The 121,896-nt window shown below is 37.6% G+C and overlaps 1 protein-coding gene across 2 annotated transcripts; it reads left to right on the top strand.

Annotated features, from left to right (window-relative positions):
• Positions 1-1,066: 1,066 nt before the first annotated feature.
• On the top strand, positions 1,067-102,306 carry HEATR5A (HEAT repeat containing 5A; the record flags this gene model as incomplete). 2 transcript variants are annotated; one of them, XM_079698964.1, is made up of 35 exons in its annotated part: positions 1,067-1,192; positions 2,710-2,921; positions 4,746-4,854; positions 8,626-8,775; positions 9,459-9,633; positions 22,557-22,714; positions 24,127-24,382; positions 24,902-25,057; positions 26,507-26,757; positions 29,145-29,256; positions 34,245-34,397; positions 35,401-35,500; positions 47,834-47,943; positions 53,582-53,745; positions 54,192-54,367; positions 60,932-61,037; positions 61,790-61,980; positions 63,278-63,437; positions 65,931-66,120; positions 67,039-67,208; positions 73,296-73,434; positions 76,001-76,180; positions 77,981-78,220; positions 79,603-79,784; positions 81,505-81,573; positions 83,008-83,187; positions 84,904-85,123; positions 88,833-89,081; positions 90,595-90,722; positions 92,115-92,262; positions 93,103-93,375; positions 94,975-95,199; positions 100,215-100,366; positions 101,496-101,709; positions 101,999-102,306. In XM_079698964.1, 35 exons carry the CDS (start codon positions 1,067-1,069, stop codon positions 102,304-102,306), a joined length of 6,132 nt encoding a protein of 2,043 aa, XP_079555090.1. The 2 variants fall into 2 exon arrangements, with proteins under 2 accessions (XP_079555090.1, XP_079555089.1); XM_079698963.1 differs by having other exon boundaries at positions 22,554-22,714; positions 100,212-100,366.
• Positions 102,307-121,896: the final 19,590 nt, after the last annotated feature.

The following is a 121,896-nucleotide window of genomic DNA, read 5'->3' as shown; positions in this document are numbered from 1 at the left end:
CATATTTTATGGGTAATTGATTGATATACTTAACCATTTGAAAATGAGTTACAGACATCATGCTGTTTCACTGCCATATACTTGAGCATGCACCTAGAAATAAAAAATTCCATAACCACAGATGCCATCTTACAGATTTATGTGTGTGTGTATGTATTGTGCACACATGCTTATGTGTTGTATATAAGCAACACAGGAACTAGAGTGTACCCAGGAGATGATCATGAATCTGAAACAAAACAAAACCTCCTCTGTCTTATGTTGATTATTTCCTGTAACAGAAATGAAGGCTACATTGGATCTGGGTCAGAGCAGACACGATCTTTATTGCTATAATCCCTGGACAACATCCATCCCAGTGCCTTCAGAAACATGAGTTTGCTTTCACAACAAGGCTCCCAGAGAGATAAGGAGACTATACTGGTTGGGATGGGACTCTTTCCCAAAACTCCTAGCCTCAGGCAGTGTCTTTGTTAGATTGGGAGAACAGATTTTAATAGGAGTAAGTCCCTCTGCTCCTGGCTTGAATCTCCAGGTAAATGACAGGTTATTTATGGAGGCAAAGATCCAGGGAGACATCAAGCTTTACTATAGAATTTTAGCAGGAGGTCTGGATATTTGGTCATTTGTTAATATGTACCCATGACCCATTTTAGTAAAAAGGTGCTTATGCTACAGAGAAAACTGAAAATCTTGAGTAGTCTAACCTTAAAATTTTCAAAATTTTAATGGAACATCTCTTCTGTTTAGCAACTTTTTGCATGTGAATGTCAATAATCCTACTCTATTTTCCTGTCTGCTCTCTAAAAAAGGGGTTTTGTGTCAGTGTTAACTAGGGTTTACTATTGGGATTTTCCCAGTTTCACCCTAGAGCTGTTACAAAAGATGTCTCCATTTATTTATGCTTTGTGCTTTTCTGTGCAAGATTTCCAGTATTGTGATTGTGTTCCTTTTCACCCTCCTTTTAAAATATTATTTTCCTCTATTATAGGTTTTCTTTCTTAGGTATATTGACTGAAGTTTAATGAGAAGAATCGTGACCAGCTAGGAGAATTTTCTGCAAGGAATGGAATTAGCTCATAGCTTACTGCTGAATGAAGAAGCATACAATCAACTGGGTGAAGTTCAGAAGGCAGAGTTTATTTTTGATTGGTTGAGATATTTGGAGAAGCTCTTGCTAGCAACCAGCAGGGTGAGTAAAATTGCAAGAACTGTTTTTTGAGGTTTTTTTAATGTGCTAGATAATGTTTAACTTCCTTTGATTTGATTTTCTAGTTCTGTCGAGTATAACCTAAATTAGCTTTGGAAGGTTAGACCTTAGTAAGACTTTATATTGAAATAGGAGGTTTCTTCTGTTCTAAAGAGCAGGAAGAAATTAGCCAGTATTCGTAGTATTACTTTCAAATATATTAAAAACAAACTACAGAGCACATTGTGTTAGATTTCATTATCATTGTCTCCTGTACCTTGTGTCACTCCACATGCATGACATCCTGGTGCAGTATAGCTCTAAATAATGTGATGGGAGTTTCACTTAAAAAAAAAAGTGTGAACTCTTTAAGGGGAGTAAGAATTGAGAGGGGCTTCCCTGGTGGCGCAGTGGTTGAGAGTCTGCCTGCCGATGCAGGGGACACGGGTTCGTGCCCCGGTCCGGGAAGATCCCACATGCTGCGGAGCGGCTGGGCCCGTGAGCCATGGCCGCTGAGCCTGCGGGTCCGAAGCCTGTGCTCCACAACGGGAGAGGCCACAACAGTGAGAGGCCCGCGTACCGCAAAAAAAAAAAAAAAAAAAAAAAAAAAAAAAATTGAGGAGTCTTTGAGTAAACATATTCCCTTTTAAAAGTTTATGAAATGGCTACCAGAAAGTGAAGACTAATCACTCATACCCTTTACCGACATTCAGCATTTGTTAACATTTTGCCATGTTTAACTGATTTACAGAGCCATGTGAGTTGCTACTTTACTTCTAATACTTTTGCATACATCTCCTAAAAATAAGGATATTCTACAGAATGACAGCACCCTATGTAATGCACAAATGGTGCAAAGACACTACTCATGGAGACATTTAGAATTTAACAAATGACAAAAATCCATACACTAAATTAACAAATATTTTATTGTGGAAGTTTAGGCCTCAGGGAGCACCTGAATACCATTACCACTGTGATGATATTCTGTACTCCTTTTTCAGAGCGTAGAAAAGTAAAATGGAGTCACACTATCGGCATTTAGATGCATAAGCTTGCAAAAAGAAAATTGCACTAAACTTAGAAAATGATCTGAGTAAGACAGGTAACCATTACAAGATCAGCTCTGGTGATAGGTTTTAGGTTGCTGCTTATTGATGCAGATATATATTGGGCAGAGGCGTAAGAACTAAGAAGCTCTACTTAAGATATAAATTTGCTCTACCTTTCAAACCTAAGAAGAAAGACATAGAAAAAATAGAGCCCTTGTCTTTGTTCACAAAGACTCCAGTATACTGTAGTCCAGAATTTACTTTTTGGAGATATCAGCAGGGCAACAAACTACCTGTTCATGAGGTGTAATAGCCATGCCACCAACTTATTTGTACTATTTAATCAAAATAATTTTGCATTTTTCTAGAGGCTTTTAGTTAGTTCTTAATTATATGAAAGGAAAATCATATTAGAGGATTATGTGTAATTATGTTGACTTGAATTATCTTTGTTACCTTCCTTTCTAGAGTGATGTAAGGGAGAAACAGAAAACTCTTGTGGAACAGCTCCTATCTTTGTTGAACAGCTCCCCAGGGCCTCCTACTCGCAAACTCCTTGCTAAGAATCTAGCCATTCTTTATAGTATTGGAGACACATTCTCTGTTTATGAGACAATCGATAAATGTAATGATCTTATTCGAAGCAAAGATGATTCTCCAAGTTATCTTCCCACTAAACTGTAAGTTAAATGTTAAAACTGAACATAAAAGAGTTCTTCTTGGTTGTATCATTTTTATAAAGAACCCAAACTTTGCTGTATGGTAGAAATTAACACAACATTGTTCATCATCTGTACTTCAGTAAAATAAGTCTTAAAAAAAAAAAAAGAACCCCTGGACTTCCCTGGTGATGCAGTGGTTAAGGATTCACCTGCAAGTGCAGGGGACACGGGTTCAATCCCTGGTCCTTGAAGATCCCACATGCCGCAGAGCAACTAAGCCCATGCACCACAACTACTGAGCCCACACGCCACAACTACTGAAGCCTGCATCCTCTAGGGCTCCCATGCCACAACTACTGAGCCTGCATGCTGCAACTACTGAAGCCTGCCCGCCTAGAGCCCATGCTCTACAACAAGAGAAGCCACCTCAGTGAGAAGCCCGCGGACTGCAAACAGGGTAGCCCCTGCTCGCCACAACTAGAGAAAGCCCACGCACAGCAACGAAGACCCGATGCAGTCAAAAATAAAAATATATATATTAAAAAAAAAAAAAAGAACCCAAACTACTTGATAATTATTATGAAACTGAATACAAATTCTTTTACTCATTTTTTTTAAAGAATCTAACTTTCATAATTATTATGAAACTGAATACAAATCGTTTTACTCATTTTTTAAAGAATTTAACTTTCATAAAGATCTAACATTTTCCCATGGACTGAGAAACAGTTCTTTTAAAAAATGCTTTAGACATTTGAAGCTTAGATTTGGGGATCAAAACTGTCTGATAGGGCTTCCCTGGTGGCTCAGTGGTTGAGAGTCCGCCTGCCGATGCAGGGGACACAGGTTCGTGCCCCAGTCCGGGAAGATCCCACATGCTGCGGAGCGGCTGGGCCCGTGAGCCATGGCCGCTGAGCCTGCGCGTCCGGAGCCTGTGCTCCGCAACAGGAGAGGCCCTCGTACCGCAAAAAAAAAAAAAAAAACTGTCTGATAAAAATTTTAGTAGTTGAGGGACTTCCCTGGTGGTCCAGTGGTTAAGACTCCGTGCTCCCAATACAGGCGGCCCGGGTTCCATCCCTGGTCAGGGAACTAGATCCCTCACACTGCAACGAAGATCCCATGTGCCAAAATTAAGACCTGGTACAGCCAAATAAATAAATATATATATAAAAATAAATAAAATTTATTTTTAAAAAATTTTAGCAGTTGAGTGTTTAAGGCACAAGTACTTTAAATTCTTCACGTTTTGTATGTTCTTTTAGTTTATTAGTTCTTAGTAGTGAAAATTAATAGTAAATATATAGGAAAATACTCTTCTAACATCCTAAAAAAACAACTTAGTTTCTTTCTACATAGGACTCAGTTCATTTTATCACCTGTTTTTTAGAGAAGGCAATTTGCCAAGTATGGTTGCATAGTACTAATGTTATAGAAATTTTTGTTTATTTAATTTTTAGCTTATAGTAGAATGTATTTTCCCATAAAGTTTTCAGACTTGATAAGAACATTGTTCTTTTTCTTTTATCTTTAAGACCATCTTTGATTATCTGATATATGAAGCTCAGTTCTATTAAAAATTGTTTTGTAAAAAATTTGAGGGGATGGAATCTTTGGGCTGAGATTTAGATTAGTTGAAGATATATCTTTTTAAAATTCTTGTATTGAAAATATAATTATTTGATACTCACCTAAGTGTCATTCCTTAGGATTTAACGGTGGAATAGATTCTGGGAAATTTTATCCTTTAAAAGTAAAATTAAGTAGTCATCTTTACATGTGCTAAGATCCTTTTATTCCTGTTTTTTCATTCATGACTAATTTCTAATTTAAATGTCGTTCCAGCGCTGCTGTGGTGTGTTTGGGTTCCTTGTATAAGAAGTTGGGTAGAATACTGGGTAACACCTTTACTGATACAGTGGGGAATATTCTTAAAGCTATGAAGAGTGCAGAGGTAAATACAGACTTTATGGTTTCTTGAGTTAATAAAAGAGCTTTACCTATGACAAGCATACATAGTATGTATGTAAATATATCCATAAATGACATTTCTATGTAGTGCACATATGTACTTTGTATATTGAATCTTTATTAGAAAAGCAATAGTGCAATAAAATTTTGTGTATTCAGATAAATTCAAATGGGCACAAACTAAGGTGTTTCTCTGGCAGACCCATCCCTGCTCCCTCTTCTTGCATCACCTTTTCCATCTGATACTACTTATTAGTGCCAGAGCAAGTGCTTGTCACCAAGGATCCAGATATGTAGTTGGTAACTACCATACACCTGATGGATGGATTAGTATTGTACCAGCATCAGCAGGGTGTAAGGAATAAAATCAGGAAAGAGTGTGGAGGACATAAGCATGACTAGGGTCAGGATGACCTTTCAATCGCCAGGATATATATTGTCAGCCTTAGCCTCATTGATTTGTTGGCATCATTTACCATTGTAAAACACCCTTTGTTTTTGTAACTGTCTCTATTGGACTTCCAAGATATACTGTAATTTCTTGCCAACTATAGTTTAACAGTTTTGAAATTAAAGCACTTGTATGTTTGTATATCAAAAATTTTAAGTCTGTGGTCCCTTATATTTAAGGATAACTCAGCACCTTTAAATATAAAAAAATCACACCAGTTCCTGTTCTTACCTTGCTTGGAAAAAGTCTAGAAAACAGCCCTGAAACAATTTATAAAAATGCTGGCCTGTCACACACATTTCTTTTTAACTGTATCAAGATAAAACATGGGAAAATTCAAATGTAAAGTCTGCCAAATTTCAAGAAGAATGTAACTGATTCAAGAATTTTAAGGAGAAGTGAAGTCCATAACATAAAACTGGCGAGGGAATCAACTCAGCAGATCACTTCTGAGTATCAATAGTTTATACAAAGATTGAAGAAGGTAATTCAGGAGGAGATATTTTTTTTTGTAGTTTTTATAAGAGTTTATTACCATTTTATAAAATAAAAAACTGCCCAATATGTTTGAAAAATCTGAGAAAATTTAGATATTTTAAGATGGATAGAAGTTGAGATAATTTATCAGTGGCAGGTTTTTTGGTGGTGAAAGGAAAAGGAGATCTTTCTGCTCTGAAGGCACTGAAGCTAGAGGTGAACAGATTTACAAAATGATACTGAGCACCATAAATGGTAACATGTGGACACAGGTATAGGCTATACTTTAATTCTTAATTTATATGAGAGAAAGCTCATGATGAAGACAAAGAAATGGAAGGCATTGTGGGTTTTAACATATATAGAATTAGAATATATAAAAACAGCAACATAAAGCATATGAGAGGGTGTATGGAACTGTACTGTTTTAAGGGTCTTGCCACTATGAAGTGGTAAATAGTAGGCTTAATTAGAATGTAACCTATTAGGGATGTGTAGCACGATGGCTACAATAATCACTATTTAAAATAGTTATAACAGGGGATTCCCTGGTGGCGCAGTGGTTGAGAGTCCGCCTGCCGATGCAGGGGACACAGGTTTGTGCCCCAGTCCAGGAGGATCCCACATGCCGCGGAGCGGCTGGGCCCGTGAGCCATGGCCGCTGAGCCTGCGCATCCGGAGCCTGTGCTCCGCGGCAGGAGAGGCCACAGCAGTGAGAGGCCTGCGTACCGCAAAAAAAAAAAAAAAGTTATAACAATGTAAATATTTATACACCCCTCAGAGCATCTAAATTACAAAGCAAATATTGGCAGACCTAAAGAGAGAAATATACAGCAATACAATCATAGTGGGGACTGCAGTTCCCCCCCCCTTTCATCAATGGACAGATCACCCAGACAGAAATCAACATGCAAACCTTGGAGTGAACTACACATTAGACCAGTTGGACCTAATGGACGTAACCTGATCATTCCACCCGACAGCAGCAAAACATACCTCTTCTAGGGCACAGAGCATTCACCAAGGTAGATCACATATCAGGTCCCACACAAGTCTGGGCAAGTTTAAGAAGACTGAAATCGCATGAAGTATCTTTCCCACCCGCAATGATATGAAACTAGGCGCCAATAAGGGCAGGAAGGCTGGAAAATTCTCAGTTATGTGGAGATTAACAGCAAACCAGGAGGAGAGATTGTTAACATCCATAAATCTGGTTTTATTTAAAAGGATGTGTCTGTAAGAACTTTTATTTACTGAGGTATGGCCACTTTAAACTTTTTTTTTCCTCTTAACTCCATTGATTAAGCTATACTTTTTAGGCCTCATGGTTAACAGAGGATTACTCTATAGGTTTCAGAACATTTTAAGTTAGGGACTTCCCTGGTGGCACAGTGGATAAGATTCCATGCTCCCAATGCAGGGGGCCTGGGTTCGATCCCTGGTCAGGGAACTAGATCCCACATGCATACCGCAACTAAGAGTTCTCAGGTCATAACTAAGGAGCCTGCCTGCCACAGCTAAGACCTGGTGCAACCAAATAATTAATATTTTTTTTAAAAAGAAAATTTAAAGTTATTGCTAAGTACTTTATTGCTCCTCCACTTTTACCTTTATGATTTAGTTGATTCAGTACCACAACGTTTTGAAGATGTCAAAAGGGATTTCCACCTTTGATACACACCAGTATTGATAAATAGCATTTGAAATTGGCATAAAAGAAAGTTAAGAAGTGTCCCATTAGGACTCATTTTGTTAATGTCTACCTATAATTACTGTTGTGCTCCTTTGAACAAAAATAAATTAATAACATTACTATGAAAATGATACTTGATCTTTCTCCAACTTTAACTTACCTATAGTGGCCTTAACTTCCTGAGACATAGAAAGCATTTGGAACATTTAGTAAAACATCATAGTACAAGCAGCTACTATTTCTTGAGTGTTTATTAAGTCCAGGCACTGTGGTGAATGATTTCCCCACAGGGGCTTGTTTACTTCTCACACTGGCACAGTGGGGTTCATCTTATCTTCGTTTCATTTTTTCATTTCTTTTTTTTTGGCCACACTGTGCAGTATGTGGGATCTTGGTTCCCCGACCAGGCATCGAACCCATGCCCCCTTCAGTGGAAGTGCAGAGTCTTAACCACTGGACCACTGGGGAGGTCCCTTATCCTCATTTTATAGATGAAGAAATAAGAACAACTTAAAGTCACACAGCTACTAAGGTTCAGAGCCAAGATTCAAACCCAGGTCTTTTAAAATCTAAACCCAGACTTTTAACCTCTGAGTTAAAATACTCGAACCAATAAATGATAAAATATCAATAGCTATGAACTCAACTGAGCATTTACTGTGTGTCAGGCACTGTTCTAAGCACTTCACATGTAGTAACTCGTTTGATCCTCACAACAATCATTTAACTTTTATCTTTAAGGTAAAGAAACAGATTTGCCCAAAGACATATAGCTAGTAGGTGGCAGACCATGCACTCTTACCATGTTACCTCATTTATAGCAACCATTTATTGAGTGCTTGACAACATGCAAGCCTTATGCCTGGCGCTTCCCATATAATTTCATTTAATCTGCACATCAACCCTATAAAATTTGTGTTATGTTGAAATGTAATATATACAAGTAACACTTTTAAAATAGTAAACACTGTAAGAAATAGCAATTATTCATGTGTCTTGATGTCAGAATAGGTTGGTTAGTGTGTACAAAAATCTGAGTATTTCTCTAATATGAGATAAATTTCAATGCTTAATACTGTTCTTCACAGCAAATTTTTTTTTTCCTGTTCTTTAAATTTTTTCCTCTTTGGTAGTCACAAGGTCGATATGAGATCATGCTGAGTCTGCAAAACATATTGAGTGGACTGGGAGCTGCTGCTACACCTTGCCACAGGGATGTTTATAAAGCTGCTAGATCCTGCTTAACAGATAGATCCATGGCCGTTCGTTGTGCTGCTGCAAAGGTAAAATAGTCTAATGAGTAGAATTTCTAAAAATTAATATAAAGACAACTAAATCAGTTTATCCCAGTGAAAACACTAGTAACAGCTACATGATCTTAGAGCTGCAACCTTGGTATTCAGATAGGACTATCTCATTTTAACATATGAGGAAACTGAGGCCCTGAGAGTTATATGAATTTCCCAGGGTTCTTAAAGTGGTTAGCAGCACCTTGTTGGAAGTGGGGAGTTCAAGTTACCAGATTCTAAGTATTCCTTCCATTCCACTGTGCCTCCTCTCTATAATTGTGTAACATTTACATGTACGGTTTATGTTGTTTGAAAATGATTTGTTTTTGTTTTTATCATGCTTTCTTAACATAGTTGGTTAGATAGTAAAGTGTTTATGTTGGAATTATTCTCACAATTGCTTATAGCCAACAGATAGGTTCTACAGACATTTTTCATAGCCCATTGAATTAGAAATGGGTCTTTCTCCTACCCTTTGTGGACACGTTGCTTTGTATAGTATAATTTTTATGACTTTTTAGTAAGTATTCACTTGTTGTCCCTACAATCATTATTTAGAGACTTTGGATTTGTGTATTATTTTTGCTAGATCTTGATAGGTTCTGCAACTTATATAGATTTGAACCTGACATTTATATTTTGTTTTTCATTAATTTCTTTTTCTCCCGATTGAATAGTGTCTCCTTGAACTTCAGAATGAGGCCGTCTTTATGTGGAGTACAGACCTGGACAGTGTGGCCACACTATGTTTTAAATCCTTTGAAGGCTCCAATTATGATGTGCGGATTTCAGTTTCAAAGCTACTAGGCACAGTGTTGGCAAAAGCTATAATTTCTAAAGATCCAGGGGCAGGTAAATTCATGTAATTATTTTCATAATGTCTTCCATAATTTTTTCCCAGTTGATTTAAACAAACATATGTAGCATTACTGCTACCCATTATTACTTTTGAAAAGAGGCAGAATATCATATAAATTTTAGTTTGGAAACATGTCTATAAGTCCTAAGATTTCATTTTAAAACAATTCAGTGAAAGTTTGAGGAAAAAATTAAAAGAACTCTTAAATAAATGTGCTTTATTCAGTCATTGTCTTCCTCTATACCGTGGCTTTTTTTTTTTTTAAGTGAATTGTGGAGTGTTATCCAATAAGAGATATGATCTAATTCTCGAGAATTTTTTTTTTATAAGCAGCATGCATCTGATTACATACATTTGGCTTGCCATCTTCTAGACTGGTATAAGGGAACAATGATATAAATAATTCCAAACAGCAGATACTTGAAATTTACTGTATTTGGACAATTTGTGTTTGTGTTTATTCCCTATTTATACACTCCTAGGCAGTGAGCAAGGATGGAGTATTTTTGAAAACAAAAGGGTTTGCCTCGGTTTAATCTACGGTGTATATAAAACATTGGTGAATAATTAAAAACTTGCTTTATTATTCTGTCTCCAAAGAATAGCAGTCTCATGCTAATGAAAATGTGATTGTTCTGTAGAACCTTGCTCCTCAATATCTGCAAACCGAGAGTACTAGCCTCACCTGGGAGCTTGTAAGAAATGCAGAAACCCAGACGCCACCCAACTTACTAAATCAAATTCTCATTTTAACAAGATCCCCAGATAATTTGTATGCACATTAAAGTTTTAGAATCATTGCTCTAGAAATTGTTTATTGTGACATTAAGAAGTGTTCTGGTTTCTTCTAAGCCAGTGTTTCTCAACTAGAGCTGAGAGAGGACAGTGAGTACAGCATATCAGAATCACCTAGGAAGCATTAACAACTATATAGTCCCTTCATTCTCCAGTTGAGACCCACAAGTTTAAAATTTATAATAAATTTTTTTTTAGGTTTTGGTTCTTCTAATCTTGTAATTCAGACTTGTTCAGGGCATTTAAGAGGTTAAATCTTAAGCCATCTAAGAGATTGAAATTAGAAGAAGACATGTTTAATCAAACCCTCTTGAAAATGTGAATTGCTCGTTTCCATAAAGGTATCATTAGCACTAGTACACAGTTGCAGTAAAAACAAGCAAAATACAGAATTGCCTAACAAATGTGAATGATATTTAAATGTATATCCTCCTAGAGTAGCACTAAACTAATAACAGCATTTTTGCAATCAGACTAAGCAAAGTGAAGAACCAGCTTCACCCACACTAAAAAATCTTAGAACCAGCTTCACCCACACTAAAAAATCTTTGGCCTAATCTTTTGTTAGGAATTCTATCATCTTGCATCTGTAAGTTCTAGGCTTGTGTTATAATTAAGTTATTTTCATACAACTAAAAAGTGATCTAGATGTCATAATAGATTTTTTTTTAAGTAGGAGACTAATAGTTAGCAACATAGTGCTTAATAATTTGGAAAAGAAATACAGTGGAGGTTTGTACACTCAGCCACAATATTCGAAGATTATGAGGTACAGAACTGAAATGATTTTCCTAGTAAAATCAGCAGACTTCTAATAAATGGTATATTTTACCAAGGCATTTAAAAATCAGGGATTGAGTATGACATTTTCCTAACATTGGCATAAGTTGCCAAGGATTTATGGAATCTTTTAAAGTTACTTCTTGACCATGAACCTCAAGTCGTACTATATTTCCCTCGTCCATTCACTGTCCCACTTTCCTAATTGACTATTTATACCTTTATCTTCTCCCATGTTACTTTCATTTGATGGCCTATCTTCCACAGGCTCCCTTACTAAATCTACCACCTTCCAACATCTATACCCATATACTCTGACTTCTCCACTGTTACTAAGATGAATTATCTCATCTTCTATTAAAGCCATACGTTCAATATGTTAGAGCTCATCCTCTCACCAGCTCAAGGACATAGCTCTAGGAAGTCTCCCCTCTCCTACATCAACTTTTCCTTCTCTATTGGATTATTCCCTATAAAAACATGTGCTTTTTCCCCTTTCATCTTAAAGAAAATTTTTTTTTCTTTTTTTTTTAATTTATTTATTTATTTTGCTTTATAACAAATTTAATCAGTTATACATATACATATGTTCCCATATCCCCTCCCTTTTGCGTCTCCCTCCCACCCTCCCTATCCCACCCCTCCAGGCGGTCACAAAGCACTGAGCTGATCTCCCTGTGATAGGCGGCTGCTTCCCACTAGCTATCTACCTTACGTTTGGTAGTGTATATATGTCCATGCCTCTCTTTCACTTTGTCACAGCTTACCCTTCCCCCTCCCCATATCCTCAAGTCCATTCTCTACTAGCTCTGTGTGTTTATTCCTGTCTTACCCCTATGTTCTTCATGACATTTTTTTTTCTTAAATTCCATATATATGTGTCAGCATACAGTATTTGTCTTTCTCTTTCTGACTTACTTCACTCTGTATGACAGACTCTAGGTCCATCCACCTCATTACAAATAGCTCAATTTCATTTCTTTTTATGGCTGAGTAATATTCCATTGTATATATGTGCCACATCTTCTTTACCCATTCATCCGATGATGGACACTTAGATTGTATCCATCTCTGGGCTATTGTAAATAGGGCTGCTATGAACATTTTGCTACATGTCTCTTTTTGAATTATGGTTTTCTCAGGGTATATGCCCAGTAGTGGGATTGCTGGGTCATATGGTAGTTCTATTTGTAGTTTTTAAGGAACCTCCATACCGTTCTCCATAGTGGCTGTACCAATTCACATTCCCACCAGCAGTGCAAGAGTGTTCCCTTTTTTCCACACCCTCTCCAGCATTTATTGTTTCTAGATTTTTTGATGATGGCCATTCTGACTGGTGTGAGATGATATCTCATTGTAGTTTTGATTTGCATTTCTCTAATGAGTAAAGATGTTGAGCATCCTTTCATGTGTTTGTTGGCAGTCTGTATATCTTCTGTGGAGAAATGTCTATTTAGGTCTTCTGCCCATTTTTGGATTGGGCTGTTTGTTTTTTTGTTATTGAGCTGCATGAGCTGCTTATAAATTTTGGAGATTAATCCTTTGTCAGTTGCTTCATTTGCAAATATTTTCTCCCATTCTGAGGGTTGTCTTTTGGTCTTGTTTATGGTTTCCTTTGCTGTGCAAAAGCTTTTAAGTTTCATTAGGTCCCATGTGTTTATTTTTGTCTTTATTTCCATTTCTCTAGGAGGTGGGTCAAAAAGGATCTTGCTGTGATTTATGTCATAGAGTGTTCTGCCTATGTTTTCCTCTAAGAGTTTGATAGTGTCTGGCCTTACATTTAGGTCTTTAATCCATTTTGAGCTTATTTTTGTGTATGGTGTTAGGGAGTGATCTAATCTCATACTTTTACATGTCCCTATCCAGTTTTCCCAGCACCACTATTGAAGAGACTGTCCTTTCTCCACTGTACATTCCTGCCTCCTTTATCAAAGATAAGGTGACCATATGTCCGTGGGTTTATCTCTGGGCTTTCTATCCTGTTCCATTGATCTATCTTTCTGTTTTTGTGCCAGTACCATACTGTCTTGATTACTGTAGCTTTGTAGTATAGTCTGAAGTCAGGGAGCCTGATTCCTCCAGCTCCATTTTTCGTTCTCAAGATTGCTTTGGCTATTCGGGGTCTTTTGTGTTTCCATACAAATTGTGAAATTTTTTGCTCTAGTTCTGTGAAAAATGCCAGTGGTAGTTTGATAGGGATTGCATTGAATCTGTAGATTGCTTTGGGTAGTAGAGTCATTTTCACAATGTTGATTCTTCCAATCCAAGAACATGGTACATCTCTCCATCTATTTGTATCATCTTTAATTTCTTTCATCAGTGTCTTATAATTTTCTGCATACAGGTCTTTTGTCTCCTTAGGTAGGTTTATTCCTAGATATTTTATTCTTTTTGTTGCAATGGTGAATGGGAGTGTTTCCTTGATTTCACTTTCAGATTTTTCATCATTAGTATATAGGAATGCCAGAGATTTCTGTGCATTAATTTTGTATCCTGCAACTTTACCAAATTCATTGATTAGCTCTAGTAGTTTTCTGGTAGCATCTTTAGGATTCTCTATGTATAGTATCATGTCATCTGCAAACAGTGACAGCTTTACTTCTTCTTTTCCGATTTGGATTCCTTTTATTTCCTTTTCTTCTCTGATTGCTGTGGCTAAAACTTCCAAAACTATGTTGAATAAGAGTGGTGAGAGTGGGCAACCTTGTCTTGTTCCTGATCTTAGTGGAAATGGTTTCAGTTTTTCACCATTGAGGACGATGCTGGCTGTGGGTTTGTCATATATGGTCTTTATTATGTTGAGGAAAGTTCCCTCTATGCCTACTTTCTGCAGGTTTTTTATCATAAATGGGTGTTGAATTTTGTCGAAAGCTTTCTCTGCATCTATTGAGATGATCATATGGTTTTTCTCCTTCAATTTGTTAATATGGTGTATCACGTTGATTGATTTGCGTATATTGAAGAATCCTTGCATTCCTGGAATAAACCCCAGTTGATCATGGTGTATGATCCTTTTAATGTGCTGTTGGATTCTGTTTGCTGGTATTTTGTTGAGGATTTTTGCATCTATGTTCATCAGTGATATTGGCCTGTAGTTTTCTTTCTTTGTGACATCCTTGTCTGGTTTTGGTATCAAGGTGATGGTGGCCTCGTAGAATAAGTTTGGGAGTGTTCCTCCCTCTGCTATATTTTGGAAGAGTTTGAGAAGGATAGGTGTTAGCTCTTCTCTAAATGCTTGATAGAATTCGCCTGTGAAGCCATCTGGTCCTGGGCTTTTGTTTGTTGGAAGATTTTTTATCACAGTTTCAATTTCAGTGCTTGTGATTGGTCTGTTCATATTTTCTATTTCTTCCTGATTCAGTCTTGGCAGGTTGTGCATTTCTAAGAATTTGTCCATTTCTTCCAGGTTGTCCATTTTATTGGCATAGACTTGCTTATAGTAATCTCTCATGATCTTTTGTATTTCTGCAGTGTCAGTTGTTACTTCTCCTTTTTCATTTCAAATTCTATTGATTTGAGTCTTCTCCCTTTTTTTCTTGATGAGTCTGGCTAATGGTTTGTCAATTTTGTTTATCTTCTCAAAGAACCAGCTTTTAGTTTTATTGATCTTTGCTATCGTTTCCTTCATTTCTTTTTCATTTATTTCTGATCTGAATTTTATGATTTCTTTCCTTCTGCTAACTTTGGGATGTTTTTGTTCTTCTTTCTCTAATTGCTTTAGGTGCAAGGTTAGGTTGTTTATTCGAGATGTTTCCTGTTTCTTAAGGTGGGATTGTATTGCTATAAACTTCCCTCTTAGAACTGCTTTTGTTGCATCCCATAGGTTTTGGGTCGTTGTGTCTCCATTGTCATTTGTTTCTAGGTATTTTTTAATTTCTTCTTTGATTTCTTCAGTGATCACTTCGTTATTAAGTAGTGTATTGTTTAGCCTCCATGTGTTTGTATTTTTTACAGCTCTTTTCCTGTAATTGATATCTAGTCTCATAGGATTGTGGTCGGAAAAGACACTTGATACAATTTCAATTTTCTTAAATTTACCAAGGCTTGATTTGTGACCCAAGATATGATCTATCCTGGAGAATGTTCCATGAGCACTTGAGAAAAATGTGTATTCTGTTGTTTTTGGATGGAATGTCCTATAAATATCAATTAAGTCCATCTTGTTTAATGTATCATTTAAAGCTTGTGTTTCCTTATTTATTTTCATTTTGGATGATCTGTCCATTGGTGAAAGTGGGGTGTTAAAGTCCCCTACTATGATTGTGTTACTGTCGATTTCCCCTTTTATGGCTGTTAGTATTTGCCTTATGTATTGAGGTGCTCCTATGTTTGGTGCATAAATATTTACAATTGTTATATCTTCTTCTTGCATTGACCCCTTGATCATTATGTAGTGTCCTTCTTTGTCTCTTCTAGTAGTCTTTATTTTAAAGTCTATTTTGTCTGATATGAGAATTGCTACTCCAGCTTTCTTTTGGTTTCCATTTGCATGGAATATCTTTTTCCATCCCCTTATTTTCAGTCTGTATGTGTCTCTAGGTCTGAAGTGGGTCTCTTGTAGACAGCATATATATGGGTCTTGTTTTTGTATCCATTCAGCCAATCTGTGTCTTTTGGTGGGAGCATTTATTTCATTTACATTTAAGGTAATTATTGATATGTATGCTCCTATTCCCATTTTCTTAATTGTTTTGGGTTCGTTATTGTAGGTCTTTTCCTTCTGTTGTGTTTCTTGCCTAGAGAAGTTCCTTTAGCATTTGTTGTAAGGCTGGTTTGGTGGTGCTGAACTCTCTCAGCTTTTGCTTGTCTGTAAACGTTTTAATTTCTCCATCAAATCTGAATGAGATCCTTGCTGGGTAGAGTAGTCTTGGTTGCAGGTTTTTCTCCTTCATCACTTTAATTATGTCCTGCCACTCCCTTCTGGCTTGTAGAGTTTCTGCTGAGAGATCAGCTGTTATCCTGATGGGGATTCCCTTGTGTGTTACTTGTTGTTTTTGCCTTGCTGCTTTTAATATGATTTCTTTGTGTTTAATTTTTGACAGTTTGATTAATATGTGTCTTGGCGTATTTCTCCTTGGATTTATCTGTATGGGACTCTCTGTGCCTCCTGGACTTGATTAACTATTTCCTTTCCCATATTAGGGAAGTTTTCAACTATAATCTCTTCAAATATTTTCTCAGTCCCTTTCTTTTTCTCTTCTTCTTCTGGAACCCCTATAATTCGAATGTTGGTGCGTTTAATGTTGTCCCAGAGGTCTCTGAGACTGTCCTCTGTTCTTTTCATTCTTTTTTCTTTATTTTGCTCTGCAGCAGTTATTTCCACTATTTTATCTTCCACCTCACTTATCCGTTCTTCTGCCTCCGTTATTCTGCTATTGATCCCATCTAGAGTATGTTTTATTTCATTTATTGTGTTTTTAATCGATGCTTGATTCATCTTTAGTTCTTCTAGGTCCTTGTTAACTGTTTCTTGCATTTTGTCTATTCTATTTCCAAGATTTTGGATCTGGGAAATAGAATCTTGGATCATCTTTACCATCATTATTCTGAATTCTTTTTCAGGTAGACTGCCTATTACCTCTTCATTTGTTAGGTCTGGTGGGTTTTTATCTTGCTCCTTCTCCTGCTGTGTGTTTTTCTGTCTTCTCATTTTGCTTATGTTACTGTGTTTGGGGTCTCCTTTTTGCAGGCTGCAGGTTCGTAGTTCCCGTTGTTTTTGGTGTCTGTCCCCAATGGCTAAGGTTGGTTTAGTGGATTGTGTAGGCTTCCTGGTGGAGGGGACTAGTGCCTGTGTTCTGGTGGATGAAGCTGGATCTTGTCTTTCTGGTGGGCAGGTCCACGTCTGGTGGTGTGTTTTGGGGTGTCTGCGGACTTTTTATGATTTTAGGCCACCTCTCTGCTAATGGGTGGCGTTGTGTTCCTGTCTTGCTAGTTGTTTGGCATAGGGTGTCCAGCACTGTAGCTTGCTGGTCGTTGAGTGAAGCTGGGTGCTGATGTTGAGATGGAGATCTCTGGAAGATTTTCGCCGTTTGATATTATGTGGAGCTGGGAGGTCTCTTGTGGACCAGTGTCCTGAGGTTGGCTCTCCCACCTCAGAGGCACAGCAGTGACTCCTGGCTCCTCAATTTGGGATGATTTGTTGTCTATTCATGTATTCCACAGATGCAGGGTACATCAAGTTGATTATGGAGCTTCAATCCGCTGCTTCTGAGGCTGCTGGGAGAGGTTTCCCTTTCTCTTCTTTGTTCTCACAGCTCCTGGGTCTCAGCTTTGGATTTGGCCCCGCCTCTGCGTGTAGGTCGCCGGAGGGCGTCTGTTCTTCGCTCAGACAGGACAGGGTTAAAGGAGCAGCCTCTTCAGGGACTCTCGCTCACTCAGGCCGGGCGGGAGGGAGGGGCACGGAGTGCGGGGCGAGCCTACAGCGGCAGAGGTCGGCGTCACGTTGCACCAGCCCGAGGCGCGCCGTGCGTTCTCCCAGGGAAGCCGCCCCTGGATCCCGGGACCCCGGCAGTGGCGGGCTGCACAGGCTCCCGGAAGGGCGGTGTGGACAGTGACCTGCGCTCGCACACAGGCTTCTTGGCGGCGGCAGCAGCAGCCCCAGCGTCCCACGCCCGTCACTGGGCTCCGCGCTTTCAGTCGTGACTCGCGCCCGTCTGTGGAGCCCCTTTAAGCAGCGCTCTTAATCCCCTCTCCTCGCGCACCAGGAAACCAAGAGGGAAGAAAAAGTCTCTTGCCTCTTCGGCAGCTCCAGAGTTTTCCCGGACTCCCTTCCGGCTAGCTGTGGCACATTAGCCCCCTTCAGGCTGAGTTCTCGCCGCCAGCCCCAGTCCTCTCCCTGCGCTCTGACCGAAGCCCAAGCCTCAGCTTCCAGCACCGCCCGCCCCGGCGGGCGAGCAGACAAGCCTCTCGGGCTGGTGAGTGCCGCTCGGCACCGATCCTCTGTGCGGGAATCTCTCCGCTTTGCCCTACCCAGGTATGTGGGGAGTTTCTTGCCTTTTGGGAGGTCTGGGGTCTTCTGCCAGCGTTCAGTAGGTGTTCTGTAGGAGTTGTTCCACGTGTAACTGTATTTCTGGTGTATCCGTAGGGAGGAAGGTGATCTCCGCGTCTTACTCTTCCGCCATCTTACCCGGAAGTCTTTTTTTCTTGTATTTTACTTCCACAGCCACCTGGAGCCCCATTTCTCTTCCCTTTGTAGCAGAGTTCCTCAGAGGAGTTCTTGATACTCTGTTTTTACTCTCTTTCTTCTTTCAAACACACTTCAGTTAGGATTTTCCCCCAGTTAACTGTTTTTTTATATATAAATTTATTTATTTTATTTATTTATTTTTGGCTGCATTGGGTCTTCGTTGCTGCACGTGCGCTTTCTCTAGTTGCGGCGCGTGGGCTTTCTCTAGTTGCGGCGAGCAGCGGCTACTCTTCATTGAGGTGTGCAGGCTTCTCATTGCGGTGGCTTCTCGTTGTGGAGCATGGGCTCTAGGCATGCCGGCTTCAGTAGTTGTGGCAGGTGGGCTCAGTAGTTGTGGCTCGTGGGCTGTAGAGCGCTGGCTCAGTAGTTGTGTCGCATGGGCTTAGTTGCTCCATGGCATGTGGGATCTTCCTGGACCAGGACTTGAACCCATGTCCCTGCATTGGCAGGCGGATTCTTAAGCACCTCGCTACCAGGGAAGCCCCAGTTAACTCTTGAAAACTATTTTTGTTAAGGGCATCAATGACCTCCACGTTCATCAGTTATTCGATAAATAAACAAGCATTTATTGGGGGTTTATACAGGGCCACGATCTGTTCTGAGTGTGTAGGATGTGTTATTGAACAAAACAGATTAAAAGCCCCTGCCCTTTGGCACTTCCGTTCTAATATTTAGCCATGCTAAGCCAGTGGGCAGTTCTCAGTTGTCTTACTTAACCTTTCAGCAACATTTAACTCAGTTGATCTTCCTCCTCATCCTTTTTTCACTTGCGTTTTAGGACCTCACGCTCCCTTGGTTTTCTTTCTTTCTCTCTATAAGTTTTTGTTCAGTCTTTGATGATTTCTTGTCTTCTCATAGGAGAGACCCATCACCTAGTCCTTGGTCTTTCTGCTCTTTATGTAGGCTCACTCTAGATGATCTTACCCAATCTCATGGCTTAAATACCATCTATATATCATGGATTCCCGGATTTATGTCTTTAGCCCACACTTCTCTCCTGGACACTGAACTCTCATATCTAGCTGCCCATTTGACATCTCTGTTTGGACGTCTATTTGATGTTTCAAATTGTCCTAAGTGAATGCTTCATCTCCCCTCCCCCCATATACACATACCTGCTCTCCTTGCAGTTGCAATCTTGCTAATCTAAGTTGATAACAGCTCTGTCCCTGCAGTTGTTCAAACCGCAGTTTGTAAAGTCACCCTTGAATCTTCTTTCTCACACTCAATAACTATTCTACCTAACAATATTAAAACATATCTATGGGCTTCCCTGGTGACGCAGTGGTTGAGAGTTCGCCTGCCGATGCAGGGGACATGGGTTCGTGCCCCGGTCCGGGAAGATTCCACATGCCGCAGAACGGCTGGGCCCGTGAGCCATGGCCGCTGAGCCTGCGCATCTGGAGCCTGTGCTCCGCAACGGGAGAGGCCACAACAGTGAGAGGCCTGCATAACGCAAAAAAAAAAAAAAAAAAAAAAACATATCTACAGTTGGGACTCCTTGGAGAAGTGGCTCATGGAGTCGGGGCAAGGAAAGTCTGAGGATGAACCTGGAGTGTCTTGTTGTGCCAGAAAGTGAGGAGCTTCCACTGGCCAGCTTTCTGAAGAAAAGCTGGTCAAATCCAGGACAGTATTAGAATTAGTAATGATAGAAATGGATTATAACCTGTTAAAGAAAAAAGGAGGGCTTCCCTGGTGGCGCAGTGGTTAAGAATCTGCCTGCCAATGCAGGAGACCTGGGTTTGAGCCCTGGTCCGGGAAGATCCCACATGCCACGGAGCAACTAAGCCCGTGTGCTACAACTACTGAGCCTGTGCTCTAGAGCCCACGAACCACAACTATTGAAGCCCGCGTGTCACAACTACTGAAGCCTGCATGCCTAGAGCCCATGCTCTGCAACAAGAGAAGCCACCGCAATGAGAAGCCCGCGCACCACAAGGAAGAGTAGCTCCTGCTCGCTGCAACTAGAGGAAGCCCACGTGAAGCAATGAAGACCCAACGCAGCCATAAATAAATAAATAAATAAATAAATAAATAAATAAATAAATAAATATTAAAAAAAAAAGTATCACCACAGAGGTGGCATAGTGATTACAAATGGAAAAAATATTTTACACTGGACAAGACTGGCAGACACCTTATTCAGGTGTTCAAAGATAATATCGCCAATGTAGGGACAGATTGACACCAAGCCTGACATATCTTTTTGACGTTATGCATTGAGAAGGCTTACAGCATTACTTAATGTAGTTCTCTTGAGGAAAAACTCAAATTGAGGGCTTTTCTGTAACTACAACTAACCATATATGTACTCTTCAAAAATGAGAAAGTGGGCTTCCCTGGTGGCGCAGTGGTTGAGAGTCCGCCTGCCGATGCAGGGGACACGGGTTCATGCCCCGGTCCGGGAAGATCCCACATGCCACGGAGTGGCTGGGCCTGTGATCCATGGCTGCTGAGCCTGTGCGTCCGGAGCCTGTGCTCCACAACGGGAGAGGCCACAACAGTGAGAGGCCCGCATACCAAAAAAAAAAAAAAAAAAGAGAAAGTGATAAGGAAGATATGGCGTCTAGGTGAAGGGTACATGGGAGTTTATTGTACTATTCTTGCAGCTTTTTTGTAATTTTGAAATTTTTTCTAGTAAAAAATTTTTAAAATATGTAAGTATGCATACCCCGATTCCTATTGTATCTATCTTGATCTAAGCCACCATCACCTCTCGTTTGAATTACTAAATTGCTCCTAATGGTTTTCTCTACTTCTGCCTTTGCCCCTCTACAGTCTTCTCTCAGCACAGAAGCAAAGTGACAGATTATATCACTCCTTTGCTCAAGGTTCTCACTGGCACCTCACTTTACTCACCTCCTTATTATAATGATCGACAAGGTCCTATATCTCCTGCTCTTGCACCATCCTTACACTCTGGTCCGTCTCCTACCAGAGCCCTCCACTGAACTCACTACACATAAAAGATACCTGCTTTATTTTTTTGCATGGCTTTTAATCACTGTCTAACATACTATATACTTAGTCCTTTGTTATGTTTATTGTTGTCTCTCCTTTTTAGAATTTATGATCCGCAAGAGCATGGATTTTGTACTATTCACTTATGTTTCTCTTCCACGTGCCGATATAGATTTTTATCTGTTTCATCTTCAGGCTGAGGAGTATATTTTTTGTTCATGACTTGGATTAACAGAAGTTTATTTTTCCACTGTTTATGACTTAAGTCAATAATGAGGATCAGAGCTTGTGACCATCATTTTTCAGAAGAATGAAAGGGCGAAAATGGGTTCTTTTCTTAAAGGAGATGTTATTCCCTAGATATTCACAGGGAGAAACTCAACTGTGTCAAACTGAAGACAAATTTAAAACATTCTGCCTAACTAAGCTCTTAATTATTGCATCCTAAGGGTTGACCGGGCAGTTTTAGTAATACTTAGCTTTGGTTTCTTCAGAGACTGAGGGTATAACAAAAGTTGTACTTGCAGTTGAGAATTTTTACTTTTATGTAAGTTTCATTAAGAGTTGTAGAGGGGCTTCCCTGGTGGCACAGTGGTTGAGAGTCCGCCTGCCGATGCAGGGGACACGGGTTCGTGCCCCGGTCCGGGAGGATCCCACATGCCGCGGAGCTGTGGGCCCGTGAGCCATGGCTGCTGAGCCTGCATGTCCAGAGCCTGTGCTCCGCAATGGGAGAGGCCACAGCAGTGAGAGGCCCGCCTACCGCAAAAAAAAAAAAAAAAAAAGAGTTGTAGAGCATTTAGAAAGATAAAATTGTGATTTTGGCCTTTTTAGTATTTCAAAAGAATTTTCACAGTTTTATATAACATTTTCACTCATGGAGAACTAGGGCCGTTTATTTATGTTTTCCCTTGTTTAACTTGAGGACAAGAGAGCAGTAGGTCATAATCTCAAAGTGGCATAGACTCTAAGATGTCATTGACATGATACGGTCAGAGTCCATTATGATTTGACCTCTGAACCCTTGTGTGACTTTAGTGTGTGTAATGTCCTGTAACTTTTGCCTTTTGTTTGGATTTTTAGTTTATTTTTGTTTCTGTTAACATACTGTTCAAGATCATGCAAACCAAGATCACGCATTAAAATTTAGTCTGTAAAATAGAATCACATGTTTTGTTCTGTTCTTTGTTATAGCAGCCTCACGTCAAAGCGTTCGCAGAGTATCTCTGGAGGAAGTTCTGGAATTACTAGGAACAGGGTTTCTACGTGGGAGTTCAGGATTTCTTCGAGCCAGTGGAGATATGCTGAAAGGAACCAGTTCAGTCAGTAGGGATGTCCGAGTTGGAGTTACTCAGGTTAGAATCACAAATCAGTATCTAAATGTAATTCTCACTGGCCTATAGTGAAAGTTTTAGTATCTGACTCCAGGTGGAAGTGATACTGTGCAAGGTCATCACTTATGCTCTCATGTTTATAAATAGATGGGGTGAGGCCAAGACGCTTTATAAAAAACTAGATTACAAGTAAGAGAACCTTATTTATACAAAGCCAACTAAATAGGCTATTACCCACAATGTGTTTTCAGTTTGTAATGATGGAAGACTATTGTTTATTTCCTTTGAAACATAAACAACATTTTTTTGTTTGTTTCTAGGCCTTGGGCTTCCATGTGTCTTGTGGTTTAACATGTTTTCTATTGTGTTTGTGTGTGCTTATACAGTTCAGATTTAAGCTTTTAGGTACATAATATTTGGCATGGGCAATATTATATTTCTGTTTCATATGGTTTCTACTTCAAAATAAAGATTACAGCATGTAATCTACTTAAAGTGCTTAAATTCTTGGTCCTAAACAAAACCTAAAAAGCTAAACCTTGGGAAGAGGGTCTCAGAATAAGGCAATATAGAGGTCTTTGCATTCTTTCCTTGAACTATCTTGTTTTCTAAATGCCATTATGGTTCAAAGCAAACATGTATTTTTTTAAATTCACATATATATCCTCATTATTTTATACTGTATGATATTAGATTTCATGAAAATATAAGACGTCCCAGTATAATTGTAAACTGTGTATTTTTAAAAAACAGATTGCATAAGAAAACTACTGTCTGTATCGCTGGAGCAAGCCAAACCATTAACATTCATGAAAACAAAGAGCAGTGATTCGTCACCGTAAACTTTCTTTTCTGGTTTCTAGAACTGAATTCCCTTAGAGTTACGGTATTAGACCATAGTTCATTCTTACACTGTGTTCATATGTTTGATTTGGGTTTTCTTGTTCAGAATGTTAAAGACCTTAGGGACTTCCCTGGTGGTCCAGTGGTTAAGACTCTGGGCTTCCACTGTAGGGGGCATGGGTTTGATCCCTGTTTGGGAAACTAAGATCCCGCATGCTGCTCAGCATGTGGCCAAAAACTTGAAGGAAAAAAAAAAAAACACAGAATGTTAAAGAATTTGAATGCTTTGTTTGGAGAAGTCACAGGCACATTTTACTTATTAGCTAGCTATGCTGACTATCCTGAAACTTTGTAGTCTGACCAAAATAAAACAGGCAGCATAAATGAAACCTCAGTTGAAAGACCGCGTACTTCAATTTTGGCTTAACAAACAAAAAAATAGTACTACATTTATATAGCTAAGGTGGCTATATAAATGAGGAAAGACTAAAAAGAAATGTTAATAAATTCTGCATATTTCATGGAAGAGAAAACATTAATATAGAATTGAAATTATTTCATTTTGAAGATAAAACTCCTTTCTTTTTTAGGCTTACGTGGTGTTTGTTTCAACACTAGGAGGAGCATGGCTAGAGAAAAATTTTGCTACCTTTCTTTCTCATACCCTAAGCCTGGTTTCACAGTCACACCCTAAGGCCACCCAAACTCAGATTGACGCTGTCTGCAGTCGCCGTTGTGTTTCATTTATCCTTCGAGCTACTGTTGGAGGTCTTCTTGGAGAAAAGGCTCAAATTGCTGCTGCCAAGGATATTTGCCAGGCTATCTGGAAGTTAAAGAAAGTTATGGGTATGGATCTTCTAATACAGTCTGTTTTAACAGTGCTAAAGGGATTGTCCTTTTGGAAAAGCTGGACTGGTATATAATTATATTAATACCCAAAAAACACTTTTATAATACAGGTCAGTTGTTTCAGAGTAAAGCAGTCTGTATATAGGTGAGACATAAATTATCTACCTTGATAAGAACTATTATATATATATGTACTAATCTTAAAGGCTGGTGGATAGTAGTTCCTCAGAATTCATAATCTTCCTATAGAAGTTAAGATACATTGTCTTTGAAACAATTAGTTCATCTCAGTTCTTGTACTGTCCTAAATCTACTCTGCTTATCTTGAGTATTGATAAAATTGGAGTTCTCCCTTTCAGTGCCACTTGCTAAAAGAGTAATAAGGCATCTCTGATCAGGTTGCTTGAACTAAATTGGTTATATTAGTTTAATTCTTTCTCTATAGGTGCAAGTCCCCATTTTAGTATTTTAGTTAATAAAACAGTGATGCCTAGTTAATTCTTATACTTCTATCAGATGCTGTAATGAGTGACGGTAATCTGGAAACCCGGCTTGGCTCCGCAGATGTAGCAGCCAGCCAGCATATGTTGGTATGTGCTTTACAAGAACTTGGAAATCTCATACACAGTCTCGGCACCACACCTGCACCTTTGCTACAGGATTCAAGTGCAGGTATCTGTTGTTTGTGACTAGTCTGAATACTTTGTTTTTACTTTTACTTTAGACAACTTTTCTCCAAGGAAGAAAAGCCCCCTCGTATAGCTCATTTATTATAGATTTCACTATAGATTTATTAGAGTTGTTTTATGAAATATATATAATCAAGATTTTTAAAGGTATGTTTTTTTGTTTTTGTTTTTTTCTTTTGCTTTTGTAACTAAAGATTGTTCTCTAGGTCTCTCTCTATCTCCAACCCCCTTTCTGGAGATATTTAAGATAACACAGAAAAATGGAGAAGTAAACCTGAACTCATATCTCTCATCTGCAATGAAAGTATTAGTTTCTGTATGGTACAAGTAATTTACTTCCTTAAAGGTCTTTTCAGGCATTCTCTTTTCTTTCTCTCTTTGAAAATTATTTAATCACTTTGAGAGATAATTCACGTACTATAAAGTTCACCCTTTTAAAGTATACAATTCAGTGGTTTTGGTATACTCACAGAGTTGTGCAAACTCTATCACTCTCTAATTGCAGAATGTTTTCGTCACCCCAAGAAGTCCTACACCCATTAGCAGTCATTTCCCATTTCCCCTCCCCCTGGCCCTGATAACCACTAATCTATTTTCTGTCTCTATGAATTTGCCTATTCTGGACAAGATTTAAAATAAATGGAATCCATACAGCATGTGGCCTTTTGTGATTGGCTTATTTAATTACTTTTTAAAATCATCTTTAATGGCTTTTGTCCTTTGTGCTACACAGTTCCTGCTGACTGAAGCTTACGTTATATTTGGTTTGTAAGCTATTTATCCTAGGGCATATATTGTTTAAGTAGCAGTCGACATGAACTGTTAACATGTTTTGATGAAGGTATATGTTGAATTATAGCAAATGTAGACTTTTTTTTCTTACTGGTAGTGGCACTTCACTGTCTGCATAGTGGCTTAGTAGCCCACTGGGGATCTAGTGAAGCCTTGATTTTCGTCAACATTTTGTTCTCAGGTTAAGAGAAATATGGTACATAGAGAGAATACTGATTATGCAGAGAAATGTGCCAGAAAGGATTTAAAAGAAAAGGAGGATGAAGCAAGATGTGACATTTCTTCTCAAGATGTTTTTGTTATTTATTGATAATTTTTTTTATATTGGTAATTTTTAATTCCTAGTACCAAATTAATGATCTCAAGATAAAGTAAGCAGAACATGGGCTTATTTAGGAAGTAAAAATTTCCTTTGTCTCCTGACTTAATTTAAGCCAATTTTCCTGAGGTATATTGGTAGAAGTAACTCTTGGGTACAAAAAAATTATTTATAATGGTGTATCACTTAATTTTTTAAATTCTGATTTGGCTTTTGATAAAGATAATATATTTCATATCTATGTGGTTGCTTACTCTTTTGACTGATGACTGAGTTTTATCTGTGTAGCTGAGTCATCATTTGTTTATTCTGTCCTTCTAGGCGTCCTTGACAATATCATTTCAGTTACTCTTCATCCTAGCATTTCTGTTCGACTAGCAGCTGCCTGGTGTCTACACTGCATTGCTGTGGCACTACCTTCCTACCTAACACCTCTCTTAGACCGTTGCCTTGAAAGGCTTACTGTGCTTAAGTCTTCACCTGAAGCAGTGACTGGCTTTAGTTTTGCAGTGGCAGCTCTGCTGGGAGCAGTGAAACATTGTCCTTTAGGAATTCCTCATGGAAAGGGCAAGGTAATGATTTCATTCTTCGCATATGATAGTGACATTTCAAGTTTTTCTTAAAAACATCATTGTCTTCTTGTGTATCACCCAGTAAAGAACCATGCAGGACAAATTTCTGAGCTGTCAGCTCTACTACTACTTAAGTGTTAAGTATCATCAACGTAATTACTGTGACAATGAAGGGATGGTTAAAAATTTCATATCTACATTTAAAGAGGAGTTGCTTTCTCTGCTTTTTGTTAGAAATATCTCCAGTTAGTAACAGATTTTGTTCCTGAAGGCTTTTTTTTTTTTCTTCCATATACTCAGTTCTGCCATAGAAGTACATTTTAAAATTGCATTGTAAATGACATAGAGCTTCAAAAGAAATCTTAAACTTCATTTAATAATTTTATAGTTAGTGGTATTCTTGGTGGTATTATTCTGGAATTAGTTTACATATCTAGTAAGATGAAGTAGATAATGAATGTTCTTAGGAACCAAGATTTTCCATATAAAAAATAAAAGCTACCATTGTAGAATCAAGAAAATTAAGTAAAAGGCCCATATGTTAAATTTAAATTGAAAATATTAGTATGAGCTTTTAATTTCCTTTCACACTGTCCAGACATAAAAGCAATGGCAACCCGGTAGCAGGAAACACCCCTAGTGCCCAGATTATGGCCCTAAATACCATTTCCGACCAAAAAGGAATTAGGGCCCCCTGAAGGAATGGCTGGTTCTAGATCTGGGGCAGGAAATGCACAGTATAAGCCTGGAATATCTTGTCATGCCGGAAAGCAAGGAAGTCATCAGAGCCTGTGTTCATTTTAAAAGGATGCAGGAGGTAACTTTAGACTCTCCCCCGACCAAAGATGGGATAATGTGTGCATCCAAAAAAATAATGATAACAATGGATAGAAACATAGTAAACATGTAAAACACCAGGAGCTCATAATGATGACAAATTGCTTTGCTACTGAAAAATAATGGCTTTTGCGTGTAGCACTCTCAGAAAGATAAATGATACAGAACCTAGAAAGTAAATAACCCAGTTTTAATGTACAAAGAATTGTAAAGAGAACTAAAGAAATTTTGTTAATCAAATATAAAACACAAAATAGGCAAAGCGTGGTATGGGAATTTTGTTTCTTTTTGAATAGGAATTGTCAGTTGTCAGAGAATATTGTTTGACAGTGAAAAGTCCTCATAATCTGGGCCTCACACACATAAGAATTTTTTTTTAAATCACCATTGTTCCTTTCTTTTTTCTTGTCCCTCCACGTCATTATTAATGAATATTATGGTATATTCTCTGCAGTTTAGGCTTTGCAGACAAATACACTGTTACTTCAAAAATTCTTAAATTATCTTGAATATTGCCAATGCCTTTGGGATAAGGTGATCGGCAACTTCGGGAGGTGATGTTATTCAGTTAAATTTATTATTTTAGTTATATTCTAAACTAACACATCACATCTTGCTAATCAAAGAATTGCCATTGCATGTATTAATTAAATTTAATGTCCTCAGATCTTATTAATTTAGGTAGACAGGCTTTGTTTGTTTTGTCCCTACCCTTTTTAAAGGGTGGGAGACAAGTAGAGGCTGCAAGCAGTCCTAAGTTAGTAGTAAGTTGGTTGGTTGTTTAAAAATATGCTAGCCTTCCTCTTTAGAAGAGGTATGTGCCAACTGACAATATTTGCTGCTCTTCTAGAGGTGATTGGTTACAGAGATGTTTTCTTAGACATGTTAGATGCCTGTCGGCATTTGCACTCTATAAGCATGCATTATCCATAAAGGTGAAATATCTAGTTTTTCCTCTGTGTTGTTTTAGAACTATTTCTTAGACTTCTAAAATATAACATTTTAATTAATCCCCCTTTACTGTGAAGCTACTTCATTGTGTGATTATTGAGTACTTTTAACTGTGGTTATATAGTATATTGCCTCGGGAAAGACTATTATCAGCCACTCAGGTATCAAAGTAGTGTGCAAAATTTTAAAAGGAGAGAGTCCTGTAATGAAACTTCCTCTAGTAATTACAGATCTATGAAGATGGTGGCTTAAAACTAAAAGTAAGTTCAAATTTTATACAGCGAAACTTGAACGGTTGTACAATGTTGTCACATATACTCCACAAAGAATTATAGGGTTGCTGTGTACAACCTAATATACCTATTGTATACTTATTATACAACCTATAATTTATCCTTGAAAAGTTACTTTTTTTAGTTTCATGTACGACATTGTCCTATAATATAGTCTACGTGAATGACAGTCTTTTATCGTGGACATTTATTATGTGTAAGAGTTAATTTTTCAAGAGATTGTTATAATTAGTTGCTGTCATTTGTCCAGTAACCTATAAACTGATATACATTTTTTTTTTACCTTGTTCTTCTATACGTCAATAGATTATTATGACATTAGCAGAGGATTTGCTATGTTCTGCTGCTCAAAACAGTCGCCTTTCAACTCAGCGCACACAAGCTGGATGGTTGTTGATTGCTGCCCTGATGACCTTAGGTAAGTCTTATGGAGGGTTTACATAACTACAGACTGCTTGGTGTTTTCTGAGCATAAATATTCTAATGTATGATTTGACAAGACTCACTTAATATATACCAGAATTTAAATATCCACATAAACGTTTTTCTCTTAGCAGTCACCTTAGGAAGCCATATACTTATTTACTCCAGTCCTCAGAATGTTTTCAGATGTCCTTATATGAAATTCTCTTCAAGACCAATTTATGAGCCTTAAGTAGGATAAGCCAATTTGATCAACTTTCACGCTTAACTCTGAATGAGTCTGGCTTTTCCCAAAATCATTCCCATCTACCTTCAGAAAAAAAATTTTCTACAATATAAGGTTAGGCAAGAGAACATGCGATAGCCCATGAATCCAATTCTGTAGCTGTTCTGAGAATTGGTGATACTAATAAGGTAGTTACATTGACAGGGATAAGGCATGTTTAAATTACATTTATTAAAAATCAGTAATTATTTTATGATCATGACTATTATATTTACATCCTGTAACTTTAAAACTCTATTTTATTACTTTATTAAAGCTATAGTTTAAGTCTCTTTGCATAGTTGTGTGGTTTACTGCTAAGATATGAAACTAGATGGATTTGACCAATAAATCATTTTGACACCTCTGAACTAATTTGATCTAAAAGGAGCTTAATTAAAATAATCATAAATGAAGAGCCACTTTAAGTAATGTTTTTGAGATGATTAAAGAGATTTATTGGACTAGATCTGAGTTCAACCTATGGGCCAAATCTGGCTTGCCACCTGTTTTATACAGCCTGTGAGCTAAGAATGGTTTTTATGTTTTCAATAGTTTAAAAACAAAAAGGATATTTTGTGATACATGAGAAATATATGATAGTCAGTTTTCAGTGTGCATAAACAAACTTTTTATTAGAGTACAACTATAATCACTTCTTTACATATTGTGTATAGCCTTTAGGCACTGCAGTGGCAGAATTGAGTAACTGCAATAGAGACAGTATGGCTTTCAAAGCCAAAAATGTTTACTGCATGGGCCTTAATAGAAAATGTTTGTTGGCCCCTGGCATAGATCATGATTTCACAATGTGATGGGAATAATGTGGTCAAGATTTTATTTGCTTTTGGCTAGGTGTTTCATGCCTGCTGTATTGATATTCTTGGTTAATTAAAGTGGAAGATAAACTACTTAATAAATGGCAATATTTTAATGAACAAAAGCTTTCAAAACAGGGTAATCCCATTGGAAGAAGACTACAAGAGATCCTTTCTCCTTTGTAAAAGAGATTAGTACATCATGTTTTAATGCACATTCATATTCAATATACCAAAAAGGAATAAAAATTAAGTTGATGTTTTATTTAATTTGCTGTTTTCTTGGGCTTTTTTTTCTTAATGCATGATTCTTTCACTTTGTTATCAATTTTTAGAATGTGTTACTGGTTGCTAGTAATTTTCAAAGGGTATCAGTGAGGTTTTGCTTTTAGATATCTTTATAAACTCATAGATTTTTGTATGTTTATATGTTTCAATTGAATGCAGTCATTATTTTTTTTTGACATCTTTATTGGAGTATAATTGCTTTACAATGTTATGTTAGTTTCTGCTGTATAACAAAGTGAATCAGCTATACGTATACATATATTCCCATATCCCCTCCCTCTTGCATCTCCCTCCCACCCTCCCTATCCCACCCCTCTAGGTGGTCACAGAGCATGGAGCTGATCTCCCTGTGCTATCCGGCTGCTTCCCGCTAGCTATCTATTTTACATTTGGTAGTGTATATATGTCAGTGCTACTTTCTCACTTCGTCCCAGCTTACCCTTCCCCCTCCCCGTGTCCTCAAGTCCATTTTCTTTTTTTTTTTTTTTTTTTGCAGTACGCGGGCCTCTCACTGTTGTGGCCTCTCCCGTTGCGGAGCACAGGCTCCGGACGCGCAGGCTCAGCGGCCATGGCTCACGGGCCCAGCCGCTCCGCGGCATGTGGGATCTTCCTGGACCGGGGCACGAACCCGTGTCCCCTACATCGGCAGGCGGACTCCCAACCACTGCGCCACCAGGGAAGCCCCCTCAAGTCCATTTTCTATATCTGCATCTTTATTCCTGTCCTGCCCCTGTGTTAGCATACTTTCTCTTTCTGACTTAACTTCACTCTGTATTACAGACTCTAGGTCCATCCACCTCACTACAAATAACTCAATTTCATTTCTTTTTATGGCTGAGTAATATTTCATTGTGTATATGTGCCACATCTTCTTTATCCATTCATCTGTCGATGGACACTTAGGTTGTTTCCATGTCCTGGCTATTGTAAATAGTGCTGCAATAAACACTGGGCTGCATGTGTCTTTTTGAATTATGGTTTTCTCAGGGTATATGCCCAGTAGTGGGATTGCTGGGTCATATGGTAGTTCTATTTTTAGTTTTTTGAGGACCCTCCATACTGTTCTCCATAGTGGCTGCACCAATTTACATTCCCACCAACAACATTGCAGTCATTATTCTTTGATCTTCAAATTGTTTCATCTTTAGTCATTGGGAGCCCCTAGTAGTTGGTTCATATGAAACTAGTGTTCTTGGATAACATCTTTATTTTTGGCATGACAAGATGTCCCAGCTTTTACATCATAATTTCTGCCTTAGAATGAGGGGCAGTTAGATACAAAATTCTAGAAATGACTTACTTCCAAGGAGTGGGATGTTAGGGAGAGGGGATCAGAGAGGACCCAGGTCAGAAGGCACCTAGGAGATTGGCATAGTTGTATATATTTAACTGTGATTAAAGTTATGTATATGTATTTTTTAAAAAATAATAATTTCTGCCTCAGCTTGCAACCAGTCAGTTCTCCAAGGAGCTCTGATTATATTTTGTGGGAAATGGAATTTAGATGACGGTCTGAGTGCTTTATTAATTTTTGCCTGGCAGTTTTAACACCTGTTTTGCATTTTCAGCATTTCCTTCCCCATTTACAATTTTCATTATTATTTTTAACAAATTCACTGTTCTGAACTAATGTAAACTCATATAGACCACATTTAAGTCCATTCCTCAAATGTGAACTCCAACATTTTTAACCCCTTTTTGCTATACTTCCCAATTTATCTGATGCCACATACAACACCTTTGATTCACTTGCAGGTATCTACAATGTGTGTTTGGTTTTTGTTAGATCCAACATTATTCTTGGCGTGAATGAACTTACTTTTGTTTATTTTTTTAACTTTGTAATTACTACAATCATTTTTAGTAACTTAGTTTACATGTGTTTCTGAAATAAATTATCTTGTTACCTCTCTGGGAAGTGATGCTACACTGTTCACTCCTGAGTTAGAGAGGTATCTTAAGGGTTCAATGGCAAATATTTATGGAACTTTTGTCAACTGTGGGTATTCCCAGTGACTTCATCCTTACTTTGTTTTTTGGTATCTGACTAAATTTTGCATTCAGAATTTTCTCTATTTCCACAGCCCATTATATGAGTATGCCTGTATGTGCATGTGAAACCTCTTACAGTCACTTATTCTTAATTGCCTTACTCCAATTTCCTTATTTTATCCCAATTCTAGGATGTTTTTATTACTACTTCATCGAAGAAAGTAGTGAGCAAGAGTGAATTAGGTTTATTTTGCTGTAGGGATTAGCCTAGGGCCTCTTCCTAAAAAGCAAGTCAGAAGAAAAATGAAGAAATTATTTTGTTAATGTACTAAATTGCATGCTTAAAAAAAATAATGATTAGCTTGCTGTTGCCCTTTCATTTTGCCATTATGCTGTCACCTCTTCATATGCAAATAAGACAAGTTTTGAATGATAACTACATAATGTCAGATATATAAATTCTTATCATGGGTGCACTGTTCTATATAAACTCATATAAGCCTCAGAAACTGTCACATGAGGTAAATACTGTTGTTATCCCCACTTATAGGTAGGAAATTGAGGCACAAAAAGATTAAGTGACTTATCCAAGTTTAAACAGCTAGTAAGTGGATGGAGCCAGAATGTTAGCCTAGGTGATCTCCTTCAGAGCCCAGTACAGTTCTGTGCTGTGCTGCCATACTGCAGAAGAAAAGCATGCAGTCGGCAGAACATGGGAATAAGAAGTAGGGAGTACCTACAAGAGAATTTTAAGATAACACCAGAATTTTAAAGAATATTACTTGGGGAGAGAAGCTGTGCGTTTGGGTTTTTATATGTCGTAGTTCTGTTTTCTTAACTGATAATGCTGCATGCTGTCAAATACTTACAGTTAGCTCTCTGTATCCGTGGGTTCCAAATCCACGGATATAGAGGACAGATTGTACTATGCCACTTTATATAAGGGACTTAAGTATCCTTGAATTTTGGTATCTGGCGGGGGGGGGGGCGGTCCTAGAACCAATCCCCCACAGGTACCAAAGGACAACTATAAAAAGCTATCATTGTACAGTACATTGCCTTTCATTACTGGGTTTGTGTATTCAGTTCTTAAATGTTGCCTTGAAATATTAAAAAAAAAAAGTTCCATTTAGATGTATCACATCTGATTTTTGGCCTGGAACAAAGTTGCTATCAAAAGTTAGAATTACTTTCAGGATACAATGTTATTTGTTACGAACAATAGTACCTGGCATTTACATAGTACATTAGTTTTTCAGGCTACTTTAAAGTACACTCTGTTGTTTGGATCTGGACAAACCTTTGGAGATAAGCAAAGGACAAACCTTTGCAGGTAGTTCTGGCTTCATTTTATGGTTAAAAGAAATTGAGGCTCAAAGAGGTCACAGCAGTAGTAGGAGAGAGGACACCAGAGCCCAGACTTTACTGTTAGTTCCTTGTTTTTCCTCTCTGTACTCTAGTGCCTTCAGATAGTCATTGATCAGTAGTACATTCACTGGAACCAGAGGGACAAAGTAGTCCAGCAGTAGTAGATTAAAATATGTTTACTTTAAGAGGGAAGGGTTTTAAAGAGTAACCACTTTGGGTTCTTTTACAAGTGACAAGTTGAATAAATTACAGGTCCTGCGTTTGTCAGTCATCACCTTGCTCGAGTTCTGCTGTTGTGGAAGTGTGTCTTTCCAGTGTCTCCGAAAGATCTAGAAACAGAAAAGAGCCGAGGAGATTCATTTACATGGCAGGTAACCTTGGAAGGACGAGCTGGTGCTCTCTGTGGTAGGTTGAGTTTAGTCTTTTCTCTCCTTTTCCTCTGGCGTTTTCCATCCTTTAACTTTACATATACTTGTATGTTTTATTTAAGTTTGGGGGAAAAAATCTGCTTCTGGGAATTTTTTTTATTGAACATAATTGATTAGTTGGTGATTATAACAGAAGTATGATGTAATAAACCAAATTTACATGTCCTTATCCTTAGGATTGCATGTTTTATTATAATGCGATCAGTTGAGAAATGTTAAGATTGCTTTGTGTTAAGTAGGCATTCATTCCTCTAGGGTTGAATTTAATTAGCATTGACTAAGTATGGTTTCCATTTAGTTTTTTATATGTGAAAGTTATACCCTTCTACAACACATAGACCATTAAAAAAATAGCATCCACCATGAAAATTTGAGCTTAAGGAGATGTGGGTTCCCTGAAAAGACATGGAAGCACTGATTTTTTTTTGAAGCACGTTTTCTTAAAAACCATCTTTTTTAGGAGTAAAAATACCATGAATAAACAAACAAAACCAAAATCAGTGCTTCCTTGAAACTGAATCTAACTTTTAAATATTCACTTTATTCTACATATGAAATAACTCCTTATAAAAACTTGTGTGTTTCAGGTAACATCTATAAAGGCTAACATGCTGACTTAAAAGTCAGCCTGGTTCTTTAGAACTAGTGTAGAACTGGCAAACTTGAGGGTCTAAGCTGCTACTTCTGAGCTCAAGGGCTGAGTAAAATCCCAGGAAAGCAACATTTTGTTAATTTGGTTGTTGGTCTCTTTTAGTAATTCTAGGAAGTTTGGGGGGTTTTCTGTTGTTGTTTTGTTTTTTTAGTTTGATTGGAGGTAGAAGACACTAGTTTCCTTTTATTTTACTAGAGTTTCAAGAATTTTTTTGGTTTTAGCACATTTCTTTATTCCTCTAACAAAAATACAAATGCTTTACCATAATTGAATGCTTTCTTCATGGTTCATTACACTCTGCTAAGTAAAAGTCTGTTCTGTTTTTCAGCTATCAAGAGCTTTGTTTCCCACTGTGGTGATCTCCTTACTGAGGAAGTAATTCAGCATCTTCTTCCACCACTTCCTTGCGCTGTGGATTTGCTAACTCTGTAAGGATCCGCTATTTAGACTTGATAAAAATTTTTAATAGCAATCAGTTACCCTCTAGTTATGTAGTATCTTATTAAGTACCTTAATAATGCCAAGTTTCTGTGGTTGGTGAATGATTTTCCATTTGCAGAGGAAGGCAAACATTTAGTTATGTGATTTTTTTTTTTTTTTTAGGCTAGGATCTTGAAAGAAAAGTACATATTAAAAGGGAAGGAAAGTTATTTGGTGGATAATGTATCTTCCATACAGTCAGATTTAACCAAGAAATTAAATATTAAGCCTGTTAACCTTTTCAGGTATGCGTTTTATTGGTTTGTTAGTGCCATTCTGTGTTCTTAAGAACCAGATACTTGTTAACAGTTTCAGGTTTCTGTTGTTTATATTTTCATACATTTGACTTACATTTTTAAAAAAATCCAGTTTATGTCCTGGTCACTTATAATTTCCCAGTTAATAAAATGTACAGTTTAGAGAAAGTCTTTCCAAAAAGTATTTAATGATATGACATTTTATGTATACAGAAAAATACAGTTAAGATTATGGCTTATGAAGTGTCATAATAAAGTGAAAACCTGTGAATTCAGCACAACTAGCACAGAGGTTAATGAAGGTTTGCTGTAAAGGGCCAGAGAGTAAATATTTTAGGCTTTTTGGCCCAGACAGTCTCTTTTGTACCTACTCAATTCTGCTGTAGCTTAAAAGCAATCATAGCTAATCTGTAAATGAATGAATGTGTTCCAGTAAAACTTTATTTACAAAAACAGGCAATGGGCCGGATTTAGCTATCCCTGGACAAGAACACTGATACTATTGAAGTTATATGTGTGCTCCTCTCTAATACCATTCTTTCTGCCTTAGTTTAGAGGTAATCACTATCCTGAATTTTAAAGTTGTCATTCCCTTGCATTTTAAAAAAGTGTATCACATATACATGTTTCCCTAAACAGTACCTTGTTTAGTTTTGCTTGGTTTTGATCAGGCAAATGGTATCATAGTGTTTCTGAGACTTGTTTTACTCAACATGATATTTCTAAACTTCCTCTATGTGTCAGCTTGTTCATTCTTTTTGGTTGCTGTATAATATTTAATTGTGTGAATGTACAGCAGTTTACTCTCCTGTCAATGAAATATCCAAACTATTTTTCAAAATTTTTGCATATATATATCAATAGTATATGGGAGTACCCTTCAGTCCACTTCTTCACCAACACTTACTCAGACATCAACTCTGATTAATGCAGTAGGTGTAAATTGGTATCTTGTTATGATCTTACCTTATATATCTGGTTCCTGATGTTTTAAGTGCCATTCTATATGTTTATTGTGCCTCACTATTTCCCCTTCTGTGAAATCACAATTCATGCATATCTTTACCTATTTTTAGGTAACATTGTGTTTTGATTAATAGACATGCTTTTTTTTTTTTTGGCTGTGCCACACGGCTTGCAGGATCTTAGTTCCCCAACCAGGGACTGAACCCAGGCCCCACAGACATTCTTAATTTAAATGTCAAATTTATCAATCTTTTACTTCTTGGTTAGTACTTTCTGTCTTTTGATTTAAAAAATCTTTCTTCAGGGTTACAAAGATACTTTCTTTTATTTCTCTCTAAAATGTTTAAGGTTTTTGTCCTTCACATTTAAGTCATTAATCTATCTGGAATTTATTTTTATGTTTGTAGTGAGGTAGGGTTCCAATTTCATTTCCTCTTTTAATATGGATAACAAATTGTCCCATACTTTACTAAAGAAATCCAAGTTTCCTCTCTCTGGTGACTGCTATTCACCTTTGTTGTGTATTATATTGCCATATAGACATAGTCTGTTTCTGTGCTCTCTATTGTATTCCATTTGTGTGTTTGCCCATACCACATTGTCTTTATAATAAATTTTAGTGTCTGTTAGAGTAAAGTTTTTGGCCTTATTCATCTTTAGGCATAATTTGGCCCTTTTTGGCAATTGATTGTCTCTTGTTGAAATTTTAATTAAAGTTAAATTGAATCTATAGATAAACTTGAAGATAATTGGTATTTCTATAATACCCATAAACATGATCCCTCTCCTGTTGTTGAGGTTGTTTACAAAGTATAAAATTTTTTCTATGTAAAAGTCTTATGTCTTTAAAAAAATCTATTCCTAGCTAGATACTTCATATTTTTCTTTGCAGTTACTAAATAAGTATGTGGGAATGGGTGTGTATGTGTGTGTGTGTGTGTGTATAATCTCTTTATTGCTATTGTATTAAAAAATGTAATTGATTTTATATCCAGCCACCTTGCTAAATTTTCCTATATCAAGCATTTGTTTGTAGATTCTTTAGGATTTCTCCCTTTATGATATTTACTCATATATTCATTTGTATTCTCTCTCTCCCCTTAACGTGCTAACTAGATGACTACCACTTAAAACTGAAGAGAAGTGGCTTGTGAAAGGGAATGTTTCTCATGTTTCACGAATAAGAAGGATGCTTGATACAGGCTTTTTAGTAGATGCTCTTTATCAGATTAAGAAAGTATCCTCTTCATAGTTATCCACATTTTGTTTTGGTTTGGTTTTTTGTTTGTTTGGTTTGGTTTTTTATCGTGAATGAGTTTTGATGTTTTATAAAGTGGTTTAATCTGAAAACTTAAATGTAAAAAATTTTATTGACTGATTTTTTACTTGGTTGCATTCGTGGGATAAACTGAGCTTGGAAATAATTATCTTTTTTTGTAAACTTCTGGATTTGGTTTGCTTATGTTTGGATTTCTCCACGTATATTCATCAGTGAGACTGCCCTATAATTTTCTTTCTTGGATGCCCTCCTCAGGTTTTCATCAGTTATACTAGCCTCATGGAATGAGGTAGGTGAATGTTTCATCAAGTTCTGTGGAGGAGCTTTTAGGAGATTGGAATAATGTGTCACATGAAACCACCTGTCTGTAAAACAGTCTGGACCAGCTGTTTTCTTTGTGGGAAATTTTTTTTTAACTACATATTTCATTTCCTTAATTGCTTTAACTTTTTGAGGTCTGGTTTGCGGGTTTGATTTGCTTGTTTGTTAGATTGTTTCCAGGAATTTTGCCATTGCATCTTCATCTTCACATTTTTTGGCATGAAATTTTTCTTAATGTTCTCTTATCGTCTTAATCTCTGCTATATCTATAATGTCCCTTCATCCATTCCTGATTAGTTTTCAATATGCCTTCTCTTTTGTTTTTCCTGATCCATCTCATGAGAGGTTTAACTGTTTTATTAACCTGTACAAAGAATAACTTTGCTTACGTTGAACTTGGTTTTTTTTTTAATTTAATTTTTTTTTATACAGCAGGTTTTATTAGTCATCCATTTTATATATATTACTGTATATATGTCAATCCCAGTCTCCCAATTCATCCCACCAACACCCCCGCCAAGATCCCCCACCCCTGGCTTTCCCCACTTTTGCTGATACATTTGTTCTCTACGTCTGTGTCTCTATTTCTGCCTTGCAAACCGGTTCATCTGTACCATTTTTCTAGTTCTACATACATGCGTTAATATACAATATTTGTTTTTCTCTTTCTGATTTACTTCACTCTGCATGACAGTCTCTAGGTCCATCCACATCTCTATAAGTGACCCAATTTCGTTCCTTTTTATGGCTGATATTCCATTGTATATATATATACCACATCTTCTTTATCCATTCGTCTGTCAACAGGCATTTAGATTGCTGTTGTAAATAGTGCTGCAATGAACACTGGGCTGCATGTGTCTTTTTGAATTATGCTTTTCTCTGGGTATATACCCAGTAGTAGGGTTGCTGGGTCATATGGTAATTCTATTTTTAGTTTTTTAAGGAACCTCCATACTGTTCTCCATAGTGGCTATATCAATTTACATTCCCACCAACAGTACAAGAGGGTTCCCTTTTCTCCACACCATCTCCAGCATTTATTGTTTGTAGGTTTTTTGATGATGGCCACTCTGACTGGTGTGAGGTGATAGCTCATTGTAGCTTTGATTTGCATTTCTCTAATAATTAGTGATGTGCCTCTTGGCCATCTGTATGTCTTTGGAGAAATGTCCACTTCGGTTTTCTGCCCATTTTTTGATTGGGTTGTTTGTTTTTTTCATATTGAGCTGCATGAGCTTTTATATATTTTGGAGATTAATCCTTTGTCCGTTGTTTTGTTTGCAAATATTTTCTCCCATTCTGATGGTTGTCTTTTGGTCTTGTTTATAGTTTCCTTTGCTGTGCAAAAGCTTTTAAATTTCATTAGGTCCCATTTGTTTATTTTTGTTTTTATTTCCATTACTCTAGACGGTGGGTCAAAAAAGATCTTGCTGTGATTTATGTGAAAGAGTATTCTTCCTATGTTTTCCTCTAAGAGTTTTATAGTGTTTTATAGTGTCTGGTCTCACATTTAGGTCTTCAATCCATTTTGAGTTTATTTTTGTGTATGGTGTTAGGGAGTGTTCTAATTTCATTCTTTTACATGTAGCTGTCCAGTTTTCCCAGCACCACTTATTGAAGAGACTGTCTTTTCTCCATTGTATATCCTTGCCTCCTTTGTCATAGATTAGTTGGCCATAGGTGCGTGGGTTTATCTCTGGGCTTTCTATCCTGTTCCGATGATCTATATTTCTGTTTTTGTGCCAGCACCATATTGTCTTGATTTCTGTAGCTTTGTAGTATAGTCTGAAGTCAGTGAGTCTGATTCCTCCAGCTCTGTTTTTTTCCCTCAAATTTGCTTTGGCTATTTGAGATCTTTTGTATCTCCATACAGATTTTAAGATTTTATGTTCTAGTTCTGTAAAAAATGCCATTGGTAATATGATAAGGATTGCATTGAATCTGTAGACTGCTTTGGGTAGTATAGTCATTTTCACAATATTGACTCTTCCAATCCACAAACATGGTATATCTCTCCATCTGTTTGTATCATCTTCGATTTCTTTCATCAGTGTCTTACAGTTTTCCACATACAGGTCTTTTGCCTCTTTAGGTAGGTTTATTCCTAGGTATTTTATTCTTTTTGTTGCAGTGGTAAATGGGAGTGTTTCCTTGATTTCTCTTTCTGATTTTTTGTTATCAGTGTATAGGAATGCAAGAGATTTCTGTGCATCAGTTTTGCATCCTGTTATGTTACCAAACTAATTGACTAGCTCTAGTAGTTTTCTGGTGGCATCTTTAGGCTAATTTTCTATGTATAGTATCATGTCATCTGCAAACACTGACAGTTTTACTTCTTCTTTTCCAATTTGGATTCCTTTTATTTGTTTTTCTTCTCTGATTGCCATGGCTAAAACTTCCAAGGCTATGTTGAATAATAGTGGATCTTTGTCTTGTTCCTGATCTTAGAGGAAATGCTTTCATTTTTTCACCACTGAGAACAATGTTCACTGTGGGTTTGTCATATAAGGCCTTTATTGTGTTGAGGTAGGTTCCCTCTATGCCCACTTTCTGGAGAGTTTTTAATCATAAATGGGTGTTGAATTTTGTCAAAAGCTTTTTCTGCATCTATTGAGATGATCGTATGGTTTTTATTCTGCAATTTGTTAATATGGTGTATCACATTGATTGATTTGCATATATTGAAGAATCCTTGCATCCCAGGATAAATCCCACTTGATCATGGTGTATGATCCTTTTAATGTGTTGTTGGATTCTGTTTGCTAGTATTTTGTTGAGGATTTTTGCATGTGTATTCATCAGTGATATTGGTCTGTAATTTTCTTTTTTTATAGTATCTCTGTCTGGTTTTAGTATCAGGGTGATGGTGGCCTCGTAGAATGACTTTAGGAGTGTTCCCGCCTCTACAATTTTTGGAAGAGTTTGAGAAGGATGGGTGTGAGATTTTCTCTAAATGTTTGATAGAATTCACCTGTGAAGCCATCTGGTCCTGGACTTTTGTTTGTTGGAAGATTTTTAATCACAGTTTCAACTTCATTGCTTGTGATTGGTCTGTTCATATTTTCTATTTCTTCCTGGTTCAGTCTTGAAAGGTTATACCTTTCTGTGAATTTATCCATTTCTTCCAGGTTGTCCATTTTATTGGCAAAGAGTTGCTTGTAGTAGTCTCTTAGGATGCTTTGTATTTCTGCAGTGTCCGTTGTAACTTCTCCTTTTTCATTTCTAATTCTTTTGATTTGAGTCCTCTCCTTCTTTTTCTTGATGAGTCTGGCTAAAGGTTTATCAATTTTGTTAATCTTCTCAAAAAAACAACTTTTAGTTTTCTTGATCTTCGCTATTGTTTTCTTTGTTTCTATTTCATTTATTTCTGCTCTGATCTTTATGATTTCTTTCTTTCTGCTAACTTTGGGTTTTGTTTGTTCTTCTTTCTCTAGTTCCTTTAGGTGTAAGTTTAGATTGTTTATTTGAGATTTTTCTTGTTGCTTGAGGTAGGATTGTACTGCTGTAAAATTCTCTCTTAGAACTGCTTTTGCTGCATCACGTAAGTTTTGGATCATCATGTTTTCATTGTCTTTTGTCTCTAGGTATTTTTAAATTTCCTCTTTGATTTCTTCAGTGATGTCTTGGTTATTTAGTAACATATTGTTTAGCCTTCATGTGTTTGTTTTTTATGTTTTTCCCCTGTAATTTATTTCTAATCTCATAGCGTTGTGTTTGGAAAGGATACTTGATATGATTTCAATTTTCTTAAATTTACTGAGGCTTGATTTGTGACCCACCATGTGATCTGTCCTGAAGAATGTTCCATGTGCACTTGAGAAGAAAGTGTAATCTGCTATTTTCAGATGGAATGTCCTATAAATGTTAGTTAAATCTGTCTGGTCTGTTGTGTCATTTAAAGGTTGTGTTTCTTATTAATTTTATGTTTGGATGATCTTTCTATTGGTTTAAGTGAGGTGTTAACATCCCCCACTATTATTGTGTTGCTGTTGATTTCCTGTTTTATAGCTGTTATCATTTGCCTTATGTAGTGATGTGCTCCTGTGTTGGGTGCATATTTATTTATTTATTTACTTATTTTTATTTAATTAATTTTATTTTTTGGCTGCATTGGGTCTTCATAGCTGTGCGCAGGCTTTAGTTGTGGCGAGCAGGGGCTACTCTTCATTGTAGTGTGTGGACTTCTCATTACAGTGGCTTCTCTTGTTGCGGAGCATGGGCTCTGAGCATGTGGGCTTCAGTAGTTGTGGCTCATGGGCTCTAGGGCGCAGGCTCAGTAGTTGTGGCACACTGGCTTAGTTGCTCCGTGGCATGTGCGATCTTCCCAGACCAGGGCTCAAACCCATGTCCCCTGCATTGGCAGGAAGATTCTTAACCACTGCACCACCAGGAAGCCCCTGGGTGCATATATATTTATAATTGTTATGTCTTCTTCTTAAATTGATCGCTTGATCATTATGTAGTGTCCTTCCTTGTCTCCTGTAACATTGTTTTAAAGTCTACCTTATATGAATATTGCTACTCCAGCTTTCATTTGATTTCCATTTGCATGGAATATCTTTTTCCATCCCCTCACTTTCAGTCTGTATGTGTCCCTAGGTCTGAAGTGGGTCTCTTGTATACAGCATATATATGGCTCTTGTTTTTGTATCCATTCAGCAAGCCTATGTCTTTTGGTTGGGGCATTTAATCCATTCATATTTAAGGTAATTATTGATATGTATGTTCTTATTACCATTTTCTTAATTGTTTTGGGTTTGTTTTTGTAGGTCCTTTTCTTCTCTTGTGTTTCCCACTTAGAGAAGTTCCTTTAGCATTTGTTGTAGAGCTGGGTTGGTGGTGCTGAATTCTGTTAGCTTTTGCTTGTCTGTAAACCTTTTGATTTCTCCGTTTAATCTTAATGAGATGCCTGCCGGGTAGAGTAATCTTGGTTGTAGGTTCTTCCCTTTCATCACTTTTAATATACCATGCCACTCCCTCTGGCTTGGAGAGTTTCTGCTGAGAAATCAGCTGTTAACCTTATGGGAGTTCCCTTGTATGTTATTTGTCATTTTTCCCTTGTTGCTTTCAGTAATTTTTCTTTGTCTTTAATTTTTGTCAATTTGATTACTGTGTGTTTCAGCATGTTTCTCCTTGGGTTTATCCTGTATGGGACTCTCTGTGCTTCCTGGCCTTGGGTGGCTATTTCCTTTCCCATGTTGGGGAAGTTTAATCTCTTCAAATATTTTCTCGGGTTCTTTCTCTCTGTCTTCTTCTTCTGGGACCCCTATAATGTGAATGTTGTTGTGTTTAATGTTGTCCCAGAGGTCTCTTAGCCTGTCTTCATTTCTTGTCATTCTTGTTTCTTTATTCTGTTCCATGGCAGTGAATTCCACCATTCTGTCTTCCAGTCACTTATCCTTTCTTCTGCCTCAGTTATTCTGCTATTGATTTCTTCTCGTGTATTTTTCATTTCATTTATTGTATTGTTTATCTCTGTTTGTTTGTTCTTTAATTCCTCTAGGTGTTTGTTCTTTAATTCTTCTAGGTCTTTGTTAAACATTTCTTACATCTTCTCGATATTTGCCTCCATTCTTTTTCCGAGGTCCTGGATCATCTTCACTATCGTTATTCTGAATTTTTTTTCTGGAAGGTTGCCTATCTCCACGTCATTTATTTGTTTTTCTGGGGTTTTATCTTGTTCCTTCATCTGGTACATAGTCCTCTGCCTTTTCATTTTCTCTGTCTTTCTGTGAATGTGGTTTTGGTCTCACAGGCAGCAGGATTGTAGTTCTTCTTCCTTCTGCTCTCTGCCCTCTGGTGGATGAGACTATCTAAGAGACTTGTGCAAGCTTCCTGATGGGAGGAACTGGTGGTGGGTAGAGCTCAGCAAAACTTTAATCGGCTTGTCTGCTGATGGGTGGGACTGCGTTCCCTCCCTGTTGGTTGTTTGGCCTGAGGTGACCCGGCACTGGAGGCTACATGCTCTTTGCTAGGGCTAATGGCGGACTCTGGGAGGCTTCATGCCAGGGAGTACTTCCCAGAACTTCTGCTGCCAGTGTCCTTGTTCCCTCAGTGAGCCACAGCCACCCCCTGCCTCTGCAGAAGACCCTCCAACACTAGCAGGTAGGTCTGGTTCAGTCTCCTGTGGGGTCACTGCTCCTTCCCCCTGAGTCCTGATGTGCACTCCACTTTGTGTGTGCCCTCCAAGAGTGGAGTCTCTGTTTCCTCCGGTCCTGTTGAAGTTCTGCAGTCAAATCCCGCTAGCCTTCAAAGTCTGATTCTCTGGGAATTCCTCCTCCCGTTGCCAGATCCCAGGTTGGGAAGCCTGGTGTGGGGCTCAGAACCTTCACTCCCATGGGTGGACTTCTGTGGTGTAATTGTTCTCCAGTTTGTGAGTCATCCACCCAGCGGTTATGGGATTTGATTTTATTGTGAGTGTGCCCTCCTACCATCTCATGCAGCTTCTCCTTTGCCTTTGGATGTGGGATATCTTTTTTTGGTGAGTTCCAGTGTCTTCCTGTCGATGACTGTTCAGCAGTTAGTTGTGATTCCGGTGCTCTCACAAGAGGGAGTGAGCACACGTCCTTCTACTCCGCCATTGTGAACGAAACTTGAACTTGTTTTCTATTTCATTAATTATTGCTCGTTATTATTCCCATTTTCTTAAATTCTTGTTCTTCTTCTGACAGCTTAATTTGAATGCTTAGCTCACTGAATTTCTTTTAATTCTTTTAATATAAGCTAAGGCCATAATTTTCCCTGTAAGGGTCCAGTTGCTGAATTCTACAAGTATTGAAATGTATTATTTCTATTTTTTCCATTTTATGTGTTTTAAAATTTCATTATAATTTCTTTGAAGTTGTTCAAAAGTATCTTTTTAAGTTTCTGAATGTATGCAACAGTTTTTAGCTTGCAGTTTTGTTACTGATTGTGAACGTAATTGCATTGTACTTAGTGAATATGATCTGTATGTTACGTGTCCTTTTAAATTTGTTGAGACTTGCTCTATGCAAATGTTGTTCTTTTAGTCACATTGTTCCATCTATTTTCATTAACCTTTTCTCTGTTTAACCTATCATTAATTGAGAGTGATGTGTTAAACTCCTCCACTGTGATATTGGGTTTATCAGTTTTTCTCCAAAGTTTTATGTTTCTTTTTTCATATTTTGAGAAAGTAGTTATATCTTCCCGATGAGTTGAATCTTTTATTATTATACAATAACTGTCTTCATCCTTAGTAATACTTTTTGATTAAAGTCTAATGTTTACAGTATTATATGTGTGGTATGTCTTTTTCCATGTCACTGTGTTTTTAGGTGTATCATAAACTGCATATAATTGGAGTTCTTAAAAATTGAATCTCAGGCTTCCCTGGTGGCGCAGTGGTTGAGAGTCCGCCTGCCGATGCAGGGGACACAGGTTCGTGCCCCGGTCCGGGAGGATCCCACATGCCGCGGAGCAGCTGGGCCCGTGAGCCATGGCCGCTGAGCCTGTGCGCCCGGAGCCTGTGCTCTGCAGTGGGAGAGGTCACAACAGTGAGAAGCCCGTGTGTCGCAAAAAAAAAAAAAAAAAAAAAAAAAAAATTGAATCTCACAATTTCTGCTTTAAACTGGAAGTTTGTGAATTTCTTTATCCAATTTGCTGTATATTTTGTTGGATTCATGTCTTTCAGGAGTTCTGGAAAAGTGGCTGTTATCTCTTCAAATATTGCCTGTTTTCTGTTCTTGTTAAACTTTCCTTCTGGAGCTGTGATTAAACAAATTTTCAGTCTTTTTGTATTGTCTTCCATGTCTCTTAATCTTTTTCTAATATTTTTTTTTCCTTTTCTTTCTGCTGTTTTCTGGGTGATTTATTCTGCTGTCTCTTCCAGTTCACTAATTTTCTCTTTAGCTGGGTTTAATTCAATAGGCCTTTGCCTCTTCCAGGACCTGGGACCATTTAAACTACCTTCAGGAGATCGCATTTATCAGCACTACCTTGCCAGGGGCACAAGCTCAATTGAAGTTCTTTTGTTGGTATTGGTATTGGTGTTCCCACTCTGATTTTAGCTCATGTTTTGTTTCATGCATTTTATGTTTGTTTGTTTGGTGGGGTGGGAGTTAAGCCTTGGAAAAGTCCCTTTCTTCAAGTCTAGCAATGCTAATTATCTTTTATCCAGGATTTAAGTGTATTTATAGAGGAAGGCCCTTCAGAGACTCTAATCTGCCCTACTTATAGAAGCAGAAACCCCTAGGAATGCTTTCCTAAATTCTTATTTTGTTGTATACATCTTACTTTCTTTAAACACACACATGCAAACAACCCTCTAGACTAAATTCTGTTGTATTTAAACTAAATGAATGTTGCAGGATTTTTAAGAATATAATTTGTAATTTCTTAATGTCTTGTCAATATGATTTAAATAGTTTTCATATGTCAGCTGTAATTCTTCCAGTCTTGTTTTAGAGAAATACAAAATTACAGTGGATTTATTCTTAACTTTCATAACTAAAAAACTTCTACCCAGGTTTTATAAATGTTGTTTACTAACCTGAAAGATAAAAAATGGAACCAACTTTTTCTTTAGTAAAATGACAAGTCAAAGATAACTCTCTTTTCATCTAGAAACGAGTAAAAGCAAGTGGTATTTTTCTAGAAAATACAAATGAATAAACATTGCCAGAATTTCTTAGAGTACCTGGAAACCTCATTCCATGACAGCATAGTGGATTTATTCCAGTGGCACAACAAAAGTAATTCCATTCAATTTCTGTATTGCTATAGGAGATGAAAACTGTACACCAGTTGATAACATGGTACCTTAGCAAAGAGTAGTAATCCTTTAATAAATATTTGTTAGTTGAATGAATATCAGTAAAATGATGTCTTAATACCAGTAGTGAGAATGAATAGAAGATTTTTAAAAAGTACATGAACATGAAAGAAGAGAGTGAAGACAGGAAGTGTTAAGAGATTTTGTGACTGGAACTTTTAGGGAAACATTGGCTTAGCTTGTGCTTTATTAAAAGAGAATTTGTTTTATGATTTTGTGTATTTTGATGATTCATTTTTATTTGGTGATCACATTCCAGATCAAGTTTCTGACAGACACTTGAATTTTTCTCTAGGTATTTGTGTCTTCAATTTGTTTGTTTCTTTGGCCTGTTCCTTTTCTATGTAATAGACTTTATTTTTCACAAATGCAATGTTGTAAAATTTGGAGTTTAGTAAGAGTTGCAGCTTCTAGATAAGATACAGCCTTAGAAATCTTAGCTGAATATATAGTTTTATGAAGTGTGTAGAAAAGCAAAATAGTTTTTATGTGTGACGCTTATAACTCCTCTTTTAACTTAAAGTCACACATTATAAAAAATAATAAAAGCAGCGCTAATGTTCACTAATTATATATAGCTACTTTATATGTCGACATGTTGAATATTTATACGTTGTTGTATAACTTACACACTTAAGATGTGTTTTTTCTTTTACTTTAGGCTTTCTTCAATACTAAAAACATACGGAAGTCCTTTGAAAACATCATCAGTAGTTTATAGACAGAGGCTTTATGAATTGTTGATTTTATTACCTCCTGAAACCTATGAAGGTATGTGCCTTACACCAAAATGTTTTACTGTTTGTGGCTAACACAGTGCCTGGAAAGTAATACCTGAACAAATGAATTATATGGCAGTTATTTAGTGCTTTGTTTCTAGGAGGTTTAGGGAGTTCAGTCTTAACCCATGTGTTCATGATTTTATAGTAAATAAAATACATTAAAAAAAAAAAAAAAACTACTTCTTCATTTCTTGCTGTGTTCTCTCTTCTGAGAAAAAGTCCCTAGTTTCACTGTGTGGGAGAGAATGAGTCACAAAGATTGGTCTTGATTCTACTCCAGGGTTTTCTGCAGAATATATAGTGCAAATCTATTAGAAATTTGGCCACTCCTAGTTTCCTTCTAGAGTGGTTATCTATTGTATACATTTCCTTCCACTATTCAATTCTTAACTCTGCCCAGATAGAAGTTTAATTTTGAACAGTATACCAAGGTATAATTGATTTTATTAAGTTTATAATGTAGGTTTTGCTTTTATTAGGCCCAGGATGGCTTTGGAATACTAGAATACTGCATTTGGTAAAATAAACTTGCCCCCACTTTACAATTAGTTCTAAAACTTTTCCTGTAAATTTAAAATACAGTTTTAAGAAAATACATTGCTACTACTACTGAATAACTTAAGATGCTTGTTTTAAGAGGTGAAAGCTTAAAGTTGTCTCTAATGGGAGCATCTATTTTTTTTAAATTTTCAACCAACCATATTAAGTCGATTGTTTCTTCAAATCTATTTCTTGTAAAAATACTGCTTTTATTGTTTTATATCTTCATTCTGCAAATAAATGCAATATAATATATACCACAGTAGTTCAAAATATTGATACTAACTTGTAACTTCTGTCTTGGCCTTTATCATTATGTGAGTGATATGGTTCCTACCACCTCTCTCCCTGGTTCACAAATGTACCTAGCAAAATGTTTGATATAAAATAAGAATTTTGTATTTACTTCTCTGGAAAAATAGTGGATACATTGCCCTTTCTCAGAAACTGTATCAAGAGTCATTTCTGTATGCCAGGTGCTGTACTAGAAATTGTATATATTACCTCATTTATCTTAGGATAATACAGTGAGCTAGTTACATTTTCCTCATTTGACAGATACAGGCACAGAGTTTACAAAAACCAACTCAAGTTTATGTATCCAATAAATAGTAGAATCAAGATAACATAGATCTGTTTCATGCTGTGCTGCCAATCCATTTATAAGTAACCTAGTAGAGACTTAATAAATAGACAAAGCTTAGTGATAGGTCTGTCTCAAACTACAAATGAAAAAATTGATTTTTTGAAGTCTTCATTAAACATATAGGAATATTAGGATATCAACTTAAAATCCACAGTGTGTCTTCTGATAAATGATAATATAAGTCTGCCCTTGAAGGACTTAAAGAGAAAAACAAAGTCTTGTACTATTTTCTCAGAATTGGAGTTTGGGAATGCAATCAGAAGTCTTAAAGGAATAAATATACTAGTGTATAGATTTTAAATCAGTTCCAGAGTGTTCACTGGGAGATGAAGTCAGGAATTACTATGAACTAACTTGTTGAAAAAAGAAAATCTAGGGCTTCCCTGGTGGCACAGTGGTTGAGAGTCCGCCTGCCGATGCAGGGGACATGGGTTCGTGCCCCGGTCCGGGAAGATCCCACATGCCGCGGAGCGGCTAGGCCCATGAGCCATGGCCGCTGAGCCTGTGTGTGTCCGGAGCCTGTGCTCCGCAACGGGAGAGGCCACAACAGTGAGAGGCCCACGTACCGCAAAAGCAAAACAAAAAAAAAGCGAAAAAAAAGAAAATCTACATTTACCCTCTTTGTCTTTTTCAAGTGTATCTATTTTTCTAACATGAATTAAAGAAGAAACTAGTTTATAGAAAAATGAAAATATGGATATATTAATATTTTTATCCTTCAGCCAAAAATAATAATTTGCCATTTTATGTCTCTCTTTTTTCCATATGTACAACTCTGGAAATAGAATTAAGGAATTTTTTCCTTAAGGACTTCTGATTTTTTTTTTAATGATATTCTATTTAATAGATTCATATAATGGGTATGGGTACATAACAATCAGAACTTTAAAATATCCACTGATATTTTAAATAACTTAGCTCGGGACTTCCCTGGTGGTGCAGCGGTTAAGAGTCGGCCTGCCAATGCAGGGGACATGGGTTCGAGCCCTGGTCCGGGAAGATCCCACATGCCTCAGAGCAACTAAGCCTATGCATTGCAGCTACTGAGCCTGTGTGCCACAACTGCTGGAGACTGCATGCCTAGAGCCCATGCTCCGCAACAAGAGAAGCCACAGCAATGAGAAGCCCACACACCACCATGAAGAGTAGCCCCTTCCCCTTCCTCCCTCACCGCTCCATGTGCGTCCCTCCCGAAGCTGCGCGCTCGGTCGAAGAGGACGACCTTCCCCGATAGAGGAGGACCGTTCTTCGGTCAAGGGTATACGAGTAGCTGCGCTCCCCTGCTAGAACCTCCAAACAAGCTCTCAAGAGTAGCCCCTGCTCAACGTAACAACTTTTGGGGAGTACCCTGGTGGCTTGGTGGTTAGGATTCTGGGCTTTCACTGCAGTGACCCAGGTTTGATTTCTGCTCAGGGAACTGAGATCCTGCCAGCCACCCGGCGCAGCCAGAAAAAAAAAAAAGAATTTATATAACTTTTCATCATGGGTGTCCAACAAAAGCAGACTTTTGTCATAATAGTTGCTTAATTTTCTGAAGCTTATGGAGTAAAAATTGGGTTCTTAATTTTTATTTCCTATCTTAGTTTTGTTACGGATCTCCTTTCAAGTATTTTAATTTTCTCTACACTGAAAATGGCTCCTCATTAGCGTCAGAAAGTGATGTATTTCTACAACGAGGCATATTTGCATTTTAAAATTGAATCATCTTTGAGTACTTTGTTCAGGGACAGTTAGGCCAGCAGTCACTTTAAATGAGAAATGGAGATTTACCACTGTTGTCACGTTTAGCTGTAGTACCAAACATACCTTGTGTATTGTACTACCAACAAAATTATTTTTCTGAGTATCGTATACTGGTAATTAAACTAACAGACATTCCTTTAAGCAGCTCTCGTCTGCTTCATTAAGTTTTTATTATCCCTGTCTGCTGTCCCCAATTCCTGTGTAACCCCTCCTTTCTCTAACCTCAGCAGTTCTCTTTTCATCCTCCATGAAACTTAGTACTTCCTACCTTCATTTTATAGTTAACATGTGTGTGTCCAGTATCTTATATCTTCTTTTTTTATATATATGAATTTATTTATTTGTTTGTTTTTATTTTTGGTTGCGTTGGGTCTTCGTTGCTGTGCACGGGCTTTCTCTAGTTGCGGCGAGCCGGGGCTACTCTTTGTTGCGGTGTGCAGGCTTCTCATTTTGGTGGCTTCTCTTGTTGCAGCGCACAGGCTCTAGGCCTGAACTACTAAGCACAGGCTTCAGTAGTTGTGGCACGTGGGCTCTAGAGTGCAGGCTCAGTAGTTGTGGCGCACGGGCTTAGTTGCTCCGTGGCATGTGGGATCTTCCCAGGCCAGGGATCGAACCCATGTCCCCTGCATTGGCAGGTGGATTCTTAACCACTGCGCCACCAGGGAAACCCTTCTATCTTCTTGAAGGGAGGATTATATATAATAACATCTTTGTATATTATATTAAACACAGCATCTTAAACACAGTTTGAATGAGTGAATGAGCATGATAGTTAAAAGCTCAAGTTCTGAAGCCTGGACTGCCTGTGTTTCAGTCAAACTCTGCCATGTAACTGCTGTGTGACCTTGGGCAATTAACAAACTCTCTGTTCCTGTTTCCTTACCTAATAAAATAACAGTACTAAATGGACCTCCTGAGGTGGTTATGAAAACTATATCTAAAGCTTTGGGGACATTTACTGACACATATTACATCCTCAATAAATATTTGTTGTTACTACTCTTACCACTACTAATAATACAGAAAATAATGGGAGGTGAGCCCTTCCTAACTCATCCTGTCACTTCTAATAAGTAGACTCAGTCAAGTCTTCATTTCGTTCTGATGGTGTTGCTTAAAACCAAAAATGAATGTTTCTCCAAGATGATTTTTACTCTTTCCTAAAGTACTTAAGTTACAAGCTAGCAAAAGTCATTTATGCTCTAGGTGGATAAAATTTTCTATTGCAAATCCATCAGAAAGTAGGATAAATATCTTTGAAATGGTAACTTAGGTCAGTGTGATAAATGGACCAGTTTTTCCAACCATATATGTAAAAGAGACAGCCATACGTTGTCTCATGTCTCAAGGAAAATCTCAATGCTGCCTATGAAGTAGGTTGGCACCCAGAATACAAACAAACCAAAAAAAAGATGAATCCTCCCTAGATCCAGGTTCCAATTTACAAAAAAATGCAGACATTAAAGGAACAAATTGAATTACCGTGGGGGCTATAATCCATAAAAACTCCTATAGAACAAATAATCTTATTTCTTCAAATAAATTATGGGGAATAAAAGTAGAGGGAAGAACTTTAGATTGAAAGAGACAAGATAGGTAGCTACAACATGTAGACTTCACTTAGGTCTGGATTCAAACATGAAAAGCAAACAAAAACAGGCATTAATGAAGCAGTTGACAATTTGAGCACTGAATGTGTATTTGATGTTTAGTGATTTTTTAAATTTATTTATTTAATTCATTGTATTTATTTCGCTGCACCGGGTCTTCATTGCGGCATGTGGGATCTTCGTCGCGGCGTGTGGGCTCTTAGTTGTGGGATATGGGATCTAGTTTCCTGACCAGGGATCAAACCCAGGCCCCCTGCATTGGGAGTGAGGAGACTTAAGCACTGGACCCCTAGGGAAGTCCCTGTTTAGTGATTTTTTTTTTTCTTTTTTTTTTTGCGGTACACGGGCCTCTCACTGTTGTGGCCTCTCCCGTTGCGGAGCCTGTGCTCTGGACGCGCAGGCTCAGCGGCCATGGCTCACGGGCCCAGCCGCTCCGTGGCATGTGGGATCTTCCCGGACTGGGGCACGAACCCGTGTCCTCTGCATCGGCAGGCGGACTCTCAACCACTGCGCCACCAGGGAAGCCCAGTGATTTTTAAAACATGAAATTGTGATAATGAGATTGTTTAAAATGTCCTTAACTCTAGTGATACACGATGAAATATTTATAGATGAAACGATATGCTTTCCAGGAATTGCTTCAAAATAATATGGGGAATGGTGAGATAGTAGATTGGGAGGTTAATCCAGCTGATTAGGGTGAGTGACAGTCATATGCTGGGGTGGTGGGGTGTTAGGGTGTCATACTATTATGCCTTCTTCTTCTGCCTTTGTATCTATTCCTCTTTTTTCATTCTGTTTTTATGCTTTATGTCATTTAAATAAAATGGGTGTAGTATTTATTCAGTATCACAGAGTATACATACACACATACTTTGAGATGTCTATTCTTATCCTTGTGACCAGCAACACATAGTTGAGCCATTCATCGGTAAGACATCCTCAAGGAGGAGATATATTAGCTTTGGCTGTGATAGATTAAAGTTCAGCCTGGGCTTTTTTAACCCCATTCTTGGACCAGTTAACTGCTATTACTAATTAACTGCTATTACTAAATTGCTAATTGCCCTTTTTCTCTGATTCAACAGGATACCTTTGTGCTGTCCTCAGAGAGCTGGCTGCTGACTTGACTGCCCCTGATATACAGGTGGCAGCATCCACATTTTTACTTCCACGCCTCTGTCATCAGGATGATCTTCTAATATTAAGTCCTTTGCTACAAGATACTGACCATAGATTTATTGAAGAACAGGTATGGTCATTTTTCAATAACTCTGGGTTGATTCAATCTGTAAACAGCGGTTTTATTTTTATTTTGGGGCACACCTTGTGGCATGTGGGATCCTAGTTCCCTGACCAGGGATCAAACCCGTGCCCCCTGCAGTGGGAGTATAGAGTCCCAACCACTGGACCTCCAGGAAAGTCCTGAACAGTGGTTTTAAAACCTTATATGTAGGGCTTCCCTGGTGGCGCAGTGGTTGAGAGTCCGCCTGCCGATGCAGGGGACACGGGTTCGTGTCCCGGTCCGGGAAGATCCCACATGCCGCAGAGCGGCTGGGCCCGTGGGCCATGGCCGCTCAGCCTGCGCATCCGGAGCCTGTGCTCCGCAACGGGAGAGGCCACAACAGTGAGAGGCCCGCATACAGCAAAAAAAAAAAAAAAAAAAAAAAACTTATATGTAATTTTTTTTTCTTTTAGCTCCTGCTTGGTAATGGTATTGCTTGTGGAAGTCTCGAGTATGACCCTTATTCTGTTTACAAGAAAGATGTAGAGGGAGATTCGGTGCCTAAGCCCTTACCTCCAGCACTATCAGTTATTAGCTCTGCAGTCAAGCTCTTTGGAGTTGTATGTGCTCATGTGGGAGAAGCTCAAAGGTAAACCATCTTCAGTAGTTCACTTATCCTGAAATAATATTTCAGGATTGGTAATTGGTTCAATGAATGCATAATAGAGAACCGGTGGGTAAGAATGCTGTTGTCAGAAGTTCTCATTAATATCAGAGATTTCTTATAGATGACAGGTGAAGGTAAGATTAAAGGCTCTTGTTCATTCACCTGGCTAATATTTAATAAGAAGTAATTAAGTCAATGATGAGATTAAACTGAAAACTGCTAGGCACTATTGTGGATGCAATGCTTTTCCCACATTAGCTTCTCATCTAGCTGAAAATACAAATGAAAAACTCAGTGACACAAGAACAGTGATTTATGAGCTATTGTTACAAAGTAAAACACTGGTTTTCTGCTTACACAAGGTCTCATAGGCTTTCTTACCTTGGAGGCTTTATCAAGCCATCACAGATTCAGGGATTAGTCTTCATTTTAGTAGATTTCAAAAATTAGATTGGGCTTCCCTGGTGGCGCAGTGGTTGAGAGTCCGCCTGCCGATGCAGGGGACACGGGTTTGTGCCCTGGTCCGGGAAGATCCCACATGCCGCAGAGCGGCTGGGCCCGTGAGCCATGGCCGCTGGGCCTGAGCGTCCGGAGCCTGTGCTCCACAACGGGAGAGGCCACAACAGTGAGAGGCCCGCGTACCGCAAAAAAAAAAAAAAAAAAAAAAAAATTAGATTAAAACAGATTAGTCTTCAATTTGGTGGATTCACTTCACTCAGAATGAACTTTGGTTTTTAAAAATCAAAGGCTTCTGGGACTTCCCTGGTGGCTCAGTGGTTAAGAATCCGCCTGCCAATGCAGGGGACACGGGTTCAATCCCTGGTCCGGGAAGATCCCACATGCCACGGAGCAACTAAGCCCGTGCACCACAACTACTGAGCCTGCGTGCTGCAACTACTGAAGCCTGCACACCGAGAGCCCATGCTCTGCAGCCAGAGAAGCCACCGCAATGAGAAGGCCACTCAGCGCAATGAAGAGTAGCCCCTACTCGCCACAACTAGAGAAAGCCCGCATGCAGCAACAAAGACCCAACACAGCCAAAAATAAATAAAAATTTTTAAAAAGGCTTCTAATGATTTCTCATTGAGAATGAGTTTCTTAATAACAGGATAATAACTTTCTTGGGGATCAAAAAACACTTCTGATAGCTAGTATCCAGGAAATTTCTGTGTGAGACACTATGTGGGAAGTGAATCTCTCCCATGGGCTGTGCTGGTTAAGAGTTTGTAAATTATTAACTATCCTCATTCATTCCCATTCATTCTCTGTCTCTTTCATGCTAGACAAGCAACACGCATTTGACTAGATCATAGCTTTTATATCATTTTATCTGTTGTCTTCCAGAGAATACCAATTAGGTAAGGAATTTACCTTGGTCTCTTTGATGAAGACTCACAAAAAATATTTGAGTCTTGTCAGCAACACATTTCTGAAACTATTTCTAAAAAATAGTTTACTTTCAGTGGATAGAAAAATGAATAACATTTATGTTGATTTTTAATAGCTTCATGTCTTTATTTAAAATGATAGTATTTACTTAGTATTATATGTTACATGTATATTTTGAGATTAATTTCAAAAGATTTGAAATTTTTAGTCTATAGTTTACTGTGTATACTGTAACTATAAAGTTTTGGTTGTATTTTAAGACAATACATGACTAAATTATAAATGAATGCTATAGCACTAAAAGATGAGAGGAGAATCACAGTGGACTGGAATTTTCAAAGAAGAATTGATGGAGAGGATGAGATTTGTACTAGTCTGTAACTGTACTATTATCTAGTGCATACAGTTAGTTTAAAATAATTAATTTGGAGTAATACAGCAGTAACTACAGTAGATGAAACAGGGGTAGCCTTGTGGGCAAAAGATTTAAATTAAGCATGTTTTTAAATGACTCCACTAAACTCTTTTTTTTTTTTTTGCGGTATGTGGGCCTCTCACTGTTGTGGCCTCTCCCATTGCGGAGCACAGGCTCTGGACGCACAGGCTCAGCGGCCATGGCTCACGGGCCCAGCCGCTCCGCGGCACGTGGGATCCTCCCGGACCGGGGCACGAACCCGTGTCCCCTGCATCGGCAGGCGGACTCTCAACCACTGCGCCACCAGGGAAGCCCTAAACTCTTTTTGATAGGTCTCAGATAAGAAGTGAAAAAGAAAATATACTTCTTAGAAGCTTTCCTTTTAAAAAATTGATTTTATTACTCTCCTAAAGAACGTGGGGGGTTTTTTTGGTTTTCTTTTTTTTTATTTCTCCCAGATTTATTGCCTAATTATAGTCTCAAGGAAATAGTTTCTTATTTCTGTTGTTTAAAGTTTAATGAACTTTAAAACGTGCCAAATTTCTTTTTATCCCACCTGGATGAAAATAAGGTATAGAATGAATATTCAAGGGAGGAGAGGTTTTGTTTGTTTTAATAAAGAAGTTGAGACCTGGTAAAAGCAAAACGTTCTGTTTGGATTCTAACTGAATAAAAATAGTAGGCAGTAGTTTAGAGAATTTTAAAGGAAGTTGTCTGGCAGGATCCCAGATTCAGCAACTATCAGCAGTCTCCAATGAGTGCCCTTAGAGCACCACAGAGAAACATAGATAGGAAAGTTAAGTTTCTAATTTCCTGTTATCCTAGGTATGATACTTGTTTAAAATGGCAAACCTTTCTTCTTTGGGCCATAGATTTGTATTTCTAGAGAAGAAATATCTTAATCAAAGTACCTGTATTCAACAACAAGTGAATATTTTAAAGCATTTTGTTATTGTGGTTATCTTCATGTTTAAACAGTTTAAAAGAAACTCTTGTAGTTAACATGACATTGTCCTAAGATTAGAAATAGGTTTTTCATATTTTATTTATGTACTTAGAAATTAAATTGTCTTTAAATCAGTTGATTACCTTTATTTTTTTATAATTTATTTATTTATTTGTTTTTGGCTGCATTGGGTCTTCGTTCTGCACGTGGGCTTTCTCTAGTTGCGACGAGCAGAGCCTACCTTTCGTTGTGGTGCGCGGGCTTCTCATTGTGGTGGCTCCTCTTGTTGCAGAGCACAGGCTCTAGGCATGCCGGCTTCAGTAGTTGTGGCACACTGGCTCAGTAGTTGTGGCTCGTGGGCTCTAGAGTGCAGGCTTGGTAGTTGTGGTACACGGGCTCGGTAGTTGTGGCTTTCAGGTTCTAGAGCACAGGCTCAGTAGTTGTGGCACGTGGGCTTAGTTGCTCTGCAGCACGTGGGATCTCCCCAGACCAGGGCTCAGACCCGTGTCCCCTGCATTGGCAGGCAGATTCTTAACCACTGTGCCACCAGGGAAGTCCCTCATTATCTTTATTTTGACTATAGGATTCTAAAAAATACGAGAACTTCGCATTGATAATTTTAAAGCACTAAAATGTTTAAAGTTCTGGAATATCAAGATATTTTACACAGAGAAGAAGTTATTACTGATCTTGTGTATGTGTTGTTTATGGTTACTTTTCAATATATTTTGCACCTAATTGCAAAGAATGAATTACTTAATTCACCTGAAGATTGCTTCACCCTTGACTGTACATTGCAATCGTTGGGACAACTTTTTAAAACGTAGATTCTGACTTAATAGTAATGGTATGCATACTACATTGGGCACTGAAATTTTAAAAAACTCCTTAGGTGATTCTGGTGTACAGCCAGGTTTGAGAACCACTGCTAAAAATGCTATAAAATAATGTAGATTATGAGTTGATGGAGAGAGAGGAAAAGGATAGTTATAGTTCTCAGTAGTGAAAATTTTCACCATTATACACCCTCTCTGAAAGTATAAGTAAGGTAAATCAGCATTTTCAAATTTTATGTCTTTGCTGTTTACTCAGTTACCTATGTGTTTTTATTTCATCCAGACTCAAAACTTTTAATATCTAATTTCATTCTGAACTAATAATTATATGTTATAATTGATACTACTTAGGAATACCAATTCAGTATTACTGAAAACTGGTCATCTCCATCTTCCTGAAGATTCAGAATGTTTTGTTGCGATCTCTGTCAGAATTTGGGGGTAAAGGGTGGAGAAAAATATTTTGGGCTCTGGTAGTCTCATTTACAGTCTTTGGCCCATGAATGTGGGTAAGAAAATAGTACAGGTCAGGTTTTATTATAATGTAACAAAATTCTCAAGCTCTAACCTTAAGTATTTTTACTACTTTCAACATGACACACAGTTCCATTATAGCAGGTGACTATGATGTGATCTAATAATGATGTTTTAGGTTTTAAATTCATAAGGCTGACCATATGGTTATCCTTAATTTTTCTTCCTGCAGGCAATTTGGGCATAAATATATTCTTGAAACATAATGACTTAAATATAATCTTGGAAAACAGGCAGAAAAAACTTTTATATGATACATTAATCATGTTATTTATAATAAAAATTAGAAATGGCCTAAATGTCCCAAACTAGGGAACTGGGTAAATAAGGTATTTTATTGCCAGACTATATAATACTAATAGCTATTTTAAATTATTTCAGTACATGTGGAATCTAAAAATACAACAAACTAGTGAATATAACAAAAAAGCAGACTCACAGATACAGAGAACCATCTAGCAGTAACCTGTGGGGAGAGGGAAGGGGGATGGGGCAATATAGGGGGAGGGAATTAAAGGTACCAACTATTACGTGAAAAATAAGCTACAGGGATATACTGTACAACTCAGGGAATATAGCCAATATTTTAAAATAACTTTAAATGAAGTATAACCTTTAAAAATTGTGAATCACTATATTGTACACCTGTAACATAATATTGTACATCAACTATACTTCAATTAAAATAAAAAAGAAATATCACAGGAGGCCAAGATAAAAAAGAGGAAAAAAATTATTTCAGTGCAGTAATTAATAAGATGGGATTAATGTTTAGGAAAATGAAAAAGAGTTACTAACAGAGTGTATACACTGTGATCCCAGTTTTCTAAAAATGATATCCATATACCTGGGGTGGGAACGGGACCCGGGAGAGACTAAAACAAAGATGCCCAATGTTAATAGTGGCTCTTTCCAGATGGTGGGATTATGGGTGAATTTTATTTTTCTTTCCTGTGCTTTTCTGAGTTTTTCAGGTTTATTATGATGAACAGAATTAACCTTGAAATAAGGAAATAAATATTTAACTAAATAGACTACTTAGAGTTACCGTGGTTTTTCCTCAAATTTTTAGTGATCCACCATGTTTATTATATTCTCTGAGTTGATTTTATGTATATTGCTTTCCTCAAGTCATACACATGTAACTTCACACCTTCCCTTTTTTCTGACTTAACTTCTTCCACAGCTGGGTTTTTTAAAGCACAATACCCATATCTATTCTGTTTCGATAACAGAATTGTCATTTGGAACAAAACTGTATTTGGGTCTTGTGGCCTCACCAGAATGATAGAGATTTAGTTACAGGCTCAGAGATACTATTGCAAGTACGTTAGAGTTGAGTAAAAGTATACCCATGTGCCATCTTCAGCCAGTCATGCCCTGTTTTCACTCACTGGGTGCAACTGTCCTTTATATTGTTCAACAAGCACATTTGACTGTTGACTACTTGCCAAACCCAGATACTAGAGAGATGAAGATAAGTTATAAGGTCTGTGCCTACCATCAAGATAGTTCACAATGGAAGAAGTATTCTTAAACATTATTACAGTTTTCCTGATTTAAAGGGAGAGAAGAGGGGGAAAGGAAGTTCAGAGCTCTGAAGCAATGTTTCTAAACATTGGAGAAATTGGTGGGAAAAAATGGGGTGATTTATTTCATGGTTACATATCTTTAATCTCAACAAATGGATTTTAAAAAAGGACATGAAAAACAATTTATGGAAGCTACATTAAAACCCATGGACACATTCAACCCCACACCAAAAGTAATGTGCATATATTCATCATAGTCAGAATTGTGAAAATAAGAAATTTGCTCTCCACCAGTAGGAGAATGGTTGAATAAATTGTAGTATGTGTGTAGTAAAATTTGGCTTCCTGAAAATTATCAAAGAATAAAAATGATTTGAAAAGTGCTAAAGAGGTCATGTTAAGTGAGAAAAGCAAGTGTAAAAACTGTTATATATAGTTTGATCCCAAGTACATGTTTAAGGTATGGTTGGGGTTCAAAAGGCTGTGCTGCTTCTCATTAACTGAAGTCAGTGCTACCTTTAAAATGAAGGAATGTATTTGAATCCAGTAAGTCCTGTTACTAAGAGCAAAAATGTTGACGCAAGTGACTTTCAAAATATTTGTTTAGAAAATAGTTGCTGAAATAGCTGAATTTGCCCAGGTAAATCTGTATTAAGTGATGCATGTTATTTTTTCACAAAATAATGCTTCTCCCCCACTGTCATAATGACACATAATCAAAATATTTTTGCATTGGTTGTGATATATTTTCATTTCCTAAAATGCTTCAGTGTGTTTGACAACAGTTTATCTCATTTTAGTAGTTCCAACAAAAAGCAACAAAACAAATTTGTAGTGGATACTCAGTACTGCCCTTTGACTTACTTTATCTTTAAATCTTGTTTCTGATTTTAGGCTTCTCATACTGGAACAGCTTTTGGACAGTATAAAGCATACAAAAGGAGCTCGTCAACAAGTAGTTCAGTTACATGTTGTTTCTTCAGTTTCTAGTTTCTTGAAGGTAATTCTGTTCTTTAAAAATTCACGTTTGCTTTATTTTTTTTTTCCCCTAATGTATGGCCAACTAAGTAGATTGGGGAAAGTGTTTTTAAAGGGCTGGTCCCCCCCCCCCGATTTTTCTTAACGTTTCAGGATTTTTAATTCCCCTTTTACCTTTTTTTTCTTTTTTTTTGGCCACACTGCATGGCATGTGGGATCTCAGTTCCCTGACCAGGGATCGAACCCGTGCTCCCTGCATTGGAAGCACAGAGTCTTAACTACTGGACCGCCAGGGAAGTCCCTCCCCTTTTACTTTTTCTCCATATAAAACTTGTTAGTCAGAAATCAAACTTATAATCTTGGCTTAGAACCATGCTTTAACCTACCAACCCTAATATCCCAGATCTAGGATTGGCAGACTATGGCCTATGGATCAAATCTGGCTCATTGTTGCATTTATGGCTTGTTGTTTCTAAGTAAAATATAATAGGCTTCATTGATCATTTATTTTATGGAAATCCCCATTAATGTTCTTCTGAACACATATATACTACAGTGATAATTGATTACCATATTGTTTGCCTGGAGGTTTAAAATTCTAAAGTACTTCATGAGAAAAATTATGTATGTTTACTGTGGATTTTGGTATTCTGATTTTTTTTAAAGGAGTAATCACCAAATATGAACATATTTGGTTAACCAGAATATACATTCCAAACTGGATAAGAGAATTTACTAGAGTTGCAAGTTTGGATTGTTTTTTACATATTTCAGTATGTGGCTGGCTCTAAGGGACATTTGGGTCCAGAAGAAATGAGAAGACCTGTCCTCGCATTGGTGATGGGAGCCTTAGAAAGTCCCAGCCCCCTCTTGAGATGTGCAGCTGCAGAGGCATGGGCTAGATTAGCCCAAGTGGTTGATGATGGAGCTTTTACTGCTGCATTAGCTCAAGTTAGCTTTGACAAGTAAGTGAATTTCTTATTTAATACTCATGGACTATGTGTCAAAACTGGGTGTAGCTTGTTGGTTTGTTGGAACTTATGAAACTTCATTCTGATAATTAACTTTAAAAAATTGAGAAATGTGTATACTTTAAAATAAAGGAGAACTCCCCCCCACCCCACCTTGGCCTGCTTGTTTTGGAACATAAAACTGTTACTAGTTCTTTGGCTTTAGTTTTTATATGAGAAAGATCACTATCTATATGAGTGATGTAATAGGCCATCAGTGGACTCTGGGAGTAAGAAGCTTATGGAGTTTTTCATGTAAAATATAGATATAGGTAGTAAGAACAACCTAATGGAAAGAGAGAAGGCTGCAGGTCAGGAAACATAAACTATATTTCGTTTCTACTGGCTTTGTAACCATGAGCAGGTTACTTAATCCTCTCAACCTCTCAGTTTTCCTCTATTTCATATAGAAGGTTATTAATGCTACCCTGCCTACTAAGAATGTTAAGGTAAATGAGATAATAAATATGAAAGTAGTATGAAAAAATAAAACAACTGCAAATAAAGTTCATGGTTATATTATACAAATATAAAGCTATATTATTAGTGGTGGTAGTAATGCAGGCAGCACTTTCACCTTCTAGTCTGTTGAATATGTGTATCTTGATTTGGTTATGAGCTCAACGTCTGATGTCAGATTACTAACTCGGTTCAAATCCCAACTCTTCGATTTAATAGTTGGTTACTTTGTAAGAGTCACTTTGGCTAAAATGACTAAGTCACTTTGATTTCCTCATCTGTTAAAAGAAACTGATAATATCAGTAGTGTGAATCTCAAGATTGTTGAGCGGATTAAAGGACCAAATATAAAGCGCTTAAACTAGTATACAATTCATAAGAAAGCTCCTAATAAATAATGAGTTCTCTTACTATATTTAATTTTTAAATCAAAGTTCTTGAGTTGGAACTCTCTTTATATGGAATTAGAGTATCTCAGCAATGAGAGTTTTAAAGTATAACTTAATGATAAAGTAATAATGCCTGCCATATGAATTTAGTGTGTGTGTATTTCTGAGAGACATTGAAATTGCTTATATTTAAATAATTATTAATAATGGTAAAGACATTTTTATTTAAAATTTTTTCTTTTCAAGATACCTTTCAGGTTATTTCAGAATTTTTTTTATCAGTTAACGGTAAATATATTTCTGAATTTTGCAACTCTTCATACAGAAAGTTTGCCTAAGTGACAGTGTGCGTGCATTGGTTTTGTTTCAGTAATTGTCATTTATTTTTGTTTCCATAATCACAGACTGAAGTCAGCAAGGGACGCAGTTACCAGAACAGGACACTCATTGGCTTTGGGATCCCTACATAGGTACTTGGGAGGAATAAGTTCTTCTCAACATTTGAATTCTTGTGTTGGAATCCTTTACACTTTATCTCAGGACAGCACTTCTCCTGATGTGCAGGTAAGTACTTCATGTGATACCTTCCTTGAAATTCTTGATTTGTAGATAATGCAGATTATGTTTTTATTGACCATTACTAATTTATAAAATAATTCTTGCTCCATAATAAAATCAAAGCCATTGTTAACCTTGATGGATTTTTAAAATTCAAATCTCATTATCTTTATTTCATACTCAGTATCTAAAGTCAAATTCAATATCATTTTCTGAAAATGGATCTCCCTTCCATCTTAAAATAATGTCTACTATTTTGTAGAGCTTAACAGGTATCATGCATTGTATTACATTCTTCTAAACATATGAACATATTTAATCCTCACAGTAATCTAGTATGTATATTCCCATTATACAGAAAGAAAACTGTGGCTTACAGAAGCTAAGTACTTGCTCACAGCTAAAAAACTGGAGTCAGGTGAAGAACATAAGTCATGGACTCTGAACTCATGTTCTTAACCACTTTACCATATTATTATACATATCTTACCCATTTCTGTCAATCATCATTCTCCTGATATCTTAATCACATCTTGAATGATTGTTATTCTTCCTGCTTTTTTAATCCCCTTATTGTATCTCTGTCCCCCCGTGTGTCCCTAATTACTACAGTAGCCTCCTACCTGATCACTTTATGTTTAAGTTCTTTTCAACTCTCCTTAGATATGAAGCCAAAAATGTTTTCCTGAAAGATTTTCATCTTGCCACTTCCTTACTGAAAAGCTGGGGAAACTGCTTATTGCTTCTTAAATCAGCTTCTCATTGAAGTCCCATCAACTGACCCAGAAACTTTCTCTGTTATTAACCCAAAGTACTGGTCTTCTCCTAAGCTGATCTTCCTACTTTCCTCCCACACATGTCATTCTCGTATCTGCACTTAATGTTTTTCCTATTGCTCTCCTCTCTTTCTATTCCTTTCTGATAACCCACATTTTTTAGTATTCTAACATCCAGTTTAACCACCTTCCTGTTAAACTTCAACATCCAACATAGCTTTCATTCTTGAGTTACCATATTACTAATAGTTTTCTTTTTTTCACATCATCTATTACTTGAGTTGATTTATAAGGTGTTCCATTCTTTCTTTCTTCATTCCTTTAGTACGGTACTTTTTGCTTCTGTTTATTATATTTCTCCTTTTCCCCTTCAAGAAGTCTGTTCTGAACACACGTCCTTTTATATTGACTACCTTTTGTTGATTAATTTAAATTATTCTTTCCATGGCCTCCAGTGTCATCAAATCTGACTCTTCTTGATTGCTGCTATCTCTCACCTAATGGGAGTTCATTTTTGTAGCATTTAAAGTACTGTAAGCTTTTCATATACATCTATTGATAAGAGGGGTAAAAGTTTCTCAATTGATTTCCTAAAAGGAGGACTCTTCAGATACTTCTTGTTATAAAAAGTTCAAGCATACATAAAAGTAGAGAACATGCTATAAGGAACCTCTTATACCCATCATCTAGCTTCAGTGGTTATCAGTGTATGGCCAGTCTTGTCTGAACCAGAGTTGCCAAACTTATTTTATAAAGGGCCAGGTAGTAAATTATTTAGGCTTTACATGTTATACAGTCTCTGTCAGCTGCTCAATTCTGCCATTATAGCAGGGAAGCAGCCATAAATAATATGTAAACAGATGAGCATGACTGTGTTTCGACAAAACTTTATTTCTAAAAATAGGTGGCAGGCAAGATTTGGCTCAAAGGCATTTTGTTTAATATATAAATACATATTTATATATAACATGTATATTTATTTTATAAATATAAATATTTATAATATTTATTTTTATAAATATGTTTATTTTTATATATATATAACACTGCACCTGTTAGAAGTGTGCATCTCTGTGAATAAAGTATAGAAACTGAATACACCATGTAACCAGCACCTAGATCAAGAAGCAGAACAATACCCCAAACACTCTCCTCATGTTCTCTTCTAGTACTACCTGTCCCACCAAGGATAACCACTATCCTAATTTGCAACAGCATATATTAGTTTTGCCTGCTTTTATACTTTATATCAATGGAATCATATGGTATGTACTTTTTTATGTCTGGTTTTCTTCAACACTGTTCAAGAGATTTGTCTGTAATTATTGCATGTAGTTGTAGATATTGTTGAATCTGTTAAAAACTTGAATTTTCATTCTCTATATAGATTAAACATTAAACAGTTTTCAACAAACCAGATTTAGTTCAAGCTGTTAGCTAAAGAACCAAACACTGTATGGAATTCTTAGTGCTGAGATATATGCACATATGCCATTCTAAATTAGGCACTTGTCTCTCGATTGTTTTTTACTGGATATTTAAAGAGAAAAATTTTCTTAAAACTCCTGAAGTTCTCCATTTCTCTCTCCAAGTTAGTAATAACACACAAATACTTTACTGTGCTATTACGTTATCACTTGCTTCAGCAAAAGAACAACTCATTGTGTTTTATGTTTCTTAATGCTGCTATAACATTTTAAATTGTTTTTCTCTGTCTTCACAGACCTGGGCACTGCATTCTCTCTCATTGATAATTGATTCTGCTGGCCCACTCTATTATACACATGCAGAACCAACCCTTTCTCTTATTATTATGTTGTTGTTAAATGTGCCTCCTACTCATGCTGAAGTTCACCAAAGCCTTGGTCGTTGTTTGAATGCCCTTATTACTACACTGGGTCCAGAGCTACAAGGTATGCATAGCTGCTTTTGTGATGTTTTACATAAAAATATATGCGTAAAAATGAATTCAGTTCCTATTATTGACTCAAACATTTCTCAATAAAGTGAAGTTTAGCAGAATGCTCTTTTCAAATATATGGGCAGAATGTTGAGAACAGTCTTGGGAAGACTTTGACTCTTAGATGATGACATGATAGAAAAAACATAGAAACTTAATCTAAGCTTCACCGACTATTACTTAATTGGGTGACTTTGGGGAAATCCTCATGTCTCTAAGCTTTAGTTTCCTCTTCTATCAAATAAGAGAAAATTTGAAAAACCCTTGTGATTGGCACATAGTAGGTGCTCTGTATATTTTGTTAAAATAAATGCTAGTCTTATTTTTCTTACCTTGAAAAGATAAGGAGTACCATATTTAGAAAGATTAGATATGTCCTAAAAATGCTTCTCTTAACAAGTAAAATGACAGACATGAAATGGAGTAGTTTAAAGAACTCTATTCTCTTTTAAGATATAAATGACAAAGCCCCAAAACTCAGTTATTCTGATCTATTCAAATGCAAAGTACATGATTTTAATATATGAAAGCAACTCTCAACTAATACAAGCAGGGTGAAGTTTATTAGCACTTTCTAATTCTACTTTTCATGAAAATTTGATGTAAATTTTCAGATAGTCTGAAAGTTCTGCAGATAGTCTTAGGTTCTTCTTTGCCTAATGATTTGTGTTACCATAAATCTTTCAGACTAAAGATAACATAATCTAAAAATCTATAACCTGGATTGTCCCTGCTTTTGTAGAAGAAATTCACTTCACAGAACCTTAAGTTAAAGATCGGGGGAAAAAAGAAATTTTAAGCCCAGTAATATATGTTTAAAGGGTAATGATTTTATAGGCCGATTATTAAAAGCTTTCTGTTTTCATTTTAGGTAACAGTACTTCCATTTCTACCCTAAGGACTTCCTGTCTGTTGGGTTGTGCAGTGATGCAAGATAACCCAGACTGCCTTGTCCAAGCTCAGGCCATCTCATGCCTTCAGCAGCTTCACATGTTTGCTCCACGACATGTCAACTTGTCTAGCCTGGTCAGCTGCCTCTGTGTGAGTATAAAATTGTATATGTCCTTAGCTTCTATTATTGGAAATTTAAATTTAATTATTCTCTAGACTGTACAATAGCTATTTTCCCTCAGTTCTGGTCTTTTTTGGGCGGTGGGGGGCAACTTCATATAATCATATCTTTTTTATTTATTTTTTTTTTTTTTGCGGTACGTGGGCCTCTCACTGTTGTGGCCTCTCCCGTTGTGGAGCACAGGCTCCAGACGCGCAGGCTCAGCGGCCATGGCCCACGGGCCCAGCCGCTCCGCGGCATGTGGGATCCTCCCGGACCGGGGCACGAACCCATGTCCCCTGCATCGGCAGGCGGACTCTCAACCACTGCGCCACCAGGGAAGCCCCCTATAATCATATCTTAAACCTCTCATATATTGATTCATTTTTCTTCCATTAATGTTGAACTTAGTATTTGGAATATTGATTCATTAATCAGTAAAGACATACTGAGTGCTAATATCGCAGGTAGTATATAATGCTATAGGACATGGAAATATTTATGTGGTAACATCTATTTTTTCCTACTTCTTCTTCCTCTTTCCCAAATTATTACATATAAAGTTCTTTTCATCCCAGATGGGCAAATAATATTTTTCCTTAATATTCTAGCAGCATATGCATCAATATCTGAGTTCTAATAGTGTGTCTAATGACTATAGAAAGGTGAAGGTGATCAGTAAAAAAGTTCTGATGAGATGGTTCGTAATCATCAGTGGTTTTAAGATTTACCTTGAGCATCACCAGTTTCTATCTGGACTTGCCTGAAAAAGTTGAGTTACACTTGGAGTCAAAACTTGACACTGAGGACTTCCCTGATGGCACAGTGGTTAAGAATCCGCCTGCCAATGCAGGGGACATGGGTTCGAGCCCTGGTCCGGGAAGATCCCACATGCTGCGGAGCAACTAAGCCCACGCGCCACAACTACTGAGCCTGCACTCTAGAGCCCTCAAGCCATAACTATTGAGCCCATGTGCCAAAACTACTGAAGCCTATGCACCTAGAGCCTGTGGTCTGCAATAAGAGAAGCCACTGCCATGAGAAGCCCATGCACCCCAACGAAGAGTAGCCCCCACTCACCGCAACTAGAGAAAGCCCACACACAGCAATGAAGACCCAATGCAGGCAAAAAAAAAAAAAAACAAAAAAACAAACAACTTGACACCGTTGCTTTTCAACTTTTTCTGCCCCTGTAATGTTCACAGCACACTCCCCTTAGTAACATGACAGTTGAGAATCATTACTTTAGACAGACCTTTCATTTTCAAGCTTAAGACAAAATGTGCATTTCAGACCTTGAAAGAACCTCAAACATCAGTAAAACCAACCTTCTCAATAAAAATATAAACTAAAGACCACAAAGTGAAATATTTTGCCCAAGGTAACATACCTAGGTAGTAGTAGCTCTAAGCCTAGAATCCAGGTTTCTGAACTCCTTGTCCAGTTCTCGTTTCATTATTTCATATTGACTTTGTAGTTATGGACCCTCTTAGCTCTGCTCCCTCCTATCTATGTGGCCTTAGGGACGTCCCATAACCTCCTCCAGCCTCAGTTATCGTGTCTGTAAAACACAAGGATTACACAAGATGCCGCCTATAAATACACTTGTCCTCGGCACTTAATAACCACTCAGTAAATTGTAATTGTTTTTATTTTCTTAACATGTAACTTAAACATAGAATTGTATTTATCTCCATATTGATTTTCATAGTCGTAATTATGTAAGACTCTTCAAGAGAGGACATGACTGACTTTTCTGATAGAAACTTTGGTTTCTATCTGGGTTAAACATGTATTAGAGAAAACAGCACTTACTGGAAAAGAATTTTACCTTTATCATTCAGCAACTTTTCCCCAGGAATATTGCTCTTTATATTTGAAGAACAATTGCCAATACCAGTTACTGAAAAATACCCACTACTTTGCAAGTTGATCTAACTTTCTACTCTCCATTTAAATATAACAACACTGGGACTTCCCTGGTGGCGCACTGGTTAAGAATCCGCCTGTCAATGCAGGGGACACGGGTTCGAGCCCTGGTCCGGGAAGATCCCACATGCCACGGAGCAGCTAAGCCCGTGCGTCACAACTACTGAGCCTGCACTCTAGAGCCTGCAAGCCACAACTACTGAGCCCACGTGCCACAACTACTGAAGCCCACACGCCTAGAGCCCGTGCACTGCAACAAGAGAAGCCACTGCAATGAGAAGCTCAAGCACCGCGATGAAGAGTAGCCCCCTCTTGCCACAACTAGAGAGAAAGCCCTGCATAGCAACGAAGACACAACATAGCCTAAATAAATAAATAAAAACAATACTGCCATTTTTTCTTCTTGAATCATAGTAGAAAATGTCCATTAATACCCTTTTAAAATTTCTTCTTTAACTGATACATGAATTCATTTATTAAGTAAAGTTTATTGAGAAATAAAGAGCAAGACTAACTACTAATTCATGGTGAATTAGATCTGATCAAATTCGGTACTCTTTTCTTTTACCAGACTGAGAAGGTTACAAACAAAGAATAGAGACTGTTCTCAGATCTTTCTTTTAGGAACATTCAGAGCAACTGAGAAAATCAGAGGTAACAATTACAGGTCTTATTCATGTTACTCATAATAATTAAGCTATAAAATGATTTTTCTTATACAGAAATTAAATTCAAAAATTGCTATCACTAGCAATTTTGTGTTAGCAAAACTTGTGTTAATTTTGTATCTTAATATTTTGATTAGTAAAGCTTTCATTCTAAATTTATTATTGTATTTTAAAGTATGCCCTGTAGTAAGAAAATTGGGGCTTCCCTGGTGGCACAGCAGTTGAGAATCCACCTGCCAATGCAGGGGACATGGGTTTAAGCCCTGGTCCTGGAAGATCCCACATACCGCGGAAAAACTAGGCCCGTGTGCTACAACTACTGAGCCTGTGCTCTAGAGCCCACAAGCCACAACTATTGAGCCCTTGTGCCACAACTACTGAAGCCCGCGCACCTAGAGCCTGTGCTCCGCAACAAGAGAAGCGATCACAATGAGAAGCCCGCGCACTGCAGGGAAGAGTAGCCCCCGCTTGCCACAACTAGAGAAAGCCTGCGGGCAGCAACGAAGACCCAACACAGCCAAAAATAAATAAATAAAATAAATAAATTTATTTTTAAAAAATTGCTTTTGCTTTCCTATTAACAACTTTATGATCAGGTTTCTTTTCTACATAGAACTTAATTATTTAGCATGAAGTGTTTTCATATTAACTGAAACTCTATTCAGAATACATTTAATCATTAGGAAGGAATCTTACTGCAAAGGGTTTTCTTCTAACTGCATGCTATTTAACTTCCATTCTGAACTTGGCGTTAGCTACACTTGCAATTCTGACTACTCACAGTTTTAAAACTTGGCTTCCAAGAGTAAGAAATCTATAATTAACTTGTGATGAGGTAAACCATTAACTTGGTCCCTTGCTGGACACCTGTTCATGTGAATGTAATCCAGATCACTCCTTTCACACTCATGTCTACTTGTTCTGGTTTTGTTCCTGAGGCTTAATGAAAGATTCCAAAGGAAAACCTAATTACACAAATGTGCATTTTGAAATTATTGTATTTTTTATATCTTTACATCTTGAGTTGACTTTTTAAAATCTTACCTCAACTCATATTTTAAGTTGGAAAATGAAGTATTTATGGCATATTTTTTAAAGCTGAAGCTAAGCCAGTTTGAATGATAGCTCTATCAACATTTACATTTTAATGCTTAGCTGACTGTTGTCAAAGTCATCCTAGTATTTATCTTTTGGTTTTGTCATGACCAGTCTGTCATTTGTTTTTGTGCAGGAGATCTTGTTGGATAATTCTGTGTTGGTAGGTCCCTGACCCTCGATTCCTAACTTTTTTTGAGGTTTGCAGTGCTGTTTCTTTGTGTTGTTGTTTTTTTTTTTTGGTTGTAGATGTTCTTGTTTTCCTCTGCATCTCTTTGTTTAAGCTAACCATTAATGCAAAGTCCAGTGTGTATAGCATGTTACATGGTGTTATTTAATACCCATGTAAACAAATCCTCCCTAACCTTCTCCAGCTGGTGCACTCACTCCTTGCACTTAATTTTGCATCATTTTGATTTAATATATTCATTTCAGGAAGGAATTGTAATTACAGTTTGATTTAATTTCTGTATTTTGCTTGCTTGATTTGTTTGCCTTAATCCACTCTATTCCTCTTCCCAATATAAATGCTAGAGAATGACATGGAAATATTAAGCGTCCCATTTTGCTTTGTGTGACGGCCTTTAATATTTTTTCTACCAAAGCAGTAAAGAGTACTTTTGAGCATGCTTTTTCTAAAAGATTGTTTGACTAGCCTGAATAAACGCTGCACCTGCCTTGTATTATATGCTTGTAAAACTCCAGTTAAAGTAACTAGTAGATTTATTAACTTTTCTTTAAAATTGTCTTAATAGAGTGCTTTTTTTGTCGTTGTTAAATATAGCCGTAATCTTGGGCATGAATAAACCTAATTGTTTACATTTTAACTTCTCTGTTATCCTGTGTACTAGTTTCTAACAGCAGAGTTCTTAAACATGACTAGAATGACATGACCTTGAGACTTTGTGAATGGCATTCCTGTCTTTCCACTTTTGAGTTCATGATATAGCTTGAGGGTATAATAGAACATATTTATAAAGCAGTTCTCATCTGTATGTTTCACTGCTAATATATTCACAAACTTTTCTTGCCTTTTATCTTCTGATAAAATTAAGGATTTAGCTCTCTTTGCATGTATCATATATCACAAACCAGCTGCCACTACCTACTCTTTTCCTCAGAATTTTGCCTCTGCTCTTTTCAACAGACTCACCTACTTCAGTCCTGTCTTTGACACATAAACCAGATCTAAAGGCACATATATGAATTATGCCATTATTTCTAAAATTTTGCTCAGAAAAATCACTATTATAAGACATGGTCTTTATTTTCATAGGACAAAATAAATTTCAAAATCTCTAGGCTTTATTCTACTTATGAAATCATTAAGAATTGGTATCCAGAAACCTTTGACTTGTTTTAATTGCTCATTTAAGGTACATCACCAATTGTATCATTTACCCTAGGTAGACACAACCTATTGAGATCTACATGGTTTAAATACTTCTCAGTAAAAAGAATATGTATTGAGCCTATCATTCTGAGCAGAAATATTCTCTATTGCTAAGACATTTACATATCTATGTACATATATGTATATTCATATGTAAGTAGATATACATGTATAAAATTTGCTATCTATAATGTTGTTTCTAGAGAGCATTTTCGGTGAATATGTTTTCTGAGTAAGACTCTTTCTGCCTTTATTTGAAAATGCATTTACTTACTATGTATGGCATCTGAATAAACTACTACTGATAGACGCTGCATTTATAATAACTAACATTTATCGAGTGCTTACTATTTGCCAGGTACTGTGCTAAGCACTTTTGCATGTTTCTTTGTGTTGACTTCACGACAGCCCTGTGAGATGGGGTTAGTGTTATCTCCATATAACAAATGAGGAAACTGAGACACAGAGAGGTTAAATAAATTGCCCAAGGTCACACAGCTAGTAAGTCATGGATCTAGGACTCAAACTGAGACAGTTTGACTCCAGAGCCTCCATTTTAACCAGTATGCTACAGTGCTTATATGGATTTGTATAAACTTCTACTTAGAGATTCATAAAACATTATAATATAGTTCCATGAGCACATATATATATAAGCTGCAAATAAATTCTTTCTCAGTTGTATCTCTTTTGTCTCTCAAAACTGTTTTACTCATATAAATTTCATGTCTTCTAACATTGTCAGGAGGCTTTTGCTTGGATTTGTTTATGAATATTGCCTAATAAGTACATGTATTACTCCTTAAGCAGTTTCTAAGTTGTATAATAAAAAATATGTGCTAGGATAGTTGAAGTTTCTGTGTATTTAATAAATTGTGTCCAGCCCATTAGTGGGCTGGACACAATCAGGAGGGGTCCAGTGAATATCTATTAGACGTATTGAATGCCACCAAGAATTTCAGCTCTTTTACTTCCCAAATGGTGTTTTTCAGGTGAACCTTTGTAGTCCCTATTTGTTACTGAGACGAGCAGTACTGGCTTGTTTACGTCAGCTTGTTCAGAGAGAAGCAGCTGAAGTTTCAGAACATGCTGTTATGCTTGCTAAGGATAGCAGAGAAGAGTTGACTCCAGGTAATTCTTTTTATCAGTATTATCTCCAGCTCAGAAGATTGTTTTAATCTTAAATCTTCCATATAAATATGAGTTTTTAAAACGAAATTTAAAAGTTAGTATATAATATCTTAAACCTGCTACAAGTGATAATTGCTAACAATGATTATCATTCCACCCAGTGATGTTACTGGTTTAGAGTAATGGTTCTCAATCTTAGGCCCCCTACAGCAGCGACATCCACCTCACCTTGGAACTTGTTAGAAATGCACATTATTGGGCCCCATTCCAAATCTGCTAAGCCAGAAATCTGGCAGTAGAGCCCAGCAATCTCTTACTTATTTTTCTACAATAATGTTAATGGTACTGAAGTTTGAGAGCCATTGGTTTCAAACAGGTTTTTTCACAGTAATGGATTGAAATTGGATTTAGTGCTGAAGTCATTTTATCATATATGCCTTTCTTCCCCCTAAATCTCATTCAATAAAATTTCTCATAGATGAATCTGCTTCAAGTTAAAGGATTTTTATACCCTTTCTATATTTTAGAGCTGAATTAAAGGATTTCTTGGCCAGTAAGATTTGTTTTAAGTGTGTCTCTTCATTTTAAAATTATGTGAATAACTCAAACATGCATATAAATTCAAACAGCCTATAAAAATAGTAATGATAATATCTTACACTTTAAAAGTATATAGTTTGCCAAGTGCTGTCACACTTTTAGAAGGTCTCAGACTTCATAAAGCTTTCCAATATCTAAAGCTCTCAGATCTATAATGTATTTTACTGTCATGCTGTGCTCTTTAAATTAGTTTTATTATTATATTAAAACCTTTGCTCTGACTTGAGTTTATCAGCATTGCTGAACTGTTACAGTAGTCATCAGACAGGTTGCAGAACATGGTTAATACATGGTTAATGCAGGACATGGTGTGGTATTCTCCCCAAAGTGACCTTTAACTTATATTCACAACTGGAATTATCTGTATTTGTTGCTTTAGGATTTTATTATGTAACTATACTGGTACATAATTATTGAATTAGCTGTGTGATTAAAATTATAGTAAAGGGGCTTCCCTGGTGGCGCAGTGGTTAAGAACCTGCCTGCCAATGCAGGGGACACAGGTTTGAGCCCTGGTCCAGGAAGATCCCACATGCTGTGGAGCAGCTAAGCCCATGAGCCACAACTACTGAGCCTGCGCTCTAGAGCCCAAGAGCCACAACTCCTGAGCCCGCATGTCACAATTACTGAGGCCCACATTGCAGAGCCCGTGCTCCGCAGCAAGAGAAGCCACCGCAACTAGAGAAAGCCCATGCTCAGCAATGAAGACCCAACACAGCCAAAAATAAAATTTAAAAAAAAATTTATAGTAAAGAACTCATTACATAATTCCTTTTTTAAAGTTTTGTAATTTTTCAAACCCATGGAAAAGTTGAAAGAAATGTGCAGTGAACACATAAATTCACCTACTATCTTTATGATACTCATTTTATATATCTCTCAGTATATATACACACACACACAAACCTTGTGCCAAACCATCTGAAAGCAGGTTGCAGGAATCATGATGGTTCACCCCTAAATACTTATTTGCATTTTTCAAGGACATTCTCCTACATGACCACATGTTATTTCCATACCTAGTAAAATCAACATTAATTTAGTAGCTTCATAGAATGTACAGTCCTCACACAAATTTCCCATTATAAAAAAAAAAAAAAAAGTCCTTTATAAACTCTTTCCTACCCCTCTCACCCCCATCCAAATTTATGATCCAGTCATGACTCACACATTACATTGGGCTGTTCTGACTTTCAGACTCCTAATCAGAAACATTCCTACCTCCTCCTTCTGATCTTTAAAAGATAACTCCTCTTTTAAAATAGTAGCATAATCTTTAGAACTAAATGCTTTCATAATTGCCAAATGAGTTAAATCTTCAAGAGAAAATGTATATGTTCTTTTGACATTTTCAGAATTAGAGGAAATAAATACTAGATCAAGGTTTTTATTTCTTTTTTGAGATGATTTATTACTTTGCAGTGAGAATATTGTGTAGTAATTTATATTAATTCAATAGTCTTCTTTAGAACCACTGTAGTTTAGTTGCAGTAATTAAACACTGTTCTCCATACAATAGTTGTTTTCTGTCTGAGTTTTACCCTCATGTTAATAAATGTAAAGCTTTTGTACCAGAATAAGTAAAACTTAATTATGATTATTTATTTGAATTAACTTTAAAGAGAAGATAAAATAATCATACCAAGAAACATTGTATAAATTTTTATAAGTATTGAATGCTAATTGGGTTTAAATGTTTACCTAATTTAAGGAAAACATATTAGTTAACTCTTAATAAAGATTTATCTTTCAATGACATTGCATAAAAAATAACTTTGCAGTGTTGTGAATAATTACCAAACTTGAATTGTGAACTAAAATAGACCTCAGTAGGTTGAGGTGCAATATTTGGACTAGTTCTTTAGAATATATTTGCATGTAATTGAATAACTACTGAATGTGTGTGCTTCTCATATGGCAGTTTTGTTTTCTGTATTACTTAGATCATCGATTTTCTTCTTGTCAGATGCTAACATCAGAGAAGTGGGCCTTGAAGGGGCCTTATTGACCTTACTTGACAAAGAGACAGATGGGAGATTATGCCATGATATCAAAGAGACATTAAACCATATGCTCACATCTATGGCAGTGGATAAACTCTCCTTTTGGTTAAAGCTTTGTAAAGATGTACTTGCTGCATCAGCTGGTAAGTAGTGGTGATTACCAGCCAACATAATAAAATTAAAAGTAAAAGCATTATCTAAAATTGTTTTCTAGTGACAATTTATCAGTCTGGATATTTGGGTTATAATTGCTTGTTGTTTTCTTTAATGGAGATTCTAATGCTAGTGTTTAAGTCCAACACTTAAAAAAGCCTACTTTGTTTTTCTCTTATAATTGTCTTATATGACTTTCCTGTGAAAAACAAACTAAAAATTAGAATTGTTATTTATGCTATAAAAGGGATGACCTAACTTACAGCACCCCCATCATTTATTTTCATACATATGAGAAATATTTGAGGTGTTGCCTCAAATCAACTTAATAGAAAACTCACCAAGAGTTATGACATTTTGAGCAAGCCAGTTTCTCTGCTCTTAATAATGTTGATTTAAAATATAGTGTTATTTCTCTATTGTCTTTGTTAGTACAAGATAATTATTAGTGAGAAAGTGTGTTAGAGTCTTTAAAATTTATATCCTAGACTAAGAAAACAAATGAGGAAAAAAGAGGATAGAAACCAATTCTGTTCCAGGTATTGTACATATTTTATATGATTTAATCCTTTAACCATCCTATGAGTAGGCAGTATTATTCCATTTTACATGAGAGAAAACAAGACTTGGAAAGGTTAAGTAATTTTCCCAAAGACACACACAGATGTATTCAAACCTTAGCCTACATGACTTTAAAATCTTAATTAACTTTTCATAATATTTCAGTAGCTCTCAACTCAGTTACTTAAGCCTTATAATTTAATGTAGCTTTGGTCTCTGAGTTAAGTTATGTGAAAGGAAGAAAGGTACCATAAAATTTCTGGCATTTTTTTAATATTCTTCTCTGCCAACCTCTGTTCTTGTTGGTGCTCTTCCAGTGATTTATACCTGCTCTTTCAACCATTATGCTCTACATGTTTTCCTTCTTTAATGTTCTCCTCTATCCCTACTACTTAAGAACTTAGAAGGACTTCTTTAAAAGACAAAAATATATGTGCATAGATAGGTTGATAGGTTGATACTTTTCTGGTATCTTACCTGTCTTTTTAAAAATTTTTAATAGCTCAACTTTATTTCACCATTTATTCTTTATCCTTTGTAGTTGCCTCTATCCCTTCTTATTAGGAAAACACATTTCAGTCTCTGTTTACCTCTCAGTTTTAAGACAGGAGTTCGCCTTAACTTTATTTGGAACATCATTGCTATCTATTGTATCACACTCAAAGAATGTTGACATACAAGATAATTTAAGAAAAACAAGTTGGTTTGTTTTATAGCATAAGTTCCAATTTAAGTCGAGTTAAACAGAGTTAATAAGTTAGCAGTTAGTATAGTATTAAGGGGAAATAATTTACTACTTAATGGCTCTGGCCATCAGGACAATTTGAGACTGTAATTACAGCAATGGGTCTGTCCTGAGAAAAACATTTTTGGACATTTTTAGTGGGTTCAGGAACCTTAAATTCATTCAAGACCCCAGTGTTAAAACAACATCTCTAGTTCTGTCCACCACACTCCCTACTAGGGAATTCTGAGCTTCCTTAAGTATATCCGTCTACATACAGGGGACTGATAATTATTCTAGTATCATGTTCAGTTTTCACTTTAAATATAATTTAACAACTTTGTCATTTTTTAAGAATAGTTTTTTTAGCATTTCTTTAGATACCACTGTTATTAGTAGTCATTTTGATCAACAGTAATTCTAGTCTGTACTTGAAGTCATTGTGTCCCTTTATAAATATATCTTCCAACTGATGGTGATTGTGTGTATTCTCCCTTGATAAAAGATTTTACAACTGTAACTTGTGTGGATACAATGCAAGAAGAGGAAGGAGATAAGGTGGATGATGCTTCAGTTCTGACCATCAGAAATGATGGCAGACCTCATCCTTCTACCAATCCGCGATGGGCTACAAGAGTCTTTGCTGCTGAATGTGTCTGCAGGATAATTAACCAGTGTGAGAATGCACACAGTGCACATTTTGACATCGCTTTAGCACAAGAAATGAAAAAAAGGGATTCAAGAAGTAAGTGGCATAATAATGAAAAGACCAAATGATATACATTGAAATGCTGTCTGCCTATAGTATATTTTTAATGTTCAAATACGTTTTTAATGATTAAACTTCTTAAATTCGCATTCACTTTTGTTTAGTGGACATATGTGATATATTAAGTTTATAGAGAAGAGTCATGTTCTTGGAAAGTAGTATGTACATTAGCTAGTTGCCAAATTTTCTAAATTTTATTTTCTGAATTGTAACTTAGAGCAGTTTTGCTCATAGATTATTTTGGTTTCAAGGATATTACCTAGAAAACATTTAAGTTTATCTCAATGTAAAGTAAACCGAGTTGTAAGACCATTTTGACCTTTTATTCAGTTTTATTATTTTTACCTAAATGCGTGTGGGTTATGGTTTAATGTCTAATTTTTTAAAATCACTTAAGCACATATGTTGAAAGGCTCAATGCTCATGTCTCAGTGCCTTGGAAATATTCTTTACCTGACAAAAGAATCATAAGGCAAGATGTTGTTATGGTCAGTCTGAGAGTATGAATTGGGTATTTCTATTTTAATTGTTTTTCAAGCAAGCATTTATTGAGTCTCTTATTTGTGATGAGCACTGTTCTGATATAGGTGCTTACTGACTCCTGCGCTCCCAATTAAAACTGTAATTGGCACTAAGATGAGTTGGTTTCTTCAGTGTGACCTATAACTAGTATACTTCTTTGAATTAGTCTCACATATTTTTTAGGTAAAGGTTAGTTGTACCTGTAAACATTTTATTGTTGGAACAGTGTTAAATGATTGTCTTATGTCTCTCCCCAGTAGAATTATTATACCAAAGAATATGTTGTAATGATAATATAAATTATCATTTATAATTTCACAGCTAGAAATATTTTTATGCTCCCATCATTTGTGTGTGTGGCAGGACATGCAAAAAAGTAAGGTAATGTAGTCCATATAAAGAACCACATAAAACTTTTTTTAAAGGGACATTAAGTCTTTTAGCCTCAACTTGATGTAAAGAGGATGATTAAATTACTGCCTAATTCATCAAAACCCAGTCTCCTAAGTACCTTCTAATGTACTTTTATCAGAAAGTCTGAACAAAATTTTTATTGAAGGTACTATTAGTACTCTTTTAAAGGATGCTAATTCTGCCTTTGTTTTTGAATAGCTGCATAATTACTTGCTTTGGGATAGTTGTTTGTATGTGAGTATTTGCACTGGTGCAGTAAAGCCAGCTTTAAAGTCTGTATTTAACAAACAGTAAAATGTAAATCAAATCAAAAGTACTTAAAAGAAAGTCTAGGTTGTGAAATTAAAAGGAGGAAAAATTATCACAACATAAATCTTAGTTCCAGCGTATTCTTTTTCTTAATATTTTTTTTAATATTGCAGATGACTTTTTGGTGCTACATCTTGCTGACTTAATTCGCATGGCTTTTATGGCTGCCACAGATCACAGTGATCAGCTCCGTCTTTCTGGCCTTGAAACACTGTTAGTTGTTATTCGGCGATTTGCAACTATTCCAGAACCAGAGTTTCCAGGTCATGTGATTCTGGAACAGTATCAAGCCAATGTAAGCTCTTTCTACTAGAGAATTTTATCATTATTAAAAGTCTGTGAAACTAACTGGCATGTCACCTTTTAATAAGTAAATGAGTATGTATCTCTGCTAATATATCACCAGTATAATCAGTATATGTTTAAAGAAGAAATCTTCATGTAAAAGCAAAATAATACATAAAACAGGTCTTTTATAACACTAAAGATTAATTTTCATAATTAAAACCTTTTTGGTAATTTTGGGGGAATAAAGGGCTTTTTTTTAAATTGACATTCGTTTACTAAGTTAATCTTTAACAGTAACCCTGTGGGATAGGTATTGTTCTTTTTTTAATTTTTTTTTTTTTTTTTTGGCTGCGTTGGGTCTTATTGCTGTGCGCAGGCTTTCTCTGGTTGTTGTGAGCGGGGGCTACTCTTTGTTGCAGTGCACAGGCTTCTCACTGCAGTGGCTTCTCTTGTTGCGGAGCACGGGCTCTAGGCACACAGGCTTCAGTAGTTTCAGCACGCCGGCCCTAGAGCGTGCGGGCTTCATTAGTTGTGGTGCATGGGCTCTAGAGCACAGGCTCAATAGTTGTGGCACACAGGCTTAGTTGCTCCACGGCATGTGGGATCTTCCTGGACCAGGGCTCGAACCTGTGTTCCCTGCATTGGCAGGTGGATTCTTAACCAATGTGCCACCAGGGAAGTCCAAAGGGCTTTGATAATGAAATTCTTTACAAAATATCCAAGTAAGCTAAGATAACACCAAATCATTAATAAACATTCCATTTAGGCTACATGCCGGTTTCATCTTCAAATTATTACTCCTAGTCTAGATATAACCTCCTTTTTTTCCCCTAGACTTGGAAAAGAATTCAGGTTTCTATTACTGGTTTTGTAAGCTTTTTAACTGGTGTTTTTTTGACTGGTGCATTGAGCAGCCTAGGAGGAACAAGGAAGATAACAAAATCATCACATATTATATCACACACATCACATGTAATCCTTCAGTAGCATTCATCCAAGGATACCTCTCATGATTCAAAGGCAGCTTCTGATGGCTGGCATTTAGGGAATCCAGAGTAGTTCACCAGTTGGTTAGCAGCCTCCATCATATCTTCCCAGCAGGTAATGCCAATGTATGTTTAGGGAAAGAGCAAAAGGAAGGGACAGGAGTTAGATAACAACTAATCACATTAGACTAAAATATTATAATTCAACTTACTTAAGGGGAATTCTGTTATATTTTTAATGCTCTTAAAATTGCAAATGATAGAAATAAAATTACCACTCACTTAAGCAGAAAAGGAAAATTGTTTTCAGGAACCTTAGTTGGCTCTGCTTTCTTCTGCACTGGCTTTATTCTCAAGTTTGCCCTCTCCACATGGTATCAAGATGGCTCTCTTAGCATCCAGAGTCTGAGAGCGCTTCTATCCTAGTACTCCTAGCAGGTGTCCTCAGGAGAGCTTTCATTATTCCCAGTGTGGGTCCCTGGAGCCAGACAGTGCTCACAACTCCATAGCAACAACATGGGCTGAGAGTTGTGGAGAGAGAAAGTTCCCCAAAGGAAAACTTGGATGCACTTAGCTAAAAACAGGAAGATATGCTGGGCAGGCAAAAACAAAAGGTGTTCATAATACCTATTATAAATAACTAATTTTTTAAAAAACTAATTTTAAAATAACATTAAAAAGAGAAAAAGTTTGTGCTATCTTACTTTTTGATCCTTGAATGAGCCTGTAATTTCTTGCCAGGTAGGAGCGGCACTTAGACCAGCCTTCACCTCAGAGACGCCACCTGATGTCACTGCCAAAGCATGTCAGGTAAATGGTTAAAAAGACAAATTTTAAGAAAAACCCTCTCTTAGGAAGCAGCTCTCCAGTTAGTATTTGATACCAAGGTTCTATGTTATAGTTGTCTAACCATTAATCTCAGTTGCCCCTTTTCCATTACTTTTTAAGTTTAGAGAACTTTTTCTTTCTCTTAACTGCATGGTAATCCAATATATGGGTATGTCACCAGCTCCCTAGTGATGGAAATATGGGGTTTTTTGTCTTTTGCTATTATGGATACTGCTGCAGTGAATGACCTTCTTTCTGCATAGGTCATTTCACTGGGTCTAAGCATATCTGTGAGATAAATTCCCTAAAATTGAATTGCTGGGTTAAAGAGTATATTATAGGAGTTTACCAATTTAAACTCCTACCAGCACTGTATGCAAGTGCCTATTTCCCCAAAGTCTCAGCAGCATTGTGAGTTGTCAAACTTAGATTTTTGTGTATATGATGGAGTAAAAAGGGTATCTCAGGATAGTTTAGATTTGTATTTCAAGTGAGGTTGAGCTTTTTTTCATAAGCTGAGAGCCATATAATATACAGTTTTAAATAGTTGCTTTTCTTGGTGTGGTTGTCAGACATTCAATATCCAGACCTGAATGGCCTGAAATAATTAAAAGCAGAACTGATGTGAATTAAATTAATTATAATTTTACTCAGTATTTTCAAATTTCTAAATTCATTTGTATTTAGGAAATGTTTGAGAGCCTTCAGATATTCATAGAAGTGTGTTAACTGTTGTCCTGAGTCTAATTTATCATCGTTTTATTATATGTGTTCTCGCTGTAAGCCACTTGAAATCTTTTGTGAAATGAGATGCAAACTAAATAAATATGATAAAAGAAAAATAAATTTTCTGTAGTAAAAGAGAAATATGGTGACACCCAGGAAAACCTTTATAGATAACCTCTGATAATTGAATAAACTTTTTGAATTGGAGAACTATTAATGATGTCTTGTTTTTAAAATTAAAAATATCTTCAAAAGAATCAAAATCTTCATTGAGGTTTAAATGGTAGGTAATTTATCTTTCAAGAAAGATAAAATAATCATGCAATTAATCGCTGTTTTTAAAATAATAAGATGAAATAGTCAAGATTGCAGATATAATTCAAATGTTCATCCAAACATTTATGAAAGTGATGCCTTTCATGGCTTAATTTCATTGTGTTAATAACATCTGAAACTCTGATTTGTATACTTATTAGCATAGTTTCCTTTCTTCAACCTTAAGACTTCATTCCCTTTTGAAATGCTGGCTTTGACCATCATTATCACCAGTATCCCTTGGGTTTCTTGATAGCAAGATGATTTCAATGACCAGATTCCTGAGATATGGGTGAGCTTTGCTGAACTCGCAATGGGGGTGTTTACAATTTTTATAATTTTTAAATATAACCTTTGATTTTCTTAAAAAACTAGGTTTGCAGTGCCTGGATAGCAAGTGGAGTTGTAAGTGACCTTAATGATCTCCGAAGAGTTCATCAGTTGCTTGTTGCATCATTAACAAAAATTCAGGTTGGAAAAGAAGCTCTAAGTCACTTATATAATGAAAGTGCTTCTACCATGGAGATCTTAGCTGTGCTAAAAGCCTGGGCAGAGGTTAGTACTTCTCAATTTATGACTAGAATTTTGGAAGTTGTTAATAAACATCTTAGGCCATAAACTGAAGTTAGCTATTTAAAACACAAATAAGTCTATGTTTAAGGTTAACAGAAGACTTTCAACATGAGATGTATTTATATGCTAATTGATATTTTGGCCAAGGATTCTAAAGGGCCCTCTGTTGTCTGTTATCTGCTGCTTTAAGCAGGGGCAGTCATGAGAGACTTTAACAATAGCCAATGGAAATCAACTTTTATTGAAACCTGAATTATTGGAAATGTGGGTTTGCTCATATATTCTATCAACTCTATAACACATATGTTAATATTCTTTAGTGCTCTTTCATAAAGTGACTTGAATATTAAGTTGGTTTATTTCCTAAGATTAGAGAAATCTTAGAGGGAAGTGCTTAACTGTTCTTTATTTACTTTTCTAATCAGGAAGAAAGCTATATAGATGGAAATGTTTACACATATACAAAAGTGAATAGAATAGTACAATGAACTCATATATACCCATCATCCAGCTTCAGCAGTTACCAGACTTGGCCAGTCTTGGTTCATATATCACTTCAATGAACTATATAGTCTCAGATTGCAACTGAGAGAATGAACCAACATATAAGAAAGGGTTTCCTTCAGTGGGCTAATTAAAATCAGAAGATTGTAAAGTGTTTATTTTTGTCATTATTTAGTGTTGACAAATCTCAGGAAGTAGTTCTGCCTAGATTTAATAAGTTGGATCTAATGATCTTTAACAGTCAACTCTAAATGCTTTAAACATATGCTTTTAGTAGAGCAAACAGATTCTGTAATTTCTGTAACCTATTTTATAAATTACTCTGTGCTTATATAGTGTTCTTTGTAATAATTTGAAACTCTATACTCTTGCTTAAGCCATTACTTTCTCCTTTTCTCTCCTTAGTGAAAGCAATGACTAGCCAACAAGTTCCATGTAATTGAGGTCCATAATTATCTGAAATCCTTGGAGCCAGATATATTTGGGATTTAAAATTTGGATGCATATTTCATGTATTCATCTAGGATGTCTGGGACAATACCATAGAATCTGTAATCAAACACTTTAATATATCTGTGTGAAGTGTTTGAATATTCACACTGTATAAATAGCTTCACATAAAATTTTTTGTGTTTTGCCACCAGATTGATTTGTGCACAAACTTAGATTTTTCAGAGCTTTTTGGGTTTTGGAGTTATGGATAAAGAGATAATACACATTATGTACTATGTTGAATACTTTAACATTCTATGGTCCACGTTAAATCTATATAGTTAAACTTTTTATTGTGATTTAGTGGTAACATTGAAAGAAGATATTCAGCTTATTTCAATTCAGAGATGGCTGCCTGTAGCCATATTTTGAAATGGATTACAAGGCCATGTCTAGGCTTAGTGAAAAAGAGTGCTGTGATCATTTAATTATAGCTGTCATGGTTGTAAACTGCAAGGTGGCAGCATATTTGTCAAATGTTTATTATCCCTAATATATCTCACTGAAGATAATGCTTTTGGATCTTTCTACCCTAGTTTTGTGTGTGTGTGGTTACATATGTATACCTTCTTGGTATCACAATGCATTTTAAGTCCACGAGGCAGGCTCAAGGTAAGACTGCCTCTTCAGCAAGATAAAACTATTGTAACACCTTTTCAGTGGGTACAAGATTTTCCTATTTATCAAGTAACCTTTATACAGGTCTACATAATTGCTGTAGAAAGACATAAAAACCACAAACAACCTTTGAAGACTACCTGTTCAGAAGAGAGTGTCGGAAACGGGTCGATTTCATCAGAGGGGTTGCTTGACTTAGTCCACGCAGATCTTGGCACATTAAGTAGGCTCTGGCTTGCTGCACTTCAGGATTTTGCTCTCCTAACTCTGCCTTCAGAATTTGCCTCCCAGCTTCCTGTTGAAGGTAAGGGGGTAAAATATTTACATAATCCCTAGAATGACAGTCAATAACATGTATTTTCAAAATTTCTCCATTAGCAGGTAATGTTTATCTGAAACATTTTCCCAGAATAATTTTCATTCATAGAATAAGCACGGGAGACTTGCTTCAGGGTGGAGGCCCTGAAGTTGAATCTGTAAGTCATAAGGCATGCTCGTCTTACCTCACAAGACACTGCCAAATCACTCTCCAAAGTGGTTACAACAATGTATGTGCAACATACATTGCATACAAACAACATACATTACATACAAACAGCAACATGCTTCTGTTTTTCTACATCTTCCCATCATTATATGTTATCATTGTTAATAATTTTTGCCAATCTGATGAGTATGAAAGAGTTTCATTGGTTTATTTCCTTGATTGGGAATCTTTTTTCATCGGTTTCTGGGACGTTTAAGTTTCTTTTTCCATAAATCACTTAGTCATAATCTTTGCCCATTTTCTACTGAGTATTTGACATTTTCTTACTGACTTATTAATCCTTTACATATGTTTAATACTATTCCTTTGTGATTCCATATCTTGCAGGTATCTTCTCTCAGCCTGTAGTTTGCTCTTTCTTTTACCTTTTTAAAAGTAATATAATCAGTTGTTTATGGTTTTTGTATAGTGCCTGATACTTCTTTGTAACTTAAGGTCATAAAAAAATATAAGCTTGGGCCTCCCTGGTGGCGCAGTGGTTGAGAGTCCGCCTGCCGATGCAGGGGATACGGGTTCGTGCCCCGGTCTGGGAGGATCCCATATGCCGCGGAGCGGCTGGGCCCGTGAGCCATGGCTGCTGAGCCTGCGCATCCGGAGCCTGTGCTCCGCAACGGGAGAGGCCACAACAGTGAGAGGCCCGCATACCACAAAAAAAAAAAAAAAAAAAAAATATAAGCTTTACAGTTTTGCTTTTTACATTTTGGACTTTAGTCCAGCTAGAATTTATATTGTGTGTGTGGAATGAGGATAGGGATCAAATTTTATTTTTTAATTAAAAAATTTTTTTTAATTAATTTTTATTGGAGTATAGTTGCTTTACAATGTTGTATTAGTTTCTGCTGTACAGCAAAGTGAATCAGTTATACATATACATATATCTACTCTTTTTTAGATTCCCTTAGGGATCTAATTTTATAGTCAGTTATTAATATTGCATTTTATGGATTGGATATTTGGTAGCTGCTTTTAATCTTCATGTTATTCCAAAATGGCTATTATTTTTTTTACTCTTTGCTATGAATTTTAGGGTCAGCCTATCAAGTTCTGTTAGAATTTTAATTGGAATTATACACAAAGAGATATGTGGAGTGTTTATTGTACTTTGTACCTTTCAATAGCATTAAAAATGGAAACGAAATGGAAATAAACTGATTTATTGACATAATTTATCAGCAAATGTTAATGACACATAAAACATTAAAACGTAGTGTTGGGGGAAAGCAAGTTTAAAAAGGATACACACAGTATGAGGCTTTTAAGTAAACTCACACAAGAAATAACAGCATCTATTATTTATAAATACAAATGTCTAGAGTGAAAGTGTAAGACCATAATGAGAGTGATTCACAGTAACTTGAGGAAAGTGGTTACAAAAGGAAGGGCAAGAATTAGTGGTGTACAAAGTTTTAGGGGTTTTTTGTTTGTTTTTTAAGAAAGAGATTTAAGAAAGGCAAAATGTTAATGTCGGAGATAGGTAAATAGGTATCTGTTTTATACATGCATACACATACTCTGGTTTCTCTTCAGATCCTATAAATCTTTCACCTTCTAAACACGCATATACACATCACATATTTGTTTTTAAATATTTTGTGATTAAAAATTAAAAGTGGGGCTTCCCTGGTGGCGCAGTGGTTGAGAGTCCGCCTGACAATGCAGGGGACACGGGTTCGTGCCCCGGTCCAGGAAGATCCCACATGCCGCGGAGCGGCTAGGCCCGTGAGCCATGGCCACTGAGCCTGCACGTCCGGAGCCTGTGCTCCGCGATGGGAGAGGCCACAACAATGAGAGGCCTGCGTACCGCAAAAAAAAATAATAATAATAAAAAGTTAAGAATTAGCCTGCAAATTTCTTATAAAGTTGTAAGGATACATCAGCCCTGTGACCCAACTGTTGTATGCTCAGGAGAAATAAAATCATTGATAACAAAATATTGATAACATAGCAGCATGGATGAATCTCTGAAAACATTGTTGAGCAAAAACTTAGTCACAGGGACTTCCCCTGGTGATCCAGTGGTTAAGACTTCGCCTTCCAATGCAGGGTGTGCAGGTTTGATCCCTGGTTGGGGAGCTAAGATCCCACATGCATAGTAGCCAAAAAAAAACTGAAACATGATACAGAAGCAGTATTGTAACAAATTCAATAAAAACTTTTTTTAAACTTATATATTTATTTTTATTTATTTATTTGGCTGTGTTGCGTCTTGGTTGCTACGTGCGGGCTTTCTCTCGTTGCGGCGAGTGGGGGCTACTCTTCCTTGCGGTGTGTGGGTTTCTCATTGCAGTGGCTTCTCTTGTTTCGGAGCATGGGCTTTGGGCATGTGGGCTTCAGTAGTTGTGGCAAACAGGCTCATTAGTTGTGGTGCTTGGGCTTAGTTGCTCCACAACATGTGGGATCTTCCTGGACCAGGGCTCGAACCCATGTCCCCTGCATTGGCAGGCAGATTCTTAACCACCACGCCACCAGGGAAGTCCCCCCAAAAAACTTTTAAGATGGCCAACATTAAAAAAAGGGGGCTTCCCTGATGGCACAGTGGTTAAGAATCCGCCTGCTAATGCAGGGGACACAGGTTCGAGCCCCGGTCCGGGAAGATCCCACATGCCACGGAGGAACTAAGCCCGTGTGCCACAACTACTGAGGCTGCATTCTAGAGCCCGCGAGCCACAACTACTGAGCCCGCGTGCCTAGAGCCCATGCTCCGCAGCAAGAGAAGCCACCGCAGTGAGAAGCCCATGCACCGTAACGAAGAGCAGCCCCCACTCACCGGAACTAGAAAAAGCCCGTGCACAGCAACGAAGACCCAACGCAGCCAAAAATAAATAAGTAAAATAAATAAATTTATTTTTTAGAAAAACCTCAGTCACAAACAAGTGCATACTGGATATTTTTGCATTTCTGTGAAGTCCAAGCACAGGCAAAACGTCTGTGGTGATAAAAGTCAAAAAGTAGTTGCCGGGCTTCTCTGGTGGCACAGTGGTTAAGAATCTGCCTGCCAGTGCAGGGGACACGGGTTTGAGCCCTGGTCCGGGAAGATCCCACATGCCGAGGAGCAACTAATAAACCTATGCGCCACAACTACTGAGCACAGGCTCTAGAGCCCGCGAGCCACAACTGCTGAGCCCTCGTGCCACAACTACTGAAGCCCATGTGCCTAGAGCCCGTGCTCTGCAGCAAGAGAATCCACGGCAATGAGAAGCCCACACACTGCAATGAAAAGTAGCCCCCGCGCGCAGCAACGAAGACCCAACACAGCTAAAAAATAATAATAATAAAAAATAAATAGATAATTTTTAAAAAAAAGTAGTTGCCTTGAGGTGTAGGGGACTGACTGGAAAGGGTCACAAAGGAACTTTTGGGATGATGGAAATGGTCTATATCTTGTAACAGATAAAAGGGAAAATGTAGTGTGAGCTAATCTCTTCGTTTATTCCTCCTGAAACTGTTTGCTTTCCCTTTTTTGTAGGTGGTGCTTTCTACACAGCAGAGACTAGTGAAAATGCAAAATTGCATTATTACAACTCCTGGGCGTTTATCCTCCATGCTACAGCACTGTGGCTTACAAGCACAGGCTTTGTTGCTGCTGACCCAGATGAGGGAGCATCTAATCTCTCAAGGCCTGTAACACCAACTTCCATGTGTCAGGGGTCATCATCTGGGGCTCCAGTAAAGTCCCCTGAGGATGTCTACACTGAGAGATTCCATCTTATTTTAGGTCAGTAAAAGACCTTACTAGCTTCTGACCCTACAGAGTTTTTCTTGAATTGTGCCCCCTGCCTATCAGCTCTTCGTGGCTATTGCTTCATTCTTTACTAGGCATTAGTGATAGCCTTGATGTATACAAGTGAGTGAGCTTGTATACGTCTTATAAAATTGCAAATTTCATTATATTAAGTCTAGAATGCCATTACAGGCTGGCTTTAGCATCGAGTTGAACGTATGTAAAATTTTCAAAAGAAGCCTAGTTCTTTTTTTTTTTTTTTTTGCGGTACACGGGCCTCTCACTGCTGTGGCCTCTCCCGCTGCGGAGCACAGGCTCTGGACGCGCAGGTTCAGCAGCCATGGCTCACGGGCCCAGCCGCTCCGCGGCATGTGGCATCTTCCTGGACCGGGGCACGAACCCGTGTCCCCTGCATCGGCAGGCGGACTCTCAACCGCTGCGCCACCAGGGAAGCCCTGGAACTTCATTTTTAAAGTGAAGTATCTTTCTAGGTACAGTGAGTTTCTAGAATAAATGTTTTTCATACTTGTTCTGAGAAAGCAAGTTATTAGATCATTACCTATAAATAAGTTATTTATTTAAATGACATGTGAGAGTTATAAAGGCAAGTGATTAAATTAAGTAAGGTTTATGGTTCATAGAGCTTCTGTTACTCCTTACCAGGCCAAACATGACTGGATTTCTTATATCCTTGGGTATGTTAAAATTTTGTTTTCGCTTGCCTTGAGATGAGAGCTTTCTAAAAACAAACTTTTAGGACTTCCCTGGTGGTCCAGTGGCTAAGACTCTGTGCTCCCAATGCAGGAGGGTACTCCCAATGCAGGGGGCCCGGGTCCAGTCCCTAGTTCGGTCAGGGAACTAGGTCCCACGTGCCGCAACTAAGAGTTTGCATGCAGCAATGAAGATCCCGCATGAGGCAATGACGACCCAGGGCAGCCAAATAAATAAATATTTTTTAAAAATAAAAAAAATTTTAAAGATAAAAATGAACTTTTATATAATGAAGATTGGCAGGGCATAAGCTGTGCAGTACAATTACCTCAGTTCAAATTCTTGGTGTGCCCCATTGTAATGGACCTTTAGCAAGCTATTTAAGCTCTATGTGCTTAAAAGGAGTGGTAATAATAGTACCTACTTCCTCAGATAGTGTGAGAGTGAAATGATATACTTAAAGTGCAATGCCTGATACATGGTAATCACTCAATAAATTTTAGTCAAAATAAAGTTATGAAACTCTACATGTTAAATTCTCTGGTGCAATTTTATTGTAATTTTTGCAGTAGTGAGCGCAAGCCTAATTGAGATTATTATTTGTGTACATGTTGATAAAAACAAACTATTAAGAGATTGCCTTATCACTTAATTGTTTAGTCTTAAATTCATTGTGGTTTATTTGCATTACCTTTTTGGTAAGTTTATTTGTATATCTTATCAAAATAGAAAATTATTTAACTTCATAAACTAAGAATCTCAAAGAAGCCTCGTTCTCTTTTTCTGCTTTCTACAGGAATCAGTGTGGAATTTCTGTGTTCCTTACGTTCAGATGCAACCATGGAAAGCATTACTGCTTGTTTACATGCGTTACAGGCCCTTCTAGATGTTCCTTGGCCCAGATCTAAAATTGGCAGTGATCAGGTGATTTCTTGTTTTTTGTTTGGCTTCTGTACATTTCAAGGAACAGGAACAGAAACATGTCCAGGTTACTACATTGAATAGGGAGTAAACACGGAGAAGTAAAAAGGAAACTAAAAAACTGCACAGCTAGGCCTCAGAACTGAAATGGCATCAGCAACTGTGCTGACCCAGGAGCAGTCATGCCTCTTTCTGCCACTTTCTGTCTCTGCTTCTGCCACACTTATTTCTGCTGCTACCAGCCAACCACTCCATGTAGCAGCTCTTCATGTGAACTTTCTGCGATGATGGGAAGGTTCTATATCACACTGTCTTTGTCTCTTTCCGCTTCAGTGCACCCTGCTCTTCGTATATACCTGTATCTTATACCCCATTTCCCTGAGAGAGTTTCTTCTTGGTTCACGTAGTTATTTTCAGTTACGTAGTATTCCTCTTGGCTGAGTTCTCTATCCAAGTCTTTTTAAGAGACGACTGGCTAGTCTCTAGGTGGAGTCAGACACTAATATCAGACCCAGTTGTGACCACGGTGAAAAGATCACTGTAGGGCTTCCCTGGTGGCGCAGTGGTTGAGAGTCCACCTGCTGATGCAGGGGACGCGGGTTCAAGCCCTGGTCTGGGAGGATCCCACATGCCGCGGAGCGACTGGGCCCGTGAGCCACAACTACTGAGCCTGCGCGTCTGGAGCTTGTGCTCCGCAACAAGAGAGGCTGCGACAGTGAGAGGCCCGCGCACCGCGATGAAGAGTGGCCCCCGCTTGCCACAACTAGAGAAAGCCCTCGCACAGAAACGAAGACCCAACACAGCAAAAATAAATTAACTAATTAATAAACTCCAACCCCCAACATCTTAAAAAAAATAAGATTGATTTAAAAAAAAGTATAATGACAGTTTTACTATTATTTTCAAAGATGAAAGAAAGCCACCAGAGTAACCAGTAGAAAAGGGGAAAATGAAATAGTATTTGTCCAGTGTATTTTGTTCTTTAGAGAGATATTCATTCTGTGCTTAATAACTTATCCACTTTTAATGTCATACTTCGCCATCATTCTTTATTAGTACTAGAAAACCTTAATATAAATCTAGGAATCTACATGGCAGTCCTTATATACTTTTAGCCACATTTTTCATCTTGTTTTAGAAATCTTGTTTGTTTTCCCACTTTGGGACCTGTGTGAAAATGATCTTTTGTCATAGTGCCGTCTCCCACAAGACTGGACAAAAACCAACCTGGAGTTGGTTTAAAGTGGAGCAAGTGTTACATAACTTTATTGCCCTAACACCTTTATTTTTTGTGGACCATTGTTTCTTTCTCTGAATTTTGTCATGGCATTTAACATTGGTATTTTTTTTTAAGTATGTAATTTTCCATATAGTCTAACCTGTTTTCTGTGATAGGACTTGGGTATCGAGTTGTTGAATGTACTACATCGAGTAATTTTGACCCGAGAATCACCTTCCATTCAGCTGGCTTCTCTTGAAGTGGTAAGGCAGATTATCTGTGCAGCTCAAGAACACGTGAAGGAGAAAAGACGAAGTGCAGAAGGTGAATGTTCCTATAATGCTGAATTAATCACACGGCATCATTATTTTTTAAAGTATTGCTTATGTGTCTATGTCATTCTGAGAATCTATTGTATATAGTACAAATCTCTAGGTATGGCTTCAAATCCTCTCATGTGCCTCTACATGTTAGCTTGGATGTTGTCAGTAGCTAAACTACTATTCCTTGGGAAAATTAGAATTTTAACAGCCCTGGAAGGAAAAAAAATTCTTTATACTGATTGAGTACCTACTTTTAAGTGTTTACCAATGTACGTGGAAAGAACTACTGACAATTCTTTAATAACTTAAGTTTTGCAAAGTGATTAAATTGTTCATTTACAAGTCAGATTTGGTATTGGTGAGTTTATCACTTAAGATTACATTTGACTACCTATAACAGAAAATCCAATATAACAGTAGATTTAAAACACAAGGACTTATTCTCTCATCTAAAAGAAGTCCAGAAGTTGGCAGTCCTGGGCTGAGATGGCAGCTTCTTAAAGACATCAGGGACCTCAGTTCCTATCTTTCTGGCCAGCCACTACCAATATTAAGGTGGTAAGATCAATGCTGGAGCTCTAGCTATCAGGTTCACACCTTAACAGCAAGGAGTTAACCAGACAATATTTTAAGGCTGAGAAGGTCACCGAGGATTTCTTTTGATCCATTGCAATAAGAAGTCCAAATAAAGACAACTACTTTTACCTCCATAACTTTCATTCTTTAAGACCCAAGACTTCACCCATTTAAATGTGTTACCTACAACAGAAATGAACTAAATTGCCATCTACCAGAAGCAAAACTAACTTGAAGCATTTATTCAACATTGTTTGTCTTTTAGTTGATGATGGGGCTGCTGAAAAGGAAACCTTGCCAGAATTTGGAGAGGGAAAGGACACAGGAGGACTTGTGCCTGGGAAATCTTTGGTCTTTGCAACACTGGAATTGTGTGTATGCATTCTAGTTCGACAGCTCCCAGAGCTAAATCCTAAATTGACAGGTAGCCCAGGAGTAAAAGCTACAAAGCCACAGATGCTGTCAGAAGATGGAAGTAGGTTGGTTTCCGCTGCATTAGTTATCCTCTCTGAACTTCCTGCAGTGTGCTCTCCTGAAGGTATGTGGTGGTGTTTGATTGCTTTACTTGACCTGGAAGGAGAGGAATGGTTTTGATAGATAATGGAGGTAATGGTTGCTTATCTTTTCCTCATTACACAAATGCTGACCCCCAAAGCTTTGCATATGGTCTTTAATCCTCTAAGGTTAACATTACATTCTAGTAATCTGTTTTACTAAAAGGGTGAAAGTAAATATAGAGACAGCATGTACTCTACATAGATAGTCTCTTCCATGGTTGAGAATATTGTAAACCCATCGATGGCAATTACTAGCTCTTGGGCATTTTTTGGTATACAGTATCTAATGGACTTTCCCTGCCTCAGTGACAACAGAAGCTTCTCATCATATCCAGTTCTGTTTTGAATCAAGTCCATGCTTTTAATATAGTGTTTAAGGCTCTGCAGAGTACAACTGCCTCCTGATTCCTTCTGTGTGAACCTTAAATCCAGGCGGCTTCATGCATATCCCTGTTCCGTACTATTGTCGATGGTGTTACTTGATCCGAAATGACTCCACCCCTTCTCTCCTTTGTAAAATTTTGCCTTCCTTTCAAGTTCAACTCCAGCCTTACCTCATCTGTGAAGGCTTCCCTAAAAACTCTGGCTCATATTGTTTTGTTTTGTTTTTCTTTTTTGTTTGTTTGTTTGTTTTATGTGTCTGTGTGTGTTTTTGTGTGTGTGTAGCTTCCATATGTAGATATGTAGTTTTTATGTGTCATATAGAGGTATGTGTAACTGATTATTATAGAAAGAGAAGATAAATATATATACAGACATATGTCTTGTTTCCAGTGAAATTCTGTATCCTCTAGTACATAATAGGGACTCAGTATTTAATAGATACTTCTTAATTGGTAAGCATATTTCTGCTTAAATGTGTCTTGACCAATTTACATGCTGTCTTACTTTTAACATGACTTTAAGCTTCAGTTTGACTTTTAAAACTGTATTCCTTGTTCTCACACACTGTCTTATACCAATAGTAGCAGAAAAGTGACTAGCAGAGGATTGGGGGCAAAAATATACGATATGAGTTTTATTGATAGCCTCTGGGAAAATTGATTGACTATTTTAGCTTTAGTCTCTTCCCTTTCACTTTAAACAAAGTGACTTTTTAACTACTTAGTGGCCATGGAAACTTTAATATTTTGTACTGAGTGATTCACTACAAATTGCTTCAAAAGGGTTTAATATAAAATAAATCCAAATGGATAGTGATAGTGGTTGCACAACATTGTGAATGCACTTAATGCCACTGAACTATTAAAAATGATTAAATTGGTAAATTTTTTGTTACATATATTTTACCACACTAAAAAGTAAAGATAAATTCAATGTTTGTCAACTACCAAATAAAACAAAATAACACAGCAATGGATAATGGTACTGTGATATACTTTAAATAACATCTCCAATTATAACCAAAATTTAATCCAACCTTTAAAATCTTAAAGTTATTTAAATTATCTTAACAGTTATAATCCCTAATGGAGAATAATCTTAAAAGCTAGAAATCTTTGACATTATCTAACTCATTTGGTGATTTCCTTTGAGGAATTGTATATAGACTGAAATAGTCTTTTTTAAAAACATTACAGGAAGCATCTCAATCCTCCCTACTATACTGTACCTCACAATTGGAGTCCTCAGAGAAACTGCTGTGAAGTTACCTGGGGGCCAGCTTTCTTCAACAGTTGCAGCTTCCCTGCAGGCTCTGAAAGGAATATTATCTTCTCCCATGGCCCGAGCAGAAAAGAGCCATACTGCTTGGACTGACCTTCTCCGTAGTGCTTTAACAACAGTTCTTGACTGTTGGGATCCAGGTAATTTAGGCTCTTTGGAAGCAGTTGTTCAGTTTGTTTTAAAAAGCAAGAGGGACAGTTTTTTGAGAATAAGCTATTTACTTGATCATGTTTGGCAGTCTCACCTAAAGGAGACCACAATTCACTACATACTTGTTTAGAGGATATGTATCGTAGATAGAAAATATCTATGGTCTCATTTTAGTATCTTTAATGTTAATGCAATTAAATGACTGGCAGCCTATATGTTGACAGTGAGAGACCTTCAAATGTAATAGTATGTTAATTTTAAAATACAGTATCATCCATGTCTAGCTGACAGAACTTCTTTAATACGCACAGTGTACTGAAAACTGCATAAGGTATGCATTATAAATATAATACAAGACTGATGTCCCTCCAGGACCTACTAGCTAAGTGACTAGACAAGTTATCCAACTTCTCTGAGCCTTAGTTTTGTCATTAACAAAATGAGGAGATTGTGCTGCAGGAGACTGTTAGAGCAATAACATAACATGTGAAAAGCATCTCGCTTTTTACCTGGCATATATCTATAAATGATAGCTAGTATTATGTTCAATATCCATTAAACTTAGTTTTTCCCTTTGTTATTGTTGAGTAGGTCTTATTTTCAACATTATGTCATGGTAATTGTAAAAAGTGTTTAGACATATTATAAATTATCTCCTTTTTTAAAAAAAATATTTATTTGGCTGCATCAGGTCTTAGTTGTGGCACATGGGGTCTTTTGTTGCGGCGTGTGGGTTTCCCTCTAATTGTGCACAGGCTCCAGAGCGCGTGGGCTCAGTAGTTGCAGCGTGCAGGGCTCTCTAGTCGTGGCTCACGGGCTCTACAGCGCACAGGCTTAGCTGCCCCACGGCACGTGGGATCTTAGTTCCCCGACCAGGGATCGAACCCACATCCCCTGCATGGGAGGTGGATTCTTAACCACTGGACCACCAGGGAAGTCCCTATCCTGCCTTCTTTGTTCTGTTTATCAGTGTCACAATTCACCATATTCTATTTTATATGGTAAAAAGGTTTCAGTTGAATTCAGCATTTATTGACCACCCACTTTGTGCCCAAAGTTGGGAGTCTAGGGGAGGCTAGTGCCATAAGGTATGATTAATACCATAGGAGCTCCTTGAAGGCAACAGTAATGTCTTATCACTGCCTTTCTAGTACTAAAAAAAGGAGATAGGGACTTCCCTGGTGGCCCAGTGGTTAAGACTTCACTTTCCAGTGCAGGGGGTATGGGGTTGGATCCCTGGTTGGGATGCTAAGATCCCACATGCCTCATGGCCAAAAAACCAAAACAGAAAACAGAAGCAATATTGTAACAAATTCAATAAAGGCTTTAAAATTGGTCCACATCAAAAAAAACCTTAAAAAAAAAAGACAACTGGCAAAAAGAGTAGTCAGCTCTGTTTGAGTGAATCAGGCAGAGTGTCACAGTAGGGTTCTCTGGAAGCTCATGCTGAGATGGAGTTTGGGGAGCAAGAGACTTATTAAGGGACAAGGCCTGTGAAGGGAATGGGGAAAGCAATCTTGGGCTAAGGAAGCCAAGCTGCAATACCAGCATCCAGCAAAGCTCAGCATGCCTGCTGGGCGGCTCTGAATGTTGCCTGTCAGTGCCTCCCATAGGACAACAGTGTCTACACTCCCTCAGATGTGGCTGCCCCCTGAAGACTGTGATCTCAGTCAAGCAAACTCGGGGGGCTGAGGCCAACCCTGAGGAGCTAACAGCTGACCGCATGCCTCACAGCTGGGCAGCACCTACCCTCACTAAGGGGAGCTCAGTGGTACACCTCTGTAGCTACCACAAGAGTCTTCTCAAAACAGTCAGTTTCTTAAAGGATTAGAAAGCATTCTCCATTCTCCACATGGACAACAAAGAAAAGGATTCTCGCGCAACATTTTGATCTAAAACCAGCAGACCTAAATAGCATGGTACATTTGGGGACGGCAAGTAGAGCAACAAGACAGTGTGGGTTTGAGGGGAAAGAGTAAGAGGGTGGTGAACGGTAATTAGTAAAGAGATGGAAGTTGGATGGTAGGTGGGGCCAGATGATGGAAGGTTTGGCATGATTGGTAATTTGGGCTGCCTTTAATAGGCATGTGTTCTTAAAACAGGAGTAAAGTGATGGGATTTGCATTTCTAAAGACAATCTGGCAGCAGTATAGAGAAAAAAGCAAGACTGTTGGAGACAAGATAGTAGCAGTAACGATAACAAGGAATGAAATAATGAAAACTAAAATGTTTAGCAAGTATTAACAGAATTTACTGATAGTTTGGTTTAGGAGTTGAAAGGGGTAAGGTGAGTTGAGCGTTCATGGTGCCCTTAACAGAAATACCAAAGTGAGGGTTTTCAGGGGAAGATAGTGAGTTTATTTTGAAATGCCTACAGGATGATCAAGTGGAATGAAATATGAAGCGGTCTGGGCTTCAAGAAAGTCTGGCTAGAGATGGTTTTAGACTGCATATGTTTGGGAGTTGTCAGTGGGTTGGCTGAAATCACCTAACTTGGGTTTATGCAACAAGATGGGAGGAGATTCCGAATATAATGCAGAAACAGAAGCCAAAGAAAAGAGAGTTTTAATGACTCGAGAGTGGTCAGCAGTGTAAAATACACTGTGGAGACCACGCTCACAGCGTTGAGGTACGAGAGAGGAGTAAGGGAGGGGGAGGATCAAGTACAGGCTCCTCTTGACAGGGAGACAGAGAGCTGAAGGAAGATACAGGGTCAAGGAATTTTATTTTTTTTTTAGATGAGGCTCTAGTATGAGTTCATGCTTATGGGGGAAAAAAAGGTGGAAATGGGGTTGGAGTTGGAACTATTAGGGAGGGAAGCAGCATCCCTTTTCTAGGCAGAAAGGAAAAAAATTCAGCACATTTAGCACATTTAGCACAGCACATTTAGAAGGATGAACCTCTGCCAGTGTGAGGGAGGAAAAGGAGGTAGGATGGAAAGTAATAGGCGTAAGTTGTTAGGTTGAGTTATGATGAGCTTGCCTCTTTCATCACACACACACACACACACACACACACACACACGTTCACACACACACATGTTCTCTGTTGTCTGTCAGAGAATGAAGTTAGGACATTGAGGATTTGGACTAGCTACTGAGAAGAATTAAGGAAGGAGCTGATCATGATAGGGAAAACATTTGCTACATAACAAATTGCTCCAAAACTTAGTAACTTCAAACAACAAACATTTGTTACCTGACAGTTTTTGAGGGTCAGGAATTGGGGAGCAGCATAGCTGGGTGGTTCTGTCTTGGGGTCTCTCTCTTGAGGTTACTGTTAAGATGTTGGCCAGGGTCACAGCTAAAGACCCCATTTCCAAGGGGACTTGATCATGGCTGTTGGTAAGAGGCCTCAGTCTCTCACTGGCTGTTAGTTAGCAGGAGGCCTCAGTTCCTTACCACATAGGCCTCTCCATGGGGCTTAATGCTAACGGAACCTTGCATCTATTGTAGGTAAAAGAGAATGGGTATAAAGGAATTTGGGCAGGGCTGGGAGAATAAGGGAATTTTAGAAGAAATGGGAAGAGGAACCCAGGAGAACTTTATCTTACGGAGGATAAAAAGACATTTTTACTAACAGACTAGCTGTTGTAGTTTCAAGTTGCTCTAAATGACTAAATATAACTTGGCTGTATGTGAAGCACTATGGCATCATGGTTAACAGTATGCTTTCTGGAATCAAACTGAATGCCTTACTAACTGTGTGATTTGGGCAAATGACTGAATTTCCGTTCCTCAGTTTCTCATCCATAAAATAGGGGAAGTAAGTGTACCTACCTCATGATGCTAATGAGGATTAAATATAAAGTACTTATAATAATACTGTCATAATTTAAATGTTTACCATGCACCTATTTTACCTTAAAATTATTCAAATTATTTTTATAAAATAAATCCTACCCATCCATAGTATTTTGCTTTCATTGCTGCTGTGTCTCAGGTGTTAGCTCAAACACTAATTTCCTAAACCCTTCTCTGACCGCCCAATGTAGCAACTCCTGGGTTGCTTTCTATTATCTCTTAATATATTTTTTATGTTCACAAACCTTGTGACTAGCTGAAATCCTTTATTTACTTCTTGGTATATTCTGTATCTTCTCTGTAAATTGTATTCTCAGTGCCAAAAAGAGTGCTGGCACATAGAAAATGTTTCTTAAGTATTTGATGAGTGAATGTTACCAAACCTTCTACATATATATGTAATTTTTTTCATAAGTAGCAATCCATTCTTACACAATTTAATGAGTTGAATTTGCCACACCTTTTCCTTTTCAAATAACATTGATTTTCCACAACAGGTTCATTAAAATTATTTAATGAGAGTATGACTTTGGGAAATAAAGTAAATTACATCCAGTAGAAAATTCCTTTAAATGACTGTGGTGCACACAGATATTTTCAAATTTTTCTGTACTGTTAAGAAATGGTATTATGTAGCAAACAAAGTGCTAAGTTATTTTCGCTTGACACATGTATTATCAAAATATGAATACTTTAAACTTAACAAAGAAAAAACTGTCCAAGCATTTCTGTATTTCTCCACAATAAAAATAATAACAGCTAATTTATATTGAGCATTATGTGCAACATGCTATTCTGAATGCTTTGCGAGGATTAACTCATTTAATCCTCATAACCTTATAAATTTAAGTACTGTTACTTTCATTTTACAGATGAGAAAACTAAAGATGGGGTTAAATATCCGAAGTCACATAACTAGTTAATGCATATTCCTAGTAAATGTATATAAGTATTTACTGATGTCTTTACTTATGAAGATTATAATTTCTTTGGTAATTCTTGACTCTAGAATTATTTAAAATGCATATTTTAAAGCTACAGCGTTTGCCAGGATTCTTAGTCAGTCAGTCAGTATTATTGTCCGTAATCCTTAGGTACACAAAAGAAATTACTACCAAACTAGAGACAGCTTCACAGCTCTATAAAACAGTAAATATGACAGTGTTGGGATCTGTTTCTCATAGATTATTTCTTTTTAGTAGCTGGAACACACCAAGAACTTGATGAAGTCAGTCTGCTTACTGCTATCACAGTATTTACTTTGTCTACCAGTCCAGAAGTAACTACGATCCCATGCCTTCAGAAGCGCTGTATTGAGAAATTTAAGGCTACTCTTGAGATAAAAGATCCTATGGTAAATGTCTTTAGAAGATGATGTTTGTAATAGGAACATGTTTAGGCTTTTGCAAAACTTTTCCTTATGATTTTGTTGATTCCAACAGAAAGTACCAGACTGAAATTTTTTATTTTTAGGTTTGGATTAATTCATATTCTTGGGTTGACAAAGTCAAATAATAATGGTCTTGTTTTTTGGCCCTGAGGACGGAATGTAGTTAGTTGGAGAAAGATAAAATGTTTTTAAAAAAATTTTTTTAAAAATACCTAAATTTGAAATAGGGGCATCTTAAAATTGATATATCCCTAGAACTTCAGTGGATTTCCTTTCAAAAAAAAAGGAAGGAAGACTCTAGCATGTGCCTTCAGTATATGACCGTAAAATAATGGGACCTGTTTCAAAAGCAGCATATACAAATTAATCCCATTCCTTTCTGGCCCTTTTATTTGCTAAATTAAATTCCTATGCTGTTATGTGGTACAAAATAAGTTTGTAGCACATGATCACAAATAGACTCCTAAAATTTAGTAACCAGATTTTCTCTCAGAAAAAAATAATCATTCAAATATCACAATGAATTGAATAAAGGATGGTTTATATATTGGATGTATAGTCATCTCCTTTTGTTCTCCTGTCCTATTTGTTTCCTCTAGCCTAACAGGAGCTTTATGTAGCAGTCTCAAAGTGGTGCCTCCAGTATGTGATGACACATAATTAATATGGTCCAGACATGGTTCCTTAAAACCTTCATAGCATCAAATATATGTGATTTTCATCTAAAACATTTTCCAAAATCTCCAAGATATTTTTCAAGTTTGTGTGTTTGTTTGATTTTTTACATTATAGAGAGACAAATGAGGGGGGAAATGGGAACTAGTCAAAAGAAGAAAAATTAACCACTTTATTCCCACTCCAAGCTGTCACAACCAGTGTTAGCATGCAAGTCTGAATACCTGTTAGTGCTTGGACTTCCAAAATTAAAGATAAATTAGAAATAAAATAAATTTAAGTGTGGGAGGGGAGGCTTTAAGTTTTTTTCATTTACATTTTTTAATTTACTTTAAAAATTTACATTAAAACTTAATTTTAATATAAATGTAAATTTATATTTACAGTTTATACTATTTTTGTCTTTTTTTCTGATTAGGTACAAATCAAGACCTATCAGCTCCTACTTTCCATTTTTCAGTATCCGAATCCAGCTGTTTCCTACCCGTACATTTACTCTTTAGTATCCTCTATCGTGGAAAAACTGCAGGAGATAGACAAAAGGAAACCTGAAGACACTACTGAGCTTCAGATCTTTCAAGAAGGCATAAAGGTCTTGGAAGCACTGGTAGCCATTGCTGAGGAACAGCATCGTAAGTGCTAGCACTAAATGCATACTAAATCAGAATCTGTCCAAAATCAGAAATTTAATGTTATTTAAAATGTAAAACATCCCATTAGTCACTTAGCATTATATTTTCACACTCGTGGAAAGGCAGGTGTTGATGTTAATCCCAAGTATTGATACTGTTTTGTATTAATTTGGGAGAAGAGATTGGAAGAACTGCTTCCCTTCAAGTGGGGGAAATATGTCCAGATCAAGTGTATAAGAAACATTTACATCCCTGAACCTGGGGCTTACATCATTTGTTTACTTTCCAGGTTCTCAGCTGGTGGCCTGTCTTCTGCCCATCCTCATTTCCTTCCTTTTGGATGAGAATGCTCTGGGATCAGCAACTTCCATAATGAGAAATCTGCATGACTTTGCTTTGCAAAATCTCATGCAGATTGGGCCTCAGTATTCATCAGTTTTTAAAAGTGTAATGGCTTCCTCTCCAGCCTTGAAAGCCCGCCTTGAAGCTGCTATAAAGGGCAATCAAGAAAGTGTCAAACTCAAGATACCAACATCTAAACATACTAAGAACTCTGGAAAGAATTCAAGCATTCAATTAAAGACCAACTTCCTCTGATTTCTCTTTTTTTTTGAACAGTAAGCACCTTAACACAATACTTGATCATTTCTTTCACTTTGGGGGCAAAAGTGGCATTTTAGACACAAGTGCACTTGGAGGCTGTTTGTTTTAACTTAAATAGCTTTGAAAAGTCACAGCAAACTTAACATTTTTTGTGGGTTTCTTTTTTTCTTTCTTTCATATAATAAAATCACAGAGCTCTGTCAGAATTCTTGCCAGGAATTTCAATAAAGTGCTAAAGAACTAAACTTAGAAAACCAACCACTGCTTTAAAAACAAAATTTATTTCTTCTAATAGTCCCTACACACATAGTACTATGACAGATATAAATTTGACTCTAATATAAATTATCTGCATTTATATTGTATCTCAATTGCCAGTTTAAAATTCGGCCTTATTCAATAATTGTATTAGACTTTCTTGGATTTCTCAAACAACATAAATGATTGGAAAGCTATTTAGGAAACTTGGTTTAAAATTATCTAAAATATGTAATAGTACAAATTAATTAAGGCCCTATACAGTGTGACTTAAGATTTGGTGTCTATAAATATCATGGCTTTTTACCATCTATTGGTTTTATTTGTATTGAGTTCAGAAAATTGAAATTTTAGTCATTTTAAATAGAATAGGGCATTTCCACTTCAATTTCTCACATGGATTTTCTTTTACCTCTGTTCCTAATAATTTTCTTCATTTTCATTTATGGCAAACATTCATACCAATGAGTTTAATATGAATCTATATTAGAATCTATATTAGATTTAGATGCTCAGTGAATACAAGTATGTTTTTTTTAACATGAAACATTTTAATATAGAAAAAATCTAATGATAAAGTCATACTGGTTGAAGGATAATTTTTAATTGTTGATGATCATTGACTCTCCTTCCACTTCAGTGTTATACTATGTGAATCAAGCACTGTGTCAGAACAAAGCATTTCCCTGTTAAAAATTAAAACCTGAAGTGAGAGGGGCATGTTCAGAATGGAGAGGCACTTGGAGTCAAGCGAAAGCAATGTGATGGTACTCTATTTTATTATGTTTGTATATAAATACACTTGTAAATCGTTCAGAATAAAAACATTTGACAAATTCTAACACTACAATCAATTTTTCTAATTTACATAAATAAAGCTAATTTTCTTTATCATTCTTGTATTTGAAATTATTTTACTCACAAAAGGTGGCTGGTTAGTCTCACAGAGTCCAGAAAATCATTTCTGTGGAGCAAATAATATTTTCTCTGAAACTTAGCCTGTTTTCTGAGAGGAGCCCTTTCTTTGGAACATTCTTTGCAATGGTTTGCATTCTTTGTCTTTCTAATTATCTCTATGAATTTGTATACTCATTATTGTTTCCTTCACCTGAATGCCCTTCTCTCCCTTGTTCTTATCTGGCTGACTCCCAGTCCTTTTAGGCCTGGTTTAAATGTCACTTCCCCTTGATAACTCCTTAACGCTTCTTACTCTCCTCTCAAACCAAGCAAATGTAACTGCTTCTTCATCTGTGTTCCTGCAGTACTTTATATATTCTTTTATGCATTGAACATCACACTGCATTTTAATAATCCCTTTTAGACTGTGTCTCAAAGGGAGAAATTTTGTCTTCTGTAACTGCCTGTGTGGCATCAACTAGACACTTAAAAAACTGTTGAACTGTACTGGTGTACGATGAATTTGAGCTCAGAAATTTATTCCTTTGCCAAGGCAAATGCTGGACTGGGATATTCTCAGGATATAGTTTTTTGATTTTTTTGTTTCTTTTGTATTGTTTTGTGTTTTGTTTCATTTAGTTTGTTCTTAAACATTAAGATTTCTGCTCGTCATTTAGTGACCTGGTATCCTGAATTGTCTGGATTTAAAGGTGCTATATGAATATCAATAGTTATGAAAAAATATGTCCAGTGTCATGGAATTAGGAACTTTGAGTTGGGCACAATTCTATAGGCTTTTTTTAATATATCATCTTGTTTAATACAATATTGAATTAGTAAAGATACCCTTACTGATACAGAAATTAAGGCTTAACAGCTGAGACTTGAACCCACCTTTCTGATCCCAGGTTCCAAGCTACAGACAGAAAAGGTCCGTTGGTGGTCCAGATTCTATCAAGGTAAAGCTTTTCTCTTCTTTCACTGTTCCACATTCCTTTCAGAGCTTTCTTCACTCCTAGTTGAAGATATTTTCATTTAATATTTCTCCAAATTGCCACCAAAAGTTTTCTGGCTAATACAGCAGGAAAAAGTGGGAAAAATTTGTGACATCTACAATTTCAATGGGAATAATGATTACATGATTAGTTGTTGATATAAGTTCTGATTTGTTTAAAGGTGAATAGTTAAGACTGAAAAACACATCAAAAATTCTTTACATCTGTTTTATTTTAACAAGTCTCCAGTTGTTATAAAGCAGTTGCACTTTAACTTGGTAATTCTTTACAAATTAAATGTGTTGAGCAATTTGGATGAAACAAAGTGGTATATATAATATTTGCTTGAGCTTTATGTTTTTCTAAGGGAAGAAATACAGCCCAAACTACTAGTTGAGTCTTTTATTTAACCCACTGTTTAAAAGCTTATCATGGAAAGACTTATAAAGTAACATCGGAAAGACCAGATTTCTATAAATAGAGCATCCGAAGCAAAATTTCTACTTCTATAAATCAAACTTCACCGTCCACCTAAAAGGAACATTAAGGCACTTTAAAAGATACAAATAAGAGCTATAAAAGAGATACAAGGATAGTGCTATGGGAACCCAGGGAAGAAAACTGACGCTTCTGAGATGGACTTCCTGGAAGGAATATCATATGGTACAGGCTTAGAGAATAATACTTACTTGACGGAATAAATGTATAACCTAAGAGTCTTTTGTAACATTAATTTTGAAGAGAAGAATTCGCTTTGTCTTTTTATTACAATATTAGTTTGCATTTTGAGGGAAGAAATTTCAACCCTCAAGCTAATAAACTATGATAATGTTAATACAAAACTAACAATATATGAAATAAAATCTATACTACCCAAAAACTATAGTTAAAATGTTGAATCATTTCTGGCCGTTTAATGATTATATTATGCTAACAGTCCTAAAGCTTCAGCAGTCTGCCTATATGTATCTTTCAGAGTCCCGTTAACATAATTGTAGAATCAAGGTAATTATATATATTGCATTTTCTCCATCAATTGAATGTACTTTCCTCTTTACGAATAACTTGTTAACCCTTGCAAGACCTCAATTTATCAGAAATATGGTTATTCAACTGCTGGCTGACAGTTTAATGAACTGTGCCTATCTTGACTTTTCTGTTTATCAGTCTATTTAACTGATGCCTCGGCTTTTAGCTTTGAGGAAATGGGAAATTTTGTGTTGTGATATAGAGCTGGAATGTATCCAGTACAGACCACAAATACAATCCTAGGTTCTGTAAATTCAAAGGAGCTAGCTTCCTTTAATTGCCTTTCTGTTTGCTCAGGACTCCTGCGCTATTCTACTTAGGAAATTATAAAATGATTCCACTGACTACTTGGAGAAAATTCTAATTACTTGATAGGCATTCTTAGCACATGTCCACATATCGTTCTCTGACAAAGTATTTCAGAAAATATTTTTTTAAAGGATTCTATTTTTTTAAGAAAATTTAAGAGGTCATTGCTACCAATGAAAAACTAATGTTGACAATGTTTTGCTTAATGGGATCAAAATTAATACTTTTCTCTGAAAAAAAATCTAGATGCAAAAAAACTTTATATGCAAAAAAAAAAATATATATATATATATACACACACACACACACACACACACATATATGCATATACACACACCTATCAGCAGTAGTGGACTGCTTTATAACATAAAACATTCCAAGAAAGAACAAAACAAGTGAGATATTTTTTAAAGCAATTTAAAGTATTCCAATGACACAGCAAAAGCAATTCTGTTAGTGTTGTTATTGGGCTAGTACAAGTGTCCTCAGGAAAAAAAAAAACCAACATTCATATGTAACCAAAACTGATGCTCTCTGGTGAACAACAGGCCTATAAGTCCAAATATTTCTCTGTTAGTTACTTGTTTCTAATCTTAACAAAGCTTTGGGCCTGGTAGTTTGCAATCAAATGCTGGAAGAGTGCTCACTGCTCCCTGAATTGCCAGGGTGACTTGTTTTCTCCTACCTTTTCCTCCCTAGTAGTGTCAGGTACTAGAAACACATCATCTAGGCCTTCGTGTAAACACAAAAACTTCATAAAAACAGATTTGCTAAATTATGGAAATGCTTTTGTTTCAGCAGTCAACACACTCTTGTGAGTCAATATCAGATGAGAAATGGTTAGAACATGTACTTCCTATTCCCCAGTCAGCTGTATTGTGACTCTGCCATTTGCTATAGTTTTCATTGCAAATGCTTTATCTTTTCAGTAATAATGTGACCATTCTGATTTCTCAATTTTGTATAAAAATTTTTGTAGAATTTTCTACAATATGAAAATGTTTCTTTAGTTGTTTGATTTATATTCTTAATATAGTACTGGAACTTCCAGAAATCACCTACTGTCTGTCTCTGGGCAAACACATGCCTAAATCATTTATCTTACATATGACACCTAAAGCACAAGTGGCTTTATCTTTGAAGTCCAAAGATAAATTGGACTTCATCAAAATTAAGAACTTTTGTGCTTCAAAGGACACCGTCAAGAAAGTGAAAAGATGGGACTTCCCTGGTGGTCCAGTGGGTAAGACTCTGCGTTCCCAATGCAGGGGGCCTGGGTTTTATCCCTGGTTGGGGAACTAAATCCCGCATGCATGCCACAACTAAGAAGTCTGCATGCTGCAATGAAGATCCTGCGTGCCGCAACTAAGACCCGATGCAGCCAAAATAAATAAATATTAAAACAACAACAACATTATAAGAAAGTGAAAAGACAACCCACAGAATGGGAGAAAAAAATTTGCAAATCATATCTAAATATATATATATAGAGAGAGAATATCCAGCATATGTAAAGAACTCTCAAAACTCAACAATGAAAAGACAGCTCAATTATAAAATGGGCAAAGAGTTAAAACAGACATTTCTCCAAAGAAGATATACAAATGGCTAATACATGAAAAGATGCTCAGTATCCTCATTCATGAAGGAAATGCAAAACCACAATGAGATACCACCTCATTTGATCACTAGGATGGCTGTGATCAAAAAGACAGTAACAAGTGTTGGGGAGGATGTGTAGAAATTAGAACTTTCTTACATTGCTGCTGAGAATTTAGTGTAGTTGCTTTGGAAACAGTTTGACAGTTTCTCAAAAAATTAAACATAATTAACAATATGATCCAGCAATTCCACTCCTAGGTATGAAAGAATTAAAAACAGTCATGCAAAAACTTGTACATGAATATTCACAGCAGAATTATTGATAATAGCCAAAAAGTGGGAACAACCCAAGTGTCCATCAACTCATGAATATATAAACAAAATTGGTATATCCATTCAATGGAATATTATTCAGCCATAAAAGGAATGAAGTACTGATACATGATACAATGTGGATGAACCTTAAAGACAGTATGCTAAGCGAAATAAGCTAGACATAAAATGCCTCTTGTTATATGGTTCCATTTTATGAAATGTCCATTGATTTGAAATATTTATGAATAGGCAAATCCATATAAACAAAGTAAATTACTGGTTGTCACGAGCTGGGGAAGATTGGAGGGGAAGGTGACTGCTAATGGGTATGGGGTTTCTTTTTGGAATGTGGAAAAGGTTCTGGAATTATATAGTGGTGTTGGTTGCATAACCATGTGAATATAGTAAAAACCACAGAATAGTACACTTTAAAGGGATGAATTCTGTGGTATGTGAATTTGTAATGGGTTGAATTATGTCTCCCCAATAGATGTCTTAAGCCCTAGTACCTCAGAATGTGACCTTATTTGAAAATAGGGTCATTACAAATGTAAATAGTTACAGTGAAGTCATATTGGAGTAGGGTGGGACCTTAATCCAATTTGACTAGTGTCCTTGTAAGAAGAGGACAATGCCATTGGAAGACAAGGAGACACACAGACACAGGAAGACAGACATGTGAAGATGGAGGCAGAGCTGAAATTATGCTGCCACAGCCGTGAAATGCCTTGGCCTACCAGAAGGTGGAGAAGCAAGATCCTCCCCTAGAGGCTTTGGAGGGAACATGACCTGTCAACACCTTGATTTGAGGTTTTAGCTTTCAGAACTATGAGAGAATAAGTTTCTGTTGTTTAAAACGAGATTGTGGTACTTTGTAATGGCAGCTAGAGAACTCACACCGATTTATATCTCAAGTTTTAAAAAAGGAGTTAGTGGGCTTCCCTGGTGGGGCAGTGGTTTTAATAGAAAAATTAAAAATAAAAAAACTCAACAATGGGGACATATAAAAGTATAAAATAAATGTCCATGAGTCTATCCTAATATAAATTATTGAATAAATAAATGGTGGAAAATAGACAAATCTCCCATGTAGAAGAATTGCAAATAATTTATGAAACCTAACTCCCCACCCCTCAAGTGTGGGTTGCACATAGTAATTTCCTTTCGAAAAAAGGGGGAGGACTTCCCTGGTGGCACGGTGGTTAAGAATCCGCCTGCCAGTGCAGGAGACACGGGTTCGAGTTCTGGTCCAGGAAGATCCCACATGCCGCGGAGCAACTAAGCCCGTGTGCCACAACTACTGAGCCCACGTGCCACAACTACTGAGCCCACGTGCCACAACTACTGAAGCCCACGCACCTAGAGCCCATGCTCCGCAGCAAGAGAAGCCCTCGCAATGAGAAGTCCGTGCGCAGCAACAAAGACCCAACACAGCCAACAATAAATAAATAAATAAATGTAAATAAATAAATTTATAAAAAAAAAAAAAGAATCCACCTGCCAATGCAGGGGACAAAGGTTTGAGCCCTGGTCCCAGAAGATTCCACATGCCACGGGGCAGCTAAGCCCGTGTGCCACAACTACTGAGCCTGTACTCTAGAGCCCGCGAGCCACGACTACTGAAGCCCACAAGCCTAGAGCCCATGCTCTGCGACAAGAGAAGCCACTGCAATGAGAAGCCCGTGCACCACAACTACTGAGCCCGCGCACCTAGAGCCTGTGCTCCGCAACAAGAGAAGCTACCACAATGAGAAGCCTGTGCACTGCAACGAAGAGTAGCCCCGCTTGCCACAACTAGAGAAAAGCCCACATGCAGCAATGAAGACCCAGCACAGACAAAAAATAATAATTATTATTAAAATAATAAATAAATTTAGAATATTAAAAAAGGGGGGGGAGGAAAGAATAACTTTACATTGGAGAAATCTTAAAACACTACCTTAGTCAGGTGATCAAGATTAACATCAACAATTATAAGTCATGTTGATAGTATGTCCCCTTGATATGATGAGAATGGCACTTTACCTCTGTGGTCTTCTTTCCAAAAACCCATAACCCCAGTCTAATTAACCCATAATCCCAGTCTAATTATGAGAAAAACATCAGGCAAATCCGAATTGAAGAGTATTCTATGAAACACTTGGCCAGTGCTTTCCAAAACCATCAAGGTCATCAAGAACAAGGAAAGTCTGAAAAACTATCACAACCAAGGAGGGCCTAAGGAGACGAAAATGTATCGTATTCTGGATGGGATCCTGCAACAGAAATGGGACGTTAGGTAAAAACTAAGGCTATCTGAATACAGTATGAACTTTAGTTAATAATAAAGCATCAATATTGGTTCACTAGTTGAAATGTACCATATTAACATAATATGTTAATAACAGGCAAAACCGAGTGTTTGGTATATGGCAACTCTGTACTACCTTCACAACTTTTCTGTAAATCTAAAACTATTCTAGGGCTTCCCTGGTGGCACAGTGCTTAAGAATCCGCCCACCAATGCTGGGGACACGGGTTCAAACCCTGGTCCGGGAAGATCCCACATGCTGCAGGGCAGCTAAGCCCGTGCGCCGCAACTACTAAGCCTGCGCTCTAGAGCCTGTTAGCCACAACTACTGAGCCCACGCGCCAAAACTACTGAAGCCCACGTGCCTAGAGCCCGTGCTCCGCAACAAGAGAAGCCACTGCAATGAGAAGCCTGCACACCGCAACGAAAAGCAGCCCCCGCTCGCTGCAACTAGAGAAAACCCACATGCAGCAACAAAGACCCAAGGCAGCCAAAAATAAAATAAGTAAATTTTTAAAAAATTAAAAAATTAAAACTATTCTAAATTGTAAAGTTTATTTAAAAAGAAAATCAGATTCAGAATGTCTGGGGTATGGTCCAATAATTTGCATTTTTAAACAACGCTTGTTTCTCATCTTGCTTCTTGCTTCTGATGGGTGGTCACAAGTCCATTTTTCAAGCAGCACTACCCTAACTAAGGTCAGCTCCCATTGTGGCTTTCAGCCTAAAGCAGAATGGCTGTGAGGTCACTTGACCTCTGCCTGCAGTAAATTTGCTGATTAACACTATAGTAAGTATTTACAAAGTAGGTCAGCTATGCCTCTGTTCACCTGTGTTTTTAGGGATTAGTCAGAAGAAAAGGTAACTCTGTCTGGTCACCAGCAGGAAAAGGTGTGGTGGAATAGAAAAGTAGTTATCTGGCTTCTATTTTGAGAGTTAACACCCATCTTAATGGGTGTCAAAACACCTTAGTCACTTCCATTTTGTCTATGCTGCTCCCTTTCCATGTGCCACTTCCTTGAGTTCCATCCCAGCTAAAAGAATTCAAGTGCCTAGCACTACCCCACAAAATGAATTGCTGAAGATGGCCACAATAAATAATGTTCCTGGACCTTTGTTTCCAACAGTCATTTCTCTAGACTTAATCATCAGCCAGTCACATTCCTAATGCTTTTTCTGTTCCCTCATACAGATACCACCAGTTCCTCTTGCAGGTGAGAAGACTATAGCATTGAATGGGATACAGCAGTGTTTAGATAAGAGATCATAAAGATCTAGGTATAACAGACTAATGATCCCTAGTAATTTATGCTACTTTATTGAAAACTCAGTATCCAGGGGAGAAAACTGGTAAGAAAAACAGGGCAGATCTCAGACCTAGAAGGACAAATACTGCTGGGAGTTAGGTTCTTTTGAAGTCCTTGGAAAACATATAACCATGAACATCAGGTGATATAATTTTCATTACATAGTCATTACCACACTCTTTGAGGACAGGGAAATACTGTACCCTTCTCTTTGGTGTTTATACCCCATATTGTATTTCTACGTGTCCCCTGCTGCAGTGTTGCTCAGCCAACCTGTACACATAGGTCTCTCCATCTTTGCACAGTCCTTCTGTTTTCTTTCTTTCTTTCATTTATTTATTTTTGGCTGCGTTGGGTCTTTGTTGCTGCACGTGGGCTTTCTCTAGTTGCAGCGAGTGGGGGCTGCTCTTCATTGTGGTGTGCGGGCTTCTCGTTGCGGTGGCTTCTCTTTGTTGTAGAGCACGGGCTCTAGGCACGTGGGCTTCAGTAGTTGTGCCTCTTGGGCTGTAGAGCGCAGGCTCAGTAGTTGTGGCGCACGGGCTTAGCTGCCCTGCGCCATGTCGGATCTTCCCGGACGAGGGCTGCATTGGCAGGTGGATTCTTAACCAGTCCGCCACCAGGGAAGCCCAATCCTTCTGTTTTCTTAACCACTTCTATTATTGTTCATTACATTTCCCTCCCCTTCATTAACTCTATTTTGTTCAGAGTCCAGAAGTAGAGACCATTGACTCATGATGACCTTGAATGAGATCACTGCTAATTAGAAATGATCATATCTGTGAAAAGCACTTCCCTTGAACTCATAAAACAACCACAGTAGAAACTTAAGTACCTATAGTGTGCAATGCACTATGCGCATATAAGGAAGTACCAGTACAGAAAGAGCACTGAACTCTTAGCACCAATGGATCTGGATTCTAATTTTGTTAGTGTGGGCAGGTCAGCCTCCTGGCCTCAGTTTCTCCTCTGCTAAATAGTTGAGCATAGTGTGACCAACTATCCCAATTTGTCTAAGATTCCCAGGTTCAGCACTGAAAGTTCTGTGTCCCAGGAAACTCAGTACCAGGTGAGCCAGGATGGTTAGTTCCCCTCTTGGACAGGCTATCTGAGACCCTTTCTGGTTCTGACAGTTCTGGGTCTAAGCCTCAGGTGCTTCTCAAGGCATGTTGTCTATGACCTTTTGAGAGTGTGGACTGAGTCACAGAGAGACAGGGTAGTGGCTATATGCAAAGAACTTGTAAGGTTTCCTGCCTCCTGAGCTGTGAGACTCACCGGGGATGCTGCAGGGCATCATTCCTAACACCTCAGGGGAGCAGATCAGCTGAGAATGGTACACTCAGGCAAGAGACATTCTTGGGTTTCTCAGTGGGAAAGAAATTCAAAAACAATGGATTAATGAGAGGAATTTGTAGCAAATGTTGAGGCTGCCAGCATTCTTGCAAGTGAGCCAATGACCTTTTAAGCTATATCTACAACTGACTAGCTTCTTGGCCACCATCCCAATGAAGGTTCCTTTCCCAGTTTAAACTATATTCAAAACTGGCTTGGCAGCAAGGCTTTTAGCATCCTCAGATATAGACTTACTCCAGCAGGAGAGCATATGAAATCAACTTTCTAATAAAAGCTTAAAAACAAAATTTTTTAACACAAAAAACAAACAAACCAAAAAAACCCAACAGCAACAGAGCGAGTGACTGCCACTGCTAATGCTGACAACTGAATCTGTTGTCCTATTTTCATGAGTTTCAAGAAAAGGATCCTAGGGTCTTCCCTGGCGGTTCAGTGGTTAAGACTCTGTACTTCCAATGCAGGGGGCACGGGTTTGATCCCTGGTCAGGGAACTAAGAACCCGCATGCCAGGTGGCACGGCCAAAACAACAACAACAACAACAACAAAAAGGATCCTAGCTTAACTTGAATCGATAGGGAAGACAGCTGAACTCAAGGTCTTGAGTGGATTTACCACACTGCAAAGGACTACAGAGGTTGCCAGCTGGCCCTGAGTTGACTCTGAAAAGAGATGCAGCTTGCTGTAGATTTATATTTAATTTAAAAGCAAATTTCATAATCACCTTGCTCATTTTTCTGTGTGTCTGATTTCATTTTGTCTTTATGCTTAAGATTAACACCTATTTCAATCTCACCTTCTAGAATTAGGGCCTAATTTCCTTCTCAGTCGTTCTTCTTAAACAGCTGGATCCAAAACACAAGCCCCAAATACTTATTGAGTGGTGACAGGATGAATGTACATGGAGAAAGTCAAAAGAGCTAGATTAATACAAGCTATTTAAGGAACTTAGAAACAAATCAAGGAACTTCTCTAACTCAACAAATTAAGATAGCAGTTATGTAAAGTCTCTTACCCACCCTTGCCAATCAAAAATACAGTAAAATGAAGTTAAACTGGTTTAAGAAGTATGTGCCAAATAGTAGTATTTCCCCCAACCAAATTTACTTCTCTCCCCTTTCTGTTAGCTCTACTTTAGTAGAATCTAAGGCTATTAACAAAGGAAACTTTTAGTCACAAGTTCATGAGTTAATTATCTGGAGACTAATCATGACTCAAATGAGAATTCCTGTTTACACATATCCACAACAGCAGTAAAGGGATCTAATAGCATGAATAGCTACAGGAGATATTTTTAGTGATAAGAGGTCAACATGGGAGAGACTGGCTAAATAAGAAGGCTCTAGGCATGTGACTTTAAATTCTTTCAGTTGAAGAGTATCTATTATATGTTACTTAATAGACTGTGAGGAAATTAAAAGATATGTGCTCGTTTGCTTTGTCCACACTGGCAGGTGGCCAAAGTTCTCATAATTGGCAAGATTGGGCCACCTGCCCTGTCCCCTGGCCTTTGGGTTTGTTAAACTCTCATCTATGGAGCTGAGGAGAGCTTTTAACTTCTTTAAATCCTACCTGGGAAGGAATTTCTTTTTTTTTTTTTTTTTTGAATTTTTGAATTTTATTTTTTTTTTTTATACAGCAGTTTCTTATTAGTTATCCATTTTATACATATTAGTGTATATATGTCAATCCCAATCTCCCAATTCATCACACCATCACCACCCCGCCGCTTTCCCCCCTTGGAGTCCATACGTTTGTTCTCTACATCTGTGTCTCAATTTCTGCCCTGCAAACCGGTTCACCGGTACCATTTTTCTAGGTTCCACATATACACATTAATATACGATATTTGTTTTTCTCTTTCTGACTTACTTCACTCTGTATGACAGTCTCTAGATTCATCCACATCTCTACAAATGACCCAATTTCATTCCTTTTTATGGCTGAGTAATATTCCATTGTATATATGTACCACATCTTCTTTATCCATTCCACTGCTGATGGACATTTAGGTTGCTTCCGTGTCCTGGCTATTGTAAATAGTGCTCCTATGAACAATGGGGTGTGTGCATTTTTTGAATTACTGTTTTCTCTGGGTATATGCCCAGTAATCGGATTGTTGGGTCACATGGTAGTTCTATTTTTAGTTTTTTAATGAACCTCCATACTGTTTCCCACAGTGGCTGTATCAATTTACATTCTCACCAGCAGTACAAGAGCATTCCTTTTCTCCACACCCTCTCCAGCATTTATTGTTTGTAGATTTTTTTAACGGTACCATTCTGATGGGTGTGGGGGGATATCTCACTGTAGTTTTGATTTGCATTTCTCTAATAATTAGTGATGCTGAGCATCTTTTCATGTGTTTGTTTTTTTGTTTGTTTGTTTTTTGCGGTACGTGGGCCTCTCACTGTTGTGGCCTCTCCCATTGTGGAGCACAGGCTCCAGATGCACAGGCTCAGCAGCCATGGCTCACTGGCCTAGCCGCTCCACGGCATGTGGGATCTTCCCGGACCAGGGCACGAACCCGTGTCCCCTGCATTGGCAGGCGGACTCTCAACCACTGCACCACCAGGGAAGCCCTCTTTTCATGTGTTTGTTGGCCATTTGTATGTCTAAGAAGAAGAGATTTTAAACAAAAAACAATCAAAGAAAATTCAGAAGAAATATGATGAAAGGAAAAAGAATGCTCAAATCAGCAGTCTTCTAGAGGAGCAGTTCCAGCAGGGCAAGCTTCTTGCATGCATCACTTTTAGACCAGGCCAGTGTGGCCAAGCAGATGGCTATGTGCTGGAGGGCAAGGAGCTGGAGTTCTATCTAAGGAAAATCAAGGCCCAGAAAGGCAAATGAGTCCTCCTCCTTCCTATCTTAGCCCATGTAATAAAGGTGTTCATTGTTCTTTAAAAAAAAAAAAAGTAGAGAGCTTGATCGTAATTATGTAAAAAATGCAAAAATATGGAAAGCAAAAATATGGAAAGAAATAGAATAAAACATTAACTGAATTGCTTCTAGGTGATAGAAAGAAAGGTGTATCAGTCAAGGTTCTTAGTTGCATATACATAAAACTTTAAATGAAAAGAAAAATGAGAATTTACTGAAGGCTCTCATGGGTTCAATGAGTCAATCGGAAAGGAACACCAAACTTAGAAGACATGCAGGAGTCAAGACAGCTCTGGAAGACCAAGAAGTAGGAAGCTGCTGGACATTGCCCCACTGATCACTGCCACAGCTAGCACAACCGAACCATCATGGGCCATCTGGCTAGAGTAGGGTCCAGGCAGGAGCACCTCATTGGCTAAGCCAAGATCATATCTCACACTGGCTGCAGAAGGGCTACAGTTCAAGAAAAAGGAAGATGTTCCCACATAAGGTTCCACTGTGGGAAGCAGAGCATTGCATCTCATCTACATGATTATAAACAATAAAGGATTTCTCCCATAAAGGAAGAAGAGTTGGAAACTGGACAACCAAAAAAAATGACCAAAGTCCACAACAATTTTTTATGTTTTTATGTTTTCAACACTCTACGAATCATCTTCACAGAACGTGTATGTGAAATCTGATAACATAAACCAATACAACTTTTCTCTTCCTTATAGCACGATGGGTAGGAGAATAATGCCACCCCAAAATATGACTGTAGGAGTTCAGAACATGCCACTCCAAAATGTGCCATTTTGGTACATTGGTTATTTTGAGCTGTTAGCATTTGAAAAGCAGCAAATGCAGGGGGAGGCTTTCATTGAACTCTCCTTATCTGCCTAAAGACAGATCCTCCAAAAAGAAACTCGGTTGTCATAAATCCCCATCCTGCAAATTTTTTTTTTCTACTTTTTTTAAAAAATTTTTTTTATTTTTTGCTTTATAACAAATTTAATCAGTTATACATATACATATGTTCCCATATCCCCTCCCTTTTGCGTCTCCCTCCCACCCTCCCTATCCCACCCCTCCAGGCGGTCACAAAGCACCGAGCTGATCTCCCTGTGCTATGCGGCTGCTTCTCACTAGCTATCTACCTTACGTTTGGTAGTGTATATATGTCCATGCCGCTCTTTCACTTTGTCACAGCTTACCCTTCCCCCTCCCCATATCCTCAAGTCCATTCTCAAGTAGGTCTGTGTCTTTTTTTTTTTTTTTTTTTTTTTTTTTTAGGCTCTGGATGCGCAGGCCCAGCAGCCATGGCTCACGGGCCCAGCCGCTCCGCGGCATGTGGGATCCTCCCAGACCGGGGCACGAACCCGTGTCCCCTGCATCGGCAGGCGGACTCCCAACCACTGAGCCACCAGGGAAGCCCAGGTCTGTGTCTTTATTCCTGTCTTACCCCTATGTTCTTCATGACATTTTTTTTCCTTAAATTCCATATATATGTGTCAGCATACAGCATTTGTCTTTCTCTTTCTGACTTACTTCACTCTGTATGACAGGCTCTAGGTCCATCCACCTCATTACAAATAGCTCAATTTCGTTTCTTTTTATGGCTGAGTAATATTCCATTGTATATATGTGCCACATCTTCTTTACCCATTCATCCGATGATGGACACCTAGGTTGTTTCCATCTCCGGGCTATTGTAAATAGGGCTGCTATGAACATTTTGCTACATGTCTCTTTTTGAATTATGGTTTTCTCAGGGTATATGCCCAGTAGTGGGATTGCTGGGTCATATGGTAGTTCTATTTGTAGTTTTTTAAGGAACCTCCATACCGTTCTCCATAGTGGCTGTACCAATTCACATTCCCACCAGCAGTGCAAGAGTGTTCCCTTTTTTCCACACCCTCTCCAGCATTTATTGTTTCTAGATTTTTTGATGATGGCCATTCTGACTGGTGTGAGATGATATCTCATTGTAGTTTTGATTTGCATTTCTCTAATGAGTAAAGATGTTGAGCATCCTTTCATGTGTTTGTTGGCAGTCTGTATATCTTCTGTGGAGAAATGTCTATTTAGGTCTTCTGCCCATTTTTGGATTGGGTTGTTTGTTTTTTTGTTATTGAGCTGCATGAGCTGCTTATAAATTTTGGAGATTAATCCTTTGTCAGTTGTTTCATTTGCAAATATTTTCTCCCATTCTGAGGGTTGTCTTTTGGTCTTGTTTATGGTTTCCTTTGCTGTGCAAAAGCTTTTAAGTTTCATTAGGTCCCATGTGTTTATTTTTGTCTTTATTTCCATTTCTCTAGGAGGTGGGTCAAAAAGGATCTTGCTGTGATTTATGTCATAGAGTGTTCTGCCTATGTTTTCCTCTAAGAGTTTGATAGTGTCTGGCCTTACATTTAGGTCTTTAATCCATTTTGAGCTTATTTTTGTGTATGGTGTTAGGGAGTGATCTAATCTCATACTTTTACATGTCCCTATCCAGTTTTCCCAGCACCACTTATTGAAGAGACTGTCCTTTCTCCACTGTACATTCCTGCCTCCTTTATCAAAGATAAGGTGACCATATGTCCGTGGGTTTATCTCTGGGGTTTCTATCCTGTTCCATTGATCTATCTTTCTGTTTTTGTGCCAGTACCATACTGTCTTGATTACTGTAGCTTGGTAGTATAGTCTGAAGTCAGGGAGCCTGATTCCTCCAGCTCCATTTTTCGTTCTCAAGATTGCTTTGGCTATTCGGGGTCTTTTGTGTTTCCATACAAATTGTGAAATTTTTTGTTCTAGTTCTGTGAAAAATGCCAGTGGTAGTTTGATAGGGATTGCATTGAATCTGTAGATTGCTTTGGGTAGTAGAGTCATTTTCACAATGTTGATTCTTCCAATCCAAGAACATGGTACATCTCTCCATCTATTTGTATCATCTTTAATTTCTTTCATCAGTGTTTTATAATTTTCTGCATACAGGTCTTTTGTCTCCTTAGGTAGGTTTATTCCTAGATATTTTATTCTTTTTGTTGCAATGGTGAATGGGAGTGTTTCCTTGATTTCACTTTCAGATTTTTCATCATTAGTATATAGGAATGCCAGAGATTTCTGTGCATTAATTTTGTATCCTGCAACTTTACCAAATTCATTGATTAGCTCTAGTAGTTTTCTGGTAGCATCTTTAGGATTCTCTATGTATAGTATCATGTCATCTGCAAACAGTGACAGCTTTACTTCTTCTTTTCCGATTTGGATTCCTTTTATTTCCTTTTCTTCTCTGATTGCTGTGGCTAAAACTTCCAAAACTATGTTGAATAAGACCCACCCTGCAAATTTAATCAACCAGGGGAAGATTGACTCTTATCACAGGAGAGGAGACTAGAAATTGAAACCACACCCAGACAAACAGCCACTCACATTTATTTTTCTAAAGGCCCATTCACCTTTCCTAAAAATCATTTACTCATCCCTAAGATGCCTACATCTCCCGTCCTCTTTCCCTATTAAACTGGTATTTAATCCTGAATTCTAAGACACCTCAGTGATTACTTATTTTTCCCTGGGTATCTTCCATGTATCCATGAGGTATACGTGTTGATAAACCTCTGTTTTCCTTCTGTTTTGTTAATCTGCCTTTTATTTCAGGGGTCTCAGCTAAGAACTCAGAAGGGTAGAGGAAAAATTATTTTTCCTTCCCTACAAGCACTATGGTAAATTAACAAGGATTTGTTTTCAACCTTTAAGACGTGTCTGAAATTGGTATAAAACCTTTCAAATTAAGAAAGCTCTATACTCCAACTTTGCTAAGAGCTCTTGCTTTTTTAAATAATTAAATAATTAATTAATTAATTTGTTTTCACTGCATTGAGTCTTCATTGCTGCCTGCAGGCTTTCTCTAGTTGCAGCGAGCAGGGACTACCCTTCATTGTGGTGCGCAGGGCTTCTCATTGGGGTGGCTTCTCTCGTTGCAGAGCACGGGCTCTAGGCGCACAGGCTTCAGTAGTTGTGGCACGCGGGCTCCATAGTTGTGGCGCACGGGCTTAGTTGCTCTGCGGCATGTGGGATCTTCCCGGATCAGGGCTCACACCCATGTCCCCTGCATTGGCAGGTAGATTCTTAACCACTAAGCCACCAGGGAAGTCTGAGTTCTTGCTTTTTTAAAAAATCATAAATAGGCACTAAGACTTATCCAGTGTTTTCTTCTCAGTTTAGATAATGATTTTTTTACTTTAGTTTCTTAATGCGGTAAATTACACTGGTAGATTTTCCACTTTTGAACCAGTGTGGCTTTACTAGAATAAACTACTAGATTTCGATGTATGATTTTTTAATACTTCTTTTGGATTTGTTTAGCTAATACTTTATTTAGATTTTTTTTTTTTGCACTTACATTCGTAAGTGTTTGGAGTCAATAATTTTCTTTTCATGTATTGTCCTTATTTTTATTTTTTTATTTTTATTTTTTTGCGGTATGCGGGCCTCTCACTGCTGTGGCCTCTCCCGTTGCGGAGCACAGGCTCCGGGCGCCCAGGCCCAGCGGCCATGGCTCACGGGCCCAGCCGCTCTGCGGCATGTGGGATCCTCCCGGACCGGGGCACGAACCCACATCCCCTGCATCGGCAGGTGGACTCCCAACCACTGCGCCACCAGGGAAGCCCCTATCCTTATTTTAAAATAAATTTATTTATTTTTTATTTATTCTTGGCTGCAATGGGTCTTTGTTGTTGCGTGTGGGCTTTCTCTAGTTGTGGCGAGCAGGGGCTACTCTTCATTGTGGTGCATGGGCTTCTCACTGCAGTGGCTTCTCTTGTTGTGGAGCACGGGCTCTAGGTGCGTGGGCTTCAGTAGTTGTGACACGCGGGCTCAGTAGTTGTGGCCCACGGGCTCTAGAGCTCAGACTCAGTAGTTGTGGTGCACAGGCTTAGTTGCTCCAAGGCATGTGGTATCTTCCCGGACCAGGGATAGAACCCATGTCCCCTGCATTGGTAGGCAGATTCTTTTTTTTTTTTTTTTTTTTTTGCGGTGTGTGGGCCTCTCACTGTTGTGGCCTCTCCCGCCAGAGAGCACAGGCTCCGGACGCGCAGGCCCAGCGACCATGGCCCACGGTCCAAGCCGCTCCGCGGCATGTGGGATCTTCCCGGACTGGGGCACGAACCCGCGTCCCCTGCATCGGCAGGCGGACTCTCAACCACTGTGCCACCAGGGAAGCCCTGGTAGGCAGATTCTTAACCACTGTGCCACTGGGGAAGTCCATTATCTAGTTTTTGAATCATGACTTTTGGCCTCTGGAAAAGTCCTTATCACAAGAAAAAAATATTTTTTTGCAACTATATATGGTGACAGATATTAGCTAGAATTATTGTGGTGATCATTCCACAATATATACAAATATCAAATCACTATGTTCTACACCTGAAACTAACAGGTGTACAACACCTATTATATAAAACTATACAATGTTATATGTCAATTATACCTCAATTTTTTTTTTTTTTTTTTTTGCGGTACGCGGGCCTCTCACTGCTGTGGCCTCTCCCGCTGCGGAGCACAGGCTCCGGACGTGCAGGCTCAGCGGCCATGGCCCACGGGCCCAGCCGCTCCACGGCACGTGGGATCTTCCCGGACCGGGGCACGAACCCATGTCCCCTGCATCGGCAGGCGGACTCTCAACCACTGCGCCACCAGGAAAGCCCTATACCTCAATTTTTAAAAACTGAATATAAATAAATGAATGAATGAACAAATGAAAAAAAGACTTTGGCCTTCAAAATGAACTGGCCATTTCTGAAATTTTCTATTTTCTAGAACAGTTTGTATGAGATAGATATTAAGTATGCTTTTAAGATTTGGTAGAACTCATTAATGAAATCAGTTAGGCCTGGCATTCTTTTTGGAGGGCAAATATTTGATGGCCATCTGAATTTCTTTAATACTTAGCTTTAATTAGTTTTTTTAAACCTGCTACCAAAAATTGTGATTTTAAATTTTAAAAACTAGTTGAGGGCTTCCCTGGTGGTAGTGGTTAAGAATCTGTCTGCCAATGCAGGGGACACAGGTTCTATCCCTGGTTTGGGAAGATCCCACATGCCATGGAGCAACTAAGCCCGAGTGCCACAACTACTGAGAGTGCACTCTAGAGCCTGTGGGACACAACTACTGAGCCCGCGTGCCACAACTACTGAAGCCTGCATGCCTAGAGCACATGCTCTGCAACAAGAGAAGCCACCACAATGAGAAGACCACGCATAGCAACAAAGAGTAGCCCCCGCCTGCCGCAACTAGAGAAAGACCACGCAGCTACAAAGACCCAATGCAGCCAAAAATAAATAAATAAAATAAATTTATTTTAAAAAACTAGTTGATAGTCAATTATTC

The sequence above is a fragment of the Hyperoodon ampullatus genome (genome assembly GCF_949752795.1).
Source record: "Hyperoodon ampullatus genome assembly, chromosome: 3".
Lineage (NCBI taxonomy): Eukaryota > Metazoa > Chordata > Mammalia > Artiodactyla > Ziphiidae > Hyperoodon > Hyperoodon ampullatus.
Note: the sequence above shows the minus strand (reverse complement) of the source record. Positions and strands in the feature narration are given on the sequence as shown.